This window comes from Eretmochelys imbricata, chromosome 4, assembly GCF_965152235.1.
Source record: "Eretmochelys imbricata isolate rEreImb1 chromosome 4, rEreImb1.hap1, whole genome shotgun sequence".
NCBI classification, from domain to species: domain Eukaryota; kingdom Metazoa; phylum Chordata; order Testudines; family Cheloniidae; genus Eretmochelys; species Eretmochelys imbricata.
The window spans coordinates 12,736,329-12,844,897 of NC_135575.1; the positions used below are offsets into that span (position 1 = coordinate 12,736,329).

The 108,569-nt window shown below is 45.2% G+C and overlaps 3 protein-coding genes across 11 annotated transcripts; 1 reads left to right on the forward strand and 2 right to left on the reverse strand.

Moving 5' to 3' along the window:
• Nucleotides 1-5,565: 5,565 nt before the first annotated feature.
• On the reverse strand, nucleotides 5,566-13,237 carry POMK (protein O-mannose kinase). Of its 2 annotated transcripts, none has more exons than XM_077814867.1 (3): nucleotides 13,220-13,237; nucleotides 12,231-12,538; nucleotides 5,566-9,706 (listed from the first exon to the last, which is right to left on the reverse strand). In XM_077814867.1, the coding sequence occupies exons 2-3, from the start codon at nucleotides 12,516-12,518 to the stop codon at nucleotides 8,933-8,935; spliced, it is 1,062 nt and encodes a 353-aa protein (XP_077670993.1). In that variant the 5' UTR covers nucleotides 12,519-12,538; nucleotides 13,220-13,237; the 3' UTR covers nucleotides 5,566-8,932. The 2 variants fall into 2 exon arrangements, with proteins under 2 accessions (XP_077670993.1, XP_077670992.1); XM_077814866.1 differs by lacking the exon at nucleotides 13,220-13,237 and adding an exon at nucleotides 13,144-13,162.
• A 45-nt stretch (nucleotides 13,238-13,282) lies between these two features.
• HGSNAT (heparan-alpha-glucosaminide N-acetyltransferase) lies at nucleotides 13,283-44,845 on the forward strand. Of its 3 annotated transcripts, none has more exons than XM_077814864.1 (18): nucleotides 13,283-13,538; nucleotides 20,844-20,959; nucleotides 22,207-22,343; nucleotides 23,280-23,401; nucleotides 26,893-26,962; nucleotides 28,740-28,809; nucleotides 30,149-30,252; nucleotides 31,820-31,896; nucleotides 32,603-32,633; nucleotides 34,207-34,367; nucleotides 35,305-35,420; nucleotides 36,424-36,545; nucleotides 38,127-38,253; nucleotides 38,828-38,914; nucleotides 40,156-40,233; nucleotides 40,364-40,434; nucleotides 40,574-40,686; nucleotides 41,134-44,845. In XM_077814864.1, exons 1-18 carry the CDS (start codon nucleotides 13,436-13,438, stop codon nucleotides 41,313-41,315), a joined length of 1,887 nt encoding a protein of 628 aa, XP_077670990.1. In that variant the 5' UTR covers nucleotides 13,283-13,435; the 3' UTR covers nucleotides 41,316-44,845. The 3 variants fall into 3 exon arrangements, with proteins under 3 accessions (XP_077670990.1, XP_077670988.1, XP_077670991.1); XM_077814862.1 differs by having other exon boundaries at nucleotides 13,320-13,538; nucleotides 36,421-36,545; XM_077814865.1 differs by lacking the exon at nucleotides 40,364-40,434 and having other exon boundaries at nucleotides 13,320-13,538; nucleotides 36,421-36,545; nucleotides 41,134-41,310.
• On the reverse strand, nucleotides 41,987-87,480 carry INTS10 (integrator complex subunit 10). 6 transcript variants are annotated; one of them, XM_077814858.1, is made up of 18 exons: nucleotides 87,334-87,480; nucleotides 80,087-80,154; nucleotides 79,642-79,745; nucleotides 75,904-76,043; nucleotides 75,195-75,276; nucleotides 74,059-74,199; nucleotides 71,932-72,103; nucleotides 70,689-70,858; nucleotides 64,746-64,879; nucleotides 64,057-64,210; nucleotides 63,274-63,356; nucleotides 59,172-59,327; nucleotides 57,536-57,644; nucleotides 56,817-56,896; nucleotides 56,118-56,280; nucleotides 54,240-54,333; nucleotides 45,036-45,113; nucleotides 41,987-42,359 (listed from the first exon to the last, which is right to left on the reverse strand). In XM_077814858.1, exons 1-18 carry the CDS (start codon nucleotides 87,460-87,462, stop codon nucleotides 42,203-42,205), a joined length of 2,214 nt encoding a protein of 737 aa, XP_077670984.1. In that variant the 5' UTR covers nucleotides 87,463-87,480; the 3' UTR covers nucleotides 41,987-42,202. The 6 variants fall into 6 exon arrangements, with proteins under 6 accessions (XP_077670984.1, XP_077670983.1, XP_077670982.1 ...); XM_077814857.1 differs by having other exon boundaries at nucleotides 64,057-64,213; XM_077814856.1 differs by having other exon boundaries at nucleotides 64,057-64,222.
• Nucleotides 87,481-108,569: the final 21,089 nt, after the last annotated feature.

Sequence of the window (108,569 nt, forward strand, 5' to 3'; positions counted from 1 at the left end):
AACATTAGAACCTACACACATGCTAAAAAAGCATATCAGAGGTCACCTCCAACTTCAGCCTAAGTTTTAGTCCTTCAAAACCCAAAACTGGGCTTTCCCTGTGGTTACAAGTTCATCCGTTTTACATCCATGACCAGAAGAAAGACTAGGCAGATCAGCTGTTTCTTTATACAGCTTGGGCCTCCTGTAAGAAGCAATCAGCAAATAATAATCCTCTCCTCAGAACTTCAAAAGGCTAAGGTTTTGCATAATTGGAGTTGGGGAATTTGCATTAAGATCACCCTCGGGATTCCCCAGGAAATCCACTTAACACTTATTGCACCAGAAGTCTACACCTGTCTGGCACATTTTCAGTGTAGTCTTTTGAACTTCCAGGTTTCACATCTTCCCCCTAAAGAGGCTGCAAGCAATTCCTGGCCCATAAGACACAGACTTAATATGATACGGTCTTTTAATGATATTGTAGGAAATTGCCATATCTGTCACACAAGTAATAAGATTTAAATTGATCATGTTCTCAGTACAATAACCTTGTTTGCAGAAAAAGACAAAACATTTCTACCGTGCAAAGTTATGACTGTTGGAAAATACAATGTGACAACCCAATACTTTGCCTTGAAGCACAGCACCATGCTGCAAGGCTAAACCATTTTCAGTAGGGGGAGATGTCATTTTTCATTCATGCACAGCTCTGAAGCAGGCACAGCTGAACAGATTTAATTCACATTTAAAACCAAAACACACAACCCTTGCTCTTATATAGTACTTTCTATCTGTAGATCTTACTGAGCCTGTCTTCACCACAGAGTTAACCAGAGCTCCTGCTCATCTGTTGCCCACCCCACCATCCACACACAAAATCCTCTCATCTGCATGTGGTGGTGCTTTCAACCTGGGCTAACTGGCCCAGGTAGGGGGTGGATTAGAGCCTGGGTACTTTCATTCAGGATGGTAACGATGTTGGATCATATTAAAGAAGTTCTGTATTAAAATCACAAATGAGTTTGATTCCCCATAGTTTAAATTCCAGGGTATTACTAATTAAGAGGTCTCTTGGTTTTTGGTATTGTTTCTCTCCCTCTCTGTGTGAAACTTGCAAGCTGCTAATTGTGTTAGTACATTCTAAGACAGAGTCTGTTCTCAAAGCAATTCACAGAGAGAGAGACTCAAAGCAATACTCTAACAACAGAAACAGCACCGAGAGACTCCCCGCCCTTTTGTTGTATTAACAATTGTGATTAAAATAGAGATAGAGGATGTATGTGGATGGATGCTTGGTGTGGATAATAACTGAATGATCAGGGAGGTGCCAGCCTAAGAATCCAGTGTCCATCGGCTGAAGAAGGCGTCAAGTGGAAATAACCAGAGGACCCCTAGAGGGCAGACTGGAATCTACCCAACAGCCTCAAGAATGGGAGAACCAAAGAACAAGATAACATCTAGCAGCACGGAGCCGTCAGGAATGTGCTATCTGCTGATTGATTCAGCAACAGCATGATGAAGCAATTCCCATAGACTGGCATAGGAAGAAATTCCTATAAAAATAGACTCTAAAAAGTGAGAACTTTGGGGTCTGATTCTGCAAACCAACTTCCAGGAGCATCAGATGAGCATCTGACAAGGCCCTGCTCCCTCCTCATGTCCAGGCCACCTGGCCAGTGGCTTGGCATGAGCAACTCTAAGGCTGGTAACTATGATAACAACCTTGTAGAACCTGTGTGTGTGTGTTTGTATGAATGAATGTGTGAATAAATATGAGATTGAATGGAATGTTATAGCTATAACTAACTGCTTACTATGATTCTTTCTGTATTCACAATAAATGTGGTATTTTGCCTTTTTCCCTTTAATAAGATCCTGCTGGTTTTTATTTTATTGGTATAACAACGAGTCCACTTTGCAGTGAGGATGCTGATATTCCTCTAGTGCCTTCCCATAACTCCCCCTGTGTGCCCAGGATAGACCAGTTCTCCCACAATTCACTAGAAAAAAATCATAGTCGCTCAGTTTACTGTAGCGCAAAGCACTATGGGATATGCCCCTACAAGTCCTACTAACACATTTTGGGGAGTGCAGCCCCAGTGAGGACACAGGCTATGTCTACACTATAGCAACTACAGCAGCACAGCTGCACCAATCCACCTGTGCTACTGTAGCACTTCTGGTGAAGATGCTGTAAACTGATGGGAGGGAGAAGTAATGGGCTTAATTGGCAGCAAGGGAGATCGAGGTTGGATATTAAGGAAATCTTTCTAACTACAAGGCTAGTTAAGCTCTGGAACAGGCTTCCAAGGGAGGTTGGGGAATCCCCATCACTGGAGGTTTTGAAGAACAGGTTGGACAAACGCCTGTCAGAGATGGCCGAGGTTTCCTTGGCCCTGCCTCAGCGTTGGGAGCTGGATTAGATGACTTCTCGAGGTCTCTTCCAGCCCTACATTTCTATGGTCAATATTTTAAAAAATGAAAGCCAACTCCCATTAACTTGGATGGAAATACTCTTGCTGACTTCAGGGGGAGTTGAGTCAGGTCTACACTTCAGACTTTTGCCGGCATAGCTATATTGGTTTGGTGTGTGATCCCCAAGTGATTTAGCTGTGTTGGCAAAAACCCTTAGCATAGACACAGTTATATCAGCAAAAATGGACTTTTACCAATATTTTGCTTTGAGGGTCTGGAATGAGCTATACCAGCAAACCTAGTGAACGCTCTGCAGTTTTGAAAAGCCAGTTCTTAAGAATTCAAAATATGGACTTTGGAGTCTAACTTTTCAAGCTCTTATTTTTGAAAATCTTGGCAAAAGTCTATAAAACTTAATTTGAAGAATATATCAAAGATCCCTTGTGTGCATTGAATTCCTTATTGAGTTTGAGTAACCTGAAGCTAAACTGTTTGTGGGAAACCCTGAACCATTTATAAGCATCATTGCAATGTAAATATACCCACAATTTCATCCTGAATAATACTGGGTTATAGACATCAGAACACAGAGTGATTTTTTTTTTTAAAATCATGTGGTTACTGCAAGTACTGCAAGTATTTCAGTTAGAATAAAACCATAAAGTCATTTTTGTTAAAAGCCCCATATAGCATATAATTTGTTATAATGGAAACCTCAAATGTATGCTTTATTTAATGTAAAGAGATGTTTCTGCCTCAAGCTTTCTTGTTCCCATGGACTCTTAGCTCTTGGTAAGACACTTCGGCCATAAAGACAGATTCTGTATATGATTGCATTCTGCCAAACGTAATAATTATAGTACCTCGGAAACACCACAGCCTCTGTTTCATAGAGATAATCTGTGGTTTGGTTTATTGGGTGAACTAGCGAGGTCTTTCACTCAACTTGACAGCATTTCTCTGTCTGTAGTATGGTTACTACTGAATGCCACATCCAATCAATCCCAAAACATCAGGCAATGTTCTAGGCATCAGTAGGCAGAATCCTATTGATTTGGGGGAAAATCAGAAAACCAAAGAGGGAAATGGGGGACATGGAGCCCCTGGCGTGTCTTTAGCAGAACAACAACTTCATCAATTGTCTGTAGATCCAGTAACCAGCTGATAGTACCCATTAACACTCTCCAGTTTAATAATGCTCCTACCTCAGCTCTGCCTATCCGCCCAATACAGTTTAACATGTTGAAACCCTGAATAACTTGTCTCCCGTCAGGAAGAAAAGAAATAATAATGATGGGGCACATGCAGAAAAGGGGGCCATACACACATCTCCTGGCTTGGGACGGGGAAAGGTGGGACATACAACTCCTGGTAGAGGGGAGATTGGGGGATGGAGAACTGGGGGGCAGATAGAGCCCCTCCTAGCATATGGGGAAAGGGTATTGGGGGGAATGGGCATGCACACAGAACTGCTGGTGGGGTGTGGGGGAACACGGAGGCCCTGGTGTGGGGAGATGGCAGAACGGGGCCACACAGTGCCACTGTCTTATGGGGGAAAGAGGAATCAGACAGAGCCCACCATTGGGAAAGGGCGGAATGGAGGAAGGTGGGAACGGGGACACACAGAGACTGCTGGCAGAGGGGAGACTGGGGGGAGTTGCATGGAGTCCCTGAAATAGAGGGGGAGCAGAGGGGGCTTATTGGGAGGGATGCAGGGTGCCCCTGGGCTGTGCAATGAGCTCAGCCTACACAAGCCACTAAGTATGTGTCCCTCTCATACTGTGAACTTTTGATACTGATTAATAGTTATTGTGTCATTAAATGCAGAGGAACATGGACTTTAAAATTACTTCAGCTAACAAAATGCCTCTAGTGAATGAAATGGGGCCATATCCTACCTTGCTTTCTCAGTTTTTATTCAACTCTGTGTGAAAGTTGATGGGACATGGAAACAGCTGTTCTAGCTTCTATAAAAATAAAAATGTGCTGGTTGCTATAGAGATTGTCTATCTACAGTCTGCTCCAAAGCCCTCTGCAGTCAATGGAAATACCCCCATCAGACCATGGACACAGATGAACCTGCAGACAGTCGGAACCTGGCTCCGCGTACTTTGCCAACCAGACAGACTGTATAGGCATTGGGTGCTTCTATGGAGACAGAAAGGGGCAGTAGTTCATTCAGAATCCTTCCCTCTGCCCTGCCAGTCATTCTCCTCACATGCACTGTGGTATAAATTGTAACCCAAACACAGCAGACCAGGTCCTGGCAGAGAACGTCTCATCCAAGATGGCCAGCAGCTCTGGGGCGCAAGCTGGGGTTGTCTAGGTGACTCTCACCTATGTCCTGGGTATTTTCTATAGCAGCTCGCCCCTTGGTGGGAATGGAGGGACTATTCAACACAGACCTGGATCAAATGATTAAAGGTGGCAGAGTGGATCTGCTCTCTCGCCCAGGAGAAGACTGGGACTTTCTTGTCTGCCCAAGTGACCAAGAGCTCTCCACCAAAGGGACATTCTCCATATCTGGCATATTGGGGAAGGCACACCCTAGGCTCTAGCAGCTGTGCTGGTGGCCTCTAAGCTTATTTGAAGATTTGCACATGAAGGGATGAAAAGCAAAGCCTGCCGCTGAGGTGTTAACAGCACAGCGCAGGGGCTCTTCCTTACAAAAAAGCAAAATCCTGAGTATGTACAACTTTCCACAGCTTCTCCATCCAGCTGTATGTTAACTAGGTACCCACATATGTCCTTGCTGGCTGTTGGACTGCACCATGCCATGGGCTGTGCATTGTCCCAGAGGTACACAATAAAGGGGTTAATGTGACACAGCAAAGACAATAGGCTATTCTGTACTGAGTGCACCGTTCCCAGGGGGAACCGCTTCATTTACACTCATCCCACAAGTTTTCCCAATGAAGTAATTTACACATTGAAACCTGCCCCATGTGATTTACTCACCCACTGTAATTAAGGATTCCACTAACCCGAACATTATAAGCCCTGCCAAGGAATTAAGAGGCAGTTTATGCACAAACTACTGGATGAAGGGCTAGGTGGCTCCAGGGCCTAAGGTGCAAGTTATTCAGTCACTGTGCAACTGCACACAATTGAAGTTAAATGGTATTTCACACTGCCACCTAGTGTTTCCACATAGAATAGCAGGCAACATTCTATACAAGGATTTTTATTTTTTAAACACACAATACCACATTCAAACTAGGTTTAATTCATCACTGGTGCTCAACTTCAAATGAAAAACACTGGCAGAAAACTTTAAGGCCCAGTGGGAGGCAGTGGAGAGGATGGCTCTGGGTCCTGGAGTCAGTGTGTACAAATACCTCATATTTAAGTTGTAACCAAAAACAGGGAGACTTTGATGGCCTCATCCACTAATGAATCTTGACGTTTCCAAGGCAAAATGGTATTTTAGGGACAGAATCTGTCCCCCTCACTCTGTGAAACCAATATGGCTGTTTGCAGAGTAAGATACTGTGCAACATGATTGAGGAGGACAGACTCTGGTCCTTACCGAAAGCTCAGTATAACAAACCTGACAGTTTTTTGGTCTCTTTTTACAGCAGATGTATAACGTGTCTATTTTATAGTCATCATACATTTATATTTCTTGCAATCCCATTTAACTGTACAATAAACTTATTGGTGTACAGTTAAAACTTTGTGTCCAGCTTTTACTCACCACATCCAGCTTTCCTTCATACCCGACTAAAATGAAAGCTATTTAACTCGGATCAATATAGTTAATACAGGAGCAGATCCTGATACCTTTACTCACATTGAGTATCCCCTTACTCTGTAAGCAGTCCCATAGGAATCAACCATTGCCGTTTTGCATTCTTTTAAATTCCATTGCAGCTTTGCATTCTTTTAAATCAGGCTCCCTTAAGATGTTTTAAATTGAGAATGGCGAAAGATGTGAGACATCCAAAAACCCCAAGTCCCTTTTGAAAATCTTGGTTTATGATCTTTGCCCCCTGCTTCCTTCACGGCGGAGCAATGAGGAAGCTTCTGAGGGGTGCTGATGAGTAGGTTGGGGGAATAGGGGCACATAACAAAATCCATATAATGTAACAAGCCAAACTGAACATGGATAATCAAAGAAATGAAAATAACAAGGCAGACTTCCTTAAAAGAGACACTAGCACAAGATGAGAGCAACTATAACATAGCCATTTGAAGAAAAGCTTTCCTGTTTATAAGCAAGATTTTTACATCTGGTGTCAACATAATACTCGTAGGCGTCCACAGAAGATAACTTCTCTTGCATCTTAGCTGGCTAGGCTAGAAGCTATAAATCACAAGCCTCCATGACAAGCAGACTGTGTCTTACTAAACAGTCATGCTAATCTGTCCGCACATGATCACAATTAACCAGGAGAATGGCCACCAATATCACCAATACAAGATCTCTGCTCCCACTTTTTAAAATTTAAATATTTGGAAGCTATATTTTCAGCTGGTGAGCAAACAATTAGCTGTCAATCTGACTCAGAGATCCCCACACACAGTGTGTGGGGTATGTTGTTCTAAACCAAAAATCAGCCATACATTTTCAGGCTTGTTTTAGATTAAAGGAGAAGAGCAAAACAAGAAGGAACAAAAGTACACACTGTACTCCCTCTGGGAGAGTTTATCTCCTCTGCCACAGGTTGTATCCGAATTCAAAACAACATGGCAGTTACTCCAGCCTACTCCTAGATATTTGAAAGTATAATCCACAGAAAACTAAAGTCATGAGGTACATAACTTTAAAGTCCATCTGACATCATTAATACTCTACATATGTTCAACATGCCCGTTGAGGCAGTGTGGGCATAACTGAATTGCTGAAAACAAACTCTGCTGCTGTAGTAAGGCATTTCTGTTCCCTGAAAATGCTCTGTCCAGGTATTTATATCAAGCCCATAACCATGGAATCTGGGCACTAAAAACCTGATCCAAAGCTCTATGAAGCCAAAGAAGACTTTCTATTGACTTCAGTGGGCTTTGGATCAGGCCCTCAGAGAATTCTGTATGCAAAATATAGAAGGATTTGTATTTTCCAGCCCTTCCTTTAATTATACTACTTGAGTGTCTAAGGAAGAGATCGTTTTCCATTGTTAACACCACCTGCCCATTGGGTCATTAGGACAGTGTCATGGAAAAGTGAATGCAAAAAGATAGTACTTCATTTCTACTCTGAAGGTGGTGGGATTTTTCTGGGATGCAGGGGGAAGAGAGGGAGTTTTTAATCTGCACAAACTAGCAAAATCTCAGTGGAATGAAGTTATGTGAGAAAAATGATTATTGTGTATGCAGTGTGCTAGTCACTTCACACAGCAGTGGGAAAACAATGCTCTTTCTCCAAAGGGCCTTTATGAGAATATAATTGGTAAGTGGGCAATGGTTTGAAAATCAAGGCAGTGTGTTTCCAGCTCCTTTGTCAGTATGTTGACTTTGTGGATTGCAGTCTCTTTTGGGCAGACACCTGTAATGTTTGTATGTCTGAATTGCCTAGCATGCTTGTGGGAGCTGGAACAATAACAATTGGGCCCACAGACAGAAAGATGACAGTAAAGCCGACAGGATGGGCTTCCCCTGTCCCCCATCCTATTCAGCTGGAGCCAGAAATCACCCATGTCCCCCAGGCAGAAGAAGGCAGAGCCAGCAAGTAGCTGCTCTGAACAAGGGGGGCCTTGAAGACAGGCTCTTGTTCCTACCTCCAGTTAGGCCTAGAGAGACTGACATACCACATCTCCAGGGAGATGGGAGCTGCTCAGGAGGCAGGTATCTGGCCAGCCATGACAAGCCCCTGCCCCAGTAAACAGCTGGACACCAGCCTACTGTGCCTCCATTAGGGAGATCTGTTCAGTACCGCACGGTGCTGGCTGGCCATTAGAACAGCCCCCAATGACTGGAGAGAGGAAGGTGCAAGGGAGAGGAGGAGAACACTGTTTAGACAAGCTAGTGGTATGGAATTGACACGGAGCTAATAAGGAATATGTCTCTCTCTCTCATCTGGATTACTTTGCTTATTTGTTGTTCTCCTTTCTCCAATCCTCCAGGTGTAAATTAGAGCTGGATGAAATTTTTCATTCAAGCCATTTTTTGACAAAAACTGGCCTTAAAAAAAAAAGAGGCAGAATTTTTTGTGGAATTTTTGAAAAAAATTTTCAAACGTTTTGATTAAAATTTTTTTTTAAAAAGTTTGTTTTTCAAAACCAAAAATACCACCCCGCTTTATCGTCCTTTTCTGCCCCTCCTTGTCTAGTGGCAAAAAAGAAAAAGGGAGAGGGGGAGATACCAAAAAAACTAAAACCCCTCAAAATTGGAGTTTTTTGGTCAAAACATTTCAATTTTTTTCATGAAACAGATTTACCATTTTTCAAACCATCACTAGTGTAAATTTTGTCTCCTCTTTGTTCTTTGGGTAGGGACCTTGTCCTGTTACCAGTTTGTAAAGGACCTAGCACCCTGTGGGTGCTAAATAAATAAAAGGACATAAAATCAAAGTACATGTATGTTCTCTTACAGTTATTTATAACATTTCCCTGGTACCAGGCATAGCAGCCTCTCTGAGCAGCAATGTTAAAATTTTCCTGTATGTGTCCACGACCATCTGGGCGGAAGGCCTTTCAGCTGGGTTCTTCTTCTTACATGCTGCATGGATGTCAAACAAATGGAACCTGACAATATCACTTCCTTCAACGTGCCCCAAGAAAAAATTGGAGACATCAGGAATTTTCCATATGTCCGTCTTCTCGTCATATGGAGGCATGAGGTCGTCTTCAAATGGCACCTCCTCTCCATAGGGCCAGAGCTGTTCAGGAGCTACAAACTCGCCTTGGAGCTCCCGATGGCCACACTTCACCAGCTTGCCAGCGCTCTTGTTCACAAGAGGCAAGGCATCCAAGTCATTCACTAGAACGTGAAAGTCACTTGTCAGCAGATACTGCGATAACACCTTGTCCAAGTCATTGGAATCACACATTACTAAGGTGCCCAAAGGACTGTTGTGCAAATAATGGATGATGCTCACATAGTCGATTGCGAGCATGAATCTGCGATGCCAAGTATTCAAGCCTTTATATTTGGGAAGGTCCAGCATTTTATTCAGGTTCTTCAGGGAGCCTAATGGGTGATACTGGGTAAGGATTGTGAACTGCTTCTCGCAATAGCCAAGCAGTCTGACAACATACTTGCTCTGGAGAGATTTCAGCATCTTCAGTCCATGAAGAAAATCTTCCTCCAGCTCTGAGTTGGCGAGCTGGGAAAGGGATACTTTGTTTTCCTTCCATTCAGAAAGAAAGACCTAAAAACAGAGCAAGAGACAAACAAAACATTTGGAACCTTTTCCTACTGATCAGCAGAAGCTATTATGGACCTGCAGGTAATGAAATAGCCACAAGATTGCAAGCTATGCATTCATGAGACACAATGCTGTTAAATGAACAAGTTACACAATTACAAACTAGACTTTAACTGCTACTGAAGTTGTTAGGTGAGGCTTTGTATACACCTACATGTTACAGTGGAGTTACTGCTAGCTGCACAGCACTGACATGGTAATTCCTGCATATAGTATTTACTGATCTCTTGTGCTCCCCTCATGAGCGTATGACTTGGATTAAATGCAAACTGGCCACTAAATCAAACTGTCTACAAGAGAGATCTTATACAGACCACTCTCTCTCCTGCCACCCTTACTCGATCTGAGGGCTTGTCTACACTACCGCTTGTCTACACTACCGCTGCCAGTCGATTTAAGCTATGCAATTTGAGTTACTCTAGTAATAGGGCTGTCAATTAATCGCAGTTAACTCACACGATTAACTGAAAAAAATTAATTGCGATTAATCGCACTGATAAACAACAGAATACCAATTGAAATGTATTCAATATTTGGATGTTTTTCTACGTTTTCAAATATATTGATTTCTATTACAACACAAAATACGAAGTGTACAGTGCTCACTTTATATATTTTTATTACAAATATTTGCACTGTAAAAGACAAAAGAAGTCGTATTTTTCAATTCACCTCATACAAGTATTGTAGTGCAATCTCTTTATCGTGAAAGTGTAACTTACAAATGTAGATTTTTTTTTTGTTACATAACTGCACTCAAAACCAAAACAATGTACAACGTCAGAGCCTACAAGTTCACTCAGTCCTACTTCTTGTTCAGCCAATCACTAATACAAGAAGTTTGTTTACATTTACGGGAGATACTGCTGCCTGCTTCTTACTTACAATGTCACCTGAAAGTGAGAACAGGCATTCACATGGCACTTGTGTAGCTGGCATTGCAAGGTGTTTACGTGCCAGATATGCTAAACATTCATATGCCTCTTCATGCTTCAGCCACCATTCCAGAGGACATGCTTCCATGCTGATGATGCTCATTAAAAAAAAGAATGTGTTAATTAAATTTGGGACTGAACTCCTTGGGGGAGAATTGTATGTCTCCTGTTCTGTTTTATCCTCATTCTGCCATATATTTCATGTTATAGCAGTCTTGGATGATGACCCAGCATATGTTGTTCATTTTAAAAACACTTTCGCTACAGATTTGACAAAACGCAAAGGAGGTACCAAGGTTTAACAATATGAAGTGCTGTCCAAAATCGGAGAGGGACGAGGTGTGGAGCATGCTTTCAGAAGTCTTAAAAGAGCAACACTTCGATGTGGAAACTACATACAGAACCCAAACTACCAAAAAAGAAAATCAACCTTCTGATGGTGGCATCTGACTCAGATGATGAAAATGAACGAGTCGGTCAGCTCTGCTTTGGATTGTTATTGAGCAGAGCCCGTCATCAGCATGGATGCATGTCCTATGGAATGATGGTTGAAGCACAAAGGGACATATGAATCTTTAGCACATCTGGCACACAAATATCTTGCAACGCCAGCTACAACAAGTGCCGTGTAAACACCTGTTCTCACTTTCAGGTGACACTGTAAACAAGAAGCCAGCAGCATTATCTCCTGCAAATTGTAACCAAACTTGTTTGTCTGAGCGATTGGTTGAAGTAGGACTGAGTGGACATGTAGGGTCTAAAATTTTACATTGATTTATTTTTGAATGTAGTTATTTTTTTGTACATAATTCTACATTTGTAAGTTCAACTTTCATGCTAAAGAGATTGCAATACAGTACTTGTATGAGGTGAATTGAAAAATACTATTTTTTGTTTTTTACAGTGCAAATATTTGTAATCAAAAATAAATATAAAGTGAGCACTGTGCACTTTGTATTCTGTGTTGTAATTGAAATCAATATATTTGAAAATGTAGAAAACATAAAAAAAAATTAAATAAATGGAATTCTGTTATTGTTTAACAGTGCGATTAATCACGATTTATTTTTTTAATTGCTTGACAGCCCTAGTTAGTAACATAACTCAAGTCGATGTAGCTTAGATCTACTTACTGCAGAGTCCACACTACGCTATGTTGATGGGAGATGCTCTCCTGCCAACATTGCTTCCACCTCTCATTGAGGTGGAGTACAGAAATCGATGGGAGAGCAATCTCCCATCGATTTGAGCGTATGAAGACCAGCCCTGAGAAGCATCATACTCCCAAGCAGTGCTGTTGATTTCAGCACCACTTCTTGCAGAGTAACTTACGATTCAGTGTAAGTGAGGCAAAGTCTGACTCTATGGGATTCTGTTTATGCCATCTATAGTCATCATAACTCTCTGCGTGTCTATAATAATTAGTTACTGTGGAGACAATTATCCCAGAAGCAGCATATGCACTGATAATCAGCCAACACACCATGTGAACTTTTCCTCTTGGAGATCCACCTACCCAACATGATACTAACCTTTTTCACAGCCCCTTCACCAACACACTTCAGTTTCCTGACTTCTGTATTTATGGCTTCACAAGTCAGCCAGGACGAGCAATTTTTCAATAGTCCTAATCTGAAGTACCCAAATGGGCAGAGGCTGGAGTCCACGTCAGGCTGCACAGTGGTGACGGAGAAATTGTTGAGATGCATGTACAGAAGGAAATTCAGGAGCAGCACAGCTAGAAGCAGCAGCACCAACAAGACTGGAGGAATTTCCCTTCGGAGCAGCTCTTTTTTAATGTAATGGAGTTTTTTGTCCATGTTGCTATCTTCTACATTCTCTGTAATACACAAACAACCCAGTAAACACAAGACTCTTTTGTGACAAGGAAAGACAGGGGACAAATGTTTGGGGGCCTTTTTGCAAAACCCTCTCCCTCTAGCCACCCAAATACTCCATAAGATATTTAAAGAGAAACCATCAGTGTGAAATAGAGTCAGCTGATTAAAAAAAAAAAAGAAAAGCACTTCGAGCTCTACTCCTGCCTCCACAGCCCCCTGTCCTTTTTTGTGATTTTTACAAACATAGGCCCCAGTCCACAAATATGCTTTGTCCAGGAAGTGAAGGAGCTCTGCATGGACCCAGGGAGAGGAAAGCAGAGCTGCAGAGGCAGGGAGAAGGAAGGACTGCTGCTGTCATATTGGTCAGCAGGTGCGACGGTGTTTGTACAGCGCCTGGCACGGGGCGAGTGGCCCCAGACCTGTCCATTCAGCAACGGCCTGACATTAGGGTACCCCTGGACAGGCTGTTATTGCCAACCGAGGCGTGTAAGGCCCGATCGTTGTGTCTGTCACCCCAGCGAACCGGTGTGACTCCGGAGCAGGCGCCTTAGCCCGCGGGCCGGGGAGGGAAGGGGCTGCGTGTCGGAGCGGGCACGGCACAGACCTCGCCGAGCCCCGCCGCGAAACCCGGCCGTGCCGCTCGCGGGGCAGGAGCCGCCCGCCCCCGGGCCGGGACTTACCTCAGCCCGCTCCCGGGCCCTGCCCCGGCATGCACCGCCCCCGCCCCCGCCCCCAGCCCGCTCCAGCCTTCTCCGGTCCCGGGGGAGCTGGGCCCGCAGGCGCTGCCAGCCCGGCCCCTTCCCGCCAGCCCGGGCCCAGCCCCGGCCGGGAGCCGAGAGCCGCAGCCCCCGCGGGCGGGAGAGCGGAGTCCCGGCCGGCCGGCCGGCGGCGCGGGGATGGCGGGGCCCGGCCGGGGATGGCGCCCCTCGGCCACCCTCTGCCTGGCGGTGACCGCCCTGAGCGCCGCGCTGCTGGCGCCCGGCCTCACCCAGCCGCACGGTAATGCCCCCCCCCCGCCTGCCTGGCCTGAGCCGCCCCCCGCCTGCCTGGCCTGAACCGCGCCCTCCCCCGCGGCTTCCTGCCTGGCCTGGCCTAAGCCGCTCCCCTCCCGCCTGGCCCGGCCCCCCGCCTGCCTGGCCTGGCCTGAGCCGCCTCCCTCCCTCCCGACTGCCCTGAGGGCCCCCCCCGCCTCCCTCCCGCCTGGCCTGAACCCCCCCCCACCTGCCTGCCTCCCTCCCTCCCACCCGCCTGGCCTGAACCCCCCCCCCCCCCGGCTTCCTGCCTGGCCTGGCCTGAGCCGCCTCCCTCCCTCCCGACTGCCCTGAGGGCCCCCCCGCCTCCCACCCGCCTGGTCTGAACCCCCCCCGGCTTCCTGCCTGGCCTGGCCTGAGCCGCCTCCCTCCCTCCCGACTGCCCTGAGGGCCCCCCCCAACTCCCTCCCGCCTGGCCTGAACCCCCCACCTACCTGCCTCCCTCCCTCCCACCCGCCTGGCCTGAACCCCCCCACCCCGGCTTCCTGCCTGGCCTGGCCTAAGCCGCTCCCCTCCCCTCCCCTCCCGCCTGGCCTGGCCCGGCCTGAGCCGCCCCCCCCCGCCTCCCTCCCGCCTGGCCTGAGGCCCCCCGCCACCTGCCTCCCTCCCTCCCGGCCTGAACCCCCCCCCCCCCTGCTTCCGGCCTAGCCTGGCCTGAGCCGCTCCCCTCCCGCCTGGCCTGAGCCGCCCCCCCCTCACCTGCCTGCCTCCCTACCACCTGGCCTGAACCCTACCCCCCTTCCTGCCTGGCCTGGCCTGCCCTGAGCCCCCCCACCTCCCTCCCTCCCGGCCTGAACCCCCCCCCTATCTGCGTGGCCTGAGCTCCCCCTGCCTGCCTGCCTCCCTCTAGTCTCGCCTGAACACACACCACCGCCCCCCTCCCTCCGGCCTGGCCTGGCCTGGTTCCCCTCCCCCCCCCCCCCGCCTCCTCTCCCCCCGCCCCGGCCTGAGCCGCTCCTCCCACCCTGCGTCTGGCCTGATTCCCCCCCAGCCTCCTGTTCCCTCCTCCCCGCCTAGCCTGAGCCCCCCGCCCACCTGTCCTGAAACCCCCATCTTCTCCCCCCACCCCGCTCTCCACTCCATTCCCCCCACTCCGCCCTGCTCTCCATTCCTTCCCCCCCTCTGGCATGAACCACCACCTGATCTGCTCCCCCTCATTCCACCCCTGTCTGCTTCCCCCGCCCGGCCTGCCCCCCATTCTCCTGTGCCTGGCTTGCCCTGCCAGCTGAATTGCTCCTGCCCAGTCTGGCCGCTATTTCCTTCTCCCCCACACCTGCAGTTGCCATATGTCCCAGTTTTATAGGGACAGTTCCAATATTCAGGGCTTTGTCTTATACAGGCATCCATTACCCCCCCACCCCCTCCCAATTTTTCACACTTGCCACACCCTTTTGTCTGCCCCTTGTCTTCCCCCATCACTTCATCTGCCCCCCTTCCCTCTACCCCTGCCTCCTTCTCTCTACTTGTCTGTCACGCTCTCCCCACTGCCCTTTCGCACTCCATGCTCTCTCTCTCACACACACGCCCCCTCTTCTCCCCAACTCAGTCTCTCCATCACTCTCACTCCCCTACCACCTTCCTGTGTCCCTCCCCCAGTTTCAGGGGTACTCTGTCTGTTCTCTGCAGTAGTGCTCCCATCCTTGCCTGGATTGGGCTGGGGTTGGTTTTCCATTCTCCTGTCCTCCCAAACATGTTTCATAGCTAGAAATGCCTGCCTGGTTTAGAACAAAGCTCTTTGCTTGGGCACACCACAGACTGGAGCTCCGCTGGGATCATCCCCACCTAGGCCCGAATCTGCAGGTTACTATTCGTGGAGCTGAAGTTGCGTATCTTAGGTCAACCCCCCCGTGTAGATCAGGGTTAAGTTAGTAAAAGGCAGGCTATGAGCAAAAGTCAGGCCCTGCAATAAGCAAAGGCTTGCTTACAAGTTCACTGTCTGGTACGTGAACTTGGCAAAGACATGGTGAGCCATAGCTAAAACACAGGCACTCCTAAGAACAGGGTGGATCTGATTTAAATTACTAGTCAGGAAGACTCAATTTAATCATGGATTTCTACATAAAAGTGCATTCTTGTTGGTTGTTAAAACCTTAATATATATTCTTCACAACTCAGATAGATGTAGGTTTCATTTTTAGAAGGTACACACTATACATTTTTAAGTGATTTATTTTGAAAACTTCAGATTAGTTTTACAGCTATATCAGAAAATGAATGAATGATTGGTTATTTCATTTACCAAACGTAATTGAAGCAGATATTTATGAAGTCATTGGGAGGTGAACTATCTCCAATTCAACAGGTTAATCATTAATATTTGGAGGATTTTCTTGCCATGCTATATTAGGAGGAGAACATCACCAGACAGACATTTAAACTGTTTTATTTAAGTAAAACAACAGCGTTATGCATTCTGGATTCTTTTCTTCAACAGCAAACATATAAGATTTTAATAAAACAAGCATATGAATTTTTGAATTTAGTTAAACATTCAAGTTTTTTAAAATCAGGTTTGTTTTTGTTAAAATTTGTTTTAACTAAAATAGTTAAATGAAATATTTAAAAAAAACAACAAAAATTAAATCGACTATGTCCACCAGGTCAACACGAGAAACTTAAAATATTGGCTTCTACAGCTAACTCAGTCGTCTTCACCTTCATTTTCCTGTTTGTTCATAATCTGGAAAAGAAAAACAAGCTCTTCTGCTTTTCCAGGTCCCAAATGATTTCTCAATTTGGAATGAATTAGTCCAAAGGAAGAAAATATTCTTTCTGCGCTGGCAGAAGAGGCTACTACTGTTAAAAGTGAGATTATCAGTTCAACAGTCTCTGAATCCAAGTGTTTAAGTGACTTCCATCAGTTCACTGGTGTGACTTTTTTTAAAACATCATCAGCAAACATATTTCTTGAAGGGTTCACCTTTAGCTCTGAAGTTTATTATAGTTGGCACTATGGAGGGATGATTGCTGGATGTCCATGTCCTAGCCAACTCCTCTTCTTCAGCCGTTAAGGTTTGACTCTGGTACCGACTATTGAGAATATTTGTAAGAAAATGAGCTGGAGATAGTGCTTGTCCCATTCGGTTTTTTTAGTGCTTGTAATTTAACGCTGTCATTGCATAGTTCTCTTTTTAAGATCTCACTCAGTTCCTTCCAAATTTCAACAGCGTCAGCAATAAAACAGTTATTTCCCTGCATTCTGTTCAAGGCTACGGAAATAGGCTTCAGGGTACTCAGCCTGTGTTCAGCATTTCTCTTAAGCCCAATGCTGAGAACTTTGGCTGTGACAGGAACACCTATTTTTTCACAATTTTGTTCACAAGCTATCATCAGATTAGGCCAGTTCTTGATCTAGTGCTCAAAACAGTCCACTGCTGAGTTCCATCACATGTCTTGTGGGGGAGTTGGCTTGGTTCCTCCCACTTTTTTCAGAGCAGCTGGTGCAAAGTGGTTGTTATGGAAGTATTTTGCAATTTCAACCTTAGCCTTTATTTCTGAAACACTGAAGTCTTTGGCTAGGAGGTGCATCAAATGAGCACTGCAACTGTATGTTATTAGCTTGGGACTCTCTTCCAAATTTCTTCTCATCTTGGATACATTTGCAGCATTTTGTGTGATGAAGCTGCATACTAGACATTTGAATTTTTTTTCACAGTTTGTTGTAGCTTTTACTGCTACTTCTTGTAAGTATTCTGCTGTGTGTGCATTTCCTAATGTATCAATTGTTTCTGTAAGGAAGACATTCCCTTCTGTTACACAAGCACATGCAACAGGATCATTGTGGACATTGTTCCACCCATCAAGACTCAGGTTAACAATTTCACATTTTGCACACTGCTCAATTTCTCTTTTACAATTTTTCTTGCTTACAACACTCCTGCTAATACATCCCAGAATGATGTTTGCTTTTTTATTTTTATTTTTTTTTGCAACAGTGTTACACTGGTGATTCACAGTCCAGCAGTTTGCCTGCGACATGTGCTCTGTTGGGTGAAATGTATTCTGGTCTTAATGACTGAACCATGTTAATGAAGTGTGGGTTCTCTATGCAACAAACTCTCCTTTCCGTATGATTAACAAACCAGGCAATTTTTTCATCAATTACCTCTTTCTGTAATCTGCTGGTTCTTATCTATTATTGTTTCTGGATGATGGCGTTTTTTTTTTTTCTTTTTGCTACAGGTGATAAATATATTGTGGCTATGTGACATACATGATGTGACTGAAACACTATCATTGGCAGATAACTCTGAAACTATATAAAATGATGGTGATCTTTAAGGTGGAGAGTCTTCAGAATCCTGTATGTCGAGGATGGATTCTCCTAAACAAAATAAGCCAATGCAGTTATTTAATTATTATTACCATACTGCTCATTTAGTATTACTTATTGCATTCACTGACAGTACTACTTTAAAGGTGAAATTGTAAAAGGAAAATCTGCCTATTTCAGGTCTTTATTTTTTATGACAACTGCATCTAAAATGCTAGTACCATAGAGTAACAACTATATTTTTTGCTCAAACATGAGAATTCAAGAACAGTCCAGAAGAAAGACAGGCAGTCCTCAAGAAAGAAGTATGAAATAAAAAAGTTTACCAACCTGAAGATCCTGCATGTTCAGACATGTTTCTTTCATCATCCTCAGGACAGCTTCCTTCTGAGAAGGAACACTTCTTCATGATGTTGTTTCATTCAGTCAACCGGCCTTGCATTTCTTTGTTGCGCTGTTTGCATTTTGCACACATGCCTGTCTTACCCACGGGTAGAGGAACTTCATTAAAATGTTCCCAAACTTGGTCTCTTTTATGGCCTGCTGCCATTATAGATTTTCCCTTCTAGTGAGAGAATGGTATGGTAGATCGCAAATCAATGAAGGTTACACTCCAAAAGACCTCTAGACTTCTGGAATATGCTGCTCAAACAGTTTCACTTTTGTTTCTACTGCCTGTCCCTCCCTTCTCACATTTATCTCCAGACTTCTTCTCCTTGTCCAGATCTATTCTGCCCACAACAATCTTCTATTCATTGAACTTTTTGAAACTTTGCACTTTTAGAGAGAGGTAAGAGATTGACTCTGTGTACACAAATTTGCAGAGGGACAATAGGGTTGAGGTCTGTTATTTCTTACCTCTATATATTATTTATTTATTTATTTATTTTAAAACATTTTTGCTGTTATCGAGCATGTTATCTCTGGAGACACAAATCCACAGTTTGAGAACTGTAAAACTAAGCATCTCTGATAGTATCTTCTAGACTGAGCACTGAGTCCTGTTGGGTAGATAGAAAGATTAACCTAAATAATCGGTACAGAAGCCCCTGGAACCCCATAAGATTGGGTCCCTAATCCATGAACTACTATTAGAACTCATTAACAAAACTTTTCTTAAACATTACATGAATATATTGTCTCATACTATAGAATTAGAATTTATAATCCGTATTCCATGATGCGATATCTTTGAGATATAATGTATCTTAATTCAAACTGTCTTTAGATAGGTTTTTTCCTCAAAAAGCATTTGATCAAAAAAATCCGATTTAAATTAAAAAAAATCTGATTTTTTTTTTTAAATCATTGATTTTTATCCACCCTGCCCAAGAAGTACTAGGCACTGCGTATTCATATAGACACATTCCAGAAGGTTAGTACAGGTACACCCCAACATAGAGTTATGGCATAAATACAGTCCTGGGAGATGGTATAGGAACACATCAACCCCAAGTATGGCAGGGCAGGGTGATGGACGAAGATGTTTTGTTTAAACCAGGTACAAGCTGTAGGGTCAGTAGTCTCAGGGGAGTAATACGTATCAATTGTTTGTATCAATGTATGAAAGAGAAGTCATAGGAAGGGCACTTTTGTTCAGCCTAGGGGACAGCAGAAAGTCCCACTGCTGACTGAGCTGGTCCATTGTCAGAGGCGTACGTGTGTTAGTGTGCATGTAGAATCTATGGGGTGCTAGGACTGTGCTTCTTCAGCAATAAACCTGGCCAAGCGCCTTCGCCACCGAAGGCTGTGGTCTTTCTGGGTAGTACTATCAAGGTCTGGTGAGCCAGCTGTCTGTACAGAGCTGGAGTGGCACACAGTGAGAACACACACGTATGCCAGCTGACAACAAGTTCTGGGCAGTGACAGGGTGTGAAGTAACTCGCAGGATCAGGGCCCTGGAGCTCATCCAGAAGAGATTCCTATCTCCACACAAAACAAAATGGGACTTTGTATATATGTAGGTTCTGCCTTCTGATGATTAGATTCCTGGATGAGAGCACCTAGTCTGCGGGGAGCTCAGGGGGAGCAGGTACTACCCCTGCACTGTCCCTCTCTCCTGCCCCCTTGCGACATCTGTGGGTATGTCTATACTGAAACTAAAAGGTGTGTTCTTAACTTGGGATTGCCTGCTTGGGTTTCAACAGCAGGGAAGACTTGGCAACTTGGTTTATAACTGGGGCCTAACTGCATTGCATCGGGCACAAAAATTCTCACATCCCTGAGCAACATAATTAAGCCAACATGACCCCCATTGTAGACAACACTAGGTTGATGGAAGAATTCTGCCGTTGACCTAGGTACTGCCTAGTGGGAAGATGGATTAAGTGCAGCGATAGGAGAATCCCTCCCGTTGCTGTAGTGATTGTCAACACTGAGGCACTACAGTGGCTCTGCTGTAGCATTTGAAGTGTAGACACAGTCCTGGTTTATATCTAGATATTAGCTTGACCTAGCTGTCTCACTCAGGGCTGTGAAAAATTTTGTGGCCCATGTGACATAGTTAGGCCAACCTAGCCTTCGCTGTAGACACCGCTAAATTGATGGAAGAATTCTACCACGTCTTGGAGAGATGGGTTATGTATATGGATGGATAAGTCCCTTCTGTCGACGTAGGAAGCGTCTATGCTGCCATGGCACAACTGCAGCACTGTATCTGTGCTGCTGTAGCCACATACCTTCAGTCTGTACGTCAATGGTGAATGCTCTTGTTACCTGGCCAGTCTGATTCCCCCGTGCAATAATAGTACTCCGGAGCCATGCTGAGGCGGAAGCAGGGCTGGAGAGATTGGGCCTTTCCCATACAATTTCTGTGGTATATAGATTCTCCAGTATGAACCGCCGTAAATGTGTGAGAATTGGTAAGGCTGCGATATGATGTCTACTGAGCTATTGTCATTCTGTTAACCGAGTTGCCTTCTGTCCTGAAGTGTGTTATGCAGAGTTTTCCCTTTCACAATATTGATATACGTCTTTCTCTCCATTTCTGCATCGTAACAGATTTATCCAGAAAGAGACCCTTAGGGCTGAAAATTGATCAGGCTTTACTGCTGGTGCACAATGAGTTGATCCATGAGAACTTGACGGTCTCCTGGCTTTCTGATTATTGTTACCAGGTAAACAGCCCTCTCCCTTTGTATGCTATGTAAGGTTTCCTTCTAGGGGAAGGCAAGGATATGGCCCTGGACCCAGGGTCTGATTGCAGCTCATGTAGACAATCCTGAGCTCGTGGACACAATCTAGCCAGGTAGCAAAGCAGTGAAGCCACAGCAGTGTGAGCTTCATTGTGGGCTGTACAAGCCTGCCCAGAACTGTGGATAATTACTCGTGGGGCCAACCCATGCTGCAGTGTGTGCTGCCACACGCCTTCCCCATTCCAGCACCCAAGATAGCTAGATTAAAGCTAGCAGGGTTATGTCTGCGTGAGCTACAGTCGCACCCTGCGACTGCAGTGTAGACACACCCAAAGACTTGTTCCCCTAAGGGATTGTGGAAATACTAGTGTTTTGAAAGTCCTAGTTTTCTGTTGCCCAGTTTTTTCAGCTAGTTCTTGGATGGGCAAAGGATCCGTGTCATAGACGGTGGGGAAAGGTGGACATCTTCCAGGCTCCCCACAGCCTCCAACATCTTCTCCCCCAGCTCCTTTATCCCTCGTGAGCCCTGACCCCATTCTGGACCCTCAGCCAGTGAATGACAGATATCTATGGGACTCATACCCTCAACAATGTCTTGAGGGAAAGAGCAGCAGGATGCAAAAGAAGGATAGGTCATTTCTTTGGATAATGAGACTGTCCGTAGTTACAATGCAATTGTAAAGATTTCTTTTTAAGTTTGAAAAGTGTGTAAACCCTCATGTTTTAGGGCATAAGCTAACCACGGATGACTGGTGAGGGGTTAAGAAGAAAGCTCCTTAATGGTCAGGTTATTCCATAATTATCTCCTTCAGGCTTTCTTGTATCTTCCTGGTGCTAGCCCTGTCAGAGACAGGATGCTGGGCTACTTGCTCTGATCTGGTATGGCATTTCCTGTGTTCTTAGTGGAGTGTGTGTCGTGTTTTTAAATGATCAACTTTCCAGTATTTTAATTTGTTTCTTTTTTGTCATTTGTATTTAATGGGTTGGGTTTTAGCCCTTTTGAAAATCCCACCCTGGGCGCCTAACTTTAGGCTCCTATTTTTGAAAATCTTGCCCAATAATTCTTCCTTCAGCTGCAGCTCACAGAAACGTTACCTCCTTGCTGTTGGACAAACCAGGCTTCCTCTGTACTCTTCTTTGAATTAAAAAATAATAATACTTTTGCTCTGCCTGGTAAAATCAAGTAGGTTTTTTATTTTTGTAATCCTTCATCTGTCCTCATTTTCTAGTGCTTGCATCAAGATCTGGTATCTGTCCCAATGAGCAACGCTTCCGGAAAGCCCAGCATTGTAGCAGTTGCCGTGGATTCTCAGCATCCAATCACCCTACAGCTCAATGGCACTAGGGCAGGCAGAGAGTTTCCCAGGTTTGTAACTGATCTGAAGATAATGTATGTTGAAATAACCCAGTAATGCTTACATTTTCTGTCATTTGCCAGCCACTGTCCCTAAAGTCTGTGGCCTCCTCACCGCAGTTATTACTGAGCACTTCGGAAGTTAGATTTGCAATTTAATCTTCATCTTACCAACAGTATAAAAATATAATTTGTTACAATAGTGCCTAGCTCATCCAATCACAAGTGGCACCCCGTAGTGCTGTGTGCTGTACAGACACACATAGAGACAGAGTTTAAGGCCAGAAAGGACAACCAGATCATGTAGCCTGACTTCCTGGATATCACAGGCCACTAGGCACCCGCACACTAAACCCAACAACAAAATCAGACCAAAAGTCTATGAAGTCATGGTTCCTGCGACATAGTCTATAGCGTAAGAAGTCATGTGATGTACGAAGGGTGGAGTGGGTCAAGGGTGGGTTGGAGCGATCAAACGATACAGTAGGGGAAGCCAAGCCAGTGCTGACAAAGAAGTGGCTTTGGGAGCTGCTGGGTGGCCAATCAAAGAAATGGCTGAATGAACAGTGCATTGAAAGCACCAAATCAGGGAGCAGGAGCCAAGCTGCAGTAACTATGGCAATGCAACTAGAAGACCTCACCAAGTAGGAAAAAAGAAAAATCTGGGCACAGGCTGGGCCCTTTACAGCCCCATCTCCTTTTGTATGCGCAGGGAGAGGCGGTCACTGCAGCCCCGCAGCAAGGAGGAGCATGGGCTGTGTGCTTCCCAGCGTGCCCCTACCCTTCTTCCCATTGCCCTGTTTTTGAAGCCCTTCCTTTCTTTCAGTCCACCTCCCAGCTGGCCGAGCCTGTAGCCCAGCGGTGCCTACCACAGTACCTGCAGGCAGTAGAGATTGCACAGCAAGTACCAGCACAGGTTCCCTTTCTGTCTCCCTTAATTCTTTGCAGGATCCATTATCATTTTGGAGAATTTGGGAACTATTCTCTTGTGGTAAAGAGCTTTGATAGCAGCACCAAGATGATTTCCTGTGACATCATCATCAATGAAAGTCCTGTCAACAGCCATCTCCGTACGTACCACTTTATTTTCCCCTTTCCTTGTGTAAATCAAGTTGTTGTTTTTTCCTTTCAGGAAATCATCTCATTAAAATTCTCTTTAGCCCCCTTCCTAGCAAATCCTTGAGCCTAATGAACTCCCTGCATCCACTCCCTGTGCACCTGCTCCCATGCCACAGAGCATCTGTTATCCATTTGGCCCAAGCAGTTAGCCGATATTCAGGGGTCTTGCAGATTGTTCCTATTAGGAGGAGGAATTGATGATGGAGTCAGGGATCTCTTTGATGTGATCCTGTTTATTTACAAAGATTGTACAAAGTCTTATTTCTCTGAATACAGTAGGAATCAAACTGCATGAGGCAGTTTCTTCGCTTAGAGTCCCAAGCCTCTTTCAGCCAGCACTCTACCCAAACATTCTCTCTCTTAGCTTTTTTTCAGGGCCATGCTACAGGTGCATCTCTATGTGCATCTAGGCTTCCTTGCTACCTTCTCCAGGACATTTTGTGGTTTTTCTGCTGCCTCTAACATACAGACACACAGCTGCAATCATATCAATCCCCTGCCTTTGTCATTTTTCCTCTGGGAAACCCCTTGAACTATATGGCCCAGGCTTGCATGCGGCTCAGTCTTTGGGAGCTAGTTTTCCATTGTTTTATCTATTACTGAACAAAGGGCCATTTTATTTTTCTCTCATTTAGCCTGAAGGGAAGGCAGTTATCAAACCCAACAGCTTCAAGGTGGTATGATTGCCCAACTCCCATCATAACACATCTCTGGATTAAATACAGTGACCACAGAATTGCCTCCGCTACAGTTTTGTCCTTTCTACTCTGCTATTTCCCCTACTGCACAGCTTGATTTCTCTTCCCTGATGGACTCCATCACTTACATCCTTCATTGCCCTTCTCCAGCTTCGACTCTCTCTTCAAATCCACTCCTCTTCATGTCCCTGCCTCCCTTTTGACCCGAGATTCTGCTACTTACTTCTGGGAAAATATTGACTCTGTGTAATGTGAGCTCTCCTCCTTCCCTTTCCTCTGCCAGCCCTGCTACACCACCACCTTCCCACACTCAGCTACCTGCTCCTTACTCAGACGTTGGATGGTCTTTCATACCTTCTTCCTCCAAACCCTTGATCCTATTACTTCCTTACTTCTCCAACAACTGCCTTTCTTCTTTCCCTCTTACTTATTTGTGATCTCTGCCTCTCATCCGGCTGCTCCTCTCAATATCCTCTGTTCTCCTGAAGGTCACCAATGAACCCATTCCTGTCTGAGACCATTTACATCCTTTCTCACTTGTTAGCTATGCCCTCCTTCCCAGCTTTCCAGGAGGTTTCCTGACTCCATGCTTGAATGCTCTCCTGCCTGTAGTGTCTACCCTTTCCACTGTCCTGTCACTTTCTGCTCTCCGTTGGTGCCAGGGGCAGGCCACACCATATCAAAATGCTCCAGTTGGTTGTGTAAGACAGTCAAAAATGTCTGCAGGGTTGCTGGGTTGTTTTAAAGTGCATCAGACGCTTCTCAGTGATGTCTGGCTCAAAAGCATCCCAAACAAACAGTGAAAGCTGGGCTCAGGAGACACCCAGCGGCATAGCCAGCTGTCTTCCAGGTCTCACCTCATATTTGGGGAAGGGGCAGGATATATATACGCCTTCATCTCCTAGGATGCCTTACCCCAGCCCAGGACCGCAATCTGGCTGGCAGGAAATATATTTGTGAGTAACCCTGCTTCTCTGGATCCCAGAGGGAGGCCATCTGGAAACTGCCCTGAGCCAGGCCTTTTCCTCACCATGGAGGGGGGTGGAGCTTTCCAGCCTGCCCTGCTCCTGGAGCACCACTTGTCGGCCCTAAAAGCAGAGCTGGCAGTGTTTTCTCCCAGAATGCCACTCTGACACCCCTTTCTCTTGCTCTTTGACCTTGATCTGTCACACAGGTATGTCTCCCGGCAAAATGTACAGTGGCATAGCACTGGCCCAGGTGGCCTCCCTCACACCTTAAGGGGCTGGTACATCCCATTACAGTGTCCCGTGGGCTTCTGTTCTTGGCCTGCTGCTCTTCTCCTTCTTTATCTTACTATTTATTTATATACGTTACATGATCACGCAGAGGCCTTGACCACGATTGGGCCCTGTTTTGTGCAATACTGTACAAACACATAGCATGAGCCAGTCCCTGCTCCGAAGAGCTTACAGTCTAAACAGGCAAGACAGACACAAAAGCAAAAAAGTCACAAGGTATGTGTCTGTGTTCTGTTTTAAGATTTAAAACTTCCTTCTCCTCCTCCCAAAACATACACCCAGCTTGTTCCTCTGCACTCGGTGAGCCCTGCTTCTGCCACAAAGCTTTGGGTTTGTTTGTTTAACCTTGTCTAGCCACCCATTTTGTTTTATGTTAATACCTGTTGTCTCTCTTCTCTGTGTGTCCCTCCCAGAGCTGTTTCACTCTCTAATCAGCATCCTTCCCTATTCTTGCTCTTTGTAATAATATTTCCATTCCTTTAACTCTAAAGAGACTACACCTGTGTGAAATAGTGATGTTTTTTATTTCATGGCCATACCAAAAATTGTGTGTGGGGGGTTAATTTCAGGTTGAACAAAACATTTTGTTTTGTTTTTGAGCCCTATTACATGTTTTTTATTTTTAATAAAATTGAAGTAAGCTTTGACATGAAAAGTCATTTCAGTTCAAAAAAAACTGAAATGCTCCAAAAAGGTCAAAGTGAAATGTTTTGTTGTTTTGGAATATTTTTAGATTTTGGGGGGGCAAACAATTTGGCAAATTTGTCTTAAATTTGTGAAATATTTCAATGCCCCCGAATCTGCATTTTTTTGGTGAAATAGTTTTGACCAAACTGTTTCCCTGAGCTCTAACAGAGACATTCCCTATGCTTGCAAACTCAGCGTGTCTTTGACTTCGCTACCTCTTTTACTCCTTGCATTCAGGCTGTTTCTAAATCCAGCCAGTTCTTCCTTTACAACATCTACCAAATCAATCCTCTCCCTGTCACCACTGCTACCACTACAATGTGTTTTTGCCTTGGTTATTTTTGTACTGGAATATACAGCCACTTTGGTTTTTTTGCTGGGGCTTGTGCTCTCACAAAGCAATACCTAGCATTTTCATCACTAGAACTCAAAGTACTTCACAGTCTTCAAAGTGTACAACAGCCACAGGGCTGAGGGAGGGAAGTATTATGCCCATTTTACAGATGGGGAGCTGAGGTACAGAGAAGCTTAGTGACTTGTCTAGTGTCACACAGGAAGTCTGTGACAGAGCAGGGAATTGAACCTTGGTCTCCCAAAACCATGCTTGTGCCCTAGCCCCGGTCAATCCTTCCTTCGGTTTACGGTACCACTCAGTGAGGTTCCTGTAGCAAGCTGTAGGCCTGACTTCTCGCTGGGTTAGTCCAGTTTTACACAGGTATAACGCATTGATGTATCAGGCCCAGAATGCCCATTGTTTTTGTTACCTCAGCTATGAAGATGTCTCTTCTTTTCCTGCAGCTATCCTGTATGCATTCCTCATTTATATGGGGGTCCTCAGTATCCTGATAGTGGGACACGTCTTCGTGATGTAAGTGGACGTTGTTTGTGAAACATTCCTGTACGTATTAAAGAATCTCTTGGGGTTTTTGTTGTAGATGAAAACACACTCACTATTATTATTTATTATTTGTATTGCCATAGCATCCAGGAGCCCCAGTTATGAGCCAGGGCCCTTTGTGCTAGGCGTTGTACAATCACAAAACAAAAAGATCCTGCTGTCTCATGAGTGCAAACTGGGAACTGGCCTGTCTTACAGCTGGAGTCTCCTGTTCATTGGAGCTAGGCTGATATGCACCATCTGACTACCTGGCCTTTTGTTTGCTAAGGGCCAAGCTCTTGATTTAAGAATAAGAAATTTATTCAACAGATTAACTGCTGACTGAATTTAGTAGAGCTACTGTGAAACAAAGGAGTTAATGGGGGACTGGATGGCTCACAATATGGGCAATGGGACATGGAACCTTTCACTTCTTCTGGTCCTGATGGGTAGTGTCTGAAAGTCTGAACAGTCTGACAGCTGTTGGTGCTAGAGAGACAAAATGGGGGAGGTATTATCTTTTATTGGGCCAACTTGTGTTGGTGAGAGAGACAAGCTTTTGAGCTTACACAGAGCTCTTCTTTGGAGCTCACCCATCTTGTCTCTAATATCCTGGGACCAACACAGTTACAATAACACTGCATACAGCTGTTGGTACTCTCGGTCCAAGGCTGGGGTGCTAGGTGTTTGCATTTCAGTGGGTGGCTGATGGATAACTGCTGCTCTCAGTCTTACTGAAGAGCCAGCTGCAGCATATTAACTAACTCCTCACTGTAGAAGCCTCTGCAGCTCAGTGCTGGGCCTTATGCATGGGATGGGGGTGAAGAGACCCGCATTGCTGCTGCCCGTGCTTTGGTTTTTTTCTTGGGGTACTTTCTGTCAGGCGGTCATTCTGAAGGCTTTCACCAGCACTACAGTCACTCCCATGCCCTTATTAGGTTTGTGATGCCTGAACTGTAAATGGAGTTTTATTGCCTGTCACATAATCCTCCTTGTTTGCTGTATTTTTAGCTGTTCTATCAGACTATAGCACAGGAGCTGGGATGAGAAATGAATAGGAGAATGTAGGCCTGAGTTCAGGAACGCACTGAAGCATGTGCTTAAATCCTTGTTGTCATCCCAGGGAAACCCCTTCTGCATTCTGCTTCAGGCAGTCCACGCAACAGTTCAGGCCAACTTCATTTAATCATCACACAGTTATCGTTTTCCAGATGCCGATATCCTCCAACTAAACCACAGGGTTGCAAAGTTTAATACAGGGAATGTTTCCATGTGCTTCCACTACTACGGAGTGTCTAGGGCCCTGAATCAGGAAAGCATCCCCTGTTCAGAACAGCAGTTCAGCCCATTCCGGTCAATACAATTTAAGTATGTGTTTAACTATAAAGGTTGGAAAATCTGGTTACCTAGCCATCCATCCTGTGCACTGAACGAGGTGGTGCTGAGTGTAAACAAAAAAAAAGGGGCGGGGGGGAGGAAATCTGAGCCTGTGGTGATTGTACCGTAGTGTATACACACAATAGGGCTGAATTAAGGTTGCTTAATTCTGGCACTCTGACTTTTGTGTGTTTGACTTCGCAAGCTTAATAAGGTTGTACTAATCCGGGGAGAGGAGGGGAGTGGGACGGGCGGGGGGAGAGGGGTAGATGTTCTCAGCGTCTGGTTTATGCTGCTCCAACATGATTTGATAGCGTGTGTTTGTTCTGAATAAGCAATAGTGTGATCTTTTTTTCTTTTCTTTTCTTTTCTTTCTGTTATTGGTTCACAGCATCAATCCAGTCAGGAATTGGTTTTACAAGAAACTGCATCCTAGAGACACTGATCATCTCATTAATTCTGTGAGTTGCTAGAATGCGCTAAATTGCCGTCCATGTTTTTACACTGAAGCGTTCACACCAACTAGTCCTTTTTGAGATTCAGTGAATTATCAGCCACATCCCCCCCTGAACAGGTTCCTGGGTAATCCTCCAAGTGTGGGTAGACAGCTGTCTCGATCTTTGGGGAGTGCTGGAGGGGGCTCGCCACCTATGTTTAATGTATGTGCAGTGGACACGTATGACTCTCAGGATACATCGACGCTGGAGCCGTGGGTGTAATGTCCAGCTCAGGTAGACATATATGTGTTAGCTTTGATTGAGCTAGCATGCTAAACATAGAAGCACAGCTGTGATGGGCTAGCCTCCCCAAGTACAATCCTGTCTGAGACCCTGGTTGCGTACTCGCAACTGCTAGCTGCTAGCCTATCCTGCGGCCGTGGCTACCCTCCTATCTGTAGCAAGCTAATTTCATCAGCACTAATGTGCGTACGCCTACCTGAGCTGAAAATTACACCCCTAGCTCCAGTGTACATGTACCCTGTCAGTTACTGCCCAGTCAGGTGTTTGCCTCTTTCTCTCTAGTTTCAGTGCAGGAAATGTTACACTGAAAGAATTACCCTGTTGTGACGTGGACAGCGTCAAGAGAGGGAAGCTGCTCTTCTAGGCACTCTGAACTCAGGCCTAGAGTTCTGTGACCAGCCCAGGGCTTGGAAGTGCGGCAGAGGCTGTGGGCCACAGTCTGCGCTGTTACACACTCGGCAGATGTGGAATATAGCTGTTGGAATCACTCTGGATTTACACTAGTGTAAATGACATCAGCATCTGGCCTAGTGTACTCTGCCCACGCTGGATGAGCACACTTCCGTGTTATGCTCCCCAGTTATTCTCTCAGGAGTCTGTTGTACATGGCCTTCTTCACTGGTGGCGTGCTGAGTGCATCAGAATCATTAATGAATTTTATCCACACAGCACCCCTGTAGGCCGAGACGTGTTATCCCCATCCTATTCATGGGGAACCGAAGCACAGGGTAGATTAAATGACTTGCCTAAGGTCACATGGAGTGTATGGCCAACATTGGGATTAAACCCAGCTCTCCTGAGTCACAGTCCAGTGCCCTGCCCACTGGACCATGCCTCCTACGCTGATTAAAGAAGTGAGATGTATGAAGTGTGAAATACAAGGAATCCCTCAGTGAGAAATAAAGAGAGAAATGGGAAGAACAGAATTAGTTAGGGTGTGTTGAAATGCCCAGTATCTCTAGGCCTCAGCTGGCTGAGTCACATTCCCCAGATGATCAGGATGGCAAAGGTGTTGAGGCAATTGCTAGCTTTTCCTCTTGTGTGGTGTTTCTATTCCAAGGAGCTTGGATCCCCGACCAGAACAGATTCCACAAGCAGCGATGTCCCAGCTACCACGTGGACCATCTCCCAGCGGCGACTGCGCTCCCTTGACACGTTTCGAGGGTAAATTGCAGCCTCAGAGGCTTCTTTACCACTTCTTTATAAAGCTTCTCTAGGTTTGAAGAAATGTAATTGTGGCCACAGTATGAAATCTTCGCCCCCAGGGATGGTAGAATGTCATGGTATTGGATGTAGGTTTATATTTATGGAGAAGGAAACTACCTATTAACAGAGATAGCTGGAAATTATTTTTTCCTGTGAAAACTTTTGAGTTTTCAGCAAATAATCAAAAACCAGAATATTTTGATTGGTAATGCTGCCCCAGTGCCTCATGGGGGTTGTAGTTCCGGTGCCTCATCCTCTTCTATAGGGTGGGCTTTTTGGTCAGACTACATCTTCCATCATGCAGCATGATCTTCCCTCTTGGATAGTGTAGGCCAGGCATCATGGCTGCCCTGTGACCCTGGTGCTTCATGGGAAATGTAGTCTGGGTGGGAAGTTTGCCAGTAGAGGAGATGAGGGAGCATGAGGCAACTGAACTTCAACTCCCATGTGGCACTGTGAGGGCATTTCAGAATCAAAATCTTTCACTTTTAGGCTAAAAACTCAGCTATTATTTTTTTGGTTTTCAGGCATCCAACAAAACTTTAAATTTTCCATGGAAAGCAAACACTTTTCATGAAAAACAGTGTGTCAAAAACTCAGTTTTCCATCGAAAAACAGTTTAGATGGAAAACTTTTGACCAGCCCTATATATTATGCTAATTTCTTCCTCTCCCTCCCTGTGAGAATTGTTCCCTGTAGTGCATTTACTGGTATCTGTCCTGCCTGGTTTTGATGGGCCTTTCACCACTTCCCTTGACAGACAGTTCCACAGGCTGCCAGATTTCCATGGCGGGAAGTTTTTCCTGGTGTCCAACCTCCATTTCCTTTTTCTCATGTGCACTGGGTGACTTCTAGCTAGATTTTCCTTGTGCTCCTTCCTCGTACTCAGTCATTCTCTTCCCTCCATGCAGCTTACAAGTAAAAATACAGCCTTGCTGTTCCCTGCCCTGCTCCCAAATTTCCTGTGTGGCCTTGGTCAAGTCTCTTAACTCCATGTTCTGATTTATCCACTGTCTACAATGGGAGGAATGATTCCTTTCCCTCTTTCAGGGGACCATGTGGGGGGCTGAGGACTTCCTAAATGAAGTTGGTGGAGTACATGGAATTATTAGGTCCAATCAGTGCAATCTCTGGCTTAGAGATCTGACAGCCCCAGGGGGTCCATTTAACTGGGAAGAACCGTAGGATCCTAGTTTTTGGGTTTCCTGAAACATTTTGAATTGGGCTGGAGCAAGGTGGGAAGCCAGCTTTGTGAACTTATATGGGAATATGAACAAAAATCACACTCAGCATGCTTAGTGATGTGACTTTCCAGTGCTCTCTCCTTCTTTCAGTCAACGTCAGTTTCCTCTGAATGAAGGTCCTTCACTGATCCCTCGACAGCATGCTTGGCTGTTCTTTTTATAATCTTGCTTAAAAAAAGACAGATTGAAAAATGTTTTAACGGGGTAAAATATTAAGCGTATGTCTGTTTCTGACACACAATATTGTACGTGCGTTCTCATTATTTTTTACGTCTTTTTAGGCTCTCTCTCATAATTATGGTATTTGTTAATTACGGAGGAGGAAAATACTGGTTCTTCAGACATCAGAGTTGGAATGGTAAAGTATGGTTCATACATGTAATGCAGTCCTTAGTCACAGAAATGAACAGACCGGGCCAGGTTCTCAGCTAGTGCACATAGGTATAGCTCCATTGAATTCAGTGGAGCTACGTCAGTTTACACCAGCAAAGGATCTAGCCCCCAGCAGCTAGCAGGAGAATATTTCAAAGCACGGTGTGATTGTTCCTGGTATTCGACAATCTTGGGAAGGCTTTATATTGTCACACAACCTTTTTGCTTACATCTTTAACACAGCCACACATTTTGAGTGGCTGTGTTATTATTTAACGCTTATGGTGGTATGACCTAGAGGTGACTGCCAGGTCACGATCCCATTGTGCTAGGTGTTGTACAGATAACATTAATGACAGGCCTGCCCCAGTGATCATGCTTGACGGTCTTGTGTTGTAACACGTTGTGCTGTGCTAATACCATGGTAAATTGTGAAGATCCCATGCCAGAAGTCTTCCCTGTGACACAGCCGTTAATTCAGACAGTGTTTGGGCAAACAAACTGAAGGGAAAGTGAAGCAGATACAGTCAAAGGAGTAATTATTTGTCAGTATCTCTTAGGATGCTGCTTAAGAATTTGGTTTACTGAATCATTACAAGCATTCTGCAGTTCCTCTGCAGACTTAGAAATGAGGGTCATCATAAGTTCAGTCTTTCGAGGCAATTAAAACTTGTCTAATGATTCCTTTGTAGGCTTAACGCTGGCAGATCTTGTGTTTCCATGGTAAGTCTTTGTGGCGAATATTATTATTTTGTATTATCATAGCGCCTAGGAGCCCTAGTCATGGACCAGGGCCCTATTGTGCTAGGTACTGTACAAACACAGAACAAAAAGTCAGTCCCTGTGCCAAAGAACTTACTACAAAGGCAACTGACAGATAGACCGGGAAATACAAGGAAACAATGAGACAGTATTGGTCAGCATGATGAGCTGTGACCTGAGCACACCAACAGCCGAACCATTGTCAAGGTTTCTGTGGGCTTCACAGCAAAGGAGAGTTTGAAGAAGGATACTCCCTGAAAGGAATAAATGTCTCCCCTTGGTAGACTAGAAGGGCCACAGAGTGGAATGCTGCTAAACTGCACTGAAATGCACCTTAAATCTATTTGGAAAATGGATGTTGGGGTGTATGTGTTCGGGGTTTTTTTTGTTTGTTTCTTTAAGCACAGACCAATGAGAGTCTGCTGCTGTGCCAGGGGCAGGGCTAATCTGGTGATGTGATATATGTCCTACGGGCTAGTACAGGGGTGGGCAAACTTTTTGGTCTGAGGGCCACGTCTGGGTATGGAAATTGTATGGCGGGCCACGAAAGATCACAAAATTGGGGGTTGGAGTGCGGGAGGGGGTGAGGGCTCCGGCTGGGGGTGCGGCCAGAAATGAAGAGTTCAGGGTGCGGGAGGGGGCTCTGGGCTGTGGTAGGGGATTGGGATGCGGGAGGGGATGCATGCTCCGGCTGGAGGTGTTGGCTCTGGGGTTGGGCCAGGGATGAGGGGTTTAGGGTGCAGGAGGGTGCTGCAGGCTTGGGGTAGAGCAGAGGGGTTTGGAATATGGGAGGGGGCTCTGCACTGAGGCTGTGGTGAGGGCTGGGGGTGCGGGTTCCAGAGTGGGGCCAGAAATAAGGAGTTCAGGGTGCAGGAGGGGGCTCCAGGCTGGGGCTGAGGGGTTCAGGGGGTGGGGGGTGGGTGAGGGCTCCAGCTGGCGGTGAGGGCTCTGGGGTGGGGCTGGGGATGAGATGTTTGGCGTACAGAAGGGTTTGGGGAAGGTTCCGGGCTGGGACCGAGGGGTTCAGAGGGTGTGAGGGGGATCAGGCTGGGGCAGGGGGTTGGGGTGTGGGAGAAGGTCAGGGATGCAGGTTCTGGGCGGCGCTTACCTCAAGCAGCTCCTGGAAGCAGTGGCATGTTCTCCTTCTGGCTCCTACACGGAGGCGTGGCCAAGCGGCTCTGCACACTGCCCCGTCCGCAGCTGCCGCTCCCGCAGCTTCCAGAAGCAGCAGCATGCTGCCCCCGCCCCCGCCCCCGACTCCTACGCGGAGGCGCGGCACTGGCAAGACAGCTCTGCGTGCTGCCGTGTCCACAGGCGTCACCCCTGCGGGTCCCATTGGCCGCAGTTCCTGGCCAATGGGAGCTACAGAGACGGTGCTTGGGGTAGGGGCAGCGTGTGGAGCCCCCTGGATGCCCCTACACATAGGAGCCGGGGCAGGACATGCCGCTGCTTCCAGGAGCCACAGCATTGGAGTATGTGTGATTAGTCGTGATTCCCCTGAATAGACCCATTTCACAGCTACCTGCATTTCTAGGTTTGTGTTTATCATGGGCACCTCAATTTCACTGTCACTGAACTCCATGCTGAGGCGGGGATGTTCGAAGTGGAAAGTGCTGGGGAAAGCTCTCTGGAGGAGTTTCTTGCTGTTTCTAATAGGCGTCATAATCATCAATCCCAATTATTGCCTTGGACCTTGTAAGTGGAGAGAATTCATTTGTTGTTTGCTTGTCCTTTTTGGAATTTGTAGCTTTCCCATTTTTACCTGGCTGTTTATAGAATGAATATATGATCAGTCCCACCCCATGGACCAACTGCAGGCAGAGGGCAGTTCTCTGCAAGTGCTGTAACAGGCCAAGAATGGTGAGCTGTTCAGCTGTGCTACATAACTCAACAACTGTCTGGTTTAAGGCTGTCTCCTTACTTATAGTCCTAGATTATAAAGCCAGAAGGCACCATTAGATCATCTAGTCTGACCTCCTGTGTAACACAAGCTGGAGAATTTAATCCGTTCAGCCATTTATTTGAGCCCAGTAACTGACTGAAGCGTAACTTCCAGAGAGAGATCCAGTCCATAGGAGACTGGGACCTCCCAGTTCTTGCTTTTAGACCGTCACGCCCTCCTCTTGTATCCTGATCATAACAACTGTACTCGGACTGTGAAGTTGCAGGGGAGTGGGAAAGGAAAGCCTGGAGTAGGAAAAGTTGTGCTTAAAGGAAGGGGCGCAGTGCAAGTGTGTTGCTTGAGTTTCATGGGACGGTCCTGCCTTGTGCCCTTCTCCCTCCCTGTACAGTGAGGCGGGGTGGGTAGGATATATCCCCAAAGCTGTGGAAGTGGGGCACGAAATGAGTGCATCACACACCTCCTCTGGGACCCTCCTACACACAGGGTCCAGCCTGAGCCCGGAAGTCTACACAGCAATGAAATAGCTCTGCAATCGGCTTGCAGGGGTCAGCCGTGTTTTTTTCTTTGCTGCATAGACATTCCCTGAGGCAGCATGAGTACATAGGCCCTAACCCAGGGGTGGCCAACCTGAGCCTGAGAAGGAGCCAGAATTTACCAATGTGCATTGCCAGAGAGCCACCGTAATAGGTCAGCAGCCCCCCTCTTACATTGTGTGTGTGTTTCCTGTAGTGTCTTGGAGTAATCTGCGGATTCCAGGTGTACTCCAGAGACTGGGATTTACCTACCTTGTGGTTGCCGTCTTAGAACTCGGGTTTGCTAAAGCTGTGGCTGAGAATGATACGTTGGTGAGTGATCCTTGGCTACAGCTCTGTCTTCGATGACGCTGGAGGGGCAGGCTGTAAACACGTGTAGGATATACAGCACCATCACGTTTGCCTCTTGCATGTGCCGTCTGTTGCTAGATGGTCGCCCCTCCCGTGCCTGCCACTGTCGTCCTGTCTCCGGCAGCTCCTGTGTGGTTTTAGGAGCCATGCTGCACAAGATTAATATCTGTTTGACTGTACAGAGCAGTGCAAGGGGGTTGCTCAGGAACTGAGCAGAGCAGGGTGCATTTCAACTACGCCGCATGGCTAGCCCCAGCTTGGTTGCCATATAAAGGATTATAGAGGTCCTTACGAACTCACTCCTTTCTGATCTGCAATCAATGCCTCTTGGATTCCAAGGGTGCTGAAAGACAGGTGTAATTTTGAACTCTTAATTCAGTCCACTGTCCACTTCAAGGCTCCAAATGCCTCCCTCTTCTAGAATTGTTGCATGTCAGTCTGAGCACCACCCTCTGGGCCAGAAGGCAAGGCAGACAGACCGGGCAGTAATGCCCTAAGAAAGCAGGGCTTAGCAGAAACACACTAAGCATGCTGGGACATGACCCTTTCCAATCACTTATAGTGCTTTTATTTTAATCTTTCTGACCCCCAACTGAGCCAAGCAAGGGTTTAGTCCATGCTGAATCCAGAGTTTCAAATTTCACCCACTTTAGCATAGCTAGGATTTGTACAACAAGGAAAAGTGCCTTGTTTTCCTGTCTGTGACTCACAGTCTGCAGAAAGGATTTTGCTCAGACTTTCAAAACAAAATCACTTTTGAAAGCAAACCTGGTGAATGTCAGTTTCAGACATTGTGGGTGTGTGAAAATGATGTTACAATGGAAAGCCTTGCAAACTCTGCAGTTATCACTCCCAACCATCTGCAGTGCCAGGGGACTGTTCGAAAGTGAAAGGTGTCTTTTCCCCAAATGCTCAGTGATCATTTGCCAATTAGTTTTCCTTTTCTTCCCTACCTCTTAAGCAGGAGACCCCGTATTTTGCCCTGCGGGATATCCTGCTCTACTGGCCACAGTGGGTTTTCATTCTGACGCTGGAGGCGATTTGGCTGGGTTTGACCTTCCTGTTAATTGTACCTGGCTGCCCAAAGTAAGTTGAATGCTTGGATTCCTTTTCCTTTGGGTGCTTTCTGTGTGATGTCAGGGGTTATTCTGCTGCATAGGGACCATGTTTCAGTGTGTCTAGCTCTGAGTCAGTAGGAAAAGGGGGTTTCTCAGTGAAACATCCCCTTCCCCACTTTGCAGTGAAGTACTTGGCTTTATGTAGAGGACATCTTTATTACTCACCTAAGTAAGAAGCAGGTTTAAAATCTCCCTCTGAGGTTCTCCTATGGTCTCCATCACTGTAGTATCTGAGCAGCTCACATCTCTCATGCATGTCTCCTCCCTGCACCCCTGGGAGGTACGGGAATGAGGAGCTCTCTTCCCGAAAGGACATCTCAACAAGCCAGTCTTTTCATATGTGCTGAGCTTTCAGGCTGCTGCTGTTGATGCTTGCTGTCTGCTGCCAGCTACATCCCTGCCGCAGCTTGTGTGCTCAGGCAGATGAGGACCTCCCCTCCTTGTAAAGAGATCACGTGCACCTGGGTCCTAGTAATGACGCGTGGTGCTTCTAGCTGAGACAGCCTGGAACTCTCCTTGCTTCTAGAAGTGCCTGGGCTTGTGGGATGCTGGATGGGGACCTTACTAAGCCTGTTCAAAGTACCTTGTTCATCTCTATGCCCCTTCTCAATGAGCTGCTTTCTGAGTGCAGTCAGCATTGGAGATGTCCTCCCCTGCCAGTGCTTGCTTCCCCAGCCACTAGCCTCAGGTGCTGACTAGTCATGTGTGGCCTCTTCTTACCATTTCCAAGTACAGTCTCTGTTTGACACTGGCTGAGGGTCTCATAGCATCAAGGCACTGGGTTCTGGGGGATTTCTTGTTAACAGCACCTAGCTGCCCACCATGGAGTTTTGTCAGCCACTTGTTTCCAAGTGGCTGCAGCCTGAGGGGTCTCTTGGAGCTCCCCTGTGTTGTCCTTACTGCTGTGGGAGTCCGTGAGCATTTCCTTGCCTTTCGGCACCGATGCTGCACTGGCTTGTTCTGTATTCGGCACATCGTATTCACCACATCGTATTCACCCCTGTGCGTCAGACCAGAGGAAGACTCTGCAGCATAAAAAGCTGGGCTGAGTTCCACTGTGCATTGTACCTTCCCAGGGGCTCAAGAGCTGGATTTGCTGGGGGGTGGAGGGGCAAGGGACGAGGGGCTGGGCTGATGGCTGGGAAGGTGAGCTCTCCCTTTTGGAGTTAAGGGCAAGGCTGGGCAGTGCTGAGCTTTGGCTGCCCTGGTGCTATGGCTTGTTGACAGTTGATCTTGTCTTGATCAGCCTGAGTCTGGCACGTGTCTAGTTTGCCTGTGGGGATTGGCAGTTACAGAGCGCACTGGTGGTAACTAGTTACCAGGTGCTCTGCTTTCCAGGCATTGGCCAGTGTCTCCTCTGGGCTGCCCTTCCCCTTGCGACTTGTACCAGGGAAGGAGGTAGTTCGGTGTATGACCTGATTGCCTGTGGGGGTGAGTTTCTGCTTCAGCAGATCCCTAAAGAGCAGCAAAACTTAGCGTTATTGTTCATGCTTAAGCCTTTCAACAGAATAGCGCTGCAAAAACCCATGGCCTTTTGCTTCCTTTCCAGTGGTTACCTTGGCCCCGGTGGCATTGGGGATTTTGGAAAATATCCCAATTGCACCGGAGGAGCAGCCGGTTATATTGATCACTTGCTCTTGGGAGAAAAGCATATTTACCAACACCCATCATCCAATGTGAGTGGTTCTGACTTGCACATAAACCATTGACTTGCTGCAGAGTTAGGTTCTGTGTTTAACATGTCAACAACTTTAATATAAAATTAGCTAAGTTTTCAAGAAGAAAAAGCTACTTCCTTCTTTAAATGCCAACTCTCCCACTCTATCTGGGATGTGACAGCTAAGAGGGGCTCTTCCTTGCTTAGAAGCTCTCTCCGAAACTTAGTTGACAACTCTGGTGGTACCACTGTGGGAGGTGGAGAGGCTAGACTTGGGAACTGCTCTGGATGGGTGGGGCTGGCCTGGCCTATCTGCAACTCAGCAAGTTCACCAGCTTTACATCAGCAGCACACTGGCCTGGGGGCTGTGGGGAGAGGGTTCTGCTCCAAAGACCATTTCCTTGGGCTGTGTTCTGAGGAGGGATTGTCATACAGTGTAAATGGACTGATTTCAATGTGAAATCTAAATCTGGCATTGACAACAGTCAGGTTTCAGCGGAGGGCTGGGGAAATGGCCCCAGGGTGAGAGAGGGGAGAAGGAAGTTCAGGGCTGGGTGCATATCTTTTTAATCCTAAATCTCTCTTTCTGCAAGGTGATCTACCAAACAACAGTGGCCTATGATCCCGAAGGCATCTTGGGAACAATTAATTCAATCTTCATGGCGTTTTTGGGACTTCAGGTACCGTCTTTGCTTTTTGAACCTACATTGTCAGCAAGCCTTCGTCTCCCAGAAACAACTGAAGGTGTTTTGTCAAAGGTGGGGGTAAGGGGAAAAAGAGCTTTTCGAGCTGGAGTGGCAGCATCTTCTCTAGAGGTAAGGTTGCAGTCACAGTTCCATTATAAACTAGCCAAACCCTCTGAAAACCTCCTGAGTCCAAGTTGGCAGGGCAGGAGGGGCCAGCTGGCAGAGGCTTTAAATCAAAATTTGAGGTACATTGACCTGCGTGATTCTGAGGTTTAAAAAAACCAGGTGTTTTGCTCAGTTCTTGAAACCCTTGTTTGTCCTATCTGGGGAGGCCTAGAACCATCGCACCAGTGGCTTGTGGTGAGGTCTGGCAATCACTCGTAGCAGCTGGCTGCTCAGGGGTCCTGAAAGTAAGACTAAAAATGGACTCAGGCTGTTAAATTTAAGCTCATATGTTAGAGAACCTTGGCTGTGGTGTTTCCATCACCGTCCTCATCTCTCAAACGCGCTTAACACCTGTCGTATGTGTTCGTTTTCCAGAATAGGCGACAGCGCGTTGCCACTCAAACCATTAACATGTCAAAAGTTCCCTCGTAGCCTGTCACTTAAAACCGAAAATAACTAGGGGGGTTTCAGATACTAGGTGTGGGGAGCAACCTTGTAGTGGCTGACTTTAGATATGTGTATCTGGACTTAGGTGTGATATCCAACTGCCCTAGTTTGTCAGGTAGAATGGCACGCTGCATATCCCATGGAGGAAAGGAGTTCTGCATTGTCCATGGGGTGCCATTAGTTGTGTCTGAGTATGAGTTTGAGAAATCGGCTACGTGGATTGGAACTGAAAGAGAGTGTGTGCCCTGAAGGGTCAAGGAGTGCTTTTGGGTATAATGGTATATAGGTGGCAAGGTATGGCCATTTAGGTTGGTGAAAATGTTAATGTTGCCATGATTGTTCTGGATTTTCCTTATTTTTTAGTTGCCTTAATAGGAGCTGCACTGGAGCAGCTGTAAAAGTTGGGTGGGTGTAGTTACTCACATGGGGTAGAAATCAGAATTTTTTTGTTGCTAAACAAACATCACTTTTCACCTGAATGCATTCTCCTAGAAGAGTTCCTAATCTCGGTCTTCCAACTGCTTAGCACAAATAAAGCAGTTTAAGCTTCTCCATTCTACTGCAAGTGGCTGGTGGAAAATACCTGGTATGTTTACTGGTTTTTATGCCTTTGTTTTTTATAGGCAGGAAAAATATTCTTGTTTTACAAAGACCAGCACAAGAAGATAATGAGTAGGTTTTTTATATGGAGTGTAGTCATGGTAAGTAACATCTTTTCTTAAAAGTTTAAATTACTCATTAACAACCACATCTTTTCATGCAGCACAAGCTTTCTATTTCTAAGATGTGCTGCAGTGAAAGTTCATATAAACTCCAAACTCGTTATTTCAGGGGATTATTTCTGCTATCTTGACAAAATGCTCTAAAGATGAAGGGTTTATTCCTGCAAATAAGAATCTATGGTAAGTAGAGACATGTAACTTTTTACTATTCAATGTGTTTCTCTCCAGCTATATGGACACAATGTATTTAACTGTAGCAACATCAGTCCATATTGAACTTCTCTAAATATACTTTTATATTCCCATTGAAAATATGTAGGTCAATCTCTTATGTGACAACCTTGAGCTGCTTTGCCTTCATGCTTTTATTGCTGATATACTATCTTGTGGATGTCAAGAGATGCTGGTCAGGTGCTCCATTTTTCTACCCAGGTCAGTAAACTCAAGCATATTTAGTTATCTGTGATGCAATAGGTGGTTTAGTCCTGTCCTTATCAGTAAAATTAACATTCTGTTGCCATGTCAAGCAGCAAGACCTACTGCTAAAATGTTTCCCTTCAAGAATAGTTTTGCAATGAAAAACCTTTGATTAAAAAAGATCCTTAAACTTTGATTTAATTAAAAAACTACATTCTCTACATGTTCATACTGCTGTTGGGAGGCAGGTAAGAATTATTAATCACTCTTTAGCTGTGAAGTCAGAGGGGTAAAGTGACTTATTCAAGGCTACAGGGCAAGTTAGTGACAGGAACAACTTGTCTTCGATGCTTAGGATTTCCTGATTCCCTTTCCCGTAAATACTCTGCCAGCCCCTGCTGCTACAGCTTGCTCTTAGAATGCAATGGAGTATAGAATTGTTTTCTTTGTGTTTATTTTAAGGAATGAACTCAATCCTGGTCTATGTTGGGCATGAAGTATTTGAGAACTATTTCCCTTTTAAGTGGAAGATGAAGGACAGTCAGTCCCATGGGGAACACTTGGCTCAGAACCTGGTTGCAACATCAATCTGGGTCATCATATCGTATTTACTCTACCAGAAAAGGATATTCTGGAAAATCTGATTGGGTTAATGATGGTCTCTTCTGGGAGATAAGATATTGAAGTTGGACTCCCCAGAGATGATGCCATTTCTGGTGGGATTCATTACTAAAAAGGGCTCATGTGTTCAGTTTACATTTCATGGGGAACGGGAATGGGAATGGAGACTTTCTGGTGCCTAAGGGACAGTACCTTACTGTTTAGCCAAAACACAGTAACTTGCCTGACCTGTGTTGTCTGCCTGTCTTTGTATACAGTACTATGTTTCAGTGCACAGAGTGCCGCTTTTCTACCTACAATAAACAGACCGCCATACTGGATAGCCCTTAACACCTGAACAATTTTAAGACAGTTCTGGCAAGTTGAAGTGTCTTTCATAAAGGGAACTGATATAGATGCTCTGGATTACAGTTGTGTGTCTGGCACAACATTTCAAGCCATTACAAACTGACTTTATATGGACCGTGTAGATGGCACAGTTTTTGCCAAACTAGATTTACTTCAAGGCCCTTAACCTCCTTTCAAAGCAACATTCCATGGTAGTCAATGGGAGCCTGATTCAGCCCCACCAGGAAGACTAATGCCACTGATGTTCAATGTAAATTTAGTCTGTTAAAGTGCTTCCTTAGCTGCAATTCTCACACCATGACTCTAGAATAGCTATGGAAGCTACACAAACATTTGACTTCCCAAAGAATTTTCAAATGATTTATTTATAAAATTTGTCTGATCTACCAAAATAAGATTAAGCATGAACTTCAGTTTACATGTACTCTAGGACCGAGTCCCATAACAACATGAGCATGATTAGTTTAGAACAGTCCCTTTGCAACAGCTATGTTGTGTTAAGAGTATATAATACAGCCCTCTGCTTTCTCAGCAAGACACCCTGCTGCACTGTCTGCTCCGCTCAGGCCAGCGTCTGAAGTAGCAGTATCTTCTCATTAATGCAGAATCTGTGTAACACCACCATCAGATTCTCCCCGCAGCGTGAGACTTGGCGCTCCATAGCCAAGCGGAAATCCTCTTTCACCCCTTTAGTTATTCCCCGGGTTACTGTGTGATGCCTGAAGTCATCAAGGAAACAAAAGATGACAAAGGAGAATTACTCTGAGCAATAGATGAGGCCTTCATACACACAGCACTTTGAAATAAAGTGTAACATCTACCTTCCATCTCTGAAGAGAGTTAAGATGTTTTCTATACTTTCGAGTGTTCATTTGCTTACTTGAATTTTAAGACAGTTTTGGGATCTTTAAATGCCTTTAGTCTAATGCTTAAATCATCAAGTGTCACTGGTTTTAGCTAGCAGGAATGTCCACTCACTATTCCATGCGGCAACCGCCGCCCTCCCCTCCCAGCAGTGCTTGTCCTGCACTAGGAAGGAAATCGCTACCAACACCACTTCCCCATTCTAATCACTGTCACTGCAGTTGCAGAAACAAAAGTACAAAAGAGACTAACAAAAGTTTGAGTTCCCACCCCAGCAGCAGGGGGGAATTGGACCTGCCATGGGTTTATCAGGAACAGCAGCATGAAGCTTGCTAGGCTCTTGTCTGTTTCACTTCACTGCTGCTGTGGGGAAGCTCTGAGGGTGGGTACAGAAGCACACATACAAGCCTGGGAGCTGATCAGACACTTACACTAACCCAAGAGGCAGTGAGTGCCTTATGTCTAGTATCAGACTGAGGTCAGCAGCTCTCGCTGGAGTTGTCTGTCAGCTTCCAGGCAAAGATCAAAGGTTTCTTTTGATTACAAGTCCAAGACTCATACTTGGAAAAAGCACAATGGTTCTGGTACAGCTGCAACCAAAGTGATTGTAGCCAGAGCAGGTCATGTGATATCAGGTGTTAATCAGACTGCCGTTCTAAGGTCTGTTTTTGCCCCTCAACACCCATTTCCATTCACACAATTTCAGAGCCCACTGTCCTGAACTGCTGCTGTCAGAGCAGCGTTCTATAACACGTGAACACTGGGATTCCAAGCTTCACTCTCACTGGGCTTTTAGCGTGGCAGTGGGTTGGGTTTTTTGGCAGTGGTCCAGGACTGAATATAGAGTCCCTGACCTTGTATCATTAGTCCCTGCTCCGGGAGGAGGAGGGAGTTGCTGTTTAGCAAATGCCTCAGCACAAATGGGCTCTGGGGGAGAGTCCTGGTGGGAGAGTCAGTGAATTACTGAAGTTCAGGGAGTAGGGAGGAACTAGGAGCAAATCCAGTTAAAGCGAGGATGGAAAGAGGCAACAACCCATACATATCCAGAGCTGGGGGAGGGATCAGCCGAAAGGAACGATCTAGAAATTAAACCCCCCAATGAAGCACTGTCCTAAACCAAAACCAGCTATTTAAGTATTTTATCTCCTACACTGAATATTTGTATCAACAAATCGCTCCCTCTCAAAGGAGAGAGAAAGCTTCCCTGGCAATTAAATTAAATAGCAAGTCTATTTTAATACTTTACACAGAAATAGCAAATGGCTCCGCTAGCACTCAACTTAAAGGGAACTAATATCCAGACATCAACTCTTAACATAGTGGAAAATGATTTTAATATGGATCTCTCGTTATGACTTTTAATGCTAATGGGAGCCAGGCACTAAAATGCTAACAAGTGGTGCTGAAAATAGAGCTCTGTACATTCAGCTTATGGGACAATCCTGCTTTCCATTCTCACTGCCTCAGTTTCTCACAAGCATTGATGACAGTGGTGGGCTGCACACTCAGCTCCTATCCAAGGCCAGATCTACACTACAGACCTATATCGGTATAATTACGTCGCTCAGCGGTGTGAAGAATCCATACTCCTGAGCAACACAATTATACTGCCCCATGTAGACAGTGCTATGTCAAGGGGAGAGTTTTTCCCATCAACATAGCTACCACCTCTCAGACAGGTGGATTAACTACGCCGACGGAAGAAGTGTCTTCACCAAAGTGGTGCAATTGTGCCACTGTAGCGCTTTACGTGAAGACAAGCCCTTAGGCTATGTCTACACTTAAAACACCACAGCAGTACAGGTGCACCTCTGTAGCGGTTCAGTGTAGACACTCGCTACAGGGATGAGAGGGGTTCTCCTATTGCTGTAGTTAATTCACCTCTCCAAGGCAGTAGCTAGGTCAGCAGAAGAATTCTTCCACTGACCTAGTGCTGTCTACACCAGGCATTAGGTCAACTTCACTACATCTCTTAGGAGCATGGATTTTTCACACACACCCCCACCCTGAGAGATGTAGCCATGCCAGTGTAAGTTTTCAGTGTCAATCAGCCACCAGGAACACAAAATATCAATACAAAACTCATAATACTGACTATTACTAGCAGCATGTGGCAGAAGCCAGTGTTTCTGACTTAACAGCAAAGTACGCATTGAAGAAAATTCTCAACTGCAACCAATTTGGTTGAGGAAAAAAGTTATTACAAGTAGATCCAATGGGGTAGTAATAAGTCTTGAGAAGCATTTTAATAAGTTGACTGGACTTCTGTATCATCTGATCTGAATCCCTGTATTTTTGTTTGAACTCGACAGTGATTAATAAATTGAAGAACATATACACATTTGGCAACTTATGGAAAAAAATAAATGTTACACTAGTACAACATGGTTTCCCAAAGAAAGTAGGCACAAATGAAAAACAAAAAAAACCATGAATAAAAGTACTGAATAACAAAGAGCTGAAAACCATGGGCAGTAAAAATATGTTGACAAAACACAGCACACTATGAGCAGGGTTTTTCCGCTTGGTACCTGTCAGCAGTCTGTATGCTGGGCTGTAGTACAGGTATGAACTCCTGCTGCAGTAACCCCATGGGAGGGCTAGAAGTCCTTTAAAAAACAGCAAACAGCAGCATTCAAAAAACCACACTGACTCCCCTGTGCTGCAAAACAACTCTCCAGAAAGAGATACAGAAGAGAACTGGAGGGAGATCACAGTGCGACCAACTGTCCAGCTAAAGTAAGGGGAGGCGAGAAGGCCAGAGCCCCCTCTACCCATCACTTTAGCACACCCACAATAGACCATTCCAGGGCTTATCATGCCACAAATGGGTGGAAATACAATCCAATGTACAGCAGTGCTTTCCAGGATGTTTTCCTCAGCACCCATAACACTGATTTTAGTGAAGAGCAGCAGGAGACCATTTTGGAAAGTTGAATGGGAAAAGGGAGGATGCTGTAGCGAGAAGGGTGACATGCTGTTGATCCAGATTTCCGCTCTGTTTTTAAGCAGTACAATGGGGAGTATCAGACAATTTACCTTTATGCAATGGAGAACTGAGCACGTGTAATTATTACTTACCTGTAATCTCTCTTCTCTGCAGATACACATCTCAGCAAATTACTACTCGTAGGTATTTGCTTGTTCACATGGCCATGACAGGAGCTCCCTTAGCTCAATGTTCTATGTGGTAGGACATACAAGAGACAGCTTTGGGCCCTCCTTCCTCCCCAGTGAGGAATTTCGGCTGGGCCAGTAATCTATTCCTTTTGGGCAGGAGGCAAAATTACTCCATAATAGATGGACGTTCTTTAAATGTATATATCAGCAATGCCAAGTAAGAGAACGTTGAGTCACCAGGGAGCAGTAATCTGCTGAGGTGTATATCTGCAGAGACCAACAAGAGATACCAAACAAAGCAAATCCCCATTCTTAGAGACTAAAAAAGCTGCAAAGATGACTCTCAAGAAAAAACAGTGCAACCAAAATAGCAATAAACTGTGCGCTGCATACCTTTAATAGCAAGAATGACACAAACCTTATCCTGGTATGTGGAGAGAGAAGATACTGCCCTAAAGAAAACAGCATGCAAGAAGGGACACAATCACAGAAAAGAGTGTTTTGGGGCCCGTGATGTCAGGCAGTGTTTCTATAAACTTGAGGAGAAGCAAAATCCCCTTTGGCCTGAGGCTGAATGGAAGCAATGTTGCTCAGAAAATGTGCCGAAAGCACCATGGGGCTGCTTTGCACATCTCTTGAATGGACACATAGCAGAGCTTGTGGCCTGCAGGAGAACACCAGTAGACCTGCCAGGCTGTAGCAATGAGATGCAATCAGAGAGACAGTTCTTTCCCAGTACATACTGAATCGATGTAAACTAAAAGTAGCTGGTTTTGGCATTCTCCAAGTAAAAGTCTAGGGAGCTTTGGCAGAGTTTGTGGAGAAGGGTTTTGCTGGGGTAAGCCATGGCAGGCTGCTGGATTGGCTCAGACAGAACGCTGTCACCAGGTCTGCGAGGAATGCAGAACGCTAGCGTTGCCTGCTCTTTGAACAACTGCATCAGGCACAATGGCCCCAAAGTTCACTCACTCTGTGGGCTAAAGTCGTCACCACCCCTGGGAAAAGTGCCCTACCTACCTGTAATGAACTCACAGGTATTATTAAGTGTCTCACCGGGAGCTTTCAGCAGCTTAGTTAATGAATATTCCATTACACACTGGACTTCAATGCAAGACAAGAAATGCACAGAGTCCCTCCTGAACTTAACAAGAGGTGACTTATCAGTTACTCTGGTGGGATACATTTCCTCTGTAGGGCCATGCTTTTAGGGTGCAAGCACCTTTGCAGTGCTATGAGCTTGGAACCATCAAGAAGAGTACTGCTGACTAAGGCTGTATATATGCCCTTCCTCATGCAACTGAAATGTCATAGCAAGATTATCGAGGGATCCACAATCCTATTGGCTGATCCATTAGTTCCAGCAGAGGGACTCGTACAAGCTGGTCAAACCTGTTGGCAACAGTATATTTCCTTTCAAGTAAGGAAGCTAGCAATGACTTGTGGGCACTGTCCAACCCCCCACTTACAAGGCTTCTGAATAAAGAAACATCTTGTTCCTCCGTGCTTGCTTATGTAAAACACAGTGACACACAAAATCGTGTCCGTCACAGATGGCAGAGACTTACTAGACTGCGATCAACTTCAGATGAATTCCTGTGATGCTTCCTTTGCTATTCGCCATTTTTCAGCCAAATGCATTGGCATTTTCAGTCTAGGACATGAGCAAGGCTGGTTCCAGAGTTGGAGTGTTGATGACGACTGAGTTAGCTATTCTTCTGTCTAAGGCGCTTAAGTTCTTGAGGAGGAACTTAGCTACACCACCAAAGAGCATTCTCTCTCCAAAAAGTATGCCCTTTCCCAATGCCCAAGCCCTTCATCCTCTCCAGAAGTCAGGCTTTAGGCAATCTGGCTACATGGGAACTCCACACATCTTCTCTCCTTACAGCTTGTGTGGATGTGTCTCAGCAAGGAGAGGATTATGATAATCAAGCACAACAGCTTGTGCCATTTGGAGGCCAGAAGGCCAACATTACAGAAACCTGCACTCAAAAAGAGGAGCTTCAGGTTCTTGTTAAACTCCAAGACTTGCTGAAGGGAGCGTGTGGAAAGTGATATTATCTGTATGTAGCAGTTTGAAAAAGTAACTTAATCCTGCGAGTAAACTTTGATAACTGTTAGCCAAACAAGGTGCAACTTTGTAAGAGAAGCCTTCTGTGCAATCAACTTGAAGGCTGCAAACTCAGGACAGCAGGGCTGGGGAATCAGAACCTAATGTGGCAATCAACGAGTCAGAGAGGTGGCCAGATCCAACTGCATAGCTACAGAGAACAAAGCCCTTTTTAAAAAACAAAACAAAACAAAACCGAGACTAAGCTCAACACTTTGGTTGAAGCAATGCCTTGCGTAATGAGGATTCTGTCATGCATCACTTGTTGGGTGCATTGAAGCAACAAGGATGCAGAGGTCTTGGTGCAGAATGGCATCAGACAGAGTTTTAATTTGCACACTTTGGTGCAGTGGAATGGGAGCTACGCAATCTCTCCTGTCAGATCTGCACCCTCCAGAGAGACGCCGACAGTCTCAGTGCCTGCAATGGCATCTTGACTTGGACTCTTGAGACTTTTTGTGCTAGCTTTGTAGCTGAATTAGAAGAATTATCAGAATAGGGCTTTGAAGAGCCCTTCTCAGGAACTGAGAACTTATAGTTAGATCTGTGAGCACATCTGACAGTTCAGCCAGTTTATTTCCAGACTCCAGGCATGCATGTCTAAGAGACACACAGCATGACCACACAACAATATTTGAAGTTACTGGTTTGCTTTGCCACCTGAAAGACATGGGAAGGAGTCAAAAGTCTCCAGAATAGTGCTGAGCAAAAATCTCAATGTATCAAGCAATAGTTACAATACCCAGGCTTGATGTCAAGAAATGCTCCAGTGGATAAGAAGCAACATGGCACAAAACTCCACTAAGGTCAACAGCCTGTGGGCAGATAAACAAAGGTCCATAAAGAGGAAGCAGGATGGGGAGCCCAAAGTTTGTTGTCTGCACAGGGGGTGGAGGCAGAAAACGCTGGAGAATTCCAAGAATGATGGTCCTCGCCCCTGCATGCAGCCAAACCTCTTGGTCCTGCCTCAGTACTCCTGGGAGAAGTGCAGACCGTCAGTCAGGGAAAGGACAGGAGAATAAAGGTGCTGCAGAAAGCGACCTCCATGCCCTGGGAGTGATAATGCAGAGAGGCCTGCAAAAGATGCTTGAAGGAGAGCAAGTAAAGGTGGCATGAGCCCTGGGGACATCAACCTGGACACCACTGCAAGTCTGTGCCTCAGTGGCAGTCAAAATATACACCAGGACAAAGGATATTGTGAGGGGCAGAAGCCATCCAGAGACACATTGCAAAGAAATGTCACTGTCCCCAAGAGCTTTTCACTGACTGCAATCAGAAAGGAATTAATTACAGGAGCACAGGAGGCAGCCAAGTATCATAGTAGTGGTGGCAAGACACATCTCAGCTGGGTCCAGTGGTTTAGAACTTTGACCTAAGGGAACTCGTGCTGAGCCCAAGCCAGGTGGCCATCTTCTGAACAGTGAAGTTCTGTACATTTCAGCATTAATGTGACACATAAGAATCTTGCAACTTGTACATGGATCGCCTTTCCTTCATCATTCCAAATTAAAATAGAAAACCAAAGTATTAGAGATTAGCATCTTGAGCTGCTGTGCCAATGTCAGTGTCCAAATGCTAGCCCCGTGAATTGCACATGGAATGGCAAATGGTCATTTCTTCATTAGGCATTTTGCCCCCCACTTATATACCTTTTTAAACCTTCTCCCTTTTGATATGGGCTCACACACCGAGAAAATACTCTGGCCTGGGGTGTGGGGCAGTCTCTTGTAAAGTCTTGGTCATCTGGCTATCGACCAGCTACCACAGGTTGTTATAGCTGAAAGATGGTTCATACCCTCTCTGACAAGTCACATGTCCATAGCACATGTGTGATCCACAGCAAGCAGAGAATCCAAATCTCAAGATGGCTAACAAAAGCAAATTCCATGTCCCACCTGACCAGACTTAAGAAATCTGGTTTAGAAATAGTGGTCAAAATTTTCCAACTTGAGTACCTGAAAATGGCACCCAAATCCATATCCGGGCACCTAAGGAAATAGGTTGATTTGCAGAAATGACCGGCATCCACCACCTGCCTTAGCATTACTAGGAGCTGAAGTTACTCAGCACCTTTGAAAACCAGGCCACGCAATACTAGGTGCCTAAATATGGACATAGGTGCCTATCTTCAGGCTTGCAAGCGTGAACATTCTGGCCAGTATTTATCATTTACTAATGCAGGGGGATGGAGAGCTATGCAAAAAGTCAGTCAAGTCATTCAAAGGAAGAGAGAGGGAGAATGCGGGGCGGGTGTTACTTTTCTGCTGAGTAGCAGCAAAATTAGACCACCATGGTCTGAAATAACTGGTTCACAAAGATTAGTTAAACTAGTGGGACAGAGTTTCAAAAGTGCTCTGTACCCACAACTGGGGTCAGATTTTTAAGAAGACATTGAGGACAGGGAGAAATTACATCAGGACAATGGGAGCTGCTGGGTGCTGAGCACTGCTGAAAATCTGATCCAGTATTTTGTGCAGGGCAGGACTGGGAACCGGTTCTCTTTGCCTGTTACTTCACTGCTGCTTACAGGAAGCCATAATCAGGGCTAAATGCATGCACCAAGTGATACACATTAAAGGGCATACCAAATTTTGCAATCTGACTGCCTAAAGGTACATCACCACAAGACTGCAACGGCGGTTGTGCATGTACATAATATTTTTTAAACACAAACAGTAATGATTTCCATACACACTCCTTAATACAAGCCTGTATTTCTACCAAACTGCGAAGTACTGCCATAGAAGTGAGATACTTTAACAAGAGGTACCTTGTTTTTTTGTTTTTGTATAGCAAATGACAGCTGATATACCCAATCAAAAACCTGTTAAACTGTGAGACATTCCAGGCATATTCCAGATTTAGAAACTTGATTCTTGCTATCTGATATTAAATTAGAAGTATTTCCCAGGCTTGTGCTAGTTTGAGAATATTAAAATACTGACTAGTGAACAGCCAATACAATAAAGGAAAACTCTGAGGATCTTGTAATTCATTCTTTCAAATTTGGTAAGTGAAATATAAAAACCACAAGATCAAGATGGAAATGTTTGGATAAACTCTAGAGTTAGTGTAGAAATCTGAATAAAGTTATAACTAAAATCTGTTTCAGTTTACACTAGGAATGAAATTTTACTCAGAAATACGTTTGAGGAGTAAAGAAAAAACAAATCTACTTTCAAGTCAAGGTGACAAAACCACGTGATAGGCAATTAACTGCCATTTATAATGTATTATTCTCAGGACAAGATTTTGGGAAATAGGAGCCTAAAGTTAGTAATTCTTTCCTTGTCATACAGTCTCATTTTCTCCTATCCTAACAGGTCACCATTACGCTCAGTGGACATAGAAAACAGTGTAACTCTGAAGGAAGGTTTATCTACAGGGGAGCTTGAAGTGCCATTCGACTGAATGGTTGAAGTCAGATGTCACTGCAGATAATCTAGTGACAGCAGTAAAGGAATGTATGTAAAAACCACTAGGGGGCCTCATCACAGATGAAAGAGGCACACAGCTCAGCACCCCTACCCCATCTCATCTCTATGGGCTAGAGTGGAATGTGACAAACATATGAATTTTGCCAGCCTAAATTATAAACCCGCCAGCTATAATCCTTTATCCTTACGGCCAGCAAGGTCTTCCAAGCTACACTGCCCTCGTTGCAGCCTTTGAAGTACACAAATAGTAGCCTGTTTTCCTGAGCTCAGGAGACGAGTGACAGGGTGTACCAGGCATTTGCTGCTCCCTGCTGAAGACCCCACCACATTGGAGCACCCAAGTGTGTCATTTTGGGGGGATGGGGGGGGGGAAGAGCACAGCTTTTAGTCCTGCAGGAGCTGCCTAGAAAGGCCACCCACCATCAGCTGCAGGTAAGACCAATGAATGTTCAGTTCTCCAGTGGCGAAAAAGGCTGGGAGCTTGTAGGAACCAGTCAGGGCACAGCAGGGAGTAGCAAATGCCTAGTACACCCTGGTTGCTTCTTCCGGGGGCCAGTTCTGGGTGAAGCTGGGAGTGGAGAAGGAGCTCCCCATTTTAACCCAAGAAATCTGGCCTGGTCAGGACCTGGCTGACTGTGCCTTTTGTCAGTCAATGAAATGGTTTTGTTTACTTTGTGGATTGCCGGGCCCAGGAAGATCAGCCTAAAGTGAGTATTAACGGGACTTCTGTAAGACAAGGTAAGTTTGTGAGATGCTCCATTGGCTCAGGCAAGCCCATGACCAAGAGGAATATAATTTCCTCAGAAGGGAAGTGGAAGGTTCTGGGCAAAATGCTGGTAGACAAGGTGGAACCCTGGGTTCCCTTTGGGAACCAATTCCCTTTGGGAACCAAGACTGTAGCATCTAGGGAAAACTAAATGTAAGGCAAAGAAACAATTAACCCAAGTCACACCAACTAAAACTGCCACCTTGTAAGAAAGTAGCTTTTGGGATACGTCTCCCATATTGCAGTGCTGGGCCCATAAGCGCATTCAGTACTGAGGAAAGAGCTCATTGGGATCTGTCTGGGTTGTTGCTGCAAAACATCACAGAAGTCTTTTTAAGCACAAGTATGATGATGTCCTTATATGGAAGAGGTCACCTTACTGCCAGGTGAGGTAAGAAGCAAAGATGCAGAGCGTCCATGGAGACTTTTCTTGAAACCACTGAGTCAGATGAAGGGACAGCTGGGATGAATACAAACCACCTACTACTGCCTGGATACTGCCAAGCTCAACCGGGGTATGATAGGAGAACTGAGCTGATGTTCTGTTCTGTTGGCTGGTAGCAAACAAACAATCTGGCACAGAACTGCTGGGGATGTGGAAAAATTCTGTAGCCTCTGTGCCTCCTGGAAGAAAGGTGCAGCCCAAACATATCAGAGTGGGGAGTGGTCAGGATCCAGAAAGAGGAAGGATTAGTGGGGCAAAAGGAATTGGGCATCTGTACCTGTTTGCTTCCATGATACAGGAGGCAAAGTACTACCTGGACAGAAGGCCAACTAGGAAGATTCTCTCTCTTGCAATGGACATTGCTTTTCTCTTATTTCCTGGCTGGTGCAGTTAGAACACTGAGCATAATGGTTACCCAATAAGAAAGGACAGAAAGAACAACAACATGGTATTAAACTATTGTAATTAACATGAAGCAATGCCCAGAAAGTTCCCAGGTAGCCTAGGTCTTCAGTGTCACATTTTCTAATTCCCTATATATCTGTAAAGCATGGTCTCTCCCTTACAGTACCATGCTTGGCACTGCTCTCCAGACTGGCAGCATCATAAAGGTCATCACTTTTGAGTAGCTTTATAACCATGACCAGGAGGATCAGCACCACAGATATACTGTTAAATAGTCAACTTATTACATAATAGTTTAGCAAGAGGAGTGAAAAATGTCACGGCCAAGGTTTTCAAAATCTGAAGCTTAAAGTTAGGCTCCTAAGTGCGTATTTAAACACCAAAATCTCTTTAAATGGGGTTTTTATAATGATCTGCGATACAGCTGGGTCAACTTCAGACTATGTTGCATATCCTTGACGAGTGCCCACTGACTTATTTTGACAGCAGGCTGTCAGTTCTCCACCTGGCTGATGATGACGCCATCAAATAGCTGGGCACATTTGCACACACACACACACAGAGTGTGGCTGGAGTTTTTGTAAGTTCTAAGCACCCACAACTTCAATGACTTCAATGGGAGCTAGTGGATGCACACCACTTTTGAAAGTCAGGCCAGACGTACTAAGGAACCTAAATATGGACTCAAGAATCTAACTGTAAGCTCCTGTTTTTGAAAACCTTAGCCTGTAAGTAGTGGGAATATTAGTAGCCAGAATACTGTTAAAAACATTGGAACTTGGCCAGGACACAAGGTTTAACACCTCAACATTTGTAAAAATGCCAGTGGCTCTTTATGACCAATTTTCTAGATCTTCAAAGACACTTTTGCCTTCAAGACCTTGCTGAGGGCACTGGTCTAGTCTGACTCAAAAGGAAGTCTGCTTCCTACTGACTTACCAAAATGATTTCCTGCAGCACCTTGTAATAAGCAAGCCTGACTCTGCTTAGCTTATGTGCTCAGATGAGATGAAAACCAGGCAGAGGTTTAATTAAGTTTACTCCGACTGTAATTTATACATAGCTCCATGTGAGCTTTCATAACTGTATAAAAGGGAGCTTCCCCTTAATAATTGTAATTATAGTTCTTAATATGTTTTACCTAATGCCTAAATAATTAAGAATACCGTTACAGTATAAGTTTCAGAATGAAAAAGTAATACAGTAGCCAGTCAATACCAGTTATTCCAGTGCAACACAATTCAAAAAATGCAGTTAGACAAGCTTAAAGTTGAAGTGCACCGAAAAGCCCTGAATTTGGTGGGGAGACACAAATCCATGGCCTTGTTTGACCTCCTACATGTTAGAAATACTGTATCACAAACATACTAGCCATAAGCTCAGATAAATCAAACAGACAACCAGAATGCATTTCAGATCATTTGAAATAGAAAACAAATATTTTTTTCCCCTTACTTGATTAACATTCCTTGATTTGGCAGCAATTCCAGATGAATCTTCCCTCCTTCTTGTGTTCTTAAATAGGCAAATTCCTCCAGCATATCAATGTCTGTAGAAAAGGTTCAGGACTTCATAGGGGGAAAAAAAATGATAAAACACAGATCTTCACAAAGCAATCTCACCAAAAAAAAATGAAGACTGAAGCAACACTATACCTGCTGAAAGACCAGCCAGAGATAAGGCAAAGTTATCTGTACCACACGGTTCTTTGATATACAAATAAAACATTGGTAGTTTAACACAGTGGTTCGCAACCTTTCCAGACTATTTTACCCCTTTCAGGAGTCTGATTTGTCTTGTTTACCCCCAAGTTACACCTCACTTAAAAACTACTTGCTTACAAAATCAGACATAAAAATACAAAAGTATCACTGCACACCATTACTGAAAAACTGACGACTTGCTCATTTTTACCATATAATTATAAAATCAACTGGAATATAAATATTGTACTTACATTTCAGGGTATAGTATGTAGAGCAGTATAAACAAGTCATTGGCTGTATGAAATTTTAGTTTGTACTGACTTTGTTAATGCTTTTTATGTTGCCTATTGTAAACCTAGGCAAATATAGATGAGTTGATGTACCCCCTAGAAGACCTCTACGTACTCCTAGGGATATGCATACCCTTGGTTGAGAACCACTGGTTTAAACAATCTTACCACGTTACTGAAGGCCTCCAAATATTTCACAGATATTTTTAAGGTACAGTGCACTCACACAAGTCAGGATCACCACATATGCACAAGACAGACAGAAAAGCTTTCTTTTTTCTGTGCAACATGGCATCAAAGTAAATGTAGTCAGACTGGGATTGAAAAGCAAGTGACGCCACATTGTATTGGTGCATACTAGCCCTTTTGCAACCATCGTCTTAACTTTTTCCCCCTCACCTCATTCTCTCTCTGTTTTGTGTGTTTTTTCTTCTTCAGATTTACCTTTTCTTCCTTCTCAATTCCTATGTCCTAATTCAGTGGTTTTCAACCTTTTTTTTTATTTGTGGACCCCTAAAAAATTTCAAATGGGGGTGATGACCCATTTGGAAATCTTAGACATAGTCTGCGGACCCCCTGGGGTCCACAGAACACAGGCTGAAAACCACTGCCCTCGTTTCTTCCCTTAACATCTCCCACAGTTGCTGCACAGAAGAACAAAATTTTAGTTAGGGGTCCACAACTGTAGTTAGACCCATCTCATTTAATAATTATTGCAATTAGATACCAGTCTAGTTATACACTTAGCTGACCGTATATGCATATACATACCTAATTTACGCACACATTTGACATTTGTATGCATAAATCAGACATAGTTTGTATGAATGTGCATACACCTAATTCTGAAAATATCACCCACCATCTGCAAACAGCTGCAAAGTGAAAGTGACAAGATTTTGGATCTCTGAGGCGTGGATAATTTTCACTTTGCTGCTCCCACCCAGGAGCATAGCTGAAAAACTCCAGCATAATGGCCCAGCGTAACTCCTGATTGTAATGGAAGTGCTGAGAGACTTATTTGTAAAGCACAAGCAACTGCCATTTTATTAAACTGAGGAGTGACAGCAACGTAGGGATGTATATTCTCCAGTACCAGCAGCAATCACACATCCATTTTATAGCCAGTTCTACTCTGATTTACACTTCATGCACTCCCACAGATTACAAAAGGTTTGCATGGCACATAAATAAATGCACAATTTGGTCTCTTGAGAAGGCAAATAAATATTTTCATAAATGACTATTCCTTACAACCTAATTGATGGTTTTAGATGACAGAGGATTCTGCATTGTATTTTGCTGCACGGATAGTTATTTAATAGGAAAAAGGATACTTGTAACATAGTTGAAAAAATTCTCATACTGGAAGTTTCCCTGCTGACAGATTTTGTTGATGGCTTTCAGGAACAAGTTCTCCCCCCTTGGCCATTCATGCTGAAGCAACACGATCACATGACCTAAAGCCATATCATCCCTGTTATCTGTGAAAGCTCTCAGCTATTAAAAAAGAAAAAAAGACTCACAGTGTATGAATCAGTAACATCACAACAGATTACTACACCCAGTGTCCAAAACTAACAGTGGTGGCCGAGACTACGCACTTATTAATCATTGCTGAAGCACAACAAGATACTGGGATGAGGGGGAGGGCAGCTAATTGTCGTTGAGGGTTGCTAGTATGGGGAAATGGGGAATTCAACTTCTCCTCTTAAGTTAGTCACTTCTGCCCATGCCAAATAGGAGCAGGAAAGAGGATACTAGTTCCCTCCCAATACAAAGTGCACAAACTGTCCCCTGGTACTAACATGTCACGTTTTCCTGGGTACAAAAAGCCTCAGTGGTCCCCCATCCAGCTGCCAAAACCTCTATCCATTCTGACTGCCAAATTAAATGAGTAGCACAAAAGATACTATCACCAAGATACTATACTAGATGTGGACAAGGAGGGGGCATTGCCACATAATTTCAGGAACAGTGCAGCATAATTTAGATCTAAGATGCGCATAGCATATGGAGCATTGACAATAACTTACCTTAAAACAAGCCAACAATAAATGGAGACAATATGGCATAATAGCTTTACTGGTACATGGCCAAAGTTTTAGATCAGAACCTGTAATAGAGAAATTATATTACATAATTATGCATGTCACATAATCCTATCATTTTGATTTAAAAGTCAGAATGGGAAAAAGGAGGCACAAACCTGCAGTTACCTAATCCCATGCCTCAATCAGAATGATTAAAATGTAAAGTAATTTTAAAAAGTCCGTCGTCTTATCTCCTTTCTTGTGCTAGGATTGTGTATTCTGCTACATAGTAAAATGACGTTGACGACAAGACGTTTACAAGATAAAGGAGGATAAGGAACACCATCTCTTTCCACAGTACTAATGTACAGTTTGTTTTCTTTAGGATATAGACAAGTATGTCCTAAAACTAAGCTGGGTGAAATGCTTAGAGTATTTTGTAATCAGGTTTGTCTGGTGATACTGGGTCAGAGTGAAACCAGTGTTCTCCCATTAACATCAGAGCTTTCACGCTACAATGCAACATAAGGAAAACTGTGAAAACTTAGTGCACATATAAGTGACTGAAACGGACATACAATATGCATATTGCAACATACTCCAGAGCAGAGCGTAAGGATTTTACTACAATCTACGTCACTGGGAATCTCACAATTCCTCCTCCACCCCAAAGGTATCTCTAGACAGCTGGTTGGAAGTAAAACCCAAAAAAATCCCAATACCTTTCCTGAATTTAGACTTCACTTTAGGCTGCTCCTCTTGTGTTTTACCCCCTTCTTGTATGGGAAGTACCATGTAGCACATCAGATCAAGTACTTTTTCACATGTCAACTACAAGAGAAAATATAAAAAGATAAATAATCCTGAGATTCTAAATTTAAAACAAAATCCAGATTTATCAGTAACAGAACAGTGAATTACAACTCTTGCAGTAGGCAGCAGAAATGGGAACACAGAAGATCTCTATCTAATAGAATTTATAATCTATAATGGGTTAGTGGACAAAGTAATCTAATTTGTCTGGACAAAGGGAAAAAGATGTCATATGAATTGATGAAATTACCCCCTTTAACAGTGGATGCTTAGTTCTTTCATAGTGTTTTTTACTTCAACAGTGCAAGAATAGTCCATTGGTAATTTAAAATAAATTTACTTTTAGAGTTCCAATTGTTTTCACTGTTTCTGGAAGTTTTTAATAAAAATAAGGCTTTTTCAGTCCCTGTTTAGAGAAGTTATTCCCCAAAAGTCAAAACTGCAATCTGATAGCACTGCAAAAATGCTGTAAACCCTAATTTATTGAGAAATAAAAGTGTACAAGAGGGATATATAATCAGATAAATCAATTTTAAAGAAACCTAAGGATTTCTAATGAAAAAGTTGTCTGTAGGGGAGGAAATATGGGCTAGTGGAGAGGGTGCAGGATGGGACTCAGGTGACCTGGGTTTTATTCTCAGCTTCATCACTGACCTGCCATGTGACCTCGGGCAAGTCACTTCAGAGCGCTCTCCTGCCAAAACTTCCACTCCCCATGAGCGGCAACGGCTTTGTCAGCAGGAGAGCACTCCTGCCGACAAAGCACTGTTCACACCGGCACTTGGGGGCGGGGGTGTGTGTGGTTTTTTTTTTAAACACTCCTAGACGACAAATGTTTTGGCGACAAAGTGCCAGTGTAGACAAAGCCTCAGTTTTTGGGACAGGGAATAATAGTGAATTTGTTCCCGGCATAGCACCCTGGGCCCCACGTTAACTGTGACCTCTATGCACTACTGTAGTAGTAACAATAATAAGGTATAAAACACATATTCCAAAGCTAAATTGCATTAAGAGGTCACGCCAAATAATATGATCCTCCAAGTCTGCTGAGTTGTCAGGTGGCAACTCTCTTCTGTGATCGTATTCCAAAAAGTAAGATTATGTTTCCAATAACCCGCTTCACCACCACCCAGAGATTCCCTCCACCCCAGCATACCCTTAATCACCTCCATGTGATCAGCGCTAAAAACTAAGGTGAAGCTAAGATGAAGCATATATGTCAACAATAAAAGTAAGAATCCCTAGACAAAGGCTGCAATTACAATTATCAAACCCACTGTTAAAGGAAGGTAATTCAAAATTAAGGTCAATTTAACAAGTAACTCCAACTCCAATTCACGGCTGCCAAACAGAACGCATTTCACATGATACACATTTGGCAGCTCTGTCATGCATTCAGGGAGCATGGGCAGAGATGCAGAGCCCTCCTGGTGTCAGGTGGCATGTCTGATCTCCTGCTGGGAGCAAGCTAGCTTGGAACCCCCAGGGAGGACTGGCAACTGGAGGGGAAGGACTGGGGAATTGGGGCCTGTACGCTGTACTTACTCTGTATTCTCCCAGGGCAAAGTGGCAAGTAGCTAACTGGAGAAGTGCTCTCTGATTCTCTAGTAGTGACCCTTGTCCTGTGATCTGCTGCTGAGAATGAGATCCTTGAAGAGCTGCTAAGTGATGTAGGCTGGTAACTGCTTTTTTATACTGACCCTTTCAAAAAAGTAATTAAAAAGAACATTAGACCTTCTCACACACAATTCATAAAGAAATAAAGGAGATAATCCTACCTTAGAAAGTCTCCAAAGCCGAGGTTATCCAAGTAGCGAAGATTTCACGTCATGCTAATTAAGCTATGACATAGTAAGAGAGGGGTTTGAATGGTACATTTGTGAGCTAGTGACAAGGGAAGATATAGGCCTAATTTTGAGAAAAATAAAAACAATGATTCTCTTTATATGTATTTAAATTGGATTTTTAATTAGATCTGTTTCAAATTAAAATTTGAATTTACAAACATGGTCTCAAGAGCTAACTAATCATTTATTTTGGAGCCATTTAAGTCCGCTGAAAAAGTCTGTTCACTATACTGGAATGGATCTGCACGAGTCAAGCATTGCATGTGTCTTCAGCTTTCATGGTATATGTTGCCCAAAACTGATTAAGATAAATTGTAATTTATTTCACTATTGGTAAAATAACTCTAGATCAAAGAAAACCTTATCTCTTTCTCTCCCTATCTTCTTGAATACACAGTTTTTGTACCTGTTTGATTGGAAGATTCTCTCTTGATTGCTAATTAGATATACAACTTGTCTGTAGTGGAAGGACAGATTTTAAGTTATTTAAAAATTAAAACCAGCCTATTTTATGGCATACTGCCTGAAGAACAGAGTGATTTGCTGAACAAACACTATACTGCAAGAGTGGGCAAGACTCCGGTCTTGTCTTCACTGCTGGGGTAAGTTGACCTAAGTTACACTACTCCAGCTGATTTTATACGAGCACATTTCACATTCCAAGTAACCCTAAACACTTTACAAAGCATATCACAAACACTCCGTAGACAAAGATGGCAGTCCTTGTGCCTGCCATGCCAACTCACCGTGTCGTGGGCATTAGAATGTCAGCCAAGATACGAGGGAGCTAGCTTGTAAACTGTTAGGAATGAGTCATGGGACCTTTTCCTTCTGTGGGGACCGCCACCCAGCAGGGGCAGACTTGCAGGGCCCCTAGGAAACACTACCAATGCCACCATGCCAAAAGCTAAAAAGTCATGTATTTCAAGACGTTTACCTTGCCCAAAGGCTTATGGACAAGATTTTATGGGAATCCCATTCTCGACAAGCCTCCAGCACACTGTAAAACTTTGCAGTGAGATGGAAGTAGATAATACTCAGTCCTGCCAGGTGTGCAGGGGATTGGACTAGATGACCTCTTGAGGTCCCTTCCAGTCCTACGATTCTATAAGTAGTACAGTACCAAGCAAGGAGTCAGCTCTCTTATCTAAGTGCCCTTCCAAGCAGAGGATTCGGCTGCATTTTTTAGCAAACCTCAGTCAAGTTTAACCTCATCACTCAAGGCCCACTCTAAGCAGTCTTAAGGGAAACCTGGGTACAGGGAAAGACCAAGAACTACTTTGTCAGGATGCTCTTAATCTCTCTTTTTTAAAAGATATTGTAATTTTCCATTTAAAATAGCAGGAATGACCAAAGCATGTGAAACTATTAGGTGACTTTCATTATATGTTTATTTACATTGAGATTGCCAAGAGAAAATTAAAAAACTTCTCCAAGAAAACCATTTCTAACAGCAAGAGACCAGCAAAATGCCCTGTGTCACTAAGGCCTAGTCTACACTTAAAAACTTATACTGGCATATCTATGTTGATTAGGAGTGTGATTTTTAAGTAACATAGCTATGCCAACATAAGTCAAGGAATAGATGCACTTATACGGATATAAAAGTGTTTTTTCCAGTATAGCTTATGTATCTTGGGGAACTGGAGTAAGCTATGCAGAAGTGTTCTTATGCCAGTATAAACTGCATCTACACTTGAAGAGTTTGCTGGTATAATTATACCGCTATAGATATGTCAGCAAAAAACATCTAGAGTCGACAAGGCCTCAGTCAACCAAAAATCAGATAAGTAAAGGAAAACACAGGACTGGTTGGTTTGAAACATTTTGAAATTTTGCATTCAAAATACAAGTAAATTAAGAAAATTGTGGGAGATATGGCTATTATTTTTATGACTATTATGTGTTCCTGTTTACTTGATCGTTGTTATGCTGTTGGCTAGATGATTCAAAGGTTCTTTCCTGCAGGAGTTCCCCTCACATCCCTCTGCAGGAAGGCAGGCAATGGCTTTAGAAAACCCAAACACCAGCACTTAACTGACAAAATAGGTGTTAATGCCTTTGAAGTTTTGTCTTTGACCAACCTGGACACAACAACTGATTTCAGAGGGAGGAGCTTCAGATGGGGCACATGGAACAAAGCACTATTAAGTAGATAAAAACCTGAGGCCCTGAGCTCAAGGGTGGGGCAGTGTCAGCAGGGAAGCAGATGAAACCCCAGTCCCCAGAAGACGACATACAGTAACTCCTCACTTAACGTCCTCCCGCTTAATGTTGTTTCAAAGTTATATCGCTGCTCCATTAGGGAACATGCTTGTTTAAAGTTGTACAATGCTCCCTTATAATGTTGTTTGGCTGCCTGCTCTCTCCACTGCTTGTAAGATTTTGTGGAAGAGCAGCGACTTTACATGGGAGCATTGCACAAGTTCCTCTTCTCCACCTCCTCCCCCTCAACTCCCAGCGCTTCCCTGCTGCCAAACAGCTGTTTGGCGGCACTTAGGACTTCCTGGGAGGGAGGGGAAGGAGCGGGGAAGTGCTGCGTCTCCACTCCTTCCCCTCCCTCGCAGAAAGTCCTAAGCGCTGCCAAACAGCTGTTTGGCAGCAGGGACGCACTGGGAGTGAGGGGGAGGAGCAGGGACGCGCCACGTCTCTGCTTCTCCCCCTCCCTCCCAGAAAGTCTTAAGTGCCGCCAAACAGCTGTTTGGCAATGCATAGGATTTTCTGGGAGGGGGGGAAAAAAGAAGCGGGGATGCAGCATGCTCCAGAGAGGAGGTGGGAAGAGGTGGGCCTGGAGTGGAGCAGGGATGGAAGAGGCGGGCCTGGAGCATCCCCCAGCAGAGTCATCCCCCAGCAGAGTCTCCGTGTAAGCTGCCACTGATGCTGTGAAGGTGCTTCCTAGCATCAGTGCCTGCAGCGGGCTGTACCTGTGTGGGGTAAGCCAGGGGCACTTCCCAACCACAGTACAGTACAGTATATAATGCCTTTTGTCTGCCCCCCAAAAATTTCCTTGGAACCTAATCCTCCACATTTACATTAAATCTTATGGGGAAATTGGATTCGTTTAACTTTGTTTCACTTTAAAGTTGCATATTTCAGGAACATAACTACAAGGTTAAGTGAGGAGTTACTGTACCTGAGATGTATGGGCTTTCCCCAAGTGTAGCCTAGCAAATACAGCACTGGACTAGGATTCATGAGACCTGGGTTCTAGTCCCCGTTCTACTACTAGTCTGTGGGGTAACCTTGGCCAAGTCACGTCACCCTTCTGGGCCTCTGTTTCCCCAACTGAAAAATGGGGATAATGATATTGACCTCCTTCACAAAGTTCTTTGGGATCTACTGATGAAAGATGCTTTATAAGAGGTAGGTGGTATTATTTTTATTTAATATTAGGTCAGATATATGCATATAAGCCTTTTGTTGTTTACCCTTTTTTTATTCTGATTGCTATGTTCTTATGGATAAATAATTTTTTTTTTTTTTTTTGAAGGCAGCGCTCAGAGTGATTGAATTTACCTACTGTTCACAGCTTCCAAAAGGAAGTCTCTTGCATGTGCCAAACCCAGCTGGGCCTGCTAAGGAAACAGCTGATAGACAGGGGTGCTTGTAGGCCAGGAATCTGCTCTGTGGGTAGGAGAATTGAGGGATTCCACCTTGAGAGGAGTGAAGAAACAGGGCCTGCTACTTGAAAGGGTGCACTAGAGAGAAATGTAGGAGGGATCAAAGATGCAGCTAACCATGACACAAATCCATTAGGTCAAAAGGCTATTCAAAAGTCTAAGTCTCATTCTTTCATTTACCTGGTAAATGATCATATCCGTGAGGAAGATACGTAACCAAAGCCAAGTATCTGTCTTCCATGACAAGCAAATTCTTGTGAATTCTGTGTAAACAATCAGAAAGTAGTCTTAAGGATGGGAGGGGAAGTATTGCAAAGCTTTGGTTTGAAAGGCATCTAATAATAAAACTGAAAAATAGTAAGACTGAACAAAAACATTTCCAACATAGGACAATTTCTAATCCACCATTTTTCTATTTATCATGCTGTTCTTCAGGACCAAAGTATTCAACATACCTAAATAGAGCTAACTGGTACTATTTGTAAGATGAAGTATTTTTTCAAACAATATAAGACAAATAAAAACCACATTATAATTAGAAAAGAAAAGACCCAGTAACTATCTTCATAGAAACAAATTGCTGGGGAAATTATCTGTTACATGCAAATCTTCAGGAGGTTACTAGCAACACCCCCACAACACCTAAGGTTTTGGTATCCATTCGGTACTATGTTCTCCCATTTCTCCTTCTTTTCTACTACCACCTATGTGCTACCTTAGTAAAAGCTGCTTTCAAGGAAAGGCAAGTGAAGAAATACAGAAGTATGGACGATACTAAAAATCAACACATAAACCAAATTCCAAGATAATTGATAAGGCTTCTTATCTCAATTCCCAATCTCAAACCATCCAGACTTCCAAAATAGAGGGTAATTTCAGAAATACCTGAACTGTATTTTAACAGTAAAACAATTCTGCTCTAACAAGGAAACATACACAGAAAACACCTGCAATCATCCTTACCTTTATCGAGTGATTCCAGAGAATAAAGAAGCTCCCAGCTCTCTCTTGCCAATTTAAAGCTCTCTAGTACTTCAACAGAGTTTGCAAGGTCTGTCTTATTTATTGTGATGTGACGACTTCTCCCCTTCCCAGAAGGGTCTTCATCATCCGAACTCTGCTTAAGGATCAGTATAGACAAAACATTTCGCTCTCTTTAATTAAATGTTTTTCAAAGGAATCTTATGGAACTTCTGCAACATTGCGTATAAGCTTCAAAACAAACAATCCCAGTGCAAATATCTTCAGAATAGACTTTTCACTATTTCTATGCTTAGAATTAATTATATGTTAAATATTACTAACTCCTTTAGCAAAAAGAAATGAAAAATAGTGGAAAAATTTGATATTTTACTCTAAAAATAAGCTATCGAGACCCTGAGTGCTATGTCATCATAAATGGTCAAATTGTGGTATTGTTATCCAGATTGAACTAGAATAATTTATTATTCAAGTAAGATCTTAAACTTCTCAGTCAATCCAAAACCATCATGGCATACTGCAAATCCCATGTAATTCTTCTAAAATGTGTACTTTTACCAACAATGTAATTCCATATTTGCATATTTTGGTCATGAACAGAAATTCCTAATGTTCTAAATTCCAAACGCGGTACCATTTCTATTAAGAATTGAACAGTCTAAAGGAGTTACCATTGTCTTCTCTCTTCCTTCTGCAAGTTTCCTCTTTTTATGTATGTGCTTGTTGCGATCAATATCTGTATCACCATAGACACTGGACACATCCTCAAGGAGAACCAGCGGAACTTGGTTTGGAGCATTTGGCCCTACATTTAAAAAAAATAAATTAAGACTTGCTTTACACTGAACTGAATGACTATTTGCCTGCTTCAAATGTTTTCATTCACACATGTTGTGCAGAACAATTAGAAAGTAATTCAACGAATTGTGTCAATGTTTAAAATACCCTGATAATGATAAACTTGCTTTGAAGGGAGCCATATCTTAGAGGTCATGAATCCTCTGCCAGAAGTCATGGTGAATTGCTCAAAGCTGTCAGAAAATCTTGGAACCCCTTTTTAAGGGAGCAGTCACAAGATATGTAAGAGTTTTAAGTCTTTTGTCTCCAAGCATCATTTACTTTCAACTAAAAGCAATCATTAAATAACGCCAGTCATTTGTTCCATTTGGCCAACAGCCTAAAAGCAACAACCAAAGAAAAATTCCGAAAGAACTCTTTACGGGAAAATGGAGCAGAGCCTTGACAGCCACTGAAGCCTGAAAAGAGGAACGCAGTTGTTTTACCACAAGATTTTCAAGTGTAACTTGCTTATGGACTGCTCCTGCTGACTTCAGATATGTGGGATCAAACTTTTAGCTGGCTGCCAAAGTCCACTACCCCTTCCCATGACCATACCTCCAAAGAAGCTTAGTTGTGGGTAAAGAATAAGAATGGAAGTCAAAAGATCTGATTTCTACTTCCAACTGTGCCACAAACTTTCTGTGTGATCCTGGGCAAATCACTTAAGGTCTTGGTGCTTAAGTTTAGTTATCTGTAAAACGGAGATAGGGAAGTATTATCTCCATGTGCCATAGTGTGCTGCCAGTATTTAGAAAGGGGAACCCCAAAAGTGTTTCATTCCTTAACCTACCCCAAAAAACCCCAGTGTATTAGGGGTTTGCATGCTTGCAGAGAGAAGGAAGACTGAATAGGAAATCTATTTCTCTGTCATCCCATTTAAAATCTTTGTCTGCCAAGAAAGGAGGCGATGCATCATCAAACATAAAATGAATATCCTGAAAGTATGTCAACCAAAGCATTGATTACTGCCCAAGCCCGCAGACAGCCTGAGAGCTTATGAGAGACATGTGAATTTCCTCACTCATCTCATAAACCTCCATCCAACCCCGTGAAATAGAGATGATTACTTACAAGTAATCGTTGTTCACTGAAGATCTACATCTCAACAGATGCCACCCCAGTCCATGCACCTGGTGAGAATTCTCATAGATGGAGGTTGAGAGCTGTTGGATCCAGCAGGAGACATCTTGTGCCTCCCTTGCTGAAACATGTAGGCTCTCTTCCTTGTTTCTATAGCCAGTTCCTTTCTAAAAAAGGAGGAGAAAAACCCCCAGTGACGCAGGTAACACCCATGGCACTGCACTCCACCGGTATTTGATGGCACAGCAGAAATCAACAAGAGATGTCACAAAAATATATTACTGAGCTCAGGAACTGACACAGTAGTACCAGAAAGGATGTGAGAGTGAAGCACAGTGCTCAAGGCTTGCATCAAGTTGGGGGAGAGAACGCAGTCCCTCAGGAGTTCCTTCACCAACTCTTCTCAGATAGGATGTGACTGTAGAAGCATAAGTAACTCATCAAGGGCAGCACAAGATGTCCCCCATTGGATCCAACAGGCTCAGAATCTTGAAACTACTGAGTTCCTGTCAGACCCACCCGCAGTAACACAAACCCAAGAGGTGAAGTCTAACAACACTGGTATGGTCAGTGCAGAATTATCCCCACTTTGCAGACTAGGAAACTGTGGCCTAGTGAGGGTAAGTGACTTGGCCAATGTCATAGGAAATGCTGTACTAACTAGATCAGACAAATGATTCACCTAGCCCAGTATCCTGACACAATTAGTGAAATGTGCCAGGTTCTTCAGAGAAAGGTGTAAATCCCCTTTGATGTAAGTTTCTTCAATAACCTGCCCACGTAGGATCATTCTTCCTAACCCCAACCTGCTAGATTACATCCCATGAATACAAAACATGAAGGTTTATATTTCTTATCCATTTTTATTCTAGCTAAGTGTTGCTGCAGAGGTTATTTGTGTAAATGTCTAATTCTCTCTTGAACCCTACTAAACTCTACTCCAAGGAGGCTCCTTGGGGACTCATTCTGTGCTTCTCACCTGCTTGGAAGGCCCAGGGCAGTACCATCTCTTCCACACAAGAAGCAGCAGGGCTTGGCCTGCTCCTCTCCCCACCTAGAAAAGGCTGTTCCCGAGGATCCGGCTCTATGTCACTCCTCAAATCGCTTACCCCTGACATCAAGGAGCTCCTGGGAGGACTCAACTCTGACATACCTAGGTTTCTATGAGGTTGTCCATCACTGTGGTATCTGAGCACCTTCCATGAAAAGCAAACAAACAAGCCCCCCTATAAAAAAAGGTCTCTTTTGCAACACAGCTGGCAAGAACAATCTTAAGGTATTAGAGTGGCCTTTACTACTAGTACAACTATGACAGAATATATCCATGTCCACACCCTACATACAAGTGTAATAATCTTTGTACAAAGTACACCTTGTGAGGTATCATTTGAAAACGTGTAATTCGCTGGTCATTATTGTCCTGATAAAATATGTGTGACAACATTGTATGCAAAGTTATAAGATTCCACTGTAGGGTGTTAGTAACACATTCCAAACTGAGGTTGGCAAACTATTCTCTCTCAAACACAGGGATGTATGCTCTGCTTAATTTGCATTTAAGCAGTAAACAGAGTCATCAAGCAAGAAGAGAAATAAAAGAAGCTGGGAACATCCTTCCCCATAAACTTTGTGTCTGCTGGTACCCAGCTCGAAACGTTTTTCAATGGCGGAAATGAAACTATAAAAAAGGAGGGGCAAAAACCCCAAGACACCCCCTCTCTCTCCCTGCCCATCGCATCAAAAATTACTTAGTCAAGTTAGATGTCTTCAAATCACCAGGGCCTGATGAAATGCATCCTAGAATACTCAAGGGGCTGACCGAGGAGATATCTGAGCCATTAGCAGTTATCTTTGAAAAGTCGTGGAAGACAGGAGACATTCCAGAAGACTGGAAAAGGACAAATATAGTGCCCATCTATAAAAAGGGAAATATGGACAACCTGGGGAATTACAGACCAGTCAGCTTAACTTCTATACCCAGTAAGCAATCAATTTGCAAACACCTAGAAGATAATTAGGTGATAAACAACAGTCAGCATGGATTTGTCAAGAACAAATTGTATCAAACCAACCCGATAGCTTTCTTTGACAGGGTAACAAGCCTTGTGGATAGGGGGGAAGGAGCAGATGTGATTTATCTTGATTTTAGTAAGGCTTTTGACACCATCTCACATGACCTTCTCCTAAACAAACTAGGGAACTACAACCTAGATGGAGCTACTCTAAGGGGGGGTGCATAAACTGGTTGGAAAATTGTTCCCAGAGCGTAGTTATCAATGGTTCACAGTCATGCTGGAAGGGCATTATGAGTGGGGTCCTGCAGGGATGGGTTCTGGGTCCGATTCTGTTCCATATCTTCATCAATGATTTAGATAATGGCATAGAGAGTACACTTATAAAGTTTGAGGATGATACCAAGCTGGGAGGGGTTGCAAGTACTTTGGAGGATAGGATTAAAATTCAAAATGATCTGAACAAACTGGAGAAATGGTCTGAAGTAAATAGGATGAAATTCAATAAGGACAAATGCAAAGTACTCCACTAAGGAAGGAACAATCAGTTGCACACATACAAAATGGAAAATGACTGCCTAGGTAGGAGTACTGTGGAAAGAGATCTGGGGGTCATAGTGGATCACAAGCTAAATATGAGTCAACAGTGTAACGCTGCTGCAAAAAAAGCAAACATTCTGGGATGTATTAACAGGAGTATTGTAAGCAAGACACAAGAAGTAATTCTTCTGCTCTACTCCACGCTGATTAGGCCTCAACTGGAGTATTGTGTCCAGATCTGGGTGCCACATTTCAGGAAAGATGTGGACAAATTGGAGAAAGTCCAGAGAAGAGCACCAAAAATGATTAAAGGTCTAACAAACATGACCTATGAGGGAAGACTGAAAGAATTGGGTTTGTTTAGTCTGGAGAAGAGAAGACTGAGAGGGGGACATGATAACAGTTTTCAAGTACATAAAAGGTTGTTACAAGGAGGAGTGAGAAAAATTGTTGTTCTTAATCTGAGGATAGGACAAGAAGCAATGGGCTTAAATTGCAGCAAGCGTGGTTTAAGTTGGACATTTGGAAAAACTTCCTAACTGTCAGAGTAGTTAAGCATTGGAATAAATTGCCTAGGGAGGTGGTGGAATCTCCATCATTGGGGATTTTTAAAAGCAGGTTGGACAAACACCTGTCAGGGATGGTCTAGTCCAGTGGTTCCCAAACTTGTTCCGCCACTTGTGCAAGGAAAGCCCCTGGCAGGCCGTGCGTGTTTGTTTACCTGCTGCGTCCGCAGGTTTGGCTGATCGCGGCTCCCAGTGGCCGCGGTTCGCTGCTCCAGGTCAATGGGGGCTGCATTCCGCAGCGCACGCTGAGGGACATACTGGCCGCTGCTTCCCACAGCCCCCATTGGCCTGGAGCAGCGATCCGCAGCCACTGGGAGCCGCGATCGGCCAAACCTGCAGACGTGGCAGGTAAACAAACCAGCCCAGCCTGCCAGGGGCTTTCCCTGCACAAGCGGCGGAACAAGTTTGGGAACCACTGCTCTAGAGAATACTTAGTCCTGCCTTGAGTGCAGGGGACTGGACTAGATGACCTCTTGAGGTCCCTTCCAGTTCTATGATTCAAGGCACCTGAAGCAACAAAGGACAGATTCGCTGGATTCTGGGAGAATGGGTCCTGGCTTGATTTATTACTATAGCTTACTTTATGTAAAGCTGTTAAGAAATTCTAGATTGTGCTGTATTGTATATGTAATTACTTAAATAGTTTATAATATCAAGCAAGAGTCCAGAATGAAAGTCATAAGTACAATTAGAGACAATTTAAATTGGACTTTCAGCATTAACTATACGTTTCCTGACTTATGAGTGCCCCGTTTTTCAATATTAATAGACATTAATATTTGCAAGGAATCTCTTTGGGATTAAAGGAAACAGGAGGGAATAAACATTGCTAATGGGACTTGTAAAATCCTTCATATGAAGCAAATAGCTTGATAACTCCCAAACACAGCCTTTCAAAAACCACTCAAACCAGGGCTTAAACCATCTCCTTCAGCTTTGGGGCCATGTCGAAGAATTTAGATCAATCCAAGCACAAGCAATTCAGAGCACCCTGATTTTTCTGAGATACTCTAGCTTTAGATTTGAGTGAGGGGGGAAACATAGCAAGATTCACATTTTAAACACTCAACTTTTAAATTACTTTAAAAAAATTAACATTTTTCTTCAAGGCCATCTTATTCCCTAAACCAGAATGAGCTATATAAAACAAGCCACATTTGAAGTTTTTAGCTTCAGCTTTTATTGAATTATGCATAAGCAAATTTTCTCAATAGGCCATTTGGAGGAAAATATTATTCATGTGTTGATAACTCGAACAGCTCAACTGATTTTGTGCAAGTTTTCCAACTCATCTCTGGACCAAAAGCAAACTGGAAATTTTCAGCTCCAAGAAAGTAAGTTTGATGATAATATGAGCAATAGTAAAAATAGAAGAGAGAGACTGAATGCAAGCTGGAACTCAGCCTTAAATACAGCATTAGAAGATATGCCAGATACAACCCACAGGTAGAGATTTAGGCTAAGACATTTACCTTTAGAGGAAATAATTTCTAAAGCTTAAAACAGCAGTTCCAGAAAGGTTTTTATATTGTTTGTATCTGAAAGATCTTTACTCATTAGTGTTTTAAAAACTAACCTTGGAAGAGAGATGGCTGGATGCTGCTGACATACTGGAATGCATTCTTAAAGAAGACCAACATTGTGGAATACACTACTTGATTCTTATACTTAGCATGGGCTTCATTATCAAAATTACTGATGTATCTGCAGAGGTCTTTCATTCTGTGTAAAATATCACCAAAACTTCTAAAGGGTAAGAGACAATCAAAGAATACAATACATTACGAAGACTTCTAAAGTCAAGAAAAGCAAATGAAAATACACATTTCAAATTTAGTAGTAGTTTGGGGAGTGGGAAGGTGAGGAAAAGGATGTCAGCATCTAGCACTTGCTGCCCTAGGAGGAAATACAATGTATTCAGCAGACCACCAGACAAAATTACTGAGCAGCAGTCAAAGATCCAGATAATTTTGGGGCTTGCATTTCCTTGGAAAAACTGAGAAGTCTTCCCTCTTACCAGACCAGTTAAGAGGGATACTCTACACGGGAGAGGGGGAGTGGGGGGGAGAAAGAATTGATCTAAGTTACGCAACTTCAGCTACATGAACAACATAGCTGAAGTCGACGTACTTAGATCCACTCACCGTGGTGAGTCAACTGCTGCCGCTCCCCCATCGACTCCGCCTGTGCCTCTCGCGGAGCTGGAGTACAGGAGTCGATGGGAGAGCGCTCGGGGGTCAATTTATCGCGTCTAGACTAGAGGCAATAAATTGATCCCCGCTGGCTCGATCGCTGCCCACCAATCCGGCGGGTAGTGTAGACATACCCTTAGAGACAAGTGAAGAAAACATAAGCTTTGCCTATACCAGTAAATCATGCAACGTGGACAACAAGCAACAGTTGAAGGTGAACTGATGCAGAACACAGTTTAATGCGAGTGTAAGCAAGGGCAAACGCACCGTCTAAATATGGTGTTGAATGCAGTTTGTTCTAGTCTACGCTTGCAATTCAGTGTTCCTGCCTTGGGAATGTTAATGAAGACGTTCAGCTGCATTCACTGCTGACGTCCGTCATCACCAACCTAATAGTTTTGTTAGCGTAGACCAGGCTCCTGAGTCAATCCTTGTGTGGCCAATGTTTACAGAGGCTCAACAGGCCCTACGTACGTGCTCTGGGTTGTATGCTTTTGAGAAAAAACACTGGGCTGAAATTATACAATATAACTTAAAATTCAATTTGTTCTATCGTCCAGTTTACTGAAGAATTGAAAAGCCAAACTCTTAGCGAACCACCATAGGAAAAAAGTACACATTTCTCACCTTCTTCCTTTATCCATCTGCCATTCACATCTCATTCCCACGATAGACAGTATCTTAAACAGCCTCTCCCAAGGGTCTGTAATCTGGGATGATTTCTCAGTCAGACCCTCTATTACATACTTCTGAGAGCTACGTTTGCTGGGGGACAGGAGATCAGAGGTATCTTGTGAACCTAGAAAAAAAAAGGAAAAAAATGATTTCTCCTTGTGCAGAAATCAAATTAGCTAAAGTCACTGTATTAATTTTTAAAAAGAAAAAATAATTAAGTAGCAGAACAGTATATTTGAGTTTTCAGGATAACTGTGAAATCCTATCTGAGCAAAGAAAAGGATAAAACCTGATGAGACATTAGAACTATATGCCACTTCACACACAACAAGAAACTTGATCAAATGACATCCAAGCCTCTATTTCATAAGTAATTAAGTAACCCACAATTTCACAGATAATCTAAACAAGTTGAGATAAATTAACAAGAGTAAGTAAAATCAGGATCAAGACCAAGGTGTGTCTCAAAACATCAAGTCTGAAAGGACATCTCAATGGTCTTAGATCTCTGTATCTTTGTTAATTTGTGTCAAACATTCTCCAAATGCAGTTGTATGATAATCTCTTTTACGTTTGGCCTTATGTTCTAAGAAGCAGAAGAGTTTTTACTGGTCTGAGTGCTATTAAAATTATTTTTCAACGAGGTCCATCATTGTTCTGCCTTCATACCATCCTGTGCTACTCTCACACCAGATCACACAATCATAGCAGAGGCAGGTCTGGTTAAGTCCTTGGACTGGGAACCTCCCAGGAAACCCCAGATGCTACAGAACATGCAGGTTTTGGAATTTAGCAGATGACATTTTTTTCTCCTAGCAACATGCCAAAACTAGGGGAATTGAACGGCTGAACATGCCAGCTTTAAGGCTTAAACTTAAAACAGAGGCACTGACTAAGAGACTATAGACCTTTTGGCCCCATGAGTATAGCCACAAGAGTTCTGGTTTGGGGGAAACTAGACATGTAAAGGAGACTATCAGCTTCCTTTTTAAAAAAGAGGTTTAGTTCTTTCCCTTGCAAACATTAACAGTTCTACACCGGTCACTATGGTCCATTGGAACACGCAGCTGGGTGCTACCACCACATTGGAGGCTGGGGAAGAAGACTTAAGAGACCCACACACACAGTTATAGAAAATGAGGCAGTTATGGAATATGTTTTCCTTAGAACAGAGGTTCTCAAACTTCATTGCACTGAGACCCCTTTCTAACAAGAACAATTACTACATGACCCCAAGGCGGGGAACTGAAGCCTGAGCCCACCCGAGCCCCACCACCCCAGGTGGTGGGCCAAAGCAGAAGCCCAAGGAATTCAGCCCCGGGGAGAGGGTCTGTAACCTGAGCCCCATCGCCCGGGGCTGAAGCACTTGGACAGTGGGGCTCAGACTTTGGCCCTGGACCCCAGCAAGTCTAATGCCAGCCCTGGCAACCTCATTAAAATGGAGTTGTGACCCACTTTGGGGTCCCAACCCAGTTTGAGAACTGCTGCCTTAGAATAATCTTGCTAACCCTCCCATATTCGTTAGTCTCACCCTGTGCATAATGCTTGGATAATGAAGGACAGGAATCTATTATGTTGTGCAGGGAATTGAAGAAAGCAAAAATTGTTTCACAGCCTCACTCCAAATATGTCAAAGCCATCTCTGGGCTACTTGTCCTCAGTAGAGATCCAATGGCAAAGAGTTAGGGAATTAACCTGGTGTGATGTACACAGCAAAATTCCAACACAAGTAACGAAATTCTGCTAGCCTAAATTCACATCATAGTTTCAAACAGATGTGAAACTCTTTCCTACCCTGAACTGCTTTGTGGCACTCACAAGGGCCATTAGAGATCTGCTGCATTCTTTTACTGAAGTGGCTGCATTTCATAGTGGATGTAGTGATCCCTATTTTTTACCCTCTTTACAGGCATGTTGTGAGGATTATTTAGTGTTCTGAAATCAAACGAAAGATCCTGTGAAACTGTACAATATTTTATTACCCCAACTTGGTGGCAGATATTACAAAAAATGAATACCTTATTCAGTTACACTAATCTAGAAGAGGATTTTAACATAATTTGGTAACGGTGTTTTTACCTTGATACTGGTTTTCCATTTGTGTAGATCTCGTTACATAATTAATATAAAATTCTGCTGCCTTGTTCAAGTACTTGTACAGCAAGCTGGCAGGTAGTCGAACATCAGGGTTGTTAATGATTAGAGGAAGAACATCACAAACTAAGAGGTGAAAAAAAGCACACTGGGTTTGGTTTTTCTGTTACTTGTTCTGGCTACATAAGAGTTCAAAATCAACAATGCAAGTTTTCAGAACCTTCTGTCTAGCCAAATATCTTCCTGGCATACACACAGAGAAATTTGATAAAAACGTAAAACACTGTTGCTGAAAAGCTGCAATGTAACACTGCTTTATTTCTTAGCATTCAGAATGATAACACATAAGAACCCCAAAAGGGAGACACACAAAGCAGGCTGCTCCCTAAAACAGAGAGGCACAACCCAACCTACCTTACTCTAGGTTGCCTCTTTGAAGGCTAACTATGAAAGACCCAGATCCCACACTTTTTTATAGAGTTGTCTAGCCTGCAAGCCTTAAAGTGAAAGACTGTAATTTTAATACAGTTTTCAGTACACCACAGCAAACACCACAACAGTTAGCTACTAAATGCCCCGGAAGTCCTGTCCAGTTTTTGATCGGTTTTAAAATTAGTTCAGACTACAATGATTTTCAAACCAGTTTGAACCATAGAGTAGACCTGGTTTAAGGTGGCCTGATCTGTTTTTTTTCCCCCCTGAATCTGTTCTAAGGCCAGACTGTCTTGAAACCACATAAGCAAAAAACTGGTCAGGCTGCCTTAAGCTGGGTTTCCACTATGGCTCTAAATGGTTTTTGAATTGGTTAGAAAATTTCCCATGCATAAATAGGTCTTACATGTTCGCTTCCATAAGAGTATACAGTAACCTAGAATTCAACATATCATTTCAGCAAACAGATGATATACTAACAGTAGCCAAATTTTTGTGACAAGCAAGGTGGAAGACCAAATCCAAGAGTCCTCTGCACATCTGCAGTAAGGGCTGCCAACTCATTTCACACAGGCCATTAAACTGAAAAGATCTGTTCAATACTAACCTAGGCTGACGAGTTTTTAAACAAATGGTACCAAGCTTTGTCATTTAGTTCTATAATAAAACAGACACTTGTATTTTCTTACCAAATAATTTCCGAAAGCAATTGACCGGGGATTCTTGGTCCTCAATATTTTCAGCCTCTAATAACGTTTCTCCTAGGCCCACCTGTGTAAGAAGTGGTTAAAATGAATATCTACTCAGTACTTTCAGAAGTTTTTGAAAATATAAGATTCAAAGCAATTGAGAAAACTCTCCTATTAGTAGCATTCCATCATATACTGAGATTAGTACACTGTGCAATTTTCATTTACACTTTACAGTTAAACAGCAATGTTTTAGTATTTGTGGCGTCAATCTCAGGGGACAAATCCTAAAGCAAAAGTATACCGCAGTACGTATTTCAGTAAGTTCATGGTCTCTCACTCGTCTCCTAAATAAGTAGTAACTGACAAAGCAGTATCATTTTCTAGTAAACTACATTTCATTTTAACGTGAGATTACAATCGCTCTTGCTCTCTTTTTTTTTTTTTAAACTCTGTTCTGGCTTACTTTTAATCATGGACTCACCTCTGGACTTTAAAAAGAAAGAAATTGCTTTGTTTTCTTGGGTTAATTTTACACTTTTCCTTTCATTTGGGGGTCTGAAGATATGACAGCAGCAACTGACTGAAATATCACCCGCAAGTCTGGAGTTAAATAAAACTCTCACTCATCTGACAAAGCACATAACGTGGACACAAATGCGTGGGTTAATAAGGTGAACAACAGCGAAAAGGAGTAGTTTTCTCTTACCCCATGCTGCACCACAGTCTCTGGGAAGCGTCTTAGAAGCAGCAGTAGCATTTCTGCCCTTTCTAGTGTATTAAAACACTGCTCTGTGGCCTTTAGTAACATTTCACACTGAACTCGACCAGGAAGGGTCTCGAATAAACCTGAAAAAAAAATCAGTTATTGAAATAAAACAATCTGCTTGAGTTGAGGAGAGACAAAAAAAACAAGAATAATCCATGTTGTCTTGTTGTTGAGAGTGACAAAAATCATGCTACAGTGCTTTTGCAACTATGACGACGTTTTAGCTAGAGAACAGGCACCCGTATCTACGCAAAGAGCAATGTGTACTTTTCGAAGTATATTTCAGGGTAAAGTGCATGGTTAATAAAAGTTAATTTTAAACAGTTTAGAAAATTTAAAAACTACATTAAAGGAATGCCTGGGAACACTGAAATCAAAACCATTTAATATTTGTTAAGACAGGTGGTAGCCTTAACAAGAATTCCCATTGAGATTTTTAATAATGAACATTGTATTTAGATTAATCATTTGTTTATAAGAGACAATGGCCTATCATATGAATCAACAATATGATGCTGTCACAAAAAAAGGAAATACAATTTTGGGTTGCATTAGCAGAGGTAGGTTTCAGAGTAACAGCCGTGTTAGTCTGTATTCGCAAAAAGAAAAGGAGTCCTTGTGGCACCTTAGAGACTAACCAATTTATTTGAGCATGAGCTTTCGTGAGCTGTAGCTCACGAAAGCTCATGCTCAAATAAATTGGTTAGTCTCTAAGGTGCCACAAGGACTCCTTTTCTATTAGCAGAGGTAGAGAATGCAAGTCACAGGAAGCGATAGTACCGCTCTACTCGGCGCTGGTTAGGCCTCAGCTGGAATAGTGTGTCCAGTTGTCATCACCAATGTATAAAAAGGCTATAGAGAAACTGGAAAGGATCCAGAGGTGAGTGACAAAGATGATCAAAGGGATGGAATGCAGCCATATGAGCAAAGGCTGACAGAACTGGGTATGTTTAGTTTGGAAAAGAAGAGATTAAGGGGAGACATGATAGCAGTCTTCAAATACTTGAAAGGCTGACATAAAAAGATGGAGAAAAATTGTTCTCTCTTGCCACAGAAGGCAAGACAAGAGGCAATGGGTCCAAACTACAAGCATACCAGTTGTAGATTATATCTCAGGAAATAACTTCCTAACGGTAAAAACAGTAGGACAAAGGAGCAAACTAGGGTGGATAAAAATCAATGAAATAAAAATCAGATGTTTTTGATAAAATGCTTTTTGAGGAAAAAACCTATCTAAAGATAGTTTTAGATAAGATCCATGATGAGATATCTTTGAGCTATAATGTAATAGGGATTATAAATCCTAATTCTATAGTATGAGACAATATATTCATGTAATGTTTAAGAAAAGTTTTGTAAATGACTTCCAATAGTTCATGGATTAGGGACCCAATATTATGGGGTTCCAGGGGCTTCTGTATAGATTATTTATGTTAATCTTTCTATCTACACAATGGGGCTCAGTCTAGAAGATACCATCAGAGATACTTAGTTTTGCAGTTCTCAAACTGTGGATTTGTGTCTCCAGAGATAACATGCTTGTTAACAGCAAAAATATTTTTAAATAAATAATATAGAGAGGTGAGAAATAACAGACCCTCAACCCTACTGTCCCTCTGCAAATTTGTGTACACAGAGTCAATCCCTTACCTCTTTCTAAAAGTGCAAAGTTTCAAAAAGTTCAATGAATAGAAGATTGTTGGGGGCGGAATAGATCTGGACAAGGAGAAGAAGTCCGGAGATAAATGTGAGAAGGGAGGGACAGGCAGTTGAAACAAAAGTGAAGCTGTTTGAGCAGCATATTCCCAAAATCTTGAGGTCTTTCTGAGTGTAGCCTTCATTGATTTGAGATCTACCATACCATTCTCTCACTAGAAGGGAAAACCTATAATGGCAGCAGGCCGTAAAAGTGACCCAGTTTGGGAATAAGAACCATTCAAGAAATATATGTTTGCTGACGATGTTTTAAAGAAACTCACACCAGTGAACTGGTGGAAGTCACTTAAGCACTTGGATTCAGAGACTGTTGACGTGATAATCTCACTTTTAACAGCAATAGCTTCTTCTGCCGGTGTAGAAAGAATATTTTCCTCCTTTGGACTAATTCAATCCAAATTGAGAAATCGTTTGGGACCTGGAACAGCAGGAAAGCTTGTTGTTCTTTTCCAGATTATGAACAAACAGGAAACTGAAGGTGAAGACGACTGAGTTAGCTGCAGAAGCCAATATTTTAAGTTTCTCATGTTGACCTGGCGGACAGAGTCGATTTAATTTTTGTTTTTGTTTTTTTTTTTTAAATATTTCATTTAACTATTTTAGTTAAAAACAAATTTTAACAAAAACAAACCTGATTTTAAAAAACTTGAATGTTCAGCTAAACTCAAAAATTCATATGCTTGTTTCGTTAAAATATTTATACATTTGTTGTTGAAGAAAAAAATCCAGAATACATAACGTTGGTGTTTTAATTAAATAAAACAATTGATGTGTCTGTCTGGTGATGTTTTCCTCCTAATACAGCATGGCAAGTAAATCCTCCAAATATTAATGATTAACCTGTTGAATTGGAGATAGTTCACCTCCCAATGACTTCATAAATATCTGATAACCAAACAATGATTCATTTTCTGATATAGCTGTAAAACTAATCTGAAAAGTTTTCAAAACAAATCACTTTAAAAATGTATAGTGTGTACCTTCTAAAAATGAAACCTACATCTATCTCGGAGTTTTGAAGAATATGTATTAAGGTTATAACAACCAACAAGAATGCACTTTTATACAGAAATCCATGATTAAATCAAGTCTTCCTGACTAGTGATTTAAATCAAATCCACCCGGGAACAAACTGCATAGGGGAGTCGTGGAATCTCCTTCACTGCAGGTTTTCAAAAAGGCTTGACAGCCATCTGTCTTGCATGGCTTAGACGCAACAAATCCTGCATCTTGGCAAAGGGTTGGACTAGATGACCCTTGCAGTCCCTTCTAACCCTATGGTTCTATGATTCTATATCCTTTATTAAACCCTTAAAAGGTCAATTTCCAAGAAGGTCTCATCAGTATCAACACACTACAGCCATTCTATTTATTGGTGACTTGAGTCATTAGAAGAAGTGGCAAGAATCATGGGCACCTCTGACCCTGTGTAAATGAGAAAAGGAGTTGAAGTGAAGTGTCTGGCTAGAAATAAGAGTGCTACATACTCCTTCTCATGCATTTTCACAGGAGGTATTTATGAATGTTTGGCTCTATAATCCCTACACAAACTGTTCTCCGTGACCTGCCCCCACAGCCTTCACTAACTGTTCTGGTGCACGTTCTTAGCCAGCAAACTACATTTTGTTTGTCAGATTCAAGTCCCAATTTCACAAGCCACCTGTGGTTCATCAAATCCTCTGCTAGCCAACAACAGGTTGTTCCCTAGCAAGGGATACTGACATAGGAGTGGAGCCAGTAGTTGCACTTCTCACAGTGCTTCAGCTCCCTGCCCTGCTTCTTCCCCTGTGTCTCCTAAACATAACAGTGGGTGAGTCTCTGTGGCTGAGAGTCACTGTATACAATAGACCACAGATAGTTCACCAGACTAGGACTTGCGGCTTCCAAATCAGCTGTGTAGCCTGGGGATTTATTCTTAGACTCCCACTAGACTCCACCTATGTCAGATGACAGAGTCCTTACCTCTTAAGAACTGAGTCTGCTTATCCTGCGAGTCATTCCTTAATGCTGATGTAATAACATTAATCTCCCTCCACACCACTGGTTGGTCTGGAAAATTCACAAACCTGGAAAAAAGGGTCAGGCAAATTAGAATAATCCCAAATTCAGTTTAAAAGAGAAAGCTTGCTTTGAAAGCACCTGTAAGGAGAAATGCAAAGGAATATTTTGCTTTCATGGATGATTTTGTTTTTAAAAGATTAGTAAGATCTGTCTAGTTTGCCTACAGAAACAACATAACATCAGCATAAGATTTCTGAAGATCCTTGCACTCCCATCTTATGATAAAAAATACTGTGGTATACAGCATGGAAAAAAAAGACTAGAGTGTATTTAGAGTTCTATGTTCAGTTAAGTTTACAATATACTTTCAAAAGAGAATTAAGCAAAAAGCATTTCTGTTACTTACATGTCATATAACAGTCTGCCAGCTGATGCTGTCCGCTCAGCATTCCTCTCAATAGTATACATTTCATACTGAAATACAAGAGAATGGAAGATTAGCCACACTGCATATACTCATGTACCCACTTACTTCTTCCATACTGAAACCTGTCAGAATGAGCCCATATTTGAATAGTAAATACTGAAAGTACCACACTGAGTATTCAATTCAGAAACTAAAAAGTGATGGTAAATATTTGTAACCATACAAAAATATTACTTTAACTGCTATATGTTTTAATATTGTTAAGATAAATAAGTTGATCTTCTCTAAAATAAAAATAAGCAATGGCAATACAATGAACTCCATCAATTATACAAGCAAGTTTACTCCCAGGGACACTATTCAAATTTGGTTCAAGTTTTGACAACACCTAAGGCCAATGTAAATAATGGAAAACTCCAATGGAAAAGGTTATTTTTACACAAATAAAAATCCTGCTGCAAAGCCTGAAACCCAAACACTGTGCTAGTGCAGGAGACACAAACATTTGTCTAAACCAACTACAAACAAAGTAATGAAACTGACTGGTCTATTTTCATGGTCTTTGCTGGGTGAAATGCCAAAAGCAATTAAACTTTTACAAGTTTTCATTTTTAATTGTAGGAAGGTTTAAAAAGCAAACCAGAACCATGATCTTTAACATGACAATGCCTGTGCAACTTTCAGCATCACACACATCTTCACTCAATGGATTCTGACACCCCTACCCTCTTTGGAGTTTTCCAACAGTTCTCTCTAGTCTTCTGCTGAAGGAATCTGATCAGTTTCTTGCATATCCAAGTACACACTCTCTCCTCCTTCAAATCCCTCTCTGAATCCCACTTCTATGAACATTTTCTAGGCTGAACTCCTCCCTGAGTCCATGCATTCTTGCTTCTTCACCCTTGTCCTGTATATCATATTTGTCTGAGTTAAACTGTGAGTTCATGATGAAGGCAGGTTCCAGTCTTTAAATTTTCTGTAAGCCACCATATACATTTATGCAGCTAGGCAACTTTAGTACAAAATAAAGGTAAAAGATTATTCAAGACTGAAAAGTGAAAGGGCCAGATGTTCCACTAGTGTAAATCAACATAGTTCCTTTGACTTTAATGGAGCTATGCCAATTTACATCAGCTGAGAAGTGAGCACAAACTCTGAAGTCAAGAAATGCCAAAGTTAAAGTTAACTCTGTACCTTTGAATGTATTTGCATTACAATACAGCATTTTTACTATATGATCACATGCTGTTTTATCCACAGGACCATTTGCTGGGGCCCTGAAGAGGACTGTTCCTTCCTTCTTGCTAGATTTCATAAAAATGCAATAGTTATTTTTTTAAATATTATTTCTCCTCGGAAACAGTTGCTGTAATTGTCACAGGAATGTTATTTGTTCATGAATGAGAGAGCTTATGGGGCCACACAACTGGGAATAGAAGAAAAGGTGGTAAATGACAATCTCTTTTGTTTCAGAGTAACAGCCTTGTTAGTCTGTATTCGCAAAAAGAAAAGGAGTACTTGTGGCACCTTAGAGACTAACCAATTTATTTGAGCATGAGCTTTCGTGAGCTACAGCTCACTTCATCAGATGCATACCGTGTGCAGTTTCCACGGTATGCATCTGATGAAGTGAGCTGTAGCTCACGAAAGCTCATGCTCAAATAAATTGGTTAGTCTCTAAGGTGCCACAAGTAATCTCTTTTGTGTGTCACAATATGAAAGTTTGAAAAGCACTACCATAACACATGGACACAATGGCAGTTTCTTCAAGTGACATTAACTTTGGCATTTCCTAACTTATCGATGCTTCACTTTACAGCCTTTGCCCCCCTGCAAACACGTATGAGCACACTTAGCTTTCAGCACTAGTAGTGCTACTGAAGTCAAGCTTCTGTTGCTCAGGGAGGTGATATTCCTACACAGATGGAAAAAATCCTTCTGTCGGTGTAGGCTGCATCTATACAATAGGGTTATACCAGCATAGCTACAGTGCCATACCTATGCCCCAGGCAGCTGACAGCGAGAGCCCTCCTCTCAGCCCCATGCTCCCACTGTCAGCCCCGGGCAGCCAACAGCAAAACAGTAATAATGGACTTTATTACGGCAAATAATAAGGTCCATTATTACTTTACCACAATTTTCCATGGTTTGTCCGCAACTCAGCCGCAATTTTTGACAATCATCCTGCAATTCAAGTAGACTCTTAGTAATAATTATGTTTTGTTACAGTCTGGAAGTGTTAATCTTTTGTATGCCAAAATTCTTACAGTGGAATGCTGTAAAGTACTATTTTATACAGCTGTGCCTGGGAACAGAAAGAAGCACTGCCAGCAAACAACAGAGGCTATGACTCTCGCATCACTAACCACTTATTGTTCCTATAGTCCATTTGTGTTTTTACTTTAATTTGTTTCACCAGGTTGGAATTTTGTTGTGCTGAAAGGTGAACAGAAAGGAAAGCATTTGAGCTGAGTGGGACTGAAAAAACTTTTGTCTCCATTGCTTTCCCCGTACTCTGTGTGCTCTGGACTACCACTTCTCTAGTACAGATTTTTATTTTTCAGGCTAGCTCTAGCTCCTGCACAGGTCATGTCTATAAGACAATACCAAAGAAAGCTCAAATGAATCAAATGAAGATGCAAAGACAATGCATGTAAATTAAAGCACATCAAACTCTGCGTGGAAGCGATCTCAGAAGGAAAGGGTTCCCATGAATGGCAACTTTACTGCCCTGCAAGAGCAATCCCCAGGGCATTTAACATGCTGAATTCACACCTTTAGCCAATTCACCTGAGCACCCCTGCATTGGGTGGCCCTCATGTCACTCCACGAGGACTGCATCAGCTCAGTGTGAGACCTCAGCACACGGTGCAAGGGCCACAGGTACATCCCTGCAGCATAGGACCTCAACCACGCTCCAAGTGGTTTGCAGGCTGGGATGCAGCCAGGTCCCTAAGGTCCCTGCCATGGCTGTGGGCATGGTAGGACCACCCCCATGTGGGGGGCCTGGGCCATGTGCTGCCACCATGCTCCTCCCCAGGGTTCAGAGGAGGCCGGGGTCAGTGCTACCCTTCAGCTCAGGGCAGAGAGAGGGTCCTGCTGCCAGGACTGGCTCCGTGTCGCAAGACCAGCCAAGTGCCTAAGATGCTGACTTGGGGAATATGAGGACCAACCACATCCACACTCCCCTGAGGCTGCTGCAAGGCACTGTGCAAGGTGTAGGCCGCACACAGGGCTGAGGGCTGTCGCAAGGCACTCTGGGGAGCAGGTGCGAGGCGTGCACAGGGTGGGGGGGAGCTGCCGCAAGGCACTCTGGGGAGGGGGTGCGAGGCGTGCACAGGGTGGGGGGGCTGCCGCAAGGCACTGTGGGGAGGGGGTGCGAGGCGCGCACAGGGTGGGGGGGCTGCCGCAAGGCACTCTGGGGAGGGGGTGCGAGGCGCGCACAGGGCGGGGGGGGGGGGCTGCCGCAAGGCACTCTGGGGAGGGGGTGCGAGGCGCGCACAGGGCGGGGGGGGGGGCTGCCGCAAGGCACTCTGGGGAGGGGGTGCGAGGCGCGCACAGGGCGGGGGGGGGGGCTGCCGCAAGGCACTCTGGGGAGGGGGTGCGAGGCGCGCACAGGGCAGGGGGGGGCTGCCGCAAGGCACTCTGAGGAGGGGGGTGCGAGGCGCGGACAGGGTGGGGGGGGCTGCCACAAGGCACTGTGGGGAGGGGGTGCGAGGCGTGCACAGGGTGGGGGGGGGGCTGCCGCAAGGCACTCTGGGGAGGGGGTGCGAGGCGTGCACAGGGTGGGGGGGGGGGCTGCCGCAAGGCACTGTGGGGAGGGGGTGCGAGGCGCGCATAGGGCGGGGGGGCTGCCGCAAGGCACTGTGGGGAGGGGGTGCGAGGCGCGCACAGAGCTGGAGGAGGTGCGAGGCGCGCACAGGGTGGGGGGGCTGCCGCAAGGCACTCTGGGGAGGGGGTGCGAGGCGCGCACAGAGCTGGAGGAGGTGCGAGGCGCGCACAGGGTGGGGGGGCTGCCGCAAGGCACTCTGGGGAGGGGGTGCGAGGCGCGCACAGGGTGGGGGGGGGCTGCCGCAAGGCACTCTGGGGAGGGGGTGCGAGGCGCGCACAGGGCGGGGGGGGGGGCTGCCGCAAGGCACTCTGGGGAGGGGGTGCGAGGCGCGCACAGGGCGGGGGGGGGGGCTGCCGCAAGGCACTCTGGGGAGGGGGTGCGAGGTGCATGGGGGGTGCTGCCGCAAGGCACTGTGGGGAGGGGGTGCGAGGCGCAGACAGGGTTGGGGGGGCTGCCGCAAGGCACTGTGGGGAGGGGGGCGAGGTGTATGGGGGGTGCTGCCGCAAGGCACTGTGGGGAGGGGGTGCGAGGCGCGCATAGGGCGGGGGGGCTGCCGCAAGGCACTCTGGGGAGGGGGTGCGAGGCGCGCACAGGGTGGGGGGGCTGCCGCAAGGCACTCTGGGGAGGGGGTGCGAGGCGCAGACAGGGTTGGGGGGGCTGCCGCAAGGCACTGTGGGGAGGGGGGCGAGGCGCGTGCAGGGCTGGAGGGGGTGCGAGGCGCGCACAGGGCGGGGGGGGGCTGCCGCAAGGCACTCTGGGGAGGGGGTGCGAGGCGCGCACAGGGCGGGGGGGGCTGCCGCAAGGCACTCTGGGGAGGGGGTGCGAGGCGCGCACAGGGCGGGGGGGGGCTGCCGCAAGGCACTCTGAGGAGGGGGTGCGAGGCGCGGACAGGGTGGGGGGGGCTGCCACAAGGCACTGTGGGGAGGGGGTGCGAGGCGTGCACAGGGTGGGGGGGGGGGCTGCCGCAAGGCACTCTGGGGAGGGGGTGCGAGGCGTGCACAGGGTGGGGGGGCTGCCGCAAGGCACTGTGGGGAGGGGGTGCGAGGCGCGCACAGGGTTGGGGGGGCTGCCGCAAGGCACTGTGGGGAGGGGGGCGAGGTGCATGGGGGGTGCTGCCGCAAGGCACTGTGGGGAGGGGGTGCGAGGCGCGCATAGGGTGGGGGGGCTGCCGCAAGGCACTCTGGGGAGGGGGTGCGAGGCGCGCACAGAGCTGGAGGGGGTGCGAGGCGCGCACAGAGCTGGAGGGGGCTGCCGCAAGGCACTCTGGGGAGGGGGTGCGAGGCGCGCACAGAGCGGGGGGGCTGCCGCAAGGCACTCTCGGGAGGGGGTGCGAGGCGCGCACAGGGCGGGGGGGGGCTGCCACAAGGCACTCTGGGGAGGGGGTGCGAGGCGTGCACAGGGTGGGGGGGGGGCTGCCGCAAGGCACTCTGGGGAGGGGGTGCGAGGCGTGCACAGGGTGGGGGGGCTGCCGCAAGGCACTGTGGGGAGGGGGTGCGAGGCGCGCATAGGGTGGGGGGGGGGCTGCCGCAAGGCACTCTGGGGAGGGGGTGCGAGGCGCGCACAGAGCTGGAGGAGGTGCGAGGCGCGCACAGGGTGGGGGGGCTGCCGCAAGGCACTCTGGGGAGGGGGTGCGAGGCGCGCACAGGGTGGGGGGGGCTGCCGCAAGGCACTCTGGGGAGGGGGTGCGAGGCGCGCACAGGGCGGGGGGGGGGGCTGCCGCAAGGCACTCTGGGGAGGGGGTGCGAGGCGCGCACAGGGCGGGGGGGGGGCTGCCGCAAGGCACTCTGGGGAGGGGGTGCGAGGCGCGCACAGGGCGGGGGGGGGCTGCCGCAAGGCACTGTGGGGAGGGGGTGCGAGGTGCATGGGGGGTGCTGCCGCAAGGCACTGTGGGGAGGGGGTGCGAGGCGCAGACAGGGTTGGGGGGGCTGCCGCAAGGCACTGTGGGGAGGGGGGCGAGGTGTATGGGGGGTGCTGCCGCAAGGCACTGTGGGGAGGGGGTGCGAGGCGCGCATAGGGCGGGGGGGCTGCCGCAAGGCACTCTGGGGAGGGGGTGCGAGGTGCGCACAGGGCGGGGGGGCTGCCGCAAGGCACTCTGGGGAGGGGGTGCGAGGCGCAGACAGGGTTGGGGGGGCTGCCGCAAGGCACTCTGGGGAGGGGGGCGAGGCGCGTGCAGGGCTGGAGGGGGTGCGAGGCGCGCACAGGGCGGGGGGGGCTGCCGCAAGGCACTCTGGGGAGGGGGTGCGAGGCGCGCACAGGGCGGGGGGGGGCTGCCGCAAGGCACTCTGGGGAGGGGGTGCGAGGCGCGCACAGGGCGGGGGGGGGCTGCCGCAAGGCACTCTGGGGAGGGGGTGCGAGGCGCGCACAGGGCGGGGGGGGGCTGCCGCAAGGCACTCTGAGGAGGGGGTGCGAGGCGCGGACAGGGTGGGGGGGGCTGCCACAAGGCACTGTGGGGAGGGGGTGCGAGGCGTGCACAGGGTGGGGGGGGGGCTGCCGCAAGGCACTCTGGGGAGGGGGTGCGAGGCGTGCACAGGGTGGGGGGGCTGCCGCAAGGCACTCTGGGGAGGGGGTGCGAGGCGTGCACAGGGTGGGGGGGCTGCCGCAAGGCACTGTGGGGAGGGGGTGCGAGGCGCGCATAGGGCGGGGGGGCTGCCGCAAGGCACTCTGGGGAGGGGGTGCGAGGCGCGCACAGGGTGGGGGGGGCTGCCGCAAGGCACTCTGGGGAGGGGGTGCGAGGCGCGCACAGGGCGGGGGGGGGGGCTGCCGCAAGGCACTCTGGGGAGGGGGTGCGAGGCGCGCACAGGGCGGGGGGGGGGCTGCCGCAAGGCACTCTGGGGAGGGGGTGCGAGGTGCATGGGGGGTGCTGCCGCAAGGCACTGTGGGGAGGGGGTGCGAGGCGCAGACAGGGTTGGGGGGGCTGCCGCAAGGCACTGTGGGGAGGGGGGCGAGGTGTATGGGGGGTGCTGCCGCAAGGCACTGTGGGGAGGGGGTGCGAGGCGCGCATAGGGCGGGGGGGGCTGCCGCAAGGCACTCTGGGGAGGGGGTGCGAGGCGCGCACAGGGCGGGGGGGCTGCCGCAAGGCACTCTGGGGAGGGGGTGCGAGGCGCAGACAGGGTTGGGGGGGCTGCCGCAAGGCACTGTGGGGAGGGGGGCGAGGCGCGTGCAGGGCTGGAGGGGGTGCGAGGCGCGCACAGGGCGGGGGGGCTGCCGCAAGGCACTCTGGGGAGGGGGTGCGAGGCGCGCACAGGGTGGGGGGGGCTGCCGCAAGGCACTCTGGGGAGGGGGTGCGAGGCGCGCACAGGGCGGGGGGGGCTGCCGCAAGGCACTCTGGGGAGGGGGTGCGAGGCGCGGGCCGCGTACACAGCGGGGAGCGGCAGGGGTGGGCTGCCGCCCTGACCTGGATGTTGAAGTCGGCCGGGTAGAGGCTCCGCGCCGTGATGAGCCAGGCCTTGGCCGCCCACAGGTCCCCCTGCACCAGGTCCCGGGCCCGCTTCACCAGGAACTCGCAATCCCCCTGCGCCGACATCCTCCGCAGCGACTGGCTTCTTCCCCGTCCCAGGGCGCCTGCGCGGCGTATGGGTGCTTACGCGTCACAGCCCACGTGCTGCCCCGAAAGCGAAAGGCAGCGGCCAGTGAGGGCACAACGGCCATGCTGCTGCGCGCGTGGCTCTGCGGGAAGCCGCATCCGCCATGTTAGCTGCGGGCAGCAAGTGCACTTCCGGTGTCAGCGGGACGCCGGCTCCTGGCGAGCGCGGCCTTGTGCGGGGCCGGGGCCGCCGCAGCGCTGGGGGCGGAGTCAGCTGCCCCTCCCCTCCTCGGCACCTCCGGGCCCGCGCGCGAGTCACACACAGATACCCCGCCCCGCGTGTCGGGCAGCCCGGCGTGCTGGGCCCAGCCGGTTACAGGCTGCGCTCCGAGAACAGCGCCCCGTCGCCAGGGTGACAGCCCCTCCCACTCCGTCACCAGGGTGACAGCATTTCCCCCATCGCCATGGTGATAAAGCCCCCACCCCGTCACCAGGGTGACAGCATTTCCCCCATCGCCATGGTGATAAAGCCCCCACCCTGTCACCAGAGTGACAGCATTTCCCCTTTGCCATGGTGATAAAGCCCCCACCTTGTCACCAGGGTGACAGCATTTCCCCCATCGCCATGGTGATAAAGCCCCCACCCTGTCACCAGCGTGACAGCATTTCCCCATCGCCATGGCGATAAAGCCCCCCACCCAGTCACCAGGGTGACAGCATTTCCCCATCACCATGGCGATAAAGCCCCCCACCCCATCAGCAGGCTAACAGAATTTTCCCCATCGGCATGCTGATGGTACCTTTTCCTCCCCTCGCCATCACCAGAGTGACAACATTTCCCCCAACACCGTGATAAAACATGATTCCTCCTCTCCCAGCCCCCTCCATTGGCCTGTCTTCTGCAGAAGATCACACTCTAGATGGTCATAATAGGCCCTTTTGGTCTTAGAATGTATGAATTTGGGTAACAGCGCAGCAGCCCCTTCCACACACACCCGTTCCATGGTGCTGGCATGGCCCCTTCTACTCCCCTGCTGCCCATTTCAAATCCCCCTCATGGCCATGATGGTGGCCTGGTAGTGGTCCCATAACCCTCATGGTTCCCTGTGCTCACCCATCTAACTTGTTGATAAGGAGTGACATCGCAGTGTACAGGAAACATGTTCCTTTGTCATCTGGCATCTTTCATGTGCTCAACCAGGGTAAGACTCTGCCTGCGGTCCTGTCCTTGCTCTTCTTGTGGCCCTGAGGGCTGTGGGTTATATACCCATCATTTTCCACTATGACACAGTGGCCTCTGTATAGACTCCCATTATAGGCACAGGTTTAATCTTTCATCCCAGTACAGTTTTACACTTGGAGTCACCTGGGTTTTTCTAGTATCGAGCCCTTTAGAATTGCTCTGAAGATGCTATAAGGTTTGGTTATTTTGTATTTGAGGTTGTCACATTTTCTTTATAGAAATGGATAGTACTTAAATTGTTTTTGCTTCAGACTTTTCTTCCTGCCATAACTTGGTTTCACTATTTAAAGGGGCTTTGGAAGCATGTTCTTTGTAAGAAAATCTTCTTTGAACTTATTGTAAGTTTGCTGTTTTGCCACCTGTGTATCCCTGTGCCTATCCATTTGTCAGAGCTGTTTAAAGGTGGACAAATATTGCCCCATAGAGCTAAGTCAAAAGCCATTCACAAGCACTGGGCCACAAGGATAATCATCCAAGAAGTTTCAGAGTAGCAGCCGTGTTAGTCTGTATTCGCAAAAAGAAAAGGAGTACATGTGGCACCTTAGAGAGTAACCAATTTATTTGAGCATAAGCTTTCGTGAGCTACAGCTCACTTCATCCGATGCATACTGTGGAAAGTGTAGAAGATCTTTTTATACACACAAACCATGAAAAAATACCTCCCCTCACCCCACTCTCCTGCTGGTAATAGCTTATCTAAAGTGATCACTCTCCCTACAATGTGTATGATAATCAAGTTGGGCCATTTCCAGCACAAATCCAGGTTTTCTCACCCCCCCACCCCCCACAAACCCACTCTCCTGCTGGTGGTAGCTTATCTAAAGTGACCACTCTCCTTACAATGTGTATGATAACCAAGGTGGGCCATTTCCAGCACAAATCCAGGGTTTAACAAGAACGTCTGGGGGGGGGGTAGGAAAAAACAAGGGAAAATAAGTTACCTTGCACAATGACTTAGCCACTCCCAGTCCCTATTCAAGTCTCTATTCAATAGGGACTGGGAGTGGCTAAGTCATTATGCAAGGTAACCTATTTTCCCTTGTTTTTTCCTACCCCCCCCCCCCCCCGACGTTCTTGTTAAACCCTGGATTTGTGCTGGAAATGGCCCACCTTGGTTATCATACACATTGTAAGGAGAGTGGTCACTTTAGATAAGCTATCACCAGCAGGAGAGTGGGTTTGTGGGGGGGGGGGGGAGGAGTGAGAAAACCTGGATTTGTGCTGGAAATGGCCCAACTTGATTATCATACACATTGTAGGGAGAGTGATCACTTTAGATAAGCTATTACCAGCAGGAGAGTGGGGTGGGGGGAGGTATTTTTTCATGCTTTGTGTGTATAAAAAGATCTTCTACACTTTCCACAGTATGCATCCGATAAAGTGAGCTGTAGCTCACAAAAGCTTATGCTCAAATAAATTGGTTAGTCTCTAAGGTGCCACAAGTACTCCTTTTCTTCATCCAAGAAGTGTTGGCCTTACTCTTGACCCTGCTTTGTTAGCAGTGATAATTTATGCCAGCTCATGTATTGTAGATATACAGAATAACGGAGCATCATGGGCACACTAAACAAATCCTGCCAAAGTGTTTAAAAGGCCCAGTGGGGCATGTAGGAGAATGGCAGCATAGTGTGTACCTGAACCCAATTTTGCTTTTTGCCAACATAGTGCTGCAAGGCTGACAGAATCAAAGGATTTTTGGCAGCAGCTAATTACAAAGCCCATTTGTCATACAGCACCTCTGTCTAGTTGGCTGCAGCAGCACATCAGCTGTGCAATGTAAGAACTCTGCTGTCTTTCCTGCACAAATTATAACATCACAATAGAATATACCCACAATAACTGAACCAGGGCCAAGAGTAAGCAGATGCAGCAGTGACAAGGCTGGAGAGTGTATCTGTCAGGGAGGATACTAGTGCTTATTACTTAGTTCTGCCATGAATGCAGGGGACTGGACTAGATGACCTCTTGAGTTCCCTTCCAGTCCTTCGATTCTATGTGGCATCAGCTTCATCAGAACACAAAGATGGCACAACTATCACTATTCACATGGCAACAATATCTCCGGATTGTCTCACCTGCCACCCTTACAGCCACAGACAATAGATGTCTGTGGATGGATAAGTAGATTGCATGTATTTTACAACAGCCACTTCACTGCTAGTTGTTATGCATGTGCTCTGAGATCACTTGCCACAGAGCAAAAATACTCTGCCAAGGAAAGTCGCAGTGGGCATCACAGCTAGTGTGGAGGCACACATGCTCTGCACAGATGGCCCTGTGTCAGTGGTGGAGTCCTAAGATACATGTGGATCTCAGTGATTGTGAAGTCTGTGGGCTGGACTCGGTACTTCGCCCAGGGGGCCAAACTCCACATCTTCTATCTACTAAAGAAACTGCAAGGGGAACCTTGTATAATTTTACTCCTCCTGTTCCCCTTCCATGTGTTTTCCTGTTATATGGCAAGATGTGGGCCAATAGTTATATAGAGAGTCTATAAAGATAACAACTTTATTCATAAAGCAGCAGCAGACAGGAAAAGCTCAATTACTCCAGGGAAAGACCCAGAAGTGTCTGAAATCTTGGACTGTTGCCACTTTCTGAATAAATCCTTAATAAAATACCAAGAGAGATTTTGTATGCAGTGTAGTTGTAGCCATGTCGGTTCCAGGATATTAGACAAGATGGGTGAGATAATATCTTTTATTGGACCAACTTCTGTTGATGAAAGAGACAAGCTTTCGAGGCACACAGAGGACAAAAAGGTGTTCGTGGGTTGCAGATTGTTGTAATGAACACTAAATCCAGTGTTTCTGTTCAGTCCATGATTTTTAGTGTCTAGCTGAGTAATGAATGTACTGACCTACAGGGGCAACATTCCCCCCCCTCAAACACACACCTGGTTGTCACCTACCAACCCACATTGAAAGAAAGGGATTATCTGCCCAGGGGAAGATCTCTCTGCAAAGGGGCAGGAAGGGAAGAGTTGTGTGGGGGAGGTTGGAGGAATGTTGTGCTGGGGAGGGGATATAATTGCAAGATGAGGGGTGTTTTCTGTAAATTATTTGATTATTTAATTTGCCTGTTACCATATAATATTCCGATAACTGTTAACTTGATCCCCCTTGTATTTGCATGCATTGCTTGTGAAAGGTGTAGGTCTGATAGCCCTGGACTGATGAAAGAAGTCCTGTACTGATCTACAGGGGCAACATTCCCCCACACACTGCCCTGACAGCATGTCTCATGTGATTTGGGGATGGGGGAGGGGAGTCTACCTGTCGGGGTAACAGGGCTAGTGCAGTCTCCGTGGCCTATATAGGTCTTGGCCTCTCTTATGAGTCTGCAATTAGCAGAAGATGGGAACGGGAACTGGAACTGACCCACCAAATATCCATCAGATGGAAACAGCATTCAGCCCCTAGCCAGCGGAGCTGTATTAAAACTGGTGATCTGCAGAAGAAAGCTTGTGTAGCTCATTAGCAATTCAGATGCATCAAGTCTCTCAATAGTAGTAACCTAAAAGGGGGCCCCACAGGTCTATATTGCATTAAAAAAAGAAAAAAACAAGCCCACAATCAAACTACATTACAGAACATTGCAAGATCAAGCACTCACAAATTGGGCAATGCCAGCATTAAAGCTGCCTGTGGAACCTTAGTTCTTCCCCCATGTGCATAAGCATTATGATAGAGTCTTTAATTATATGCCTGTGTTTGCTAGGTGATAGTAAAATGTTAGGAATTAAGATCCCAGAGATCTAGTCCTGGCTCAGGGAGCAGAGCATGATCTGAACAGAAGTTTCAGATAGCATAGCCCAGCGTGTTGATTTGACACATTGCGGATGAAAGTGGTGAATCCTTTCATGAAGCAAAAATTCCTGAAATCCAGAGCACTAAAAACCCCAGGCTGTAGTAGCTAGAACTGGTCCTGTGCTTGCCACAGTATTCCATATTTTAGGCTGTGTGCCCAAAATATTTGTATTCAGTGCTCTGGGTTTCTTTGCCTGGAATTTAAGTGGGTGGCAGTGAATGAATTTATCACCAACTTACTTAAGTGTTACAAGGCTAATTAAAACTGCAGGACGTTTACAAGAATAATTGCATGCTCAAAACTGAAACCTTGCTGTTTTGTTAAGGAATAGTACCTTGTGTTGACCTTTGTGAGATCATGGTCCAAAATAGGTTGTCAGGACAAAGGACATTGCCTCTAAAATTGGGATTGTCCAGCTGAATGAGGGGACTAGTGACAACCTTTGCAGAGTTTCAGTGCAGCCTTGGCTGTTCTGGGAGCTGCTCCACTAGTTGCGGGTGCAGAGACAAGCTACAGAGGTGTTGCACTCACTGTCTCTTTCCTCGCTTCTCCTTGTTTTCTCCTGTCTTAGGAGTGGGGACCCAGGCAGTTCTGACACCATGTCTGTGTGGAAGGCACAAGCAAGGAGGAGTGCAGAAGGGCACCTGTGGTTACACCAGAGGAAAGTACCTTTATTCATGATAACACAGAAGAAGTGACTCAAGCAGTCTGCACTACTTTCAGGTGAATCTCCAGTTAACTCCTCCATTTCCTTACTGCACAGGGATTGGGGAATCCATTCAGTGACCAGTTGGTCCTGCCTCCAGAGCATGTGGATTCCCTGAGCTCCATCTATGACACTGGTCCAAAATAAGTTCAGTCAGACAAGGGACATTTCTTTGAAACTGGAATTGTCTGGCTGAATTAGGGGACTAGTGACAACCACACTGGGCCTCCGTGCTATCTCCCAGCACTCTTCCCTGGCAGCTCAGCTCAGCTCAGCTTTACTGCAGGCATGCTGCCAATCAGGGCCTCACCTGGTTGAAGCTATCCCAGATCCCTCTTTATATGGCAGGGTTCTTCAGTGTAGAAAGGGTCAACAGAAAAGGCAATGTGGTTTGGGACTGTATTACCTTTTCCAGATGTGTGGAGCTGGCAGTGTCTCCCTCTGTTTCTTCCCTAGGCCCACATGTTCCCTCTTTCTGCACAGATCCTGGACCCCATGGAGACTCAAAAGGGTTCCATGTGGGTCCAGTGGTCTGGGTGCATGGAGCTGGTTGCAAGATAGGGTGTTAATATGGAGAAGATCACCCTCCTAAAGACAGTAACCTGCTTGGACTATTTTTTTCCTGGAAGCTTGAAGCTTCTAAAATATATCTTAACAAAGCCCGTAGATAGCATCTATCAGCATGTAACAATGTACCTGAACAGCCCCCTGTGAGGACTGAACCCTGGACCTGTGGATCTAAAAATATGAACCATTTCTGACTGAAATAAAGAATCAGACTAGTTATCTGAGGGTAAATCTAGCCTGCAATTAGATACCTTTGGCTTGCCCATTCCAGCTGACTCAGGCTTATGGGGCTCAGGCTAAGAGGCTGTTTAACATCTACACTGCAATTAAACAGCCCCTTAGCCCGAGCCCTGGGAGCCCCATGGGCCACCTGCATGTTTTTAATTGCAGGGTAGACATACCATAAAGGTACATCTAAGGGTATGTCAACACTGGAATAAAAGACCCACAGCACAGCTGCAGCTGGCCTGGGTCAGCTGACTCAGGCTTGTGGGGCTCAGGCTGCAGGGCTAAAACTTGCTGTGTAGGTGTTCAGGTGGGACCCCAGGCTTTAGGACCATCCTTTGTGACAGTCTATATCCCTGTGTTCCTCACCCTTTTTCAAAACTGTAATGAATTTTGTACAAAGTATGCTTTGTGAGGTATCATTTGAAAACTCATAATTTGGTTGCTGACCATTATTCCCCTGGTAAAATACGTGTGGCAACATTGTATGTAAAGCAGGGGTGGCCAACCTGTGGCTCCGGAGCCACATGGTGCCTATACAAGGAGCCTGTATATTAACCTCTGAAGAGCCATGACTCCAGGGCTGGAGCTACAGGGGCCAACTTTCCAATGTGCTGGGAGTGCTCACTGCTCAACCCCTGGCTCTGCCACAGGCCCTGTCCCCACTACACTTCTTCCCGCCCCCTCCCCTGAGCCTTCAGTTCCCTCACTCCTCCCACTCCCAGCTGATCGGGAGGTGGGGGAGGGAGCAGAAGGCACTGATCGAGGAGGCTGCTGGTGGGTGAGAGGCTGCTGGGAGCTGCTGGGGGGCTGCTGAGGTATTACTGTGGCTCTTTGGCAATGTACACTGGTAAATTGTGCCTCCTTCTCAAGCTCAGGTTGGCCACCCATGATGTAAAGTTATAAAATTCTACTGTATAACATTACTGAGACACGTTCCAAGTTTAGAAAAGCAGGCACAAAGCAATTCCTCAAAACAAAAGACAAACTGATGCCTCAGCAAGGTGTCAACAAAATCAAATGGATTATTACCTGGTTAAGCAGCCACTCTTCGGCAGGAAAGAGGGTGTGATGTTATTTTCAAAGAAAAAGCTATAAGAAAGAAGAACAGTGGCCCCAAAATACTCCTCCCTTTCTCTCTGCTTACAGCATCAGCAACACCTGAAGGACACTGAAATTAACACTGAACAGGGGGAGGGGTATTGACTGAAAGGATTCCAGCCAGTAAAACTGCTAGAGTATGTGGTAAGAGAAACCTATGCTTTGAATTCATTTGGCTTGTTAAGTTAAATATTAATTGTTTTATCTTTTATTTTCTTGTGACCAGTGCTGACTTTTATGCCTCATTACTTGTAATCACTTCAAATCCATCTTTCTGTAGTTGATAAACTTGTTTTATCTAAACCAGTGTGTGTTTGGATTGAAGTGTTTGGGAAACTTCATTTGGGATTATAACATCTGTGCATATCGCTTTCTATTATGAAATGATGGACTTTATATGAGCTTGTATTGTCAGCGAGGGTGCTGGGCAGAACAAGATGCACATTTCTAAGGGAAAGTTTGGGACAGGGAGTTTGCTGGTGTTACTCACAGTGTAGTTCATGGGTGGCTGGCCATAGCACTCATACAGTATAGCTAGGAGTAACTTACATGCTGGAGGCCGTGTGAGAGCAGAGCAGGAGTAGTTACTCGCTAGGGTTACTACGCAGGCTACCCACTGCCCTGCCACCCAGCCTCTGCGGCCCAGGTCACACATTGTGGGTTACATATACACTTAAGTAATCCACCAAACAGTAATAACAAGCACAGAGCAACCTGTATGTTACTTAATTCCCTTGTCTATTGTGTTAATACCAATTCTCCTTTGCTTACATGCCTGATGTTCTTTATTCTTCTAGTACTTTGAGTGAATTTTGTTTGCAGTTCACTGTGGTTCCTGCACCATTTACTCATTGATTTTGCAAAATAATTTTTTTTCTAAATCTGTATTGATTTTACAGGAGCTGTCAGTTACTGCCCCTGTAGCCTTATGCTGTTCTCAGCTTGCTGGCTTTATACAAGCTCAGCCCGCCCCGCCAATCTGGTTCTCAGGAGGTGCAGCCTGTCAAGTTAATTGTCCTAACAACCTGCTCTGCCTTTTGTGAGATGGGCACTCTTGTGAAAACTGACCATTTATTCCTACTCTTTGTTTTCTGAAAACTGCTTTATAATAGGAAGTATTAGGCAGCCTTAATAGTAGGTATTCCTACTGCTCATCCTACAACCATTATCCTGTTTGTAACTCCTCTTAGCCCTGCCCAGCTATTTGACCTGGTTTCTGCTGCTCCTGCACACACTGGTGAAAGAATTGTTAATTGAATTGTGAATATTCTCTGCACAGCTACTCCTGTGCAATTCCACTAAAGGCAAGTCGTTGCACCTGGGCTACCTCCCTGCACACAATGAGTTGGCTAGGTATAACGGAGGGCAAGCAACCATCAGGTGGTCTTTGGAATCTCTAGCACCAAGTAAGAGAAGCGTCGTATAAGTACAGTCCCTTCCTAAAACTATTTTCTAAGCTAGGGTGGGCAAACTTTTTGACCTGACAGTCACATCGGGGAATAGAAATTGTATGGTGGGCCATGAATGGTCGCAGAATTAGGGTTGGGGTGCCGGAGGGGGTGAGGGCTTTGGGGTGGGGCTGGGGAGTTTGGGGTGTAGGAGGGTGCTCTGGGCTGGGACTGAGGGATTTGGAAGGCAGAAGGGGGATCAGGGCTGGGACAGGGGTGTAGGTTCTGGCTGGGGGTGTGGGCTCTAGGGTGGGGCTGGGGATGAGAAGTTTGAGGTGTAGGAGGGTGCTCTGGGCTGGGATTAAGGAGTTTGGAGAGCGGGAGGGGGATCAGGGCTGGGGCAGGGGCTTGGAGTGTGGGAAGAGGTTCAGGGGTGCAGGATCTGAGTGGCACTTACCTCAAGCAGCTTCTGGAAGCAGTGGCATTTCCCTTCTCTGGCTCCTACGTGTGGAGCGGACCCCACCCTCGGAGCGGGGCCATGCCGTGGCTTCTGGGAGCCGCGTGGTGTGGCCCCCAACCCGTCACTCCAGCTGGAGCGCTAGAGCGGGGCAAGCCCCAGACCCCACTCCCCAGCAGGAGCGCGTGGGCTGGCTTAAAACGGCCGCAGCCCGCGGACCGTAGTTTGCCCACCCCTGTTTTAAGTGTACATTAAATAACTTAAAGGGTGGGTGATGCAGTCAATAGGATTCTCTCTACAAGTTCTGATAATTCAGTGACAAGATTGCCAGTTGGAATATGTATAGATGTTTTCCCTGCTTCCTATACATAAGTAAATACCGCTTGTGTGTGAAACTGTCCTCATGCTATGTCGTAAAGCCAGCTGAATGGCTTGATACAGAAACTGTCCTTTAGCGATTGTCTCTTGAAGTAGCATAGCTCCTCTGTAAGAGCCTAAGGAGTGGGACTGTATCCAGCCAGCCCTGGGAGAGGATGCTGAGAGCATACTGAATAGCTGTCTTCAGCCAGGGCTTGCCAGTGTAACAACTCCGTTCCCTGTTCCATTTGCACACTGGGCTCTTTGACGCAACAGAAAGAGCTGCCTTTTTTTTTTTTCCTTCCTCCTAAATCTGCCTGGCCAATTTAAAGCTTGTGGATTCTTTCTTCCCCCTCAGGGAAAGCTTATGAGAGGATTTTCTTTTTTTAACAGTTCATTCCATGAAACTGCTTCCCCCCCCTTTCCCCCCCCCCTCCCCCAGCAGATTGTTTGCCGTCAGGAAACGCTGAAGCTGAACACAAAGCTTTCATTGCAGGTCAGTAGCTGAACTGTTGCTTTAGCAAGTACCGGAGTTTGCTAGAGACAAGTTAGCAAAGTTGTATCATTCCAGTCAATGCAAAGCTGCCTTCTTAGTGGAAATTTTAGTTTAGCTCTTCAGGGGTTGGCAAGACTAGTTTGTCATCTTTGTCATGGAAACAAATGGGCCAAACTGATGCATGGTGTCGCTTTATTGAGAATAGTGGTGTAACTCTAAGAGTCAGTCTGCCTCTGTGTCATTTAATTACTGTATGGTTTCATTGACTTAACATTTAGTAAGACCTACAAGGAATTTTCAGGACAGCTATCTTCTTTTCTCTTATTTTGTAAGAATTATATTTTTGAGTTGTAATTTGTTCACTCGCTTCTTTTTACCAGTGTTCCTTCAAAAGCCTATTACTACTTTGTACAGGCACTCTGCAGAGAAGGCAGTTAAACACAATTGTCTTTTGTATTTCCTTTTAGACTTCTATCAAAAGACCTAAAATTAGTTGCATCAGGAAGGAAGGATGTAGGTGTATCATTATTGCTCTTTCCAGCCTGTAATTGAGGTAAGTCACTCATTCTGCTTTCCTTGTCTCTGAAATTAGTCTTTGAAATGGACTCGTTGTTCTCCTCTGTACTGTATTTATGGGCATCCTCCTTTTATTTGCTATTTATTCACTTTTCTCCAGTCTGATTAAAAACAGATGGTTGATCAAGTCAGAATTGTAAAACTGTTTGTTTAAATCCTGTACTTCTTATTTCAATGCAACCCCGGGTAATTCTTCTTCCTCTCCTCCCCCCCCACCATTATCATCATGGTAAAGAGTGTGGGTGTGTGGATATTGGGCTGGTCAATTCTCACACCAACTTTGCAAAATGGAAAAGATTTTGACTCCCGTATTAAGCACTCTTCTCCTGTGCTGGCTTTCCGGGAGTGCGTGAGTTTAATTGGATTGTTTCAGAACACATTGAATGTATTTCCTACCAGGCATGCTTTTTAAAAATGAGATCCTGAAGCTAAACAGGCAACCAACAAAATAATAATTTCCATCAGGCTGTGGATTTTCATTCCCCTCAAAATCCCCTGGGATTATGAAGAAATTCATAACTTTCCAAAATATCAAGTCAATATTGATAGAGCCCAGTTCATGTGACAGATGGGGTGGTGACATTGGCTCTACACAATTGTTGAAAATAAAATTGTAGTGAATGCTACAGTTAGTCTGAGTGATTATTCTCTGGGGAACTAAAGAATTATTAACTTAGTTGATTTTATTTATCAAATGAGTTGAGCTCTGATTAGCACTGTGGAGAGACTGATTGTCCTTCCAGAGTTAAGATTGCAGCAAGCAAGTTATTATGAGTGAGATTTTGACGCACACTCTGTAATTTCATCATTGTTAAATCAATCCATTGGGAACTGTACATGGCACATCTTAGCGAGGGAAAGTTTAGTTCAAGGTGAACATTCTGTTGTGTGGAGATGGGGCTTGGAGGGGTGTGGATCAGAACACTTCCAATTTTGAAAATCCTTCTAGCCCTTCCTTTTGGCTCCTCAGATCTCTGAAATGGTTTGCTCTATGACTTTGAAACTGGGCAGGCCTGGCTGAGGAGAGGTGCTTTTCAGTGGTTTGTGGGAGTTGAGGTGCAGTGAAGATTAGTGGGGAAATTACAAAGCTACAGAGAGTTGTTTTCAAGCACCTATAATAACATATCATTTATAATATCTCCACATGAGTAACTTAAGAAAAAGATAGTTAAGGCTCAATAGATTTTAGAACTTTCTTCAACATCAAGCCAAATCTTTGCAACCCTCTCTATCAGATACTTCTGGGTGGGGGGAGAAACATATATATCCTCTAACTCAAAAGATTAGAAATGCACAATGCAGGATTGCAGCCAGTTCCTCACTGACAAGTAACTGCATATTCATTATCACACCAACCAATTTCCAATGTACTTTTGACTTCAGTTTTGCCTTCTTAAGCCTTGAAACTCAACAATGTAATCAACTAGTGTCAAAATATAACACACCTTTTCTGAAATGAATTTTCAACAGAATGGGTATGAATCTCCAGTGTATTACGCCACTGGGGCTATACTAACTTTCCTATTGCGCCTGCTCTAGGGTGGGGAACATGCTTCACCCATTGAAAGGGGAACTGATGGTGGGTGCGGGGAGAGCATGAGGATAAATGACACCAAAGTTCCAAAGCCAGTGCAGAGTTACAGGATCACTGTTGGGGAGTTGGTTGTGGATCTGAAGTTCATTCTCCCAGGGGCCAGACCCCACCTCTCCTACAGAATGCTTAGGTAGAGATTCTGCAGAGCTGATCTCTTCCATGGGTTTTGTTGCAGGAGGGAACAGTTTGCCCAAATGGTTATGCTTATGATGCCGGCTACGTTGTTCCTATCTTGGTGACATTGATATAAACACAGCTAGCTAGTCCATAACATTTTGATCTTCCTTATATTAAAAAAAACCTTTACATGCTTCCTTCTGAGATGCTTGGATGAGAACAGCATATGCACATCTGCACTCTTGGATAAGTGTCTATCTCCATCTCAGTCAATTCTGTGAGAGGTTTGTGCATTCTTTTGCATCTTGCCCTTCTTCATGGCGATAGCAGTAAAATTAGCATGACTGGCCAGTAATAACTTCTTCCTGGAGTCATGAAATACTTCAGCCTTACGGCACAACTGAATTTGCTGTATGAAGGGTGGTGTGTCGAGGCTGCAACCCTCAGGGCAAAGCATCTGCTTGTGAGAAAATGGATAGTAGTGCAAAACGGTACGCTGGAGCAGCAGAAACCGCTTTGTAGGGACAGAAAAGGGATGTATGGAACACGGGAACATAGAGGAAGGTCATAGAAGGAGGCATCAACAGGATGGTCCAGTGGATGTGGGTGACCTGGGTTCTATTCCTGGCTGTGCCATTGACCTGCTGTGTGCCTCAGGTTACTCTCACGTCCCTTTGTCTGTCTTGCCTATTGAGATTGCAAGCTCTCAGGGCAGGGTGCTCTCTCACTGTGTGTTTGCACAGCACCCACTGCTGTTGGGCCCCAGTCTCAGTAAACCCCTTTAGGTACTATTGTAATTATTTAATGAGGAACCCACAAAATGCTATAGAAATAGTCCCCTGGAATTCTGCAGCCAAGAGAAGCCTTTGGCAGAGCTCTCTTCTGCTGCTGGAAGGCTAGGGTGAAACACAGTGTGTTTGTTTCTTTCTACATTTAAGGAAGATCCTTTCACTGTCACTGGAGCACTCCTAGGCTCAAACGAGAAGATTTAGATGAAAATCACCCAGTCCATAATTTCAAGATTCCACTCAGCAGTGATTAGTAACTGAAGACAGGCTTATTCTCCCCCTGGACAATCTGACCTCTGCCCTTAGAATTTTCTTCCTTCTCTGTCTTACTGAAGTGTTGAAACAACAGCAGCAGCTTCTTCTTCCAGATGTTGTGTTTGAAACTCCGGGCTATCGTAGCATTCTTAATACAGTGACTGGCTGATGTGTCTGAAATGACCACATGTGCATTAGGGAAATTAATGAAGAAATTGGTACAGGCTTTGCTGGGTGTCTTTTTCTTGTTGGTTGGTTGTTTTTTAAGCTGCTTCTTCCGAAAACACTAACGTTGAGTCTCTCTAGCTTAAAAGGTGAATTGCAAGTCAAGGGCAAAATCATTTATTCAGATGCTGATCCTGCTCTCATTAGAACAGCGAGACTCACCAAGAGAGTTGTAATTATTACATCTCCTCCCTAGAAAGTCGAACAAAACCAAAGCCACAACCACCCAGCCTCTTCCATTTACTTAGGAATACTGGAATAAATGCATGTTCAGCTGTGTAGAACAAGCTCCTTCCTCTCATGTTCCTATAGTCAGAGCAATACATGTCCTGTCCCTAGAAAAAGCAGGTATTGCTCTTTATTCTTGTTATCCTTGCAGACCCAGAACAGCCACAATGTGAGTGAGCTGGATTCTGTTCCATTTTGTGCATCATCAATAGACTTTGTTTACCGCAGGCCAGATTGAGATACTGTGAGGCAAAGCCGCAGCTGGACATGGGCCGCTCACTCAGCTACAATGACTCACCCCCCTTCTGCGGCATGAGGGAGACCCTGGCGCATGTCTACCACGAGAGCACCAGGCTGCAACCCCTATTCCCGCTCCTTCAGAACCTTCTCCTTCGGCTGTGACTACACTTCTCTCCACACCTCCTGCTCTATGCACACCATATCTGTGGCCCCATGAAGTCACAAGACCTCCTCATCAACCTCCTCCTGGCGCTAGCCAAGATGGCCATCCACTATACTAGGAGGAGATGGATGGATGGGGGAGGTGCTCTGCAAATGCACGGCCTCTTTCCACTCCTCCAGAAAGTCATGTCTCTGGGCAGAGTCCCTCTGGGCCTCATCCACTGGCTCCTTCGAGGAGCAATGGGCGCTGTCCAGGGTTCTCTGCTCAGTGTCGCCCTCTGGCTCCCTGCTTTTGACCCTATGACCTCACTCCCATCTCTGTTTTCTCATTTGTTGTCCCCTGAACTCTTTTGATGTCTGGGTCTAGTGCCTCCTCCCCTTAGGCTTGGGGGGCATTTAGATGTGGACAGGCTTGTGCCTGCCCATCCCTGGCAGATCAATAGATATTGTGACTTTCCCATCCATCAGAACCTTCTGTGACACATTGCCCAGGCATGCTCCAGCAACTCAGCTGCACTAACTCATCCCTCAAGAGAGCCTGAAGTGACTCAATCCTCAGAGATGGTGCAGCAACCTATTCATAGGCAGAGCCTGAGTCAGATGACCCCAGGGCACAGGTATTTCATCCTCACCACCCTCCTATGCCTTGTCGTGTTACAGACTCCCAAGACTTCCCTCCTGCCCTTGATCCTGCCCCAGCCTTGTTCCAGCCTTGTCTGCGCTCTATTCTGACCCTGCTCCAGCCCTGTTCCTAATCCGCTCTAACCCTGCACCTGCCTCTTGACCCCCAGATCCTTGGACTACTCCAGCCCAGTTTCAACTTCATCCTACTTCCAGTCTCTATGATCCTGATTTGGCTTGCCTTTGGACTCTGACCCATAGCCTGTCCCCAGACCCCTGTTTGAGTGCTGTCTATGGCCCGGTTCCAGCTCTGTGTCTGGCTTCGAAAATGTTCCAGCCACCAGAACTGAGTGCCTAGAACCCAGAGCCTGAAAGATACCATGGACTAAGCCTTGCTCATACTGAGTAGAACCTTAGTCCCACTGGAGTCAGTAGGACTATGCACAGAGTAAACAACTACTGAATGTGAATACAGGTCCTAAATTCTAGTCAGTTACACTTGTGCAACCCCATTAAGGGCCCAAGCCAACTCCTGATGAAAGCAGTGAGTCTTTCCCTTGACTTATGTGGGAAGTGGATCAGGCCCTAAGGAATGAGGTTGCACAGCTGGGATGCCCAGGATATCTGATGTTCTTTTTTTGGTGTACAACATGTTGTCGGGAGTGGACCACATCCACCCTGATTGAATTGGCCCTGTCCACACTGGTTCTCCACTTGTGAGGTAACTCCCTTCTCTTCATGTGTCCGTATATCTATGTCTGCCTCTGTAACTTTCACTCCATGCATCTGAAGAAGTGAGGTTTTTACCCACGAAAGCTTATGCTCAAATACATCTGTTCGTCTTTAAGGTGCCACCAGACTCCTTGTTGTTTTTGTGGATACAGACTAACACAGCGACCCCCGATACTTGACAACATGTTTATTCTTATTGATGGTGACGTGTGGGCTGGAAAGAGCTTATCTGGACTTTCTGATCCCAGGCTGAGTGTACAAGTCTGGTAGTTTAAAAAGCTGCCTTTCTGTTTGTAAACTGAGCACATTTGACATGGAGATTGCTCAGAAATTATAAACTTGGCCGTTTTTATGGAATCCTCTTTTCAGAGCAGAGCTTCCTGCCAGTGAGATCTGTTCGTCTATGGAAGGTGTTCTCCCGAGGAAGTGCTGGGAGACCCATCACCAGACATTTAAAACTGGGTTGGGCGAAACACTGGAAAATATTCTGCAGGGAGTGATCTGGCATTGTCAGGTGGATAGCGTAGATGACTTGATTAATTCTTTATAAATTTTTATGGTGCATTAATGGAATGGGCCATCCCTTCAATTATTTTCGATGGATGCATCCTTAGTGTTAGGTTGCTTTGGGAGTACTGAAACACGATCCAACTACCTATGCACGTACATCAGCCCAGTATTCAGGAAGACAAAAATAACATGGCTATGGTGAAGCAACCTGGAATCCTTCTGAAATGAGACTCCTGGAAAAAAATATTTTTCCTTCCTCCTGCCCCCTGCAACTTTAAACTGCAGAGAAAGTTTTGGGAAAACAATGGGAGTGAATTGGTCTGTGGATGTGCCTCTCCCAGGTAGGCATACACTGGCACAGCTGGTACTCCTAACCATGCAGCGGGAATGCCACTGACAGGAGTGGACATGGCTGGAGCACAGTGAGCTCTAATGATCCTGGGAGGGTGTTGGAATGACCCATTGTGACCATTTGCAAGTTAGAGCAGCAGTGAGGATCAAGAAGTTGGGCAGGGGGATTTAAGCTATGGTGACAATTTCTAAGCCAGGCCTTCTTGCTCTTCTCCTTGGTGTGGAAAATATCCCTTGGACTTGATCTAAGATCTCTCTGTGCTACCAAATGTGACATGTTGCATTCCTTAACCATTAAAATGCAGGCCAAATTTCAGATGGTCCCCAAAGAAATCTGAAGGGGAAGCAAATAAAGAAGAGAATATCAGTATTAAAGACCATATCAATCAGAGACCGTCTTTGTCTCACAAGTTCCTATGGCAAGGGGACAGTAGTCATCAACTCCTGTGTGAACCAGAATCCCAGGGGAACCAGCTGAGGGGTCACTCAGTTAGGCTGAACTGCAAAGAATGGGGCAGACATCCCCAAAGCTGGTGGATATTCCAATACTTAGATTTACCAAGACAGCACAAAACCTTCTGTAATACCTTACTGGTTATCCAGAAGTCAACAATAGAGTTCCCTTAAAGTTACCCAGCCTCAGGCCTCCATCTAGACACCCAAGTCAAATATGATCAAGGTTACTGAAAATCTTGTTCATCGTATAAAAAAGTTCTACCAATCTCAAAGGATCGGACACATTACCTTGTTGGTTAATGAATATTCCAGATCTTGCCCAAATACATGCTTATAGCCAATTCTTATTTACTAAACTAAAATTTATTAAAAAAAGGAGAGAGAGAGTGTATATGTTAAAAGATCAGTGTACATACAGATATGAGTATAATTCTTGAGGTTCAGATTCATAATAGAGATGTTGAGCTTTGTAGTTGCAAAGTGTTCTTTCATAATTGGTTCATAGGCTATAGTCCAGATTATATTCAGTGTGTCTAGTCAGAACTGGGATCTCAGTCTTGTCGTTTCAGCTTTCCCTGCATTGAAGCATCAAGCAGAGCTGAGATGACAGGATCAGGACCCAAGGATCTTTTATACCGTGTTCTAGCAGCCACTTGACCACACAGTCCTGGGTGAACAGGCTTTTGATATAACCTTCTGTTTCCTAAACACCAACAGTAATTAGTTACACAAATTAACATAGGGCAATTTATCCATTACGCAGTCTATCACAAACTTCCAAGAGACATCTCGACAATGACATTATTTCACCCAAGATTCATCTAAATGTTAATATGTCCTTTTGACCTCTGAATTAATAGTTATATTGCCAGACAAGAACTGTCTGTTTACATGGCTAGCATTTATGAATACATACATACAATTAGTATCACTTCTAATGTCTAACAACATAGGCTAGAACTTTGAAATGCAAACCTATCTAGCATTGAATGGCCCTCATTACCATTCACATACTTTCTAACATGACTTTAAAGGTTGGCTCTGGGTTATTTAGCCTGCAAGCTGCTTAACCCTTTCCGGCCAGTTATTATACTTTGTATAAGATTCGTTGCAATTATATAACAGTGGTAGCAATAATGATTTGTATTATTATATTTTAATTAGATAACGTCACATCCTGTATTCCCTTAGGAGGAACGATTTGCTCATTCTTCCAGTGGATTATGTCAAAGCAGTGGTTGGATTATCACTCAGATCCGATGTAGGATTTTCAGAGGATTGCCCATCAGTCAGAGTTTAGTACAATCCCTGCTCAGAGGCTGCTTTTTAACATATAGTGCAACAACTCCTCAAGATCAGTGTGATGCCCTTGATTCTGCCCCACGGTGCCAACTTGTAATTTGTCTCAGAGAAAAATGCCCATTTCTTTGTAACCTATTTCTTAAATGCTGGATGGGTGAAGTCTGTGGCTCCACAGTTTACTCTCATGTCAAACTGAAGTTATGGACCAAGATCTTCAGAAACAGAAGCCTGTGGTTAGATTATAAAGCCATATTTAGGGACTTAAATAAACAGCCTGATTTTCAAAAGTGTTAAGCACTCAGCAGCGGCCAGTGATTGGATGGGAGTTCTTAGGTTTTCAGCACTTTTGAAAGTCAGATCACTTTTGAGATCTGAGTAAGGATTTAGGAGTAAAATTACCCAGAGCACCTGAGTGACTTAAGAACCTGATTGCCTAACTCCCTTGAAAATGGGGCTTACGCTGCTCAAATATTGAAAACGTTATCTTCAAAACCTAGTTTTAGAAAATTTTGACCATTGTGATTAGAGCATGATCAGTAAGTATTGTATGTGGCTGATGTCTGTGTCAATCACTCAGTAATCGAAAGAGGGGCTAAAAGGTCATCAGTTCTGGAGGATGCATTGTGTGGATTTAGGTTGCTCCAATATACACTTGGGACTGGACCAAGCTCTCTCTAATCAATCCTAGAATAAGGTGGGCATACCAGTGGCTTATATCCACCTTTGCTTCTATTCCCATCCCTCCACCCCATCGTTGCTGCACTGGGTGCAGTTTAGCCAGATCAGAAAATCTGGCCCTGTATCCCTAAAGATTTGTCAGCATTAGGGATTTTTACATTGGTATAACTATACCAATGTACTTACTTCACACTGGGGGTGAACATTCCCTTAGCTACATTGGTGTAAAAATCCCTAATGCAGGTGAGCCCTGGGAGTTTCATTTATGGTCAATTGTTGACGCCCGCTCTGTTCCCATGCACTTTATTTAGGAATAATTGGAAGCATATATCTGCCCAACCCAGCCTCTTTTCAGTTTAAATGTTTTTGTTGCAAAGTTTGTACACAGATATTGACAAGATATACAGTATTGTTCAGTGTGACATAAATAACCTACATAAAAATTGTTTTCTCTTAAATTGCCTTTAATAAAGAGCTTCATGGGGGAAATATAACACACCTGAATGGTGCTTCAAATGCTAGAGCATTAGAAATAAATCAATACACACTTTAGATTAACCATTTTATCATGACAGTGGAGGTGGCTGGCTTAGCGCTATATGTGTTTGGCTGATGTTAGCCATGGAGGCACGAAACAGCCTAAAGAAAATGTCACCCGTCCTCCAACTTGTCTGACTGTGAAATGTGATTTTTTTACTAGTGGTCAGGCCCTGTGGTTTCCTAACACCTAACCACATCAAATATACGTCCCTGGGAATGAACTGCCCCCCAAATATCACAGCTCTCTCCGAGCATTTGTCAGGAAATGGAAAGCACTTACTTAATGCAAAAGGAATGAGAGGAAAGAGTCTCAAAGTCATAGGAGAGAGGGAGAAATAACCTTTCCCGCTAAAACTCCCAACAATTAATGTTACTAAGATACAGTGTTTTTAACTTCACAACCTTAGAGCTGCAAGAAAAGACTTTGACTTGAGATACGCACTACACCATTTAGTAAATGAACTATTGTATAAAGAAAGTCTGGGGCCTTGGTCTTTAGCTGTGGCCAAGAAAGAGCTTACAACACCCTGTGTGTGTGTGTGCACACATCTCTGAAGATGGATTTAAACAACCTTTGTGCTCCTTAGATCCTGAGGCTGCTTTACATCCCACGCATGACCAGTTACCCTGGTTGCCAAAGGTTTCAAGGGGCCAATACATTAGCCAGGAGTTGCTGGGGTCCATGGAATCCCTGAAAATGCCCCTTACAGCAGCTGCAGGGATGTGTTTGTGTAGGAGCCACTGTGCCAGCTCTCTGCCACTGGAGGAACCCGCTATGTTCAATGCCTGGCTGTTTACACTGCTTTTAGGGTCATTCTTTCCTAGTAGAGTGGTACAAGGCAGCCCCACCCTAGGGACAGTGTGGCCCTGGGATTTTGACGCATGATGTAGATGTTTCTACAGATCAGTCTGCAGACGTGGTGTCTGGTTTTCTTTGCTGGTCACCATTTGCTTCATCTGGTGAGTCAGAGAGTCTAGGTCCATGTGGGGAAAAGATTTTTTTGCTTTGTCGGATACAGAACGTTCTGTTGGTTTCTCACATGCTGGATTGAAATCCTGCTGACATGGAGCCACTTGAAAGATCAGCACCCTTCTGGAGTGTGTAGAGCTTGGGTTCGTTGGTAAACTGATAATACCATGATCCACACCTACAATACTAAGTCTGGACTTTTGTAACTATTTTAGGAATTAGTGCTTGTGTTAGGCTTCGTTTCTAGATTGAGCACCTGTAGGACCTGAGTTTTGAAGAATGCTACTGCAGTCTTTCCCTTGGAGTCCGTGGAGATTTGAGTGATGTGCATATTTTTATACTGATCGCTAATTTCAGAGTCTTTGAATTTCTCTGAGAAGTGCAATCTTACTCTCAGATGAGTCTCCCCTTT

Excerpts from the sequence above, each read along its gene's own strand:
- POMK (XM_077814867.1), bottom strand. The coding sequence starts at position 12,518 with ATGGACAAAAAACTCCATTACATTAAAAAAGAGCTGCTCCGAAGGGAA. Across the intron at positions 9,707-12,230 it reads GTGAAGGGGCTGTGAAAAAG|GTCTTTCTTTCTGAATGGAA; the intron begins GTTAGTATCATG and ends CTCTGTTTTTAG.
- HGSNAT (XM_077814862.1), top strand. The coding sequence starts at position 13,436 with ATGGCGGGGCCCGGCCGGGGATGGCGCCCCTCGGCCACCCTCTGCCTG. Across the intron at positions 28,810-30,148 it reads CTGATCATCTCATTAATTCT|GAGCTTGGATCCCCGACCAG; the intron begins GTGAGTTGCTAG and ends TTCTATTCCAAG. Across the intron at positions 38,254-38,827 it reads ACCAACACCCATCATCCAAT|GTGATCTACCAAACAACAGT; the intron begins GTGAGTGGTTCT and ends TCTTTCTGCAAG.
- INTS10 (XM_077814856.1), bottom strand. The coding sequence starts at position 87,462 with ATGTCGGCGCAGGGGGATTGCGAGTTCCTGGTGAAGCGGGCCCGGGAC. Across the intron at positions 79,746-80,086 it reads GGCAGACTGTTATATGACAT|GTTTGTGAATTTTCCAGACC; the intron begins GTAAGTAACAGA and ends CCTTTTTTCCAG. Across the intron at positions 42,360-45,035 it reads AGCATACAGACTGCTGACAG|GCATCACACAGTAACCCGGG; the intron begins GTACCAAGCGGA and ends TGATGACTTCAG.